This window comes from Microtus pennsylvanicus, chromosome 7 (genome assembly GCF_037038515.1).
Source record: "Microtus pennsylvanicus isolate mMicPen1 chromosome 7, mMicPen1.hap1, whole genome shotgun sequence".
NCBI lineage: Eukaryota > Metazoa > Chordata > Mammalia > Rodentia > Cricetidae > Microtus > Microtus pennsylvanicus.
In genome coordinates, this window is record NC_134585.1 from 111,021,491 (window position 1) to 111,165,669 (window position 144,179).

The 144,179-nt window shown below is 47.9% G+C and overlaps 1 protein-coding gene across 16 annotated transcripts; it reads right to left on the bottom strand.

The window, feature by feature from the left end:
* Positions 1-25,381: 25,381 nt before the first annotated feature.
* Positions 25,382-84,835, bottom strand: Syt6 (synaptotagmin 6). Of its 16 annotated transcripts, none has more exons than XR_012911406.1 (8): positions 84,392-84,680; positions 73,280-73,628; positions 71,188-71,746; positions 38,422-38,542; positions 33,011-33,182; positions 31,782-31,932; positions 28,130-28,197; positions 25,382-26,599 (listed from the first exon to the last, which is right to left on the bottom strand). XR_012911406.1 is itself a non-coding variant. In XM_075981749.1 (7 exons), exons 2-7 carry the CDS (start codon positions 73,534-73,536, stop codon positions 26,528-26,530), a joined length of 1,332 nt encoding a protein of 443 aa, XP_075837864.1. In that variant the 5' UTR covers positions 73,537-73,545; positions 84,392-84,835; the 3' UTR covers positions 25,382-26,527. The 16 variants fall into 16 exon arrangements, 10 of the variants coding, with proteins under 10 accessions (XP_075837864.1, XP_075837860.1, XP_075837859.1 ...); XR_012911407.1 differs by having other exon boundaries at positions 31,803-31,932; positions 84,392-84,676; XR_012911410.1 differs by having other exon boundaries at positions 73,280-73,545; positions 84,392-84,657.
* Between the last annotated feature and the right edge of the window lie 59,344 nt (positions 84,836-144,179).

Sequence of the window (144,179 nt, forward strand, 5' to 3'; positions counted from 1 at the left end):
CCTTGGGTTGGAGTTTTTCTTCTAGTACTTTGTGTAGGGCTAGGTTTCTGGCTAGGTTTGGTTAAATCTGGTTTTGTCATGGAATATCTTGTTTTGTTCTTCTATGGTGATTTGAAGTTTTGCTGAGTATAGTAGTCTGGGCTGGCATCCATGGTCTCTTAATGTCTACATAACTCTTAACCAGGACCTTCTGGCTTTCATTGTTCTCACTGAGAAGTCAGGTGTAATTCTGATAGGTCTGCCTTTATATGTTACTTGGCCTTTTTCCTTTGGATTTCTTACTATTCTTTTTTTATTCTGTATGTTTAGCATTTTGATTATTATGTGACAAGGGGACTGTTTTTTCTTTTTTTGATTCAGTCTATTTAGTGTTCTGTAAGCTTCTTGTATCTTCATAGGCATAACTTTCTTTAGGTTGGGAAAATTTTCTTCTGTGATTTTGTTAAATATATTTTCTGTGTTTTTGAGTTGAACTTCTTCTTCTATATACCTATTATTCTTAGGTCTGGTCTTTTCTTGGTGTCCCATATTTCCTGGATATTTTGTGTTAAGCTTTTGTTAGATTTAATGCTTTCTTTGACAGATGAGTCTATTTCCTCTATTGTATCTTCAGCATTTGAGATTCTCTCTACCATCTTTTGTATTCTGCTGTTTATGCTTGTATTTGTGGTTCCTGATTGTTTTCTCATGATTTCTGTTTCTATAATTCCCTTGGCTTGTGTTTTCATTATTGTCTCTATTTCAGTTTTCAAGTCTTGAATAGTTTCTTTCATATATTTGATTGCTTTTTCTTGGTTTTCATGAAGGGATTTGTTGATGTCTTCCAATTTTTTGTTTGTCTTTTCCTCCATTTCTTTGAGGGAATTTTTCATTTCCTCTTTAAGGGCCTCAAACATTCTTTTAAAGTTATATTTTAGGTCACTTTCTTCTGCTTCATCTATATTTGGTTGTTCAGGTCTTGCTGTTGTAGGACTAGTTTTTTCTGGTGTTGTGTTGCTCTTTGTGGTGTTGCATGTGTTTTTACCTTGTCTTCCCATTCTTTCCTCTGATTGGTATAGTTGGGGCTGTCTGTGACTCTGGTGATCAGTCTTTAGAGGTGCCAGTGGATCCAAGGCTCAGATGGCTGCTCCTCGTGGTGCAGTCAGGGCCACAGTTCCAGTCACCTTGTTGGTCACTCCATGTTCCTGGAGGTCTCTTGGCACTTCCGGGGGTTGTCTGCAATACCAGGGGTCCTTCGGGCCTGCACCCACAGAGATTGCGTGCTTGAAGCTCTTTCTGCTAAAGTTGCTGCCTTGGGCTTGCTTTGGCAGGGGGCCTGGCTCAGGCCTACTTCCTCAGCGGTTCCGGATTCGTGCCCCAGAGCCCACAGAGGCCTCTGGTTCCAGTGTAGTCCCTCGGAGGTTCCAGACTCATGCCCAGACCCACAAAGGTCTCTGGTTCCAGCCTACTCCCTCAGCGGTTGCTCCCTTGTACCTGCTTCTGTGGAGTTCACTGTCTCAAGCCTGCTCCGCCCTAGGTCACTGGCTCAGTCCTGTTTCCATGAATGTCCCTGGCCTGGATCCAGTCCTGCGGAGGTCCCTGGCTTGGGGTTGGTCCCACAAAGGTTTCTGGCTCCGGTCTACTCCCTCAGAGGAGGTCCCAGACTCACGCCCAGACCCGCAGAGGTCCTGGCTCAGGCCTCTGTAAAAATATTTTAAAGGATACAAAAAAGCAGCCAGATGACAAGACGCATGGGATAAAGGTCAAGAAGCATCGTGAGCACAAGATCTCACCCTGGAGTTGGGATGGGCTGCCGTCTCATCACTTAAATGAATTCTTCTTGTTCAACTTCCTGTATGCCTCGTGTCTTAAGCTGATGAGAAGTTCTCCCAGCCCCGTCCTTTGGGGTTTTAGAAAGATTCTTTGGATAAGTGGGACAGAAATATAGATGCCACTGTGGGGAGGTGATTGGATACAGAGAGTAGGAGCAGATGCTAATGAACAGCTGGGAACCTGGCAGGGATGTGGGTCCAGAATCTCCTTGCCTCCACTATGTAGCACTCCTTCCTCTAGGACTCAGGACAGGTCCCTTCTGAAAAGAGCACAGCCTGCTGTTGGAGAATTTCCATATGACCACACAGAAAGGCCTCTGATTCTCTTCGGGGAAGAGATATTCTGACTTCTGTGGCTTGCCTCGCAGAGAAAAGGGAGTAGGTTAGAGAAAAAGAGACGACTGCTCTGTGGACCACTTCTGGGGTCCCAAACCCCCTTCTACGCTCTTTAAAAAAAGGACTATTTTTCATTTTTATTGCTCTGAAACCGCTTCAGCCCCTAAGGGTGAGATGCCAACTATTCTGCTTCAACAGAACACATGCTCGTTGTTCTGGTTGTTCAGGAAAATAACGAGGGTTATGATGGGAGTTGCAGTCCAGGATCTGCGCTAGGAAAACAAAGCGTCTATGTCCTGTTATCACAAGGGGACTGGAGGCCAGGCAGAGGCTGGCTTCCAGCTCTTTGCGGTAATCTGATGAGGACCAGGGATGGTGAAGAGTGGTAGGGGTGGGCTGGAGATGGTGACAATGACAGGCAGGGCTGGCAGGTCGGATATGATGGATGTAATAGCAGTCCTGGCAAGACTGATATGGAAGTGGCTCTGGGTACAAAGCTGAGGAACACAGGTCTTAAATTTACTCGTTGTTAGATCAAGTTTGTGAACACATGTTTATCTGTAGAACTATTCTGTCGGCATTTAGGGAGTTTTAATTCAGTCTTAAGTCTTGGACCCAGCAAAGGAATTTCAGCCTGTCTGAGATCTGCCTGTCGGCAAGGCTGCCTATTGGTAAGCCATTTGGGTTTGGTGTCACTTTTCCTTTTCCTTTCTGGACAGCTGATAATACAAATGGAGGTATGCATCTGTCACCATGCACCTGCCAGTGGCTTGGGTTTCCTGGATATAACCTAATTTAATTGATGTCATTTATTCCTGAGGCTATTTACCCCCTGTATGTGAAGTGTTTTTGTTACTAATATGCTTTGATTTCCTGTCACTAAAATAACAATAACAATAATAAAACAGCTGCAATTCCGGTGGTGGTCCTATTGATCAGGTGGAGAGACTCTGAGTGGTGCTGGAAACGCAGATGATTGGGCTAGTGCTGTAAGACAGACAGACCTCACCCCTCACGGGCAGCCATTGCTTAACTCATTCTGTATTTATTCTGTCGTCCACCCTGGCCCTTGATTCCCCCCCTCTGCCTTGCCTACCCTGTCATGCTGTTCTCTGGAAAATCAGGTCACCCTGTACCTAACTTTTCCCTGGCCAATGATGTTTTAGCTGCTTACTGAGCCCGCTGTGTTGTACCTAATCCTCACTCAGCCCCAGCTCTGTGCACTGCCATTAGGAGCATTATAAATCACCACTTAAGGACCATAATACCTACGCTAATGGTTGGAACAAAAAGTCACCCCCTCCCTTGTGTCCAAGCGGCAGTTGCAGACTCCAGGAAGAGGCTCTGCACTGTCTTCTTAGCCATGGCTCTGTCTTCCACGTTCTCAGTCCTCACCACTCACAGAACGTCCTACTCCAGAACAACGTGCTGCTTGTCCTTTCTCTGCTACCAGAGATGGGGACCTGCTTTCCAACCACGGGGTTTCCCTGAAAGGAACTAACCACAGCCACTTGCCAACAGATAAGACGCTTAATGTATTTAAGGCACATTTCCTTATATGTAAATAAAAGAGTTGTTGTTTCTTTACTTTTTTTCTTAACATTGTACCAGGATTGGGAAGACTTTATTCATGATCCAAGGACATAAAATTTGTATCTTTCATAGAAAGACAAAGAAGAGGAGGAGTAGGAGGAGGAAGAAAAAGAGGAAGAAGGGGAAGAAGAAAAGGCCCTACACAGATGCTAACAGCTGCTGTAATGATGAAGTGCATACATGGGGGCAGGTTATATATATATATGTATGCATGCATATGTATGTTTTATTTTATAATACTGAGTGGCACATGTGTCAAGTATAATGATAAAAAGATACTTTTCTGTGTAATTACTTTCTCCTTCTCTTTTGAGACAAAGTTTGATGTAGCCCCGAGTGACCGTGACTTTGGAGTTGCTATGATGATGACCTTGAATTGCTAATCCTTCTTGCCTTTGTAGAATTCCTGTGGACTGGGATTATATACATTCACCACCACATTCATCTAAAACATTCCTGAGACACAGACAGGCAAGGGGACAGGCACTTGCAAGACAGAATGATAGGAACTATCATAATGATGAGTTCCTTATGAGAACACACGGAACACATACTAATTCAGTTGAAGATGGAGAGGTATTGGGCATGGTGCAACCAAGGAAAGGGAGAACAGGGACTCTGAGAGCTGAAAAACTCTTCAGAAAGAATCTCTCTAAGAGTGAAGTCAAACGGGAAGGCTGGAGGAGTAGGCAGAAGTCACATCGTAGAGGGGTTGGAACACTGGAGTGCTAATGGAAGGTTTTAAGCAGGGGTTCACATAATCAGATTTATCTCAGTGCTGTACGGGAGATATCTGGAAGGCGAAAGATGAATTAAGGGAGATCAGGTAGGAGGCTGCTAGGGTAAACTAGTCAAGAATATAATTGCCCGATCCAAGATAGTGCTGGAGGCTTACACAGAATGGGGTGGACTCGAGAGATATGTGGGAGGTAAAATCAATAAGACGTGATGTTTAATTAGATATAAGGGATGGAGTTGAGGAAAGACTGAAGGGCAGAACACTCATTATATCTGGATAACCACAGGGTTGATGGTGCCCCCCACTGAGATCACAGTCATGGGCAGAGAAGGAGGTCTGGGGTGTGGAGAGATGATAATTTTGCTTGGGATGTAGCATGGGGAACTTTGGATTCCATGAGATGAAATAAATGTACACACGCACACACACAGATATGGAGACATTCTGCTATTTATATTTTCTGATGAATTCTTGGATGCTTCTAATTCCAGAAAAGGGACAGGATTACAGACTGCATGGCTCTCACATGACTGTCAGTGCTGACTAGACATGGGACAACTGTCAGGAACAACATCAACCAAATATTCTGGCTGACCAATAATTTGTGTGGTCAGGTTCAAATAAATGTCAATCAGATTCTTTCACTGGGTTGTTTCAACCAGGCAAGCTACCCAGAGCTTCCAGCCACAAATAGACAAGGGCATGGGATTGTCTTTCAGGTTTGGGCTGTGGTAGCTGCTGGGGCTCTGTGTACATTGCTAAAAAGACAGCAAGCTGCCACTATCGTCTGCCTAAAAGATTTGAAAAGAGAGGGAGATGGAACAAAATACAGACTGATGGAGAACTTGGAAACCAAACTGCTATCCTTGAGTCTCTGGAAGAGAAAGACATGCAGAAAGAGACAGGGAAAGAGGAGACACTTGGTTTGTTCTGACTTTCAATTCCTGATTCCTTGAACATGACCACGTGCGTGCACGCGCGCGCGCACACACACACACACACACACACACACACACACACACACACATATCTTACATGCTGAGTACTGTGATGGCTGCTCTTGGTTGTCAACTCAATTATATCTGGAGTTAACTAACCCAAGAGGCTGAATAGACCTGTGAGGGTTTTTCTTAATCAAATCATATGAAGTGGGAAGACCTGCCTCCAATCCAGATCTTCTGAGGTGGGAAGAGCCTCCTTAAATCTGGGTCACACCTTCTGCTGGCAGCCTATAAAAACACATGGAAGAAGGAAGCCCTTGCTCTTTGCCTGCTTGCCCACACACTTGCTGGCAAGTTCATTCCTTCACTGGCACTAGATTCTACTTCTTCAGGATTCTGACATATACTGAAGACCAGCTGAGACATCCAGTCTCGTAGACTGAACAACTACTAGATTCTTGGTATTTCCACTGGCAGGCAGGCATTGTTGGACTAGCTGGAACACAGCCTACAAGACACTCTAATAAATCACAATATAAATATATATTCATTGTATCAGTTATATTACTTAAAGAGCCCTGCCTAATACAAATACTTAATTTTTTTCATTTTAGTTCTTTAGAGTATATAGCCAGAGTTCTCATTAAAACAGAAATCAGTACCAGAAGTGGGGCTTCAAGTGATAAGGCCTTAAAATCTAAAGCTAAGCTATGATATCATTGGAATTATATATAATAAAAACATACTAGAAGACATGAAGTTTGCAGCCTGTGATTTTGGGTGAAGAAATAAATGATAGGCACGTATAAGCCCTGGAAACCCAGGTCACGTGCATAGGTTAAACCCACTGGAGATTTTATGACTGAATTAACAGAAAATGCATAAGACTATTTGCTGCTTATGGCTTTAGCTAAAGGCTAGCAGCAAAGAGACAGGTTCTGTCTGGAAGGCCTGTCTATCAGAAAATGAGGGCAGGGAGATTATATAATTTTGGTGCAAAGAGCCCATTTTGCCTGTAGCTGAAGCTCTCTGATTACTCAGAACCAAGTTCAGAAACTAATGGTCCTTGCTAAACTATGGTCTAGTCCTAATTTTCTGTCTCATTGAGTTTCTAGTGCCAATGTTAAGTCCCTGATTGACAAAGATAGATATTGGGGCTGCGGGGAAAGGGCTGTTTGGGAGGAGACGTTGCTGGGACAACAGCCTCAAAAGCTCCTTCAAGACCTTTCTTATTCTGCTTTCCCTACAAAACAAAAAGACCCCTTTCCACTAAGTAGCTAAGGTTAGACTACAGGGGAGCGGAGCCTGGAGGGGCGTACCCCATGCTAAGTAGCTAAGGTTAGACTACAGAGAAGAAGAACCTGGAGGTGTGTACCCCGTGCTAAGTAGCTAAGGCTAGACTACAGGGGAGAGGAGCCTGGAGGTGTGTACCCTGTGCTAAGTAGCTAAGGTTAGACTACAGAGAAGAAGAGCCTGGAGGGGCGTACCCCGTGCTAAGTAGCTAAGGTTAGACTACAGAGAAGAACTTGAAGGTGTGTGCCCTATGCTAAGTAGCTAAGGCTAGACTACAGATGAGAGGAACCTGGAGGTGCGTACCCAGTGCTAAGTAGCTAAGGTTAGACTACAGAGAAGAAGAGCCTGGAGGGGCATACCCCATGCTAAGTAGCTAAGGCTAGACTACAGGGGAGAGGAGCCTGGAGGGGCGTACTCCGTGCTAAGTAGCTAAGGCTAGACTACAGAGGAGAGGAGCCGGGGGAGAGGCGTACCCCGTGCCTGCCAGTTGCATCTCTTCATGTAACATGGCATCACCATTTGAGAGAAGGAAAGCCAGGTTGAGGACACTAATCCTGCGTTCTAAACAGCAGGAAATGTATGGACACGGTACTCAAAATTTATTTGAACTATTAAGAACAGGCACCATCCCAAGGACACCGTCCTTGTGGAGCCAGCCAAGGTGCTTTGTTATGGTAGTATTTAATGTACACGTGAATAAAAACACGATGCTATTGTCTTTTCCTGAAGAGCTCTTCTTATCCCTCTGCAACTATTTTGAATTCTGCATCCCTGCTTTTACAACCGTGTTGGTTGCTGGGGGTGTGGCCAAGGTTAAATTCACCATTTACTTTACAAATTGAAGACAAGAAGTTGCAGAATCTCACAGAACAAAAGAGAAATGGACCTAATTTGCATATTTGAATATCGTGATGACTTCTTGACACGTACTGCCTCTGAACGAAGAGCAGGCTATACCTTCAAGATCTTCTGTGGGGAGAAGGGGCGTGGCTTGAAGTTACAGAGGTGATCAAGGTAGACCCCAGCATCTCCCCGAAAATACTGGGACAGAGAAAAGGTCCTGTGTGTCAGGCAGGTGAGCAGAACAGCACTGGCAGACTCGGATTATTTGTCCTGCCCAGTGATGTTGGCAGGGACAGCTCTGTGTGTCACTTAGACATCTCCCGCTGTGATGCCACAGTATGGGATCTGGGATGGATAACTGATGCTGGGGAGCTGGGCCTATGAAGAAACAGGCTCATCCAACACCCTCAAGGTCTGAGCAAAGAGACGCGGAGTCCGGAGCAGCCTCTGGAGCTGGGCTCCAAACCCTGGTAAGCCAGTGAGAGAGCTGAGGAAGGGGATGGGGTGAGAACCAAGCAGGCCTTTGGAGCTGGTGACTCCGGAGAGGAAGAGAACCTCATGCTTAGCCGATTTCTCTGCTTCCCAGGTTTTCTGAGGTCCCTGAAGTCCACTGTCTTCTGCTTTCTTAACTCAAGCATAAGTATAATAATAAGCTCAAACTGCAAGTTCAAGAGCAAGATCTAGGCGAACATAGATTTTTCCAGATCCATTCATATCTCCATGCACCTAAGACCCTGAGAGTGTATGAAATCACACAATAAAAGTGTAGATGAAACACATTCTTATTCTGGTCATTACAAATGCCTCGTACTATGAAGTACATACAAGAAAGTAAATACATGTCTTTATTATTCTGTCTAGCCGTCCAAGCTCCGTGAGGAAGCTACGGCTGCCGCTCGCTCTCCTTTTACAAATGAGCAAAGAGACGGAAAGGGTGACACGGCTTTGCCTGGGTCACACAGCCTACAGGAGTAACTGTGAAAGCCTGGGATGAGTCCATCTTTCAGTTCCTTAGCAACAGAAACGACTCAGAGTTCACAGGGCAGAGTTATACGCCCTGGATTAGAATCTGGAGGAGCAATTCTTCTCTTAAAGTGAGTACCACTTTGTAGCCACCAGGACTGCCATTGCGTGACATTTGCAGAGATGTTGGGAGAGAGCGAGCGAATGACAGGATGTTTGTTCCCAGTTTCTCAGTTCCCCTGTGAGTGTGGGGGTTCTCGTCCCCCACTCCATCCATCTCGCTGCTCTCTCTTCTCTCTGGATGAGACCCACTCACCTGTCTGCCCACTCATGAAACAGAGAAGCGTGTGCCCCACAGCTGTCCTTCCTCGGTCCTATCCCCACTATTCTTAGGGCAATGCCCCCAGTTTTACTAAGTGGAAGTGGGCAGTGGATAAGGACATTGGTAAATGGTATTTGGTGGGGAAGTTTTACATAGCCCAAATCATCGGGGAAACGCTGAATTAAACAAAAGGAGATGTCTGTTCTTGATTCATATCTCCTAGACGAGGGCATGCCAAGAATGTCCCGGATGGGCTTGACCACCCAACAGCTTTCTAATGTAGCAGGATTTTAAACAGCAATGGAGGAAGGGAGAAAGACATTGTGGAGGCGGGAGGTGGGAGGTGGGAGGCGGGAGGCATTCAGGAACATCTCAGATCCTCCTCAAGGGTTTGCAACCACCCACTCTCCTGTTCATGTGCAGCTGACCTTGGCTGGAAATTGCAGTAGGTAGGCGGGGGTTTGTCTGTGTGGGCTGAATGTGTGGTGCAGGCAACTGTGTGTTTGTACAGCCGTGCACCCACACACCTAAGCACAATTGCTGGCAAGCAGTTCAAAGGTATGAACCGGGCGAGATTTTATTATTGGGCGTTTGAAGATTCCCATCGCCTAATATTTGCTCAGGTCTCTTTGGGGACACTTTGATAAATAAAGTAGAGCCTACCTCGTGGTGGCTGCAGCTTGTTGCTTGTGGTCGGAGCTCTTATAGTTCTTCAAAGTCTGAGGTCGTTTGAGAGGGTATATGCTCCGACTCCTTCTCCTGCCCTGCCTGCTGAGGACATTCTGGAAGAGCCTTGAACTTCTTCCCAACTTGACACCCTCTGTTTATTTTTGCACCCCTAATTACCCTTTCAACTTGCCCTGGTTTATTTTTAGAGGTTTCCTATCCACCTCATTAACAACTTGCAAAAGCTCCTGTCTCATATTTCTCCCCTTTATACCCTTCATTAAACACAGTGGCCTTTGTTATCTCGGAGCAGGGGCCTTGTTAGGATTTAAATGGAATGACTGGAAGCTATTGCCTAACTGATTTTCAGGCGTGCCTTTCCAGTCCTCCAATCCTTCTGTTTGCCTGGGAGTCCAGGGCCTGTCTCCCCAGGGTTCTCTCTGTTCTTTTTTGGTTGTTCTTTTTAGTAATCAAAGGCTGAGCGTGAAGAAGAGGCCTGGCTTCTGGCTGCTCTGTTTTGGTCTTGTTGATGTAGGGGGGTGGAGGTGGACAGGCAGCACGCACTCATCCTCTTCCTCTTCCTCTGTTCCCACCAGGGGTTATGAGGAGAGAGGTTGGCTGGGATTTTACCCCCAAGCCTTGGCAGCCAATGTGTGAACTGAATGGAGAGGCTTAATTAAATGAACACCAGGACCAAGGTCCCGAGCTTACACCTGCTGATCCGCCCACCTCATCAGGAAAACTCTGCCTCATTACTCCTTTCCACTGGCCCAGTTTGTAGCCAAGCCTTCTTGGTAGGATTGGCCAGCATATTGAAAGCATCCTTCATCAGAGATACCATACCCGGGGTACCATCCTGCAGAGGGAGGAAGGGCTGCAAGGGCCAGAAGAGGGGCTTTCGGTATGGTGACCTTCAGTGGTCTGATCTGGGGTTTTTGGGCAGGGTTAGGGACTCTGAGGGAACCTGTGGTTTGACCAGAGCAGGGGAAACCTGGTCAGTAAGCTGTCCTCTTTTGTGAGATTTCTGGTGTCCCTGGCAAGAGATGAGCCCCGCCATCTGTGCTACTGGCTCAGGACTGATGGGCGTGGAGAGAAGGAGCCAGGCTTCTGGAAGCAGGATGGAGTGGGTAGGACCAGACTCCTCTGTGTTGAAATCTTCACTTTTTTCATGGTCTGGAAAGTTCTCTTACCTCTCTCTCACCTCATGTATGTGATAGGATGTTACCTCAGGAGATATCTCAAGGGCGATGGCAGAAATGATCATAGCAATGTATGGAAAAGGCCGGGCACAGTGCCTGGCACGTCATAATCCCTCAACAGACAGCAACCCTGTCTACTGATTAGTATCATCAGTAGAAGGTAGCCCTCCTGGCTCTAAGTGACTTCTGGAGACCATAGGAGAGCATACTTAGAGAATTGAAGTGACCCGACCCTGTGCTCTGTGCACGGGGCAGGACAATTTGTGTTTATTGTGATGATGAAGAATCTGTGTGGGGTTCTCTAGCAGGAAATTGGCAGCTCCAGAGAGGTGGCTGCTTTGGGCAGCTCAAAATATGTTCTCATGGGCTGAGCAGTGGAGGCTCAGCTAAACTCCCATTCTTGGGCTCAGTGGTTAAAACCAGCGTCTGCCCAGGCTCTTGCTTTTACCTTGTGAATCCATCACTCCCTCATTGTCTAGCATCTGCCTCATAAAGCCCTCCAGGATTTGCCCTTGGAGCCTGTGCAATGCTCGTTGGCTGTGGGAAGGTGAGGATTAGTGGAAGAAGATGAACAGCTGAAGAGAAGTCCAAAGAACTGCCTGGCCAGAGCAGCATTGTTCCGGCTTCCTCATGTCCCTGTTTGTCCCCAGCCTGGGTTGTGAACACATGTCCTCAGTCAGGGTCAACTGTCTGCCTTGTTTTTCCTTTCAATCTGGAAGGCAGAAGTGAGGATGTGTTTGTGGGAAGGAGATGGCTCACTCTGCTGCCATGGAGGCTGAGGTGTGTAACACCCATGAGAGCAGAATGTGATGTTCAGGGCCTTGGACTGAGCTTCTAGAATGGGCATCTCTGCCATGAAGACCTTCTTTCGTTTGTGCTGAGAACAAGGGCTGCCAGACAGATGTCGCCTGGGGTAGACCTGAGTCTACCGTCCTGTGACAACCCTGCAGGGAGAATTTGAGCACATCATCGCGGGAGCCAGGGCTGAGTAGAAGTATTCTCGGAAATGACTGTTCACACTCAAATCCAGTGTCTAAGTCTGAGACCAAATGCACCTGAAGACACAGACCTGGACTTCACGCTACATCAGAACCAGCAGTTGGGAGCTGGGATCCAGGTTGCTAGGCTCTGACACAGGAGCACTGGCATTTCTGGGAGCAGTGAGTCCCATTTCTACCAAGCTTTCTGGTGGTTAGGGGCACATAAAGTTTAGACATTGCTGCCAGACCTTGCCCTCAGTTTCTGTTAGGCCTGGTGCTTGACCATCTGTCCGTTTCCAGTGATGGATTCTTCCTTCTAGCAGAATCCTACCTGACCCAGGTGTGCAGGGCAGCAGCAGGAAGGACCTGGATGAGGAAAAGGCCCTGATTGGCTTCCTGGTAGAGGACAGATTTGGTGAGAGAGCGGTAAAATAGGTATGTGGATTCAGTCCTGGCTTCAGCTGTGGAGGGAGGAACAGCCCCTCTGGGACTTCCCAGAGAGGCTGAAGTTAGGCCCCAGACTCTGAGTGGGACTGGGAGTCTTGGTTTGGCTAGGACAAGCTCAGTTACAGAGCGTTACCGGCTGGAGAGACAAGCGTGGAGACCTGTGACATACTTTGAATGTAAGATGAACGCATGTCAGTTTTACAGGCAGCAAAGGCCTTTCTAATTTTTAAAGCTCGCTGCAAACATTAATTATTCCTTTCTATGCCTATGGGAGAAAGGAAAGTCAGCAAACAGTTAACAGAAAGGTGTATGCGAAAGTCTTATGGTGGCTGAGCTACAGGATAAGCACAGGGAGGGCTTGGGTGCACGGTCATTATTCAGGGGCCAAACATGAGGGATTTGCTTAAAAAATTGTCTTTAAGTAGAGCCTTCACTGTCTAGTTCCCACAGCCTGTCACTCTCTCTTTTTACACATCTATGCCACCTGCTCAGACCAGGAAGGTACTGGAGTTCTCAAGTCCTGGATTTGCATAAAGGAGGATAAGCATTGAAATTCCAAGTAGGAGAGATTGCAGGAGTAATCCACAAGGAATTCCGTGAGACCTGGAGACAGAGTGGAATAGTGAGAAAGTCTTAAAGGGGACAAGAAAGACGAAAAACACACAGCACATGGAGATGGAGGGAGGGGAGTCAAGAGTCAAACCAAGGGACTAAGGAGCTGCAGAAAGGAGGTCTGCTGGCCATATGGGGACCAGGCTGCACAGGATATTTTAGGGCCTTTGTTGTGGGAGAATTGTCTGTATTCTGTCAACTATGTTTTAAATCTCATGTTACAGAATGGCAGCCACGTGGATAACTGCACCCACAGAAAGCCTGAGAAAGCTTGGGAAAGAATAGAGTAAAGCATGCTTTCTTGGTAGCAGCAATTTCTCGGGTCTGCTCTGCCTGCTAGAAGCAAGTACTCTCATGTAAGAGAGGCTTCCTGACTCAGCTTTAGCTGTAAAACCTTGTAGGTCTTTAGGAGGTCCTGCTACAAAACACTTAAATGGTGTTGATAAAAGCTGACTGCATGGTTTTTGGTTTTCAGCCATAGCAGGAAAAAAGCCATGACATTTTAAAATGCCAGCCATCCTGCCAGGGCAAACTCTGACTCTTTCAGTCAGGCGGTCGGACTACAGACCATTTGAATGTGGTTTGTGAGCACACTGCTGCAGCCTGCTTGCTGGTAGGGACCTTGAGATGCCATAGATTTGTGGCAATAAACATGGCTCTGGCCAGTACCTCCACCAGGAGGCTGAAATCTCAGAAAGCTAAGAAATGGGCTGGATTCAGCCATCAAAGCCACAGCTTTAATTGTCTCCTTAAAGACTCATGCAGTCAGAAAAAGAGAGATATGTAGTAAAGAGAGATTCAAAGAAAAAAAACCTCTACATGGTGTACAGTGTGTTAAAAATATATGCAGACTTGAAAAAAAAAGGTTAAAGTCCTTAATATAAAAAAGAAAGAAAGAGAGTAGTTGGGTGTGGTGGTACACACCTTTAATCCCAAAACTTGGGAGGCAGAGGTAGACTGACCTCTGTGAGTTCAAGGTGTGGTAGCACACACCTTTAATCCCAGCACTGGGGAGGCAGAGGCAGGTGGATCTCTGTGAGTTCAAGGACAGCCTGGTCTACAGAGGGAGTTCCAGGACAAAGATACACAGAAACCCCGACTCAAAAAGCCAAAAATTAAAAAGAAATAGAGGTTAAAACAAAGCCATGTAAAGATGAAAAATACACAGAGAATCTTGATACTGTATGTTATTATGCTCTCTTTGAATTTATTGAATGCTGAGGAAGGAACAATAGCTGCTAAAAGATATTTGCTTATATATGCTGCTGAACTAATCCAAGATAGGTATTTTGAAAATACCTTGACTTCAAAACTGAAGTCAAAAGGTATGTTACTTTGTAGAAGAGATTTTGCTTTGTTTCCACAGGAAATGAGAGGCTGTGAATTCATTCTGAGTTAAGAAAAATCAGGTTTGATCAAGGAAGACCTCCTGAGAGATCTCCGGTAGAAACAGATGGCCCAGATGTCAGAGTTCTACATCCAGAACAGATTCAAGACTACTGCCTGAGATGATTAAGGCTCACAGGATACTCCAGTCAGGACTTGATCATAACTCTAAATTTTCTTTAGGTCCCCACAAGATTATCAGCACCCCCAACCAGCAGGAAATAGCCTGGAATTCTACGCCCTCATTCCCCAAAAATGGTCTATGGATATTTTCCTTTGTTTTAAAAAAAAGAGGGGGAAGTGGTGCAGGAGAATTGTCTGTATTGTGCTTTAAATAAACACTGATTGGCCGATAGCCAGGCAGGAAAACAAGACAGGAAGTAGAGGCAGATCAATGAGAACAGGAGTGTTCTGGGAAGAAGGAAGCTCTTTCCCGAGTCCTGCCCAGATCACCGAAGAAGTAGGATGTGACCTGCTCTGCCGAAAAAGGTACTGAGCCATGTAGCTAACATAGATAAGAATAATGGGTTAATATAAGTTATAAGAGCTAATACGAAACCTGAGCTAATGGGCCAATCAGTTTATATGGAGACTTATGGAGACTTCTGTGTGATTTCTTTGGGACTTAACGGCTGTGGGAACTGGGCAGGACAGAAACCCCCACAAAGCAGGTCCTCCATGTTACAGGCCTTGCTGAAGGGACTTGGGTACTCAGCCAGGATGTGGGTCAGTCCTCCGCAGGGTGGTCTGAGATATGAAAAGGTCTAAGGACTGGACCATGGCTTCTCACTTGTAAGAGTGTGTGTGTAAACTGGGGTGACAGCAAAGATGGATCCCGTGATGGAGACCAGAGTCCCTTAAGGGGTGAACTCCAGGGGAACAGGTTGGGGCTGCTTTCCACTGGTTCTCCAGGCTGGAGAGAAGGCAGAGTGGTGAGTACTTATGAGGTTTGGCAAAACTCCCTAATGAGTGTAGGAAGCAGGGCTCCAGTGTATTTGGCTTTGTTTACGGGGCTGGCAGGGGCTCCCTGAACACCTGGATATAAGCCACTCCACGGAAGGGTGTGTCTGCCTCTCTGCAGGTCACCGTGTACTCCCAGCAGCTGTGCTTGGCTAAGGCTGAGCTGTTAAGTGGCTTGGAATGTCATAGCCCTTCGTTCCAGCCAGAGAAGCTGTGCTCTAGTGCATGAGCTGGGGTTGCTGGAGCTCCTACATCTGCTCAGGCCACTCCAACTTGCAAGGTTGGCCAAACACCAGCCAGCTTTCTGTTTGATCTCAGCTGTTCCCACTTACCTAAAGCAGCCTGTGAGGTCAGAGAGACTGGCTCTCAACTGGGGCCCAAAGTGAGGAGCACACTTTCAGGGATAGAGGTTGTATGTCTGGGGTGAGAACAGTTTGGTACGATGTGTCTTCACATTTTCACCTAAAGTGAAAATCCAGCTGGTGTGTTACCTGCTTGATCTCTGAAGCAGAATCTGGTATTTACAGGGACCAAACCAAGGGCCAGTCAGCTTCCAGAGGGAATTCCTGAGCCCAGAGTTCTCTGGAGCAAACACCGCCTGGCTTTCTCCCACTGGAGTTCAGCTAAGGTTTTCTCTGGAAAATGCAAAGCTCTGCTTGGAGAAGTTTGAAGGAAGTTTGAAAGAGAGAGACAGAGACTGAGAGGAAGGTGGAGACAGACAGAGACTGAGAGACAGATCCGTACGTGTTTGCTGGCACCAGATGCTCTGTGCTTATGCATACAGAGGCCAGAGAAGGGCTTGGGTGTCTTCTTCTACCACTGGTCTTTATTACTTTGAGACAAGAATTGTTCCCTAAACCTAAAACTGAGTTTTTTCAGTTAAGCCCCAACAATCCTCCTGTCTCCACCTCCTATTAACACTGGGGTTTCAGGCTCAGGAGAGACCACGCTTGGCTTATTATATTGGTTCCGGGGTATGAACTCGGGTCCTCACGCTTGTAAGTGTTCTTAGTCACAAAGTTAACTCCAGCCCCAGCCCCACCTCGTCTTTCCTGATGAGTGTATAAAAGCATCTTGTGCCTTTCTGTCGTCGATGGCAGGAGTGTGGGTGAAGGGCTCGGAGAACAAATCAGTTGTGTGTGTGTGTGTGTTGGGGGGAACCAGAGCTCTCTGGGTGTGCCACGCATTGTCCCTTTTCCCTGCAGCTGGCAGGACCCCCTGCCTCTGAGATTGTGCCTCAGCTAACTCACTGTGCAGAATCTAGGCCTGGCAGTTGTTACACACACACACACACGCACACACACACGCACGCACGCACGCACGCATGCACACACACACACACACGCACACACGCACACACACACACACGCACGCACGCACACACGCATGCACACACATGCACGCACGCACACACACACACACGCACACACACACACACGCACGCACGCACACACGCATGCACACACACACACGCACGCACGCACACACGCATGCACACACACACACGCACGCACACACGCATGCACACACACACACGCACGCACACACGCATGCACACACAAACACACACACACACACACGCACGCACACACACACGCATGTACACACATGCACGCACGCACACACACACACACGCACACACACACACACGCACGCACGCACACACGCATGTACACACATGCACGCACGCACACACACACACACGCACACACACACACACGCACGCACGCACACACGCATGCACACACACACACGCACGCACGCACACACGCATGCACACACACACACGCACGCACACACGCATGCACACACACACACGCACGCACACACGCATGCACACACAAACACACACACACACACACACGCACGCACACACGCATGCACACACATGCACGCACACACGCACACACACACACACACACACGCACGCACGCACGCACGCACGCACGCACGCATGCACACACCTGTCAGCTGCAGAGAAAAGGACTTGTGAGATAGCTGACATTTTAAAAGACAGCTGGAATGAGTGAGATATCGACTGACAATTCATTAAATGTCACCACTTTTTGTTTCTCTTTAATGCTCAGCGCTTAAGTTATTCCAAATTAATTACGCAGCCCCTTGATTTATTCCTCGCAAGCATCCCTCGTCCTGCCCCTCCCGCCCTTTCTCTGCTTCAGAGCAGCCCAGGGCCTTCTTCCCTTTGTGCTCAAGTTACCCAGTTAAGAAAGGAGTGGAGGGAAGCCTTCCAAGTCCTGGGAGGCCAAGCAGGCACCCAGGGGCAGTGTGACCTCAGTGCACCCTGCCCTAGAAGCTCGGCTGAGCATTGCATAGCTGCTGTTGGAAACCCACTGTAGAGTGAGCAGAAAAGAGGCTCCGAGAGGCTACGGGACCCACCAGGGAAGACTCATGTCACCTTAGTCCATTTTCTGATGCTATAACCGAATGTCACAGACTAGAGAACTCGGCAAAGGAAAGAAATGTATTTGGTTCATGGTTCTGGAAGCCAGGGAGCCTAAGAATACGGTGGTGGCACTTGCTTAAGGGCCTTGTGCTGGGTCATATTGTGATGGAAGGGCATGGGAACACTTAGGGTGGAGCAGAAGATCTAGCAGGCTCATTTTTATTAGGAATCCATTTCCAAGAAAACCAACCCATACCCATGGCAGCAGCACTGATCTGCTCGTGAGGGCACCACACCTATGGATCTAGCAATTACCTGCAGGTCTCAGCTTTTAATAGCATTAAGAAGGCAGTTATCCAACAGGAGAGTCTGGGAATACAGCTCAGTGGTTTAAGGCTTGCATAGCAGCAACAACAGCACATGCGCGCGCACGCGCACGCGCACACACACACACACACACACACACACACACACACACACCACATTTTGGTGGGAACATTCAAACCACAACAAGATCAAAGAAATCCAAGAAGTCAGGAAGTAACCCAGATCTTCTTGGATCCTGAGTTTACCAAACACATTGGAATCAAAGAGATAAATCCATTCCCACCAGGGAGATCTGGCAGGAAACAACGTCGCATGGCAGGTGGCCATTGGGATTCAATAAGCTGGAGAATTCAATTGTACCCTTGCTTCTTTGGTAGGAGGGCGGGCGAGTGACAGAGGGCACAAGGGCATCTGCGAGCATGAGGACGTCTCTGCACAGGGAGCTGGGCATGTCTGAATTATGGGAAAGCGAACACTATTGGTAATTTAAGGAAGACAGTATCTGAAGCTTGTGTGGCTCTTTGATTTCACAATCTATTTTAACTCCTGGGTGTCACTGTCAGGAATTCCTCCAGAGAGATGGAAGGCCAGGGCACAAAATGATTCTACCCTTTTTTTTGGTGATTAGCAAGGCTCCTGCCATCTCAGGGAGTCAAATGTCCAGAAATTCTTAGAATTTCTAGCCACAAGTTTCCTCCTCATTGTCCCAGCCTGAAGGGTCCCCTCACACCTGGCTCTGGCAGTTTTCAGGAAGAAGCCACAGAGAGGAGAAATGTTACATGTCTCCAGAAAGCCTGAGGCACCCACCCACGTGGATGCTCTTTGTGTGCCTGGATAGTCCCTGATATGTCACCAAACCTCCCCATGCACAGGAGTAAGAGAGAGCCGTTTCAGGACACAGCATCAGGTGCCCTCTCAGTGCCTCTCCGCAGGCAGCACTCGTGTTCTGAGCTGGTTGTCTTCAGCCGAGAGCCCTACAGCAAGAGAGTCCCATTCTGGTACTGTGGGGAAGGAGACACATGATGGCTGGGGACTGAGTGGACCTGTGGAAGTACCTGAGCTTGAAGGACTCTCCCAGATCCCCCAAACCCTGTCTTTCCTGACCTGTGACGGCTACACCAGCTGTCTATGTTTGAGTCTAATGGCACAGGTCTCGTTTGGAGCTACACGTGATACTAGAGTGAGCATGCCCGCCTTTGTTGAGTCCCATGCTACTTTCCAATACAGCTGCCAGGGTACACCAGGGCTTTGCCTTCCTAGCATCAACCATCATAGAAGAGCATATATATGGGGTAATCGATGAGGGTGTTGAGCAGATCCCATGACATTTTAGTAGCTCCTGAAGGAAATAACCGATGTTGGGGACCAAGAGGCCATTGCCAGGCCCTGCCATGGCAAAGATGAGACTGGGGTTTCAGTTAGTTTTAGAGGTGCCCAATGAAGAACAGATGTATAGATGTCTGGATGAGGCAACCCTTCTCTGGGAGGCCGCACATCGCTGCTGTATCCCTGGCATCACCCTTGCCATGTTACAGGGAAATGAACGTGGCTGTCTCCTCCTTGGGACTGTGAGGTCCCTGAGAGCTGTGCTTCATTAGAAGGCAGCTAAACATCATGGTCGAGCATATAACTCTGAGTTTTAATCATTTGGATTCAGTTATGTGACCTCGGAGAGGCTCTTTAATTTTATAGGATTGAAGAGAGACTTGGATGAGACAATGCCTGTGGAGCCCTTTGAATGTAGTCGGCATAAAGTCAGTTCTTAGTGCACGCTAGCTGTTACTGTTATTGCCTGGCATATCCTCAGCCTTCTGATGCCTGACGCTCAGGCGGTGATCAGCAGGTTTACTGAGTAATTGAATGAGCAAATACCTGCATGCATGAGGAAGAGGTTGTCCTCCAGTGATAGGAACTAAGGCAGATGAAGTGGTTGAGCACTGGGGGCCTGGGGTAAGGCAGCAAAGAGAAGCTGGGCTGTAGGGTTGAGTTTTTTTTGGCAGTCATGGGAGATGATTTTCAAAGGAAGTGAGTGGAAGGTAAGTGAGTTCAAGGTCTGGAGGGTGAACTTGACCTCTAGACCTGAGCTTGGTCCTGAACGAAGGGTCACAGCCTGCAGGATCCCCCAGTGAGCTGAGGTGACTTTGTGTACAGAATGTGAGTGTATGGTATCCTGAGGAAGTCATTATAGAGTCCTCAAGAATGGGTCCCTATCAGCATTGCTCAAAGCAATCCACAGATACATGACAATCCCTGTCAGAATATAAGTGATGCTTTCTCAAAGAAATGGAAAGACTCATCCAAATAGTACTTATGTATTTGTGGTACCGAGGATCAAATCCAGAGCCTCACACATGCTAGACAAGTGCTCTACCATACAGCTATGGTATTTACAGGTTGGGAACAGAATGAAGTTGGAGAAACAATGCTCTCGGGTTTCAAAGTTAATACAAAGCTATGCTAATAAGAATAGCATGGTATTGACATAAGAAGGAATCTGTGGAACAATGAACTAGATTAGAGGGCTTTGACATAAACTGCTACATGTGTGGTCAGATGATTTTTCAGTCTAAACAGTTCAGTGTACAAGGGTCCGTCTTTTCAACAAATGCCGCTAGGAAAAGTGGGTATTCGCATGGAGTGGAATGCCTACCTCACAACACACACAAAGCGTAACTCAAAATGGGTCACGACTACATCTAAAAAAATGCTTAAAGGAAAACATTAGGTTTTCTTAGACATCAAAAGCACAAGCAACAGAAGACACAGTCATCAAAACTTTTGGGTGTTAAAGGACACGGTCAACAGCGTTAAAGAGCAGGGCCTTCAGAGATGCTGAAGCAGGTAGCAGCACCTGCTGCAAAGTCATCACGATGAATGGGAGTCCTGATCCCAGTACCAAGAGAATGAGTCAGGCGTCCCACCTGAAATGCCCGTGACTCAGCTCTGAGGGATCTGGTGCCCTCTTCTGGCCTCCAGGTGCCTGCAGGTGCAAGGCCACCCACACAAAGCAACACCAATGGGAGATCGTTTTTGTAAATCACATACCTGAGAGAAGATTAGTTGTCCAGAATACGTAGAGAACCCCCACAGCTCAACAGCAAACAAGCCAATTCAAAATGGGCAAAGAATTTGAATAGATATTTTTCCAAAGATGCTAAGTGGCCAATTAGCACATTGATGTTCAGCACACCAATTACTAGGAAATGCAAATCAAAACCGTAATCAGGCTGGGGCTGGGGCTCAGTCGGTAGGGTATTAGCCTAGCACACACAAAACCCTCAGTTTGATTGCCAGCAGCATAGGAAACAAGGAACTGTGGTGAATGGCCTGGAAATTTAGCATCCACAGTGGAGTCAGAGGAGTGTGAGGCCATCTTTGAAGACACGGTTGGGTTACATAAAACCCTGTCTCAATTAATTAATTAATCAATTACTATAATTAGATACCACTTTACACCTAACAGCATGGCCAGTGTAAACAATAACAACAACAACAACAACAGCAAAACCACCGTGGCCAAAATGTGGAGAAATCAGACATCTTATGTACCCTGGATGAAGATAGAAAATGGTACTGTTGCTATGGAAATAAGGATGGGGGTTAAAAAAAAAACAAAGACATAAATTTTATAATCCTGCAATTAATTCTACTTTTAGGTATGTATAAATAAGAGTTGGAAGTAGGAAGTGAAGGACTTTTGTACACCAGTTTTGAGAGAAGCCTAGAGGCAGAAGTAAGCAAGTTCCCACTGACAGATGAATGCATTAGAAAAATGTCATGTCTATACATGATGAAATATTAGCCTGAAAAACGAAGAACATTCTAACATATACTGCAACATAACAAATCTTGAAGATTTGCTAAGTGAAATAAGCCAGCCATAAAATGGCAAACTCTAAGATTCCAGTCCTGTGAGGGACCTAGACTTGTCAAGTTTATAAAGACACAAAGCAGAGCTGCAGTTGCTAGGTTCTGGGGGTGGTGAGTGAGGGCACACTAAGTTTTGGGTTTGCAAGATGAAACAAGCTCTCTGCATAGACGGTAGTGACGACAGCTGCAGACCACCAAGCTCTGTACCGAAAAAACGATCAAAACAGCCTGGTTTTGTGTGATGTATATTTTACCACAGTTTGTAAAAGGCAGGGGCAGAGCAGAAGGGAGAAGGGGAAGAAAAAGAGTTGCAAACATGACTGAAATGGGCTTCCGTGAACAGGGTTATGTGTAAGCAACTCTGACGAGCCAGTTCTGAAGATCCATCTTCTGGAGCTCTTGACTCATCTGTTTTTGTTCATCAGCCTTGTCATTGATGGCTCCTTCGTGGCCACCTCCCAACATTGTTCCTGTTGCTTGTCTTCCTTGATCTCTGAAGTCCCTCCCTGTCCACTGGTACCCACTCGGGAGAGTCAGCTTCTTGTCCTCACATCTCATTCTGGGCATGCAAGCTTTCTGTAATTCCCATCTCAGGCCTGACCTCTCTGCCAGGCGGCATCAACTGCAGCTGTCTGCTAGACTCTGATCCAGCATCTCCAATTGTTCGCCCCAAACTGGACTCTGCCATTGTTCTGCTGTTCCTGGCTGTAGCAGACAAATCCGGACCACTTGGAGCTCAGGTGTAGAAGATACACACGGAAAGGCTTCCCCCTGCCTCTCTACCAGCTCAGCTTAGCTGTCAGCACTGCGCTCGCCCTTCTGTGACCACACACTACACAGGCATCCCGCTTTCCCCATCTACTGTTTGTACTTGGCCTCCTTCTTTTTCTGAATCAACCATTCGGTAGCTGCCACGCTCCACAGGCTGCTAGCGTTCGCTGTGGTCTTCCCTAGGGCTATTCAAGTAAACATTTTCTTGTCTTTTTCCCCTGAACTCTTGAACCTCGCGAGTTCTGCGAGGTCATGTGGGTAATTCTAGCAGTGGGTTGTGAAGGAATGTGATGTGAGTCACTTCACCAGAGCACATAGGCCAATATGATACCAGTGTTCTTTTCCCTTGGGCATGCTAACTAGCGATGTTTCAGAGGTTGGCTGCTTCGTCGTCTCGTGCCTCTGGATAAATATATTGAGCAGGGCCCCCCTTGTGGACGTGATGGACATGTAGAAAGAGTGAGAGATATGCCTTTACTGCGTGAGCTGAAGGTTGTTAGTGCAGCGCAACTCAACCTATACTGACGAATACGGACCCTGTGAGGCTTTTTGTTTGTTTGTTTTTCTTTTTCGAGACAAGGTTTCTCTGTGTAGCTTTGGTGCCTGTCCTAGAACTAGCTCTTGTAGACCAGGCTGGCCTCGAATTCACAGAGATCTGCCTGTCTCTGCCTCCCAAGTGATGGGATTAAAGGTGTGTGCCACCTCCACCCCCCCTCCGGCTAACCTTGTTAGTTTTTAAAGCTCTAGTTAGAAGCATCGCCTCGGTGACTTCTGCTTGCTTGACCTGCTAGGAAGGTGGCAGAAGGCAGGGCGCCTGCTTGGGCATCAGAGCCCTTCTCTCAGCAGTTCGGTTCCCTGCAGAGCAGCAGCCATCCAGATGCAGTTGTGCAGGAATGGCCGCACCTTCCACTCACCTCTCCACAGGCCACCTTCTAAATGAATTAGAAGCTTGGGGTGAGCAGAGAAGCCATTCTCTTAAGCTGGAGTGTTCTTTTAGAAATCTCAAGTCTACGATACTATTTTTTTAATATAGTTTTTTTTCCCTTGAGGCTTTGCCAAGTTGTGCTTTTATGAGAGTTAGCAGCATTTCTCTCCTGGAAACACAAAATACAAAAGCAGTGTGCTTTCCAGCTAGGTGCGTGACCCATTTCCTCACAGAGGTTTCAGTCTCTATAGGGGTTGCCTGTGATGACGCGTGGCCATGGGATAGCCAGGTCCTATGTCCCAAATGCTCTGTGTTTCAGCCTGGCAGAAGGCAGGCAGGACCCAGCCTGTTGTGGTGCCCAGATGTCCTTCGGGCAGAGTGAAAACTCAACGTCCCTTCTGCCCATCTCTGACTGGAGAAGTGGCTCTCTACGTACGCGAATGAAGACAAAAACAGGAGTTATGCTGTGCCCCGTGTGGGTGCTGCCTGCTGAATCCCAGCAACATAAAAAGACAAGAGAAATGGGCAAGAGACAGAGATTTAATTGAATAAAAACTCCAGGCTGTGACAGGGGTGGGAAGACACAAAGCAGTAATTAACAACATAATTTTTTAAAATGATGATACAATTAATTAACATCCCGGATAAGTGCAAAGGGGGAGGGGAGCGTCTCTCAGCCAAGAAACACCGCGAACAAATGGAAGAGAATCTGGCGTCCTTTGCAAACCTCTGTGTGCAAATGGCCCCAGTTATCATAACTTCAGCAAAGCCCATCACCACCCCCAAAGGGTTTCTTGTGCTAGGGGAAGCCAGCAAGTTTCTTCTGTATCAGCTTTCTAGGAATTCTCATCTGCGAGGGAGGAATCCTAGGCCGTTGAAAGGAGAAGCCCGTTTGTATCAATCATGCTTCAGGAAGAGGAGGACTGATCTGGCCACCCTTGGTGAGGCCGTGGGGGGTGGGGACCCAGGAGCTAAAAGCCTTCCTGGAATGGGCTTCCATGCCTACTGTATACCATGGCTGATGGAACTAAAGCGGCTGACTGGGGTGGTAAGAGGGCTGGCCATAACCAGGGCACGGCTTCCTGAAAGTGTTGGGGTGTTCACTTAGTGGAAAGAATAGCTGTGACATAGAAGGGTCTCTCGGACAGCCAGTGTTATTCCATAATCCACACAGACCACACCCTCCTCTCTAAAAGTTTAGGATGGAGCATCCCACCAGCTTGAGGGTTTAGGGGTGGCAGGTGGGCATGCATTTGGAACCCACTTCTGGGAGGATGGAATGCTCACACTAACCTCTATGCTCCTTATCACCCATAAAACCCTGTCCCCTTCCTAGTTGCACTGATGTATGGCTACAATAGTTGCCTTACTGTGGTCCATGTAGCGTCAAGAAACACGATGAAGCTGGCTGCTTGCTGGGACTCTTGTCATTACTTTGTGGGTTTTCTCCCTCTCAAGATTACTTCCAAATAGGGGACTGCCTGGCTAGAAAGACTTATCAGTTGTAAGATATCTGGGGAGACAATCTTTACACACTAGTCTCTAGCCAGAGGTTCATTCTCAGCGGAGTCCAGATTCCTCGACATTTACTAGAAAGTAGATGGCTTCTTTGCCACACTATCCTGTTGGCTCATTCCAACCTTCTTCTGGCTGGCAGGCACTACATAAAGTTGGAGCCGCAGAGAAACTTGGGGGTTTGACTTAAACTAGGGGCTACTTTATTAAACCACCACTCCTATAGCATGGGGTCTATGCAGCGTAAGATACGAGGTGTGAGGATAGCGTCTCTGTTCTTCTGTTGTTGAAAGAAGGGCTTTCTCCAAGCTTGCTTGCTTCCTGCAGGGCCTACAGTGCCGACAGTCGGTCCTGTGGAGCCCCAAGTAGGGGTGGGAACTAACCTCGTGTGCTTACTTTAGACTGGGCCGCTCACCCCACTAACAGGGCGCGGTGGGAAGGCCACGATAGGAATGTGCTATTATAATACAGTCATTCATTGTTTTGTTTTGTTTTTTCTAAACTGAACTTGTCCTATGGTAGAGAGCTAATAGAAAAACAAACAAGCAAAGATCCTCTCACTGAGACAGAAACAAACACCACAGAATACTTAATAGTTTCTAGAACTAAAGTTTAAGGTAAGTTACTAACCCAGAGTCTGTGGGGCTGAACTAGTCTCCGGCAGACTGGGTTTCAGCTAAGAGGAGGCTCTTCATAGGCAGGCAGACTCAAAATTGTGGATTGGATTTCAAAATGCCCCATTCAGAAAAGAACGTGTTGTCTAGATTTTTCTTTGCTCTGTTTAGACATCTTAAACAGCTGCTTGGTCCTTTGCGGAATTAGAAAGCTATGTATAACACAGAAATCTCTCCGGAAATCACATATGCGCCTCCTTTCTTTACAATGAAGGTTATTTTTGAGAACTAAATCTTGTTTTCAAACAAATGTGATTATTTACTGCAGTGTGTGGGAAAACATATGGCGTGTTTAGTTTGAGCGGGACTGAAGTTTCCACGAGGGATCAAAACGTTCCCAGTTAGGGAAAGCCAACAAAGGGGTGCAGGGATCCCCTACAGAGTCACAAACATGGCCAAGGTCTCATGATTTCAACATGGAACAAGAGGACCACGCCTTGGCTTGTGTCACAGCAGTGAAGAGAGGCTGGCTCCTAGATGGATAGGTCCCATTCTTGCAGGGCGCTGACAGTAAGGCCACAGCTCCATCCTACTGCTGCGCTCTCCAGGGGTGAGCACGTGGTGGAGGCACAAAATTTCAGATCCAGTCTGCCTTTCCCCAAAAGACTGCTTATTTTACATTGTATTTCCCAGAGCTAACGTCTGGGCTCTCCACTCTCTGTTCTGTATCTCTTCATCATTGCGTCTTTCTTCCTTTCTTGACAGCAGACCCAAACAAAGCGAAAAACCACGAAAACATCACCTTGGGAGACAGAAAAGACTAAGACAGGTCTGATCACAGACGACAAGGGTCTCGGCCTTGCCCTGCCCAGGAGCAGCGAAGACCGTGGGCGGGCAGGCAGTGGCGGCTGCCGCCATCACCGTGACTGCACAGACATTGCATCTAGACGGCTGAAACAAGTGCGAAAAGAACATTGCTGAGTCCTGTTTGCGTGGCTCGGCTGCGCGGCTCATGGTGTCGGAGGTGGTTTCGGAGATGGGCATGAGCTCTCACTGTCGAAGCTGGCAGCTCGGCCCTGCCACTGTGGGGAGAAGAAAGCCTGGTTATTGATGGCTGGGCCACTGACAGCTCAGAGTCACTGGCTCATGCATTGTGTCCACCTCTCCCGGCCTCAGGAAGCTTTCTAGACCATTGCTGTCAGCCATGCAAAAACAAAGATACAAGCTCAGAGCTTCCTGTTTGGAATGCTTGGTTCTTAGAAAAGATCTTCCGCAGACCTAATTTCAGCTTCCTTTACAATATGGGGTGTGTGTGTGTGTGTGTATGTGTGTGTGCACGTGCGTGTTTTAATGAGGTGCTATGACTGAACCATTTCTGAGTGCTTCAGCCATTTTTCACATACTGAAAATCAGATTATGTTAGCAGCAAAGAGAGGCAGTGTGTGCCCTTACTGCCAAGAACCTGCGATCATGAATTATTAGCAATTTGTCTGGGAGCTGTTAACACAGGAAAAAGTAACCCTGCTGCTGCTTTGGTTGGGGCTCTCTTCTTAGTCTTAAGGCATCCTATGAGCATTTGTGCCAGCCTGGGAAGGGGCAGGAGGTGAGGAGACAGAGCCCCGCCCATTCCCTCTAGGAGACTCTCAGCGCCCCTCAGAGCCCCGTTGAAGCGGATGACGTAATGAGGCGGAATGGACTGAAAGAGCTGGCGGAGGATGGATGGCCCTGTGCCTGGAGCCATTCGACCCTTCTTTGGATGAAAAAGCCAGGCATAGCCATGCGATGCTTTCTGGGCAGAGATCTGACCCTGTGAGTAGTCCTGACCTATCCGTCAGGGCTTTAACTTCAAAGTGAGTTAGTGTCCACCGTTCTCTCACTCTTCTGCAACTGGGAGAAACAGTATTTTCTCAGTGCCTGCAGAGCAGGCTCTAGAAGGAATGGGGCGAGGGAGGGAGGGAAGGAGGGAGAGTGCTAAGTGATCTACATGGCACTCTGAACCACAAATGAAGCCCCTTTCTGCTTCTCATGAGATATAGGGACCTCTTTCCGGGTGAGATGGAGCGGAGGGGGGCATGCGTTCAGATGCTGTGGGGAAATCCAGGACAAGGTTCCCCTTTCTCAACAATTTCCAGGCAGAGCTGAGCTACCTGAGAAGCAGACCGTTTGACTTGCAGTACCACCTCCACAGTAAATGGGATGCCTACAGGGCCAAGGAGAGCCCATGGTTCTTCTCTGGGTGTCTGTCTCCTTAGTTCTCCCTGGGCAGTCACACTCAAGGTTCCTACAACCAGCCAAAGGGCTATAGGTGTGTTGACAACCACGGCATGCCCCAACCTGAGCTACCCCCGTATGTCAGAACCACGGGTGAACTTTGGGCATCACCAAGTGGAACCCTTGTCTTCTGACAAGCAAGCAAGCAGAGACACAGAGAAGTCAAGATCCAGACAGTTAGGGGCAGAGCCAGGACCCAGTCAGGTCTCCTCACTCCCAGCACATGGTCCTCTCTTGTCCATCCTGCCACTGTGCTGGCGTGTGGCCACCCACTAGGGGAGGAAAGAGACACACAGTGTAACCAGAATCCTAACCTCTTCAGGTCCACACCAGGTACTTACTCCTAACTCCAGTGGCTGTCTCTCCGCTTGCAGCATCCACGTGAGTGAAATCACAACCGAGGGGTTCCCTGGTGAAATATTGTAAATACATAAATGCCTGGTTCTTGAGCCCCCTGTGACTTCTGACTCCAGTGTTTCGTAACCAGAAGGTGACATGAGATGGCTCCTTGTACTTCCTTTCAGCAAAGCTTCAAATGTCTCCCTTCCCACCTCTAGTGAGTGCAAGGTACACAGCTATTATGGCTTCTCCTCTGGGCAAGCATGCCACTTAAACAGCCTGAGCCACAGGCCAGGTCGGCAGAAAACATGAAATGATGAGGTGAAGGGCCTTTTTCCTTTCTACGACAGCCCAGAGGGTAGTCACACAGAACATGACTGTTTATTTGGAACAAATGAGGGAATGCTGGCTCCCCTCCTAGCCCCTGATGCTCCCTATGAAGATAAACAAAGGGAAGAGATGGGCTTCACGGGCAATGCAGAGGTGAGTGATTCCGGCAGACTTATCAAGGTGGCTCTGAAATAGCACAAAAAGGGTCCCCAGCACACAGAAAGCTTATTGTTCTGGGGCAGCTGTGTCCTATCGGGTCCTCTGCTGTACTGAAATGGGTATTGTGCCAACCAAAATCTCAAACCCTCTATGTCAGACCCTCTGAACAAGGTCTTTGGTTAATGAAGCACCTTGGATAAGGTCACTTGTCAAACCAGCTCTGTGTGTGTGTTGTGTGTTTTGTGTGTGTGTGTGTCGGGGGGGGGGGGGAGAGTAACATTGACACATAGCCCTAGGAGGGAAGGGCACTGGGTGGCTTAATAGCTTTTTATTCATGAGAGATTCAAGCAGGGAAGAAATGCCTTTCCAGTTAATTTGTTTCCCTCAACCTTAATTTTAAACCTCAAACAGTTGAACCCACATGGTGCTCTCTGCTCTCATGAATGAAAAAGAAATGATCACAGCGTTGGGAACTCTGCTGAGAGAGGCGTGAGGGTGGGCCCTTTATCCTCTCAAACGCTGGAAAGATCTCCTTCCGGGTTGTGCAAATACAAGATCGGAGTCTCTAGCTAAACGGGGCCCCAAAGAAGGCAAGATGGGAGGCCACGGGAGGACTGGGAGAAAACGGGTGAGAAGAACCTCAGGAGCAGAGTGACTGGGTCATGTTAGCCAGGCAAGCCCGTAGACGCGTTTTTTTAAAAAGGTGCTTTCATTGAGAGGGGCAGTGAAAACCACACTGAATGCACTCCGCCGAAACCCTAAGTTGCCAGGACAAACGTCCTTTTCAGCTCCTCGCAGAGAGACGCAATCCTCTGAGCAGAAAATGAGAGGACAGCGGGTGGGGGAGGGGCGCTCTCCACGCTGCCAGGTCAAGAAAAAAAAAGTAAACCCAAAGGATATGAATCAATTTAATCTCTTTTTCGTTTTCCATATACAGTTACTTTCCCTTTACAGTCTCATCAAATATTCATTTTCAAGGGCTTCAATCTACTTTATCTTTCTTGCCTTTGTCATCTGGACTAGACAGTTGGAGTTTCTCAAAGAAAAGGCCCTTGGAATCAATTATTTGGCTTAATTAGACAGTATTCGTCATGATTCCAGGGTCAGGGCCTGGCACTTCTGTGGTACTCTGCCCTTAGCTCCGGCCACTGTTCTGGTGGTTCTTTCTTTGTCAGAGGCAGGCAGAGGACCTGGCAACGGTGACCCTCTATTGCAGATTAAAGATGAGAGACGCAGCTATGGTCCAACATGCGGGTTCCTGGGCCCATCTGCCCTTGAGGGTTAGCATTTATCAGAAAAGCTGAGATGGGGGAGGGGTTTCTTTTCTTCTTATTTATCAACCCGAAAGCCAAAGACCAGAGGAGGGCAGTGAATTACTTATGTGAAGGGTCACAGCCCAACAAAGGCCTCTTAGCTCACATTCCATGCCAGGCCCCCAGATGACTATTTTTAAATGTCTCCACAATATTACAACGGAAGGGGTGGGGATTAAGGCTTCACAACCTGCTCCTGGGTTGAATCCACACAGACTTTGGTGAGGTATTAGAAGGGCTTCAGGTTGGCTAGTGCTCTGTCTAGTCATTCCTACCTGTGACTGAAAGTAGAAGCCTCACTCACACCATGAAGAGAGCCTTCTCGCTGATGGGACAGGGCTCCACAAAGGGAGGAGACACCCCCCCCCCCCCCGAGAGACTGGTCTTGCTCATTGAAAGGCCACAGGTGTGGTAAAGCCACTGCAGCCACAAGACTGGACGGAAAGACCTGAGTTGGCAGGATCCTTGGCCTACTCCTGGCTCCTTGATATTGTTTCAGGGTCTGGGGACGTAAGCTGACTAGTGTGACTCCCTGGAAGCCACCTCCTCCACAGATTTCAACGTGTCTAATCCCCTTAGCTTTTGTTCTTTCTGGGGACTGATACCGTGAACCATGATTGGGATTGCTGTTCCTACCCTGAGAAGGGAAGGGGTCTGCAGGTCCTCGGGTGTGCCATGCCTTTTCTGGTCAGAGTGGGAAAGGGGTTACTCATAAAGGCTGTGTGGTAGGGGAGAGAACTCTTTGGAATTAAGGGCTTTCTGTTTTGTACAGTTCTCTAGACATAGCGAGCGCCCACTAAGCTGGAAGAATTATCACCAGGCCTTTTCAGGATGGGCTGGGTAGGATACTGGAAATGAAGCCAACAGTTTGGCTGACCAGCACCTGGGGACCACCAAGAGAAGAAAGTGGGGGCAGTTAGGGTGATGGTAACTTAGGGTCCAGACTGTGAGAGGTCTGGACAACGGGAGCCAGTAGTGAGTCTTCAGAAGGGCAGGACCAGGAGAAGTGTCCATGCAGATGTGTCCTGCATCTGGACAGACAAAAATCCTTCTCAAAGCTCCACTGAGGGACAAGTAAGGGGCTCAGAGGAAGCCAAGACCGGAGGCCCAGCTCTGTTAGGATTCAGGCCTCCAGCTTCAGTGAGAAGGCGTGACACTAGACACCACCCTCGCTCCAAGCTGCAGTAAGAAGCAGCCCGCAGAGGAGAGGACCATATTCTTTGGCTCTCTCATCTAAGTGGTAGCCTCCTGGAGCCTCAGAGAACTTACTGTTCTGATGTTCCTTGCCAATTCTGACCTCACCCCCTTTGGGGCTTACTCCTACAGGACAAAATTGGCCCAGGAGCTTTGAGAAAGCTTTTCAGGCCTGGCACAATGGACTTCGGGAAGACTTCTTCAGAGTTCTTACTTTCCATTAAGAACTTGGTGCTGCTTTTGAACTTCGCTATTTTTCTGAGGCAAGGCCCTATGGAGCCCACGTTGGGTTCAGACCTGCTATGAAGCTGAGGATGGATGACCTTAAGCTATATATCCCCTGCCAAACACTGGGGTTACAGGTGTGTGCCACCATGCCTGGCTTTAGGCAGCGCTGGAAACTGAACTCAGGGCTTCACGCATGCGAGGCCAGGAGTCTGAGCTACATCCCTAGCCCCATCGTTGTTGCTTTTGAAATTCTCACAGTCAGGGCCGTTTTGCCAGGCAGCCTACATCTTCTTTCTCATCTGTGTTCTACACTGGATGGTCCCCATGCCCCCTTTCCATTAAAGGCGGGGGACTCGCAGCAGCCAACTGCCATTCTCCAGCCCACGCCATCATGCAGGAAACATGCCAGTGGCCAGGCAACCTCACCCACCTCTTTGAAGGATTTCTTTACCTCCACCAAGGAGTGCCAGTGTGCGATGGGTTTCCGTGGATACGCCAGCATCTCGTTCCAGTGGTCCCTGCCGAGGCCTTCAGCATTGATCCCCACTCTACAGACTCCTATGATCTCATTGTGACCAACTCTGAAGGGGAAACAAAGGCATTGGTAGTGTTGGTCATTCAAAATGCCACTAGAACGGAGGTCCGGTCCTTTGGGGTGGAGGCGGGTTTTGTCTAGCACATCTAACTCAGAACCATGAGCTCTGAAGATCAATGCGTCAGGGTCTTCAGCTGCCAGTGGCCCTGAGGCTTTGCCTAACCTCTATAGTAAGGGACTTAAAGAAGTGAAAAAAGGCTAAAAATTTATGTGGAATCTCAGGAAACAGTGGCAGAAGGCAGAAGGGTATTAGGGGCCTGTCTCTTCCCTTATTTGACTTCGGAAACATGTTACAACCTCTCTGAGGATCCTGCCACTTGGAAATAAACCAACCTGTTCTGAGCATCATTTCTCCATGCCACTAGAGGCTAGGCTGTGATTTATTCACTCAGCAAGAGCATAAATCATCCCTCAAGTGTGTTAGTCAAGCACCTACCATGCCTGAGAACTTGAGTTAAAAATCTAGGGTTGAGGCTTTATTGTGTGATTTCTGTATCCGTCAACTAAATGATACTTGGGGAGAAGAGTCATGGGAGATGGAGCAGTTGAAAAAGTATCTGAGCCAGCCTTAGGAATGAAGAATCAAAAGAGGAGAAGAAAAGGGAGAGGAGTTGGTGGATGGCAATTTGGGGTCCAGATCAAGGGATGTCTGGACAATGGGAGCCAGGGGTGGTTCCACAGAAGGGCAGGACCGGGCGAAAAGTGTCCAGGCAGATGTGTCTTGAGTCTAGTGACCGACTTAGGGCAGAGAGTGATGGGCTCTGCACAGCCATCTTGCAGGAAAGGAGACTTGAAAGGGCAGAAGATGTGACTTGGCAGCAAGAAGAAGAAAAGAAGTAGTCAGGGATGAATTCAGGGAGGTGGTAGATGGAGTTATCCCTGATGGGAGCAGACTGGGAAGGGAAGCTGGAACTGGAGCAAGTCCATGCTCTTCCTCCAATTCCTATGTCTTCCTTAAGTGGAGCTATTTTGAAACCGATGGGCCCTGAACCCCAGGTCTAAGGTCAAGGGCCCCTATGCTGCACTGGAGGAAAGTAGCCATGCATTTCTGGGCAGGCACCTACCTATCATAGTCCATAACGGAGATGAGCAAGCTCACTTGATCCATGTTTTCTGGGGGGATGTCAAAGATGATGGCCTCGTTGTAGACGGGATTGAGGGTGTTCTTTTTGATGGTTGTTTTCTTCTTCTTCAGCCTCCGCCCATCACACAGCAGGGATACTTTGACGTAGGGATCTGTGCCAAGGAAGGCAGGGCAAAAATACCGTGTGTTAAACAGATGGTTGTTGTCGCTTTGTTTGTTTACTTTGGGACACGGGTTCTCCTCGGTAGGCCAGGCTGGCCTCAGACTCACAACGTGCACCTGCTTCAGCCTTTCCAAGTGCTGAGGTGACAGGTGCGAGCCACCATTAGACAGGTGTTCTCCAACCATGATTGTCCCAGAGGGACCGAAGCCCTGGACTTACCACTGCTCATCAGATGGGATCGGTGGGTTCAGATAATTAAGTCACCTTGTATTTATGTAGCACACTTGTCTCTGAGGACGCTCCACACTTAATAAACAGTCTCTAGCTACCTTTGTGTTCTTGGGAGAGTACCTAATGGTGTGTCACTAATAGGAAAACTAGTCCTAATTTAGACAAGGCACTTGTCAATGGTTATGTAGTTCCCAGCCCTAAATCTCAGCTGCACCACGGCCGGAGAGCTCAAAGAGAGTTGAAGCTAACAAAAAGCACCGTTTCTTTCACCTATACAGAATCATCTCCCCTGGAGGGTTGCTAGCTTTTTAACCAAAAGATCAGGGGGGTAAAAATAGGACTCAGTGCTGCACGAGGAACAGCCACATGCTAGAAGGAAGCAACATCGGTCGCAAAGCTGTTCTTGTCCTCCCTGCTCGGAGACATGATTCTGGGTCCCACGGTCCCAGGAATCCCATTTCCATTTGGAGTCAAGAAGCAGGGAAGTGGCCCCGCTCTCTGCTTCCCTGGAAACCATTTCCTGGCCACTTCTGAGCAGTGAAGCTTGGAGGAACTGTGGCCAGGAGAGCGAGGGAGGCAGTCCCCCCCGAGACTCGGGGCAGCTGGCTGACATTTTATTTCTCAGTGGGATCTTGGATTCTCTCCATGCTACAAAGAGATGTCTTTTTATTAAACTCTCATGATCCTCCTAACCTTCTCTCCCTTTTAGCTTTCTGAATGGATATTTCATGGTCATTTTCTTTCTACCCCGAAATTTTCTACTCTTCCAAATGAAGGGACAGCTATTATACCTCATAGCACAGGTGTCTCAGTCTCCGTCATAATGAGTATTTATGCTGCACAGCTCAAGGAAGAGGACAACTTGCAGGTAATAACAGCTTTGAGACCTTGACGAGCTCAGACATCTTCTTGTCTAGAAGCCAGGGCTCATGCAAACCCGTTAGGAGGCATGAGCCAAAGTAGCCCCTCTCCTGGCCTTGTAGCTCTGAGGTACATAGTTGTGCCTCCTGGACCCCTGAGAACCCACTAGGCCTCACACTGTTGGGCATCATGTTGGGGAAAGGACAGATGAAGGCTTCACTTAGAATAAAAACAAGACACCGCGAGATGAGCCCAGCCAAGCTTCAAGCCTTGAGAGCATTCTCACAGACGTCCAAGCGAGCTGCTGACTAACCGGGATGACAGTGGCAGCTGTGCCGTAGCCACGGGGACACTTGGGTTTATGGAGGACCTGGGGAGACCATGAGGAATCTAATCAACCTCCTTTCCTGACTATACACTTTCAGCCCCTTAACCCCTACACACACTCTGGGGAGCATTTGGTAAAGAGGAAGAAGTGCTGAGAGCTTGTGGGCCGCAGCTGTCTGGTTTCCACAGGCTCCCTTCCCTATGGCTCTTCCCTAGGGCATGGATCAGGTCACCACAAGCGAAAAAGCGAAGCCCAAGACCCGACTTTAATATTCAAGTCTCTCCAGCTACACGTTGCTTTAGAAAGCGTCTCTAGATTGATGCCACATTGTCCCTCTTCCGTTCCCAGTTCCAGACACTCCATTCAGAACACATTTCCATTTAAGGAAAACACAGGCGTAGCCACTTATCCCATGAGCCACTGGGCCAGTGACTGCTCCAGATTTGTCCATCCCTGCAAGGAATACCTGGTTTATAGCATTCAGTGAGCAGATTTCTTTCTGCAGGAACCGAGCTCGCACCACCCTCCTAGAGGCTAATCAGAGTAGAGACGACTGCTCCCCAGGGTGCTTCTGGGAAATGTGTGAGGCATTTAGTAGAATGTGGCCCCAGATGATCTTTCAGGTCTGCTCTACTCGACGATGCCCTGAGCACCAGGGGTTAAAACCCAGCACCGTAGTCCTGCCCTATTGTGCGGGAGTCATCAGAATTCAGCATTTGGAGCATGCTCTGTGATAAGAGATGTCTATCATCAGGTTTACTTCTCATCTACCCTGCCACACATTTATCATTGATATCTCCATTTCATAGGTGGAAATGGAGGGTTAGAGAGATTGAGTGACTTGCCTAGGAGTTGACCCAGGCCTGACTTCAAAGTCACTCTGGACCACTAGATTCAATGCAGTGTAAACCAAAGGCAGCAGAGACAAAAGGGTGAATCCACACCTTTGTACCCTACCGGTCATTATAATTATTTTGTACTACTTTTACTGCCATGGTTCTAGAAAATAGGCTTAGGCAGTTGACTCTGGGCTAGTTTGGATCAAAGAGAATAGGAAGATCTTTGGGTTTAGAGGTCAGTGCCAGACCTCTAAGTCTAGAATAGAAATCAAGGAGCTTTCTTTTCTTTCCACGTTAGTCCAATGTCAGACCCTTCTGGGCTGAAAGGCAACAACAACCTCAAGCTCACACGCAGACGATGCACCATGAGGTGCCCTGGGCATGCAGGTATCCGCTTCATCACCTTGGGCTGGAATCATATGCTATATGTAAATCCATCCATTCAGTGTTCACTAGCTCATTCATTAGTCCACAGTTAATGAAGGCTTATGGTGTTTCATGCATTGCTGCAGAGACTTGCACACCTCAATGAACAAAACGGGCATCTCTGTTGCAAAGAAGGCCCTTGCGTTTGTGGAATCCAGCTGAGGTTTAACATGGGATTCCAGACCCCGGTAGGGAAGAGCGGAAGCTATGCGGAGAGGTTAGAACTTAACACTAAGAACAAGCCTTTTACCCCAATCCCCCTGGTCTACAGCAGCCCTCATTACTACCCATGGCTTCACTCTTTAGCAATCAATTTGATTACAAGAAGAGAAGACAGGGTTGGGGACTAGGGCAGCAAAATCCTATTTCCCTCAGCCGCCTTGAGAGTCCTTAGTGAATTTCTGTCCTCGTGTGCACTTATTTTGGTATTAAAATGAAATCTACATTGGCTGTATTCGGGGGAAGCTGGCTTGCTGTCGCCTGAGAACTTTTTCCCATGTCAGCAGAGGTTTGTGATGCTCTCGGCTGCATCCTGATGTGAGTCAGATGCTTTGGGGGAGGAAGAGCTTGGGGGCCTCAGTGAGGGCTTTGGACTCAAGTGGGTACCATAGCGACTGTGGGAGGTGGGAGCAGGAACTCAAAATGATTCAAAGAAAATTTAGTTCCCAAGACCCCAGACCACTTCCTCCACCTCCATAAGGTATACCTGGACCTAGGTGTTTTCAGCTGGACCATCAGCCCCCCCCCACTCTTTCTCTCTCTCTCTCTCTCTCTCTCTCTCTCTCTCTCTCTCTCTCTCTCTCTCTCTCTCCTCTGCCATGGTGGATACTGAATACAGGGTTTTGTTCATGCTAAGCAAGCATTCTCTCTAGCACTGTGCTACATAACTGGCTTTTGAGTTTTTGGGACAGGGTCTCATTATGTAGCTCAGATTGGCCTTGAACTTGCTATGTGTCTAGACTGACCTCAAACTTGCAGGGTTCTTGCTTCAGCCTCCCAGGTGTTGGGGACTCAGGCGTGTGCCACTGTGTTTGGTTTCACCATCATCATCTTTTCCTGGCACTTGTAACCATGTTTCCAGGAAAACAAACAGTGAACACAAAGGAAACACTTGGAAAACTCTACCATATTTTCATTCGAGTTCAGAGATGCCTCCTGTACGGTTGTACACTGATAATCATAACCATTTGAAGAACCTCTTGGGTGGAGGTCTTGGGAAGCAAACCAAGCCTTTTCCCACATCCAGCATCCTGATGCAGCCCCGTGTTCTCTGGGAAACACTCTGAAGGCTTTACTTGTACACATCTCAGGGCAGTATGAACTGACAGTCGGGGAAGAGGTTTCCAGGCCTCAAGCTACCACATTGTTAACTCAAAACATAGATAAACTCCCCTAAGACAATTGTTCTCAACCTTCCTAATGCTGCGATCCTTTAAACAGTACCTCATGTTGTGGTAACCCCCCAACCATAAAATTATTTTCGTTGCTACTTCATAACTGTAATTTGCTACTGTCATGAGTTGTAATGTAAACATCTGATATGCAGGACATCTAATATGCAAGCCCAAAGGGGTTTAGAACCGCTGCCCTATGACAGCCTGCAGGGTGGCAGGAAGGATCAAGCCTCCTGCACCACGTCGAGCCGGAGAGTTTCTGCAGCTGCCTCCACACAAGCATCTCCCTGTGACTGGAGCTGCCCTAGGCTTCTCTTCAGTGCAGCTGCTGTGGTGCTCAGGCCAATGCAGGAGCTTTGCAGGAAAACCACAGAGACTTGAATGCAAACGCACTTTGCTTTCCAGTGCATCCACTCCTTTGGTGAACGCAGTACGCAGACTGTCGCCCCAGGCCTGGGCGAACCTGTGAACATTTACATTTCAACTTCATATAACTTCTGCAGGCCGTAGAGCCCCATTTTAACTGGGAAGACTGCCCCTCCCTGAGAATGATGCTAACGGTATCTACCACGTGCCTACACGTACGTGGATTACTGAGCCTATTCTGAATCCAACCGGTGCACAGGATTAATACTTCCACTTTTCAGATGAAAAAACTGCTACAGTTTAGATCTTGACTGTCCCTCCCGGACAGTGTAGCCCCGGGCCCCAGTCTGTGGGACTAGCCATGGTAGAAATGCTGCGATACTGGGGAACACACCCTTGAAAGGGATGATAGGACCTTGACCCTACTCTTCTCTCCTCGTTTCCTGGCTGTCATGAGGGAACATACTCCCCAACAGGTGCTGTGATATACTGTGCTACCCAGGCTCAAAGCAAGGGGATCAGATGACCTTTGAACCTGTGAGTCCAACCATCTTTTCCTTCTTCAAGTCAGTCATGGCCGATCTCTGCCCACACGGAGGCAGAATGCCAGTACAGAATACACATCTTTACATAGGAAGGAGGTGGCAAAAGTGGCATTCGGATGCAGGGAGTTTGGCCCCTAAGGATAGTGGCAACTCTCGCCCTTTCTTCCTGAAGACTCTTCTGAACTCTATGGTTTGGACTTCAGGGAGGTCAAGTGACAACCCGGGGTAAGAGAGGTACCTGAGTAGCCCGTGATGTCCATGGCCTTGAGATTGCGGCACTTGATCACGGTGAGGGTGAGCCTGCCTGCTGTGGGCAGGTAGCAGAGGGAGAACATGATCTCTCCCAGGTCCACACTTTCCTGCAGAAGAAGCAGATGAGAGAGCAGGTGAGGGTGCATACTTTCTAGGCAATGGCTGGGGCCCAGCGTGCTTGGAACTGCAGTAGTCAATGTGTTTAAGACCCAAGGGACTGGTCTCGTCTTGGGTAGCTCGAAACAAAGGGTGAAGATTACAATGATGCCCCTTCCAATACTCACCTCTTCAGTTCTCTCTCTCTCTCTCTCTCTCTCTCTCTCTCTGTTTTAAGTATTAAGACTAGTTTGAGGCTGACTTCAAACTTTCTCTGCAGCTAAGGATGATCTTAAACTTCTGATTCTCCTCCTTCTACCCTTTCTGCATTGGCTGGGCTTACAAGCTCGCATCATCATAACTGGCTTCTGAGTTGCTAGGCAAGCCCTCTGCCAACTGAGCAGCCCTGCAGCCCATCCTTCTTGCTTTTGATCAGATTCTGGCCCTATCTTTGTATCCTGCACTAACTCTATACATGCCGGGGCTGCAGACGGCTGGTGTTTCCATGCCGTGCCCTGTTGCTGAGCCTTTGATGTCCCATCTACCCCGTTATGTGGTCAGAACACACGCTCCAGCTCCCGGATTGTTCTTCTTGCAGGACATCTGCAACTCTTCTCTGCCCTGTTTCTCAGCTTGTTTGTCTTTCATCACCCGACCGCCTTGGCCCCAGGCTCTAGCCTCCTGTCTCGAAGTAGACGTGCAAGGAATTGATACCCTGCTGAGGCCATTCCGCCAACCAGCCAGATGCACACTTGCCATCCCGTGCTTTATGACCCGCCTCACATCCGGCTTGTCCTCTCCCCTTAAATGTGATGATCCTTCAGAGATGCATACACGCTCTGTCGCCTCTCCCACCCCAGAATCCCCCAGCCTAGGGATCTCCGGAAGCTTCCGTGCAAGCAGAGTCTCCCTTCCTAGAAAGTCAGAGCATCTTTCTAGGGAGACGACAAGCATGCCCATCTGTTGTAGAGATGGCGCCTCAACAGATTGCTTTTTCTGCCTGCTTCCTACTTATTGAAAGAGGATACAGACAGCTTAGAATTCAAAGACATGGGGCTGTGTCCCAGAGGCACGTTAGTGGGAGGAGGCGGCGAAGGAAGAAGAGGAGGTCAGAGTTTGAGGGTTCTGGTTCCAACGGGGCCTTTTACTTGTTCATTCATCCACCCATTTATAAAACCAAAAGTATTTATTGAAAACCTGTCATGTGCTAGGTGTTGATTTATAGGAGAGAACGAAGAAACAAAAATCCCCACCTTCACAGAGCTTACATTTTATTAGGGCCATAGATTTTATATATATATATATATATATATATATATATATATATATATATATTAAAGGCAAAAGCTAGTCAGAAGTATTAAGGGGAAAAAGTCAGATAGAGAAGGGGGTTAATAAATTACTATAGGGAGGTCATACTGGAAGAATTTCTAGACAATTTAGTCAGGGGTACTCTGGCTCCACCCATCTGTTCACTGATTGGTCCCCTCTCTTCTTCCTCTTTCTTCTTCTCTCAGATTTATTTATTCAGTTTTATGCACATGTTTTGTCCAGTGCAGCATGTGTGTGCCTAGTGCCTATTAAGGTCAGAAGAGGGCGTCAGATCCCCAGGAACTGGAGTTGCAGATGGTTGTGAGCCATCATGTAGGTGCCGTGAATCACCTGGGTCCTCGGCAAGACCAAGTGCTCTTAGCCTCTGAACCATCTCTCCAGCGTGGCCTGGTCTTATTTTCTGAAAGCTTACTAGAGACATGCTTCAGGGCTGGGTGGTTACAGTGCCCCGCCCCCACACGGGCAACCAGTTCTCCATCTATCTCAGGTGTGCCTCTAGTCTTCCTAGACTCTTCCTCAAATGAGGGAGACACAGAAGCTGCCCTATGCCCTGGACCTGTGTGAGCACGGTCCCCTTCTGTCCTGGGGTCCGTCTGTGTGATCAGCTGCATGTTTGGATAAATACACCATCTCAGACTGAGGCAGAGAGATGCAAGCAGAAATCCATCTCTCCTTAGCCCCCTTCACAGTGCTCTAAGTTCCCAAAGTTCCAGAAACTGTTCAGACTCACAGCATACGGTAATAGGAGCCAAGACTGTGTGCTGCTCACTGCCTGCTATGTCCTGTGCTGCTTTCTCTCGGTCAGCCTCAGCAAAGCACTGCAATGTGGCTGCTCCTATATGCCTGCCTCACACCGGAGGAAATGAATGTTCCTGAGGGAAGGACTTGCCCGAGGTTGTATGACTCACAAGTCCTTCACTGCCAGACATACATACGTCAATGTCCTGCTTAGACACCTTCAGCTCTTCCCTTGTTCAGTTTCGGAATCAAGACTCCACTCCTTTGTTTGGGGGCAATTGAGTTCTTTCTTACTTCCTCATCTTAGCATCTTCTGTAGGCCAACTTCTGCTCTGCATAACTTGTCTGTCTTTGGTTACTCATGCCCAAATCCTTCTCCCTCTTCCTTAGATGACTCCATACCTGATGAGCAGCTCACGGGAGTCACCAAGTCACTCTCTTTTCAGTTGTGGCCTCCCCTACCGTGCAATAATTAACCAAAGGCCCCTCCGTGGTAGGATCCTTGCCTAACAAACCACATGTGCTTCGGAGATAGCAAACAGCACACACAAGGGGCTGCAGATGCCTGCAAGAAAGGATGATTGCACTTCAGCCAAAAGAATGCCGGCAGGAGGGACTGTCTGTACCCATGCTATGATCAAGGTGGGGCTTTGGGTGGCTCCTCTAACAGGGAACAAGCAAAGGCGGCCGTCCCCGTGTCCCCATCATCGCCACACTGTGTCCCCATCATCGCCATGCTACAGAGGCAGGACGGCACTTTCAGATGCTATCTCTTTTAGGGAGTATGCGCTGGTTTGTTTATGAACTTGGGAAACTGGCTTTGACTACCTGGGATCCATCAGGGTAAGTGGAGTCTCCGAGAACAGCTCCCTCTGGGAAGCAGTGGCCCAAGGGAGCCCCTCTGTTTGCAGGATGGTCCTTTCCCACGAGACGGTGAAGGCATGTGGGTGCTGGATGTGTGTTACTCTATGGCATCCCTACTGTAATCCAGTAACTAACGGTGACTTTCACTCTCCACTGATGGCCCAGATAGAAACAGGAACTGGCCCAGAATCCCATCATGATTCAGGCAGGAAATGAGTCTTAGGGTCGAAGACCAGTTTCAGGGGCTTCTGCTGTGGCAGCCTGGACCTCCCGGGCCTGCTGCTGTGACTCGGTGGACCAAGGGGCATTGTTCCACTTCACAGGCAGACAACACAGGCCTGGGGTATTTGCTCAAGTGAAGTAGGTTAATTCTCAGTAAATCAAGAGGTGGGAGGCAAACAAACAGCAGCTGGTCAGCCTTAGCTGTTCGTCACCTTTCCTAGTGGGAAATGAGGCCACAGCTGGGCCCCAGCCCTCTCTGCTCTGGCCTCTGTCTCAGGCTTCAACCCGGTTCTGCCCACCGAGCCCACCTTTTATCCTCATTAGGAATGTTTGAGACTTTGGCCTTTAATAAAAACCAGGGCTGGCAGGGGCTGCAGAGCAGCTAATGCCTTATTGCTTTTATCTCCATCTGATGTCAGAGGCCGCCTTAGGGCAGACTGGTAGTGTGCTTCCCGTGTGGGAGAGGCTACCGACGTCCACAAAGCGGCAGAAACCAGCTCCAGCCCCCTCTACCAACCCAGGGGCGGATAGGACTGATCTGAGCTCACTAGCAGCTTGGCTGAAGCCGGAGGAGGCGGGCCTGATGCCAGGGGAGGAGAAGCAGAAAATTGGCTTCTGGAGAAACCTGTCCTAAGTGCAACACGCCTTCCACCCACCAGTGTTTCTGCCCACTATAGCAGCATGCTCCCTGGCTTCAGGGTCCAGGATGCCAGGGCAGCAAGATCCTGAGGGCACATCCATTGCAATGCTGCTTTCATAGGCTGCACAGCAGCTATCCGACACAGATGAGTGAAGTAATTCTTTCTCCTTGATGCACTTAATGTAGCCCTAGACATAGTAGGTAACAATGATGATAATGATGATGATAATGATAATAATAAATCCTATAGTATGTTAACCAGGAAAAAACAGTGAACCACAATCCAAGAGACCCAGGCTTTTCGCCCCTCTGCTGTTTATGAGCTGTGAGACCTTGAACAAGTCCTTTTCCATTTCTGAACTCTCACCTGTGAAATGAAAGGGTGATGCTCCCTCTCTATCCTGTCAGCCACAAGACCTAAGAGTCCACACTTGAGAGTCTAATCTATCAACCATCCCCTGCTGAGATGGTCCGAGGATGCTGAACTAGTGTCCGCTGCCCATCTCTGGGAACCTGGCAATCTTGTTTGGCAGTCCAAACATTCTCAGTCCTTTGGTGCTCACAGCCCCCAAATGTTCTGCTGTTCTCCGGGGTTAATCGTGCTACTTCCTAAACGGGCAAGGAGCGGCGTCAATGCCCGGAGTCTGCCTGGGGAATCCAGGCTGAGCAAAGCAAGAACGATGCCTCCCCATCTTTTAGAGAACACTTCTAGTCTCTTAATGATTAAGTAGCTTGTCTGACTCTCTCATCAGCAGCAGAGAAGCATCCGCTACACTTTCAGGGGAGCCACGGGAGACCTAAAAAGGCTCTTGGAAGCACTGGCCAGGAAGTGCTGTTAAGTTACTTTGGGCCAAGTGGACCTGGAAGGGAGATAGGGTGGAAGCCAAAATGGCTCTGTTGGGTAAAGAAGCACGCAATGATTAACCCCTCTGTGCAGGCCGGAGGTTTAGAGTGTGGAGACTGGACCCTCCGAGCCAGGCTGACTCCCCTGGTTTCTGCCATTCTCTTCACAGCATGGGTCATGACACATAACATGAACATTAATTTCGGGGTGTTTTGATGGGTGCTTGTAGGCCCTTGGAGAGTAGCGTGGGATCTGGCTTCACTTACCATTTCACCTTTCATGTCTAGCCCAGGGCCTGGCAGATGAGAATATGGATTTGGGATCAGGCAGCTCCGGGACCAAGTTCTAGCTCTGATTCATGAGTAACCACTTATGCAATCCTTCATGGACTTGGAGCTAATATCTAACCTACCTGCTAGGGTTACTGAAAAGATTAAATAAGGTGATTCATGCAAAGTGCTTGGCTTGGTGTTTAGCACAGAGAGTAAGTGCTCAGTATGGATTCGCTGTTCTAATTATTACTATTATAAAAACCTCATGGTCTCCAGGTGGAGACAGAGGCGAGGAAGGCAGTCAGGGCTGGTCTGGGTAATAATATGGGCACAAAAGCAAGTTGTGAGGATCTGGGGGAGCAATAAACTCGGGCAGAAGTCTCAGGACCAGCTTCCCAGAGGGGGTGACATCTGACCGGATCTAGAGAGGTGAATAAAAAGTGTTTGTTAGCAGATGGAAGCAAACAATACCTTCCAGGCACATGGATCCGCAGTGTATGAAGACACAGTTGGACTTGAAAGGTACCATACAGCCAAAGGGTGTGGCAGGGGAAGGGATGGGGATAGATAGAAGCCTGGATGAGGTGGGAACAGGAGTAGGACCCATCCCTGAGTGCCCCATGGCCCATACATGGGTCTGTGCCCTTGATTCTTCAGGTGACGGGAGACTGTACATTTGCTCCTTCTGTCTCTGACTCACTGCCTGCCACCTTCTCCCCAGGCATCCACACTGAAGCCCATTCCTGTATGGATCTCCTATCCATCTCACAACAAGTAAGTGTGTGTGTGTGTGTGTGTGTGTGTGTGTGTGTGTGAGAGAGAGAGAGAGAGAGAGAGAGAGAGAGAGAGAGAGAGAGAGAGAGAGAGAGAATGTGTGATGGTAAGACAAAACCAAATCCTCTGGGAGATTATATTTGTCGGGGATGGAGACAAAGATAGATGAAGGCAGATGCATCCGATTAGCCGGAACACTGAGTGGGGCTGAAAGGCTCTAACAGGCAGAGTAGCTTTGAAAGCGAAGGAGATGATGGTAGCCAGGAGTGGAAGGAGAGCTCTCGGTCAAAAGGCAGCAGGCCAGGAGCTTATGGGCCTGGCACTCAGAGACGGGGTGTGGCTCAGTCCTGGGCATAGTGAGGAAGGAGGAACGGGCTGAGAGACTATGGACAGGTGGACGGAAGCCTTGATAGTCTTTAGGTATCATCCCCCGTGACAGGCAGAGTCCCTGGAGAAACAGAAGCTGGTGGAGGACCTCAGCAGGTGTATACGCATGGATGGTGCACGAAGAAGGGACACTGTGACTCTAGATTCCCACACGGTCTCATGGCTGGGTTGACTTTCCCCTCTCCAAGGCGCTCTTTTAGTTATGACCCACCCATCAGATCTGTCCTTTTTTGGAACCAGGACACTGCTCTTCTGTTCGAAATTGCTCAATGACGCCCCATTTCACGTGTTCTGTATAGCTGACAACCTCTTCTCCAAGTGAAATGTCACTCAAAAGCCCAAATATATGCAACAGATGACCAGTGCCTCTGACTCGAGGCTCTTCCACCTTCTGCCTCCAGCTACCTCCTTGAAGACCAGCTGGCCCTTGCTTCCTTGCCAGCCTCACTCACCTCCCGCCCCTCTTCCCTGGTTGTCCCACATCCAACCACAAAGCAGAACATTTATAGAGATTTTACTATATGCCATCCTGTCCTGTCAAGCTCCTGGTCATCATAAAAGCCTCACAAGATGGGTCCCAGTGGTACCCTGCATCCATCTTAGTTTTTTGTCCTGTTGCCATAATAAGGGACCCTGGCAAAGGCAAACTTAAGGAAGAAATGACTATTTTTGGCTCACAGTTCAAGGCCATGATCCATCGTGGTTGGGAAGTCACGGCATGAGGACCCTGAGGCAGCTGGTCACAGAGAGAGAGAGAGAGAGAGAGAGAGAGAGAGAGAGAGAGAGAGAGAGAGAGAGAGAGAGAAATGTACATATGCCAGTGTGCTCAGCTCCCTTTCTTCATTTTATGCAATCCAGGAGCCACGTCCAGGAACTGGTTCCATTCACAGTTAAAGTATGTGTCTTCCTACTTCAATGAGCTCAGTCAAGACAGTCCTCCCAAGGTTGACTAACCCTTCCCAGGTGGGCCTTGTCTCCTGGTGATTCCGAGCCAGTCAAGTTTGTGATGAGCATTGTCCATCACATCCGCTACCCACATGGGTAAAAAGGCAATACGAGTAGCCCCAGGCAGGGCACACAGTTCTCAGTGGCAAAGCTAGGGGTGAACTCAGGCTCAAGAGCCCACACTTTGAGCACTGTGTCATGCTGCCTCGTTAGTCCCCCCTCCTCAAACTTTCCCCAAACCCTCTGCACCTCAATGCCATCGCCTTCTTCTCCCCCACCGCCTGAAATGAAGCCTCACTGCTTCTGACTGTTGTCCTGGATAACATTGTCCTTCCAGGCCAGCTGCCCTGTTACCACCTCTCGGGTCATCTTCCCTGACCTCGTGGCCTGTTATGAGTGCGTGTCCCCATGACCCTAGGGACACGTGCCATAATGAAGAGCAGGCTTTATCTAAGATAAAGCAATAGGGTCTGGTGGCCCACTGGATGACGGGGCTGGTGTAGAGGGGAATGAATGACACCTAGACCGCCCCACGCCCGCCTGGCTGGCTTGGCTTCCTGCTGAGAGAGTGAGCCATGGAGGTGGTAATGCGTTCTAGGGTGCCAACTGGGGACGCCTGCTGTGAGCATCAGGCCCAGGGGATGGGTGGATTCCCTGTGTTCCTCAAGCCTGGGCTTCCAAGGCATCAGCGAGAAAGCCGGGGGTGGCAGAGGTGGAAAGCCGGGCTGTATCTGCTGGGTTGCTGATTCTAGTTGCTTGGTGCTCCTTGGGTGTTGGTGCAGGTTCTATTTGTTCAGAATTCCTTCCTGCTTTTCTCACAAGTGTTTTTCTGCCCCAAAGCCCTTGCAGGGTTATGAATAAATGATCAGTTAGGATGGAGGTGCGTTGCAGGAGCTCAGTACTCTCTGGCTTCTGTTTCAGTGTGGATGCCAACATCTTGGGGTGGTTGTGGAAGAGCTGGTGACTCATGCCGAGCAGGGGTGCAAGGAGGAAGAGTGAGGCCACCCAAGCTGTGCTTGCTCTCAGGGGACCCACTGAGAGACTAAAAGGCCTCCGTGGGGGCCAAATATCTGAGTGTCTGGATGTCTTGAGGGACACCTAGGAAACCTTCCCAGCCTCTCCTTTGAACCTGCCACTGGCAAGATGTTCAGAGTCTGACACACGCTTTCTTTTAGACACCTTTGTCACTCAGGATCACACTGGGAAGGTAACTCTCTTCCTAATGACTTCAAGAAGGTGGGTGGAGATAGGAGAGGGTATTTGAGCATGGGAGGAAGGGAGCTTGAGAAGAACAGTTTGGGGAGGTCCTGAAGGGCTGGAGGCAATGCATACAAAAGCCAGAGTCTGGAGCAGAGATGTTCTAAGAGGGCCCAGGGCAGGGGCCTCCCCTCAGGTCCACTGCTGCCACTGGTTTTCCATTAATGACATATGGGGGTGGTAGGAAGGAGTAAATGGCAAATTCGTGATGCTCATGATGGGAAGCTGTCTCATTTCTTGCCGGTCCTGCCAGGTGACTGTCAGTCAGCTGTCAGTTTTCCCAGGGAAGAAGGTGGCATCGCAGCAGTGAGTGATCTCAGCTCTCTGTCCCTCACTGGTCTTTAGTGACAGGGTCTCTCCGAAGGATGCTCTGGTCCAAGTAGATGGTCCCCTAGGGTGACTGGGGAATATTTCTACAAATAGTTACCCTGGAGGTGGCAAGTAGACAGAGCTCTGGTCTAAGCAAAGGTGCATGCTTGACAGCTTCTCGGACTCCAGGGTCTCTGGAGATTTGGGGCTGGGCATCCTGAAGGTTTAGGTCTTTACCAGTCTCCTGTTTCTCTCACTCCAGAGCCTCTTGGTCTTGCTGACTACACTCCTCCGGTTCCCTTCCTATTTTAGGGGCTACTCCTGCTCAGCTCCTCTGTGGCTCTTCCTAGAGAACCTGCCTCTGTCTACTGGGTCTCCATCATTGCCCCAGCCTGGGATATCTTCTCCCCTCAGGCATCCATGATGCTAACACTCATTACCAGAGTCCTGACTCCTGGTTTATGGGTCCTCCAGACATCACTCTTAGGCTCTAGACCAGCGCCTCTCAACCTGTGGATCTCGACCCCTTTGAGGATCGAACAACCTTTTCACAGGGCTAGCCCAAGACTATTGGCTTATCAGCAGCAAAATTACAATTATGAAGTAGCAACGAAGATAATCTCGTGTTTGGGAGCCACCACAACATGAGGAACTGCCAAGGGGTCACAGCACTAGGAAGGTTGAGAATCACTGCACCAGACGGGCACACCTAGCACAGTATTCGCTGCCTGGCTGTCTCCCAGAAACCTTAGCATTCACAGGGGCTCAAAGTCGAGCTTCCCCTCTTTTGTTTACATTTTCCTTGGGCTGCTCTTCATTGGTAAACGGCTTTTCCATCTACCCTAGTGCTCGAGCCAGAAATGAGAGGCCATCATGAACCCCAGTTGCTATCTTCTTTACATTGAGTTCTTTACCAGGCTGAGCAAATTCTGTCTCCAGGTCTCAAGACCCCCACTTCTCTCCATCTCCCACGCCATGGGAAGCCAAGGCACATCTACCATGCCTGCCTGACCTCCTTGCTTCCCTTTCTTCCCACCAGGGTGCTAGAGTACTCTTTTTAGAACGTGGAGAGGACTGCCCCTGCTAAGCCTTCAATGCGTCCCTTGTGTTGGGGTTTGAGTGTGAGATGACTCCCACAGGCTTGTGTATCTGAGGACTTGAGCCCCAGATGATGGCGTTCTCTGGGAGTCTGTGCGACATATTTACAGGGGAAGGTGCTGAAGGAAGTGCGTTGTTAAGGGGCAAGCACTGAAGGTCGCATCCAGTCCAGGCTCTCTGCCTCCTGCTTAGGTGCTGTCTAACAGCAGCTGCTGTATGCTACCCCCTCCACGGAGCAGCCTGCCCTCACGCTCTCTCTGCCATGACGAATGGTATCCCCTCAAACCATAAGCCCAACAAATCCCGCCTCTCTTTTCCTGTCAGACATTCTGTCACGACCAGGAGGAAATAACTAACACACACTCTGCGTTAGGAAAATGCTGTGAACTCTCGCCAAGTCCTGCAGGGCCTTCATGAACGGTGCTAGCTTCAGCCCCAGACTATCTCCTGGCTCTTCCCACACGCAGGGCTTCCTGCATCAGGACTTTGAACCCCGCTCCTTCTGGTGTCTACTCCTAAAGGACAGGGACTTACCAGGGTAAGAGAGAGGTAAAAGAGGTATTCACACACAAAAAGAATGAAACACTCATATCAGTTAGCTTCACGCAAGCCCTGGAGAATGGCTGCCCTTCAGATGACCCCCCCCACACACACACAGCTATTTCATCTGTCTTAGTCTAGTCCTGACCCTTTATTCTCCACCACTGTATTCCCAGTACTGAGCCTGTTGCCTGGGACAGTACACATGCTGCCAAAGATCTGATGCTTTAATGAGCAATTCCACATGGCAGGGCCTCTTGTCTGGCTGAGAAAGCGACAGAAAGAACAGCCAATAAGGGGGCTAGGGATGCTAAGCAGCTCAGTGGTAGAGCACTTGCCTGAGTACGCAAACCCCGGATCCAGTCCCCAGCTTTGTAAAGGGGAAACAGAGTGTTGACTGGGACAGCCACTTGTTTCACCCTGGCCCTCTACCTCCTCAGCAGTGCTGATTACAGAAAGCCTCAGGGTAGAGCCTTGTAGGTGTTAGGCAGTGGTATGACTTCTGCATGAAGGTCACTACAAGAGGTGAGGTCTTAGGGTTGTCTAAATGGTTCAGTGGATAAAAGGAGCGTGCTGTACAAGTCTAATAGCCTGGGTTTGATCCCTGGAACACAAGTAAAGATAGAAGGTAAGAGAAACAGTTCCACAAAGTGTCCTCTGGACTCCACACATACAGCCTATGATATGCCCTCATTCACAGACATCATAAACATTGCTCTCTCTCTCTCTCTCTCTCTCTCTCTCTCTCTCTCTCTCTCTCTCTCTCTCATACACACACATACACACATGCAATGGAAATAACTTTTTTCTAAGAGATGGGGGATCATTTCCTGAGTGGGACCTAAGATCTCTGAATTAGAATCTCTGAAAGAAGGGTCTAGGTGCTCAAATTATTGATGAGTATAGCCTCAGTGTATAGAGAAAGGGAGAGACGAGCTTCTGAAGCTGCCCTGGGACAGACTCTGTTGGGAATCAGGGTAGCACAGAACATGATCCAATGTACCCCAAATCGTTAGACACCAAGGCAGAGCAGAAGGGATGATCCTATATGAGTCTCCCTTTCATTGGGCTTAAACAGGAACTCTGAGGACTGAAGCCTCGGCAGGTCCTGGCCCACGAGCAGCAGCTTGTAAAGCATCAACTTTGGCCTCTGCCAGTGCACCATGAGGTTTGCTGGGGAGTTCATTTTTAGCAAGAAAATGGCTAACCCAAATTTAAAGGGTTTAAAAGTAATGATGTTTAATCATTATGGTTTAATTATTAAGGTTATTATTTAATTATTAAGGAATTAATTATTATTAATTCCCAAGTACACTTCTCTTTGATGGACAACATCAGCAGCACTTGGAGTTTATCAGGATCACCTCTCACCAGTGGGCAGGTCCCAGAGGTCTGTTCACCCCAGCTCTAGCGATGTCAGGGAACTGACAGCCGTTGCTGCCACGTAGAGCAGTGGTTCTCAACCTTCCTAACGCTGCGACCCTTTAACATAGTTCCTCGTGTTGTGGGGACCCCAACCATAAAATTACTTTCATTTCCACTTCATAATCCTAATTTTGCTATTGTGATGAATCGTCATGCAAATAACTGTGTTTTCCAATGGCCTCAGGCAAACCCTGTGAAAGGGCCATTCGGTCCCCAAAGGGTCACCACCCACAGGCTGAGAACCGCTGAGTTAGAGGAACCAACTTGAGTAAAGACATTCTGGCCAGTGTTTTGAAGTTGCTTCTGCTTCTTTTTAACCTTTTCTTTCTTTCTTTTTTTTTAATGATAAAAGTCAAAGTCAAGAAAGGAACTTCACAGTTGAGGAGTATCAGCGAGGGACCATGCTGGGAAATTAGTATGTATTCAGTTCATTTCGCTCAGAGGAGCCCACTCTCACGGACACCTTGTCTTGGAACTCAGAGGGAGTCAAATACCTTGCTCAGGCCTGAGTGGTCCACTTTGATTTGGTCTCAGATGGTAACTCTGGAGGTCCGACTCTTTCCGCCAGCCAGATCCCAGCCCACCTTCTGGCCCTGATCACTGGAGATCAAGGGATGCGAAGGACCCAGGGAGGTGACGGGTTTTGGTGTTCTGGAAGCACTAGGCTTTTTAGAACACTTGCCCCTCTGCCTCTTCTCTCCGAAAGACAAATACACAGCATCATCCCGTGTCACAGATGGCAAGAGGACTCGCCTCCTAATCACTTGAACAGTTAGCGTGGCACTCTGGCGCCAGCCTGTCATTTCCCATGGAAAACATCTGGTACGTCGTCATTTTCTCAAATGCTAAACTGTTTCAGTGGTCAAGGAAGACATAAGGAAGCTTCTAGCAGGGGGCAGAACCCCTGAGTCAGAGCTGGTACCTGCATGGAGTAGCTGGGTGGAAGGACCCAGAACACCCTGCACAGACCTTTCCTCTTGGGTTGTTGGGGTGCAGTACCAGCATTGTGTCGGGGATACCATCAGTGAAGCAGGTGTTGTCTCTCCATCTCCCACACAGCTGGGCTTAGCTTTCTGGTTGTCGTTCTTAGGTCTCCAGGAGGGGCAAGAACATGGTCGGCTATCCCTACAGGCTTCTTGGGGGAGCTGAAGATGTCAAACCCTTGGAGTTCATTCCCTTAGAGTGTATAGTCTGCAACAAGGCCATGCTAGACACATGCCACTAGGTGGAAAGGGACAGGTAATCAACCAATTCCTCCAGGCTCAGCTGGGAAGAACTTTCCCTTCCTTTTCTAGTCTGACACTGGAGTCATCAGGAAGTCATCCCCTTGATGTCCTCACCAGTGTTCCCAGAGCTGCTTATGCCCTTCCCCCTCGTCACCAGCTACTGTTTTGTTCTAATTATGCCATTATGCTTTTAAAAACCTGTCTCCATTTCTTTCCCTTTGGTTTTCTTTTCTTTTTTTGTAAAATTTATTATGTGTACACTATTCTGTCTGTGTATATGCCTGCAGGCCAGAAGAGGGCACCAGACCCCATTACAGATGGTTGTGAGCCACCATGTGGTTGCTGGGAATTGAACTCAGGACCTTTGGAAGAGCAGGCAATGCTCTTAACTACTGAGCCATCTCTCTAGCCCCTCCCTTTGGTTTTCTGAGACAGGGTCTCATGTAGCTAGAGCTGCCTTGAGGTCACAAAGTAGTGGAGGTTGTCCTTAAATTCCTGATCCCTTGCCTCCACTTCCAAAGTTCTGGGATTACAGGCATATACCACCACGCTTGGGTCCTGTGTTCATCTTTACTCCAGCTACTTTTCTCCGAAAGAAACTCTTTGCTTTTTTTTTTCCAGCATGTGAGAAACTTTCGTCTACATTCATAATGAAGTATAAACAATAAGCTCATGACTTGAATGAGGAGCTGGAGTCTTGGCCTTTTGTTTAATCAAAGGGTAGTCCATTACACGGGAGCTACTGTAAACAACCCAAGAGGGGTTTGGGGTTCTGCTTCCTAGGAGAGTAACTTAAAAGTCACTCCTTTGGTGCTCTCTGACTGTGGGCCAGGGACAGCATTGTCATATTTGAGGTAGCTCTCTAATGGGCCCTGACCAGCTGCTCACAGACAAACCACCTCCCCTTTGCAGCAAGCGCGTGTCCTGTGAACCTCCTGCTCTCCTATCATGTTGGTTCCAGTGGTGGCGGTCACTCCTGGTGCCTGTCCCACTTGCCTGTCCTGTGGGCTCAGGGCTCAGGTGTGTGCTATGCAAGCCTGAGGCTGAATGTGGGAGAGGAAGGAGCAGCAGATCTGAGGTGGAAGCTGGGAAGCGGGCCATCTTTCGACCTAGGTTTCTAAGGCTGTAGCTAGTGGTAGAGCCCCCGGGTTGCTGTGTTATTTTCCAGGCTTAACCCATCAGGCCAAATGAGACTTACAAGTCAGGCTTCAAATTCTAACTCAGGTGCCCCAGCAATGGATGAACTTAGGGGAAACATTAAACTGAGAGATGGGGGCAGGGGCTGGGTTCAAATTGCAGCTCAGTGCTTACTAGCAAAACCATGTGTGGCAATGTCACCAATTCTCCCTGAGCTTCACCGGTAAACCAGCACTGGGCCGTTTGACCTTGCCTCCCACGGAATGGGGTGAACCATGTGGCCAGGTGAAGGGGTGCTTTTGAGACCCTCTACTTGGTATGTTGTACATGACTCTTCAGACATTCTGCCAAGATGTAGACCCCCATTTCTGTGGAGCTGCTGGCTGGGGGTGGCTCCCGCAGCCTCTGAGCTGGTTTCTGACAGCCCATGGGCATAAGGCAAGTCTAGCAGTGCAGCAGAGGAGGACAAAGACGGAGGGAAAGGCCTCGGGATCCTGAAATGCCAGAGGAAGGACAGGGCTCTTCACTGAGCGCTGTTCTGAAGCAGGCCCCAGGCCTCCCTTCCCCCTCCCGTGAGCCTGCCCGGGAGGACATGATGAAATGCCAAATTAGTTCCATTATTGTAACGCCTCCAAAAATTATAGGCCGCGTGTTCTGCCAGAGCCAGCTAATGGCACCCACTGGTGAGCGGGCGACACTAATGGTTGTTTCCTCCTGTCCAGGCACAGAGTGGTGCGGGATTGACGCTCGGGTCAGGAGGAACATGTCCCCGGGGGTGGGGTGGGAAGCAGCCGTGGAGACTGCAAGGCGCAGCTTTTTCTAGTTCCAGAGTTACAGGTGGAGATGCCTGAGAGCCACGGCAGGGGGAGGCCTCCAAGCCACCACTGCGGGTGCCTGAATTCCTCAGCAGTCTCTCCGAGGAAGTTCCTCTGCCCCAAGGAGCATGGGATACCTAGCTACTGACTCGGGAATAGCCCCTGCTGGCATCAAGGCAGACCATTCTGCAGGTCACAGCCCTGGTCCCCAGGGTGGCAGTTCCTGAGGCTCTCATCCTGGTTTTCTCCACAGCTCCTCTCCTGAGTGGGACCCAGCATTTCCTGGCCTCCCACACAGCCGCCAGCATTTCCTCTCTCACCTCTTCCTACCTCCCCCACCCACATCTGCCTCTCCTCTCACACCCCACCCAGCCATCTCCATCACTGTCAGTGTTAGCTGAGGCGACTCTTCCTCTAAGAGGCAAAGGCCCACACGGGGGTGGAATTAATCGGTTCCAAGCAGACCCCAGTCCCATCCTTCAAAGCCCAGCAATGGGGACTCACATGTTCCTGGAACTGGGGTGGTTCCTATAAATCTGTGACCACTGCTATCTGCATGCCCCAGATTGTGCTCTATTCCAGCCCACTTTTGTCCCTGAGCAGAGGGTGACAACTGGCTCTGTCTCCCTGACCCTCTCTAAAGACTGCGTGGTGAGCCTGGTTTTTCCACAGTGTGTGGGTTAGCCAGTGTTGGAGCGCCAGGTCCTGAAGATTAGAGATTCCTTCCCAGCTTGCACATCAGAAGGCTTCAAGGGGCCAGACAGCCCAGCTGATGCTAGACAGAGTTCCCATGCTGATGCCTCTTTGCTAATATTCTAGTCCCGTCTTTTCAATGCAAGGCCAGAGTTCAGGGCTTCAGGGGACATTCAAAGAAATAAGCCAGAGGGGCGGCCGGGGAAAGTTGAGCAGCCTGGATTTCGCAGCCTGGATTTCGCAGCCTGTCTGCCTCCGATACAGAAGGGAGATGACCGATAAGTGAGGGAAGACATTGCTCGTAGCCGGCGTTTACCAGAAGCTTGCCCTGTGCAGGCTGTGAAGAACCTGGTGTGGTTCTCTCCTGCGATGCCCAACGTGACTGTGAAGACTCTTCTTAGCACAGCTTTCCACAGAAGCAAACAGATGCTAAATTAACCAGCCTGCTTAGCTCATTTCAGGGAGGCGCAGCTCCAGTCCAAGAAGCCTGACCCAAGCTCCTTCTCTTTAAGCCTTATGCCAAAGCAACCCGGTTCTCTGTAAGGTTTCCCCAAGGATCACATTCATTACACAAGTCATCCAAGGCCCGTTGCTTCTGGAATCTCAACAACTCCATGGAGTCACTTTTCAAAAATGTTCTCTTTAGGATAGTCTCGTTTGGAGGGTGCATGGTGTCGAGGGACCCTCGAGGAAGCTGAGGACAAGGGGATCAAGATCAAGGCCAGCTTGGTCTACACCAACTTTCAAAACCAAGCTCGTCTGGGTTGACAAGATGACTGAGCAGGTAAAGTCCTTGCCACACAAGCCTGACAACCCAACACACAGCTTTACAAAGAAACACATAAAGCTTGCAGAAGAACAGACTCAACCCTACAAAGCTGTCTCTCTGGCCTCCACATGTGTGCACGACACAGGTAGGTACATACACACACACACACACACAATGTATACATGTACATAATCATACTAATTAATAATGATGATAATGATAATAAATTTAAAACTTTTTTTCAAACCCAGCTCTTAAATTCATGGTAACAAATAAATGATTTTTTTTTGTCTGTTTTCTTTTTGAGCTGGGTCTCTGTGCAGTCCCGGCTAGTGTGGAACTACTGTGTGGATTAGGCTAGCCTTGACCTAGCCATGGCCTTACCATGATCTTTTTTCCTAAATGTCCACATTGCTCGGATTACAGATGTGTGCTACCACACGCCTAGCAAATGAAACTCTTTTGTTTTCGTTTCTGTTTGGTGTATTGAGAGAGCTTCATTGTGTGACCCTCTAGACAGAATGAAACTTGGCTAGTTTGAGTTTGGGGCTATTATTACTCCCACTTTACAGATGAAGAAACGGACTCTGAGAAAATAAAGTTTCAGAACTCAGAAACTGAGCTCTGAACTGACCCCACGGTGATGTATTGTTTTTCTGAGTGCCTCCTGTCCTAGGGCTATTTTTCCTATTTTACTTAGTGGACGCTGAATTCTGTGCCTATGGTTTCCTCTCTGCATTTGCTGCCAGATGCCTCAAGTCAAGAGCAGAGCGGGGCCTGGAGCTCAGAGGTGCTTGGAGGCAGGGGCGCGCCTGTGGTCTGGGGCCCTGCAGCATTTCATCCTGTGTTCTTTCATTATCCTTTTGCTAATGTTGTACAAGGTTTTAAGCAGTTTTAATCTTGCTATTGTCTTAGGCGCTAGCTACAAGGTGACAACAAAATAGATGGGAGTTCTTATTGCCCTGCGAGCTCAGACAACTCAGTCTCTCTCCGCGTAATTGTCTCTATCTGCAGAACTAGGATGATGCCTTGTTCAAACACTTGCTAAGGAATGAATGAAACAATAAGGCAAAAAGGCATTGCAAATCCAGCAGTGTGCTAGAAACGGAAGGTGGCCCTATTAGCTTGTTGCTACTCCCTGTTCCTCCAGTGCCTGCTTCCTCACGGCTTGGGAAGGAGGGACAGCGCTGGCTGTTTGGCTCCCAAGGCTGGGTCACTGGGATACCCAGAGTTGTGGGGTGCAAAGAAGCTCAAAGGTGGACTCAAACTACCCATCCCTAGGCAGCGGTCAGCTGAAGCTCCGCCCACCAAGAAACGAACTGGCTGAAGACGGTTGCTCATCAGGTTATAGGAGGCCCTCAAGATAGAATCTGCGAGAAAAAAAAAAAAGAATCTGCGAGGTGCTTCAGCCTAACACCTCAAGATTCCAATTACAGGGGAGCAATAGTCATATGGCCACCAACCTGACCTTCCTGCCCCACTTCTGAGCCTGCGCAGCAGCCCATCTCCTTTCTGCTACTCTTCATAGGATCTGGTTCCCTTCCCTGCAGCATTTCCGAATGTGCATGCAAGCTTGGGGGTATATACAGTGTGTAGCAGCTGCCTCTGGAGCCTGGGAGAGGATGTCAGACTCCCTGCGGTTGGAGTTACAGGTAGCCGTGGGCTGCCTGGCATGGGTGCTGGGAACCAAACTCTGGTTCTCTGGAGGAGCAGTAAATGCCCCTAACTGCAGAGACATCTTTTTAGCATCTCCCCCACTCAGCATTTTTTTTTGTGAGAATTACTTAATTCTAGAAACTTCTAGGCCTCGCGCAGCTGATGTATCAGCCTCACAGGTCTGGATCTCTTCAGAGCATTCCAGAACACCTTCCTGACTATTGCATTCACACGACTAGTCATTTAGCAACAGGGAGTTTTGTGAAAATGTTGTCTACCTTCTCCTTCCTCCACACTTCTTTCCCTCTTTCCTTCTTTCCTTTTCTTATTTCTGTCGTCCTTTCCAAAATATCTAAGACAAGTGTGGAACCACTCACCCTGAGCCAAAGGAAGAGATCGGTGTATTAGAACACAGCCAGGTATGGAGGCTTGTATACTCAGTCATAGCACTTGTGGGGCTGAGGCAGGGGGATCATTGCAAGTTTCATGCCAATCGGAGTAATATGGTGAGAGTCAGAGCAGCCTGGGCTATGGAGAAAGACTTTATGAATGAAGAAATGAATAAATAAGAAACTGATCTTGATTTTGCTCCTCTGTTTTAAAGCTACATGGCTCCAGAGAATTCCCCCAGTTCTTCTCATCTATAAAATGGATTTCTTGCTGTATTGAGAAGGTGAAATGAGTTAATGCATTTGGGAAGTTCTTTATAAACATGTTAGGTATTGGTGGTGTTAGATTCAGGAGCAATGAACTGTGGCCATAACCTGGGAAGTCCCTCTCCTTCTCCTGGCTTTTCTTCTGCCCTAATTTCAGACCTGTGACAGTGGTCATTGTCCCACACCTGACTACCAAGGGAATAGATGAGGTTATTTGCTGGAGACCGCACAAGCAAAGACAATTTGAGTCCACCATGGCAGACTCCAAATCATGCTCACCAAAGGTTCTTGGGAGGCTGGTTCTGAGTCTAACCTCACACCAAAACCCTTTCCAGACCTCACGAATCCGGACTATGGCCTGGCTGACTTTGGCCTCTCTTATCAGCATCCCAGAGCTAAGACAGGGAGGGGTAATCTTCACCCTCCTTTGACAGCACTTGTGAGACATAACCCTAAGTGGATGTAGCGTGAGACATATAACCACATTCCTGGCTATTAATAAGATGCCCGTTTCCCAGCACACAGAGTCCCCTAGAAATTCTCTTCTTCCAAATGTACTTCATTACGAGAATCAAAGCACCCCTCTCTGGGGTGGCCAGGGTCTCCTGGGAGGAGAGAATGAAACGGGCTAGACTGGGAAGTGAGGCTCTCTCATTGCTTCCCCAGTGTGATACAGATGTGAGGGGTGTGTGTGTGTGTGTGTGTGTGTGGAGAGAGAGAGAGAGAGAGAGAGAGAGAGAGAGAGAGAGAGAGAGAGAGAGAGAGAGAATAGCCTAGTCATAGTCACAAGACTGGATTAGGAAGGTCTTCACAGCCTGCCCTTCCCTGGTTTAGCTCAAACCTACCCCAAAAGCACCAGAAACCTGAAGAAAGTTTGGTCTTCATAATTTCCCCCTAAAAGCCACATGCAGGGTGCCCACACAGCCTGTCCCGCCTCGGCTTGCTAGCTGCAGACTGCTCCACATCCACAGTGGCCTCTGGGCACCGTGCTGGCTGCTCTGTGCCCTTCCCTACACCTTTCTTACTGCCAACCGCCTCTCAGCAGCTGACTGAAAGTGTTGATCCTGGGCGGACTTTTGTTCAGTGACTCAGCTGGAGGCCAGTGGCGTGGGGGTGGCACTTCCAATTGGGTGCCTCGAGTCACAAAGCCAGCCCTGTTCCCAGCTTCTCCAGAAGAGAAATGTGCCTCACACTGCCATGACACACCACAGAGCTGTTTTTCCTCCTCTGAAGTTGGAGGAGCCCAATGTCTCACTAAGATGAGTCAGCCAAAGGCTCCAGGAGGATGGGGCCCTGGCCAGCCTGCTGCAGGTGGGGCAAAGACAACTTCTCACCACACAGGTGCCTTCCATTATTCCAATAAGACGCAGCCTTCCAGGGGACAGAGGGTGCTCAAAGAAGCCTGCCAGGGTGTGAGGATGCCTAGAGCAGCAATCCTTGTCCACGCCAGGGTCTCCTTTTCAGCTTCTCTTTGATTCTGGCTACCAATCCATGTTCTGTTTTTGCAACTGCCTAGGTGTAGATCTCAGCACCTCTTTGGGTTTCTCCAGTGTTTTGGAGTTACCTGGTGGTCTAAAAAGAAGCACGGCGCCAGGGTGACCAAAAGAAGATGAACACAGGCCATCAACCGACAAGGTCCAGTAGTCCCCAGACCGTGGGAGCCCAACAAAGGCAAGACTCTTCAGAGGCCCCTCCCTGGCTTCTTCCTGGGAACTCTGCCTATTTCTGGGGGTCGGCACCCTTTCTTTTCTCCATATGGATCTGCAATCTCCTCATAGCCACCCTTCCCAGGAAAGACACCCTTAGGTCCCTTCTTCACCCACTCAGGACCAGTTGTGGGTAAGAAGGACTAGTTGACTCCCAGTCAGTTACCGCTAGCATGCTATGGGCTGAGGTGGGGAGTGGCTACCCCTCCCCAAGTCTCAGGTATATAGAACACATCTTCCCAATAGCGGCCCCTCCCCCGTGTACCGGCAAATGGCTATGCAAAATACAACAATGCTTAGGTAACAAGAGAAAATAAATGTCCTTTGAAAGTGCAGAGGTCTCCTGGGGAGGACAGAGAGAACAGGCTAAGGCACTAGGTAGCAATTTCACTTCGTGCCCTCAGGCTTTGGTGGGGGGGGGGGGATAAGGGAACGTAAGACTGGGCCTGAGCCTGGGCAGGGCCAGAGGAAGCTCAGTTACCCTGGGTAGTTCAAAGAGGGGTCTTGTGTGTTCACGTATTTGATCTTGAGGCCTGGATAGGGTGGTGGGAGGGATCACTCTCTGAGAAGATCCTGGACAGGGGCATAGCAGGTAGTGAGTGCACCATTAGGTTTTGGTAGTGCAAACATGGTCCCTATTACTGCACCCCTCCAGGTGAGGCCACCACTCACCTTGTGTGGCATGGGCGTGTGGAGCGGGCTGGTATACACTGATTGGGTCACTGAGGGAAGAGTCTTCAGAGGCAGAGAAGAGCCAGACGATGGGAACCAGAGGGGACTGTGAACACATAGGCTGGCAGATCACAGGAAGGTCAGCTCACCCAGAATGACTCCCCACCACTCACCCTGTAACCCTGAGCAGGCTGCCCAAGTCACCGTACATGGAAAGTGCGGGATAATAAAGCCCATTCTGCAAGTGTTAAGGATTGCACTTCATCTCTGGCATTTTGCATCTCACACACAGAAGGCTGAGGAGCTCCAGCGGACATCATGACGCTACACATGCAGGACATCTGGTCTTGTCCTCTCGCTTTCCTCAAGCTCACTCCACACACACACACACACACCCCCACCCAAATGCTTTGAGTTGATAACATACAATAGCTCTTAGAAACCACTCCCAAAGGCACCTGCTGGTAACGTCCAGGGTCTGTCAGGCTCAGAAGATCAGTGGAACAGAACTCTAAAATGACAGATACGCAAGTTCTCTGGGGTGAGCTAGCATCTCTTGGGCCATGAACACTAAGGAAAAAAACTAGTCTGTGTTGACCAGAGAAAGCTGAAGGCCTTAACAATATGTCTGATCCTTCAGCCCCAGCAACTGGCCTTTATCTCAAGGCCAAGAGGACTCCATGGAGAACTCTCCATCCTGAGTGTTGTTGTGGGCCCTGGAGACTCTCAAGACCTTGGGACTTTGTCTAAAAGGAAGAAGTGAAATATTAATGAAGAATAAGTAGATGTCAATTCAGACACGAGAGGAAAATGAATGAGAGTCGCATGGGCATGGTATTTGGGAGACTTAGAGGCTGAGTCGGGACTGAGGGCTGTACCTAGCACATTCTTCTACGTAGTTGTTGACACAAACACCATAAAAACATGCCAGCGGCTGGACCAGCCTGACCTAGACTCTGCAGCTCGTGTGCCACCTTCTTCTTCAAGGTATGAATATTTATTGTGCACAAGGGGACGTTTTGAGCTGGGGGTCAGCTGGCTGGGCATCAAGGTACATTGATGGATGGCTTCTCTTTCGATCTTGTTTCCCCTGCTGATATTGCCTTGCTCTGGGCCCTTTGACAGCTCACTGTGTAGGCAGTGAGAGGATGGGGGCCTTGGGACGAAAGTAGGGTGTTAGGGAAAACAAACAGGGCATGAAAATTCCCTCTGAAAGGCTAGAGTCAGGGCAGGTGGTGGGAAGGACACACACGGGGACTCCTCTGTCCATTAGCTTATGGAGTCACCTGGGCAGCTTGTGTGATCTCATGGTCTTAACGCACTTGTCTGTGGTGCGTACGAGTTGAGCTAGATCATCTTTGAGAACTGTTCCAGCCTTGACATTTTCTAAGACCAAGAATGAGAACACGGAGTCAGAACACTGTGGTCCATGAGACAATACGAAGCCTGCCTCCAAATGGTCCCAGCGTTTCAAGGCCGTTGCTATTCTGGTCACTCTTCTGCCTCAAGGCCCTGGTCTCTCTGAATTGTTGCTGATCTAGGGGACACAAGACAGTCCTTCCCCCCAAAATAAATCCTGGAGTTTCAAGTTGTGACAGTGTCCAGAGGGCCTAACAGTATCCCTCCAGGGGAAAATGTCACTGTGTGTTATCAGGCAACAGAAGAAGCAGACAAGTGCGTATGCTCTTTCGGTGAGGTAGAGAGATCGTGCAGAGAGTGCCCGGGCTGCGGGAGCAGAGTTTGGGCTTACTGCAGGAGCTGGGTGCCTAATGATCTCCCATTCATTCTTGTGTAAGGCAAAGATTAGCTATTTATACCATTGAGAGGCACAGAGTACTAATGAGGGACACAGAGGGCTGGGTACGGGGCAGCATGGGCTTACCCAGTCAGCTCTACGCTGTCAAGATGCAAGAGCGGGGGGGGGGGGGGTTGATGATGGAGTAAAACCTGGGTTGTGCTATGGTTGCCAGTGTAAGCTGGGCTCTGCAGTCGGCAAGCTCCAGCAGGTATTAGGGCTTGTGGATGCGAAGGGACTTGTCACACAGGAAGAGCAGACGGGTCTCTGCTGTTCTGAGCCTCGGGCAGTCGTAAGGCTATTTCCTCTAGAGCTACAAGAGAAAGCCTATTGCAAAAAGACAAGTTTAGAAATAGAGCACCCATGCCCAGTAGCGGGGTTATTGAGTAACTATGCTTAAGGCCAGGTCACAGCCCTGTCTGCATCAATTCGCTTTGTACCACATAAGAAACCTTTTAACCTCAGGTACTCAGGAAAGGCTGCTGCTCCCAAGTGGCCAGGTGAAGCGTGTGGAACAGTTGGTGCACAGCCATTACCTCTGCAGAAGGAAAAGTTCACAGACATGGGACATGGGCTCACCTCCTGCACCCACCATCGGGATCCCAGTGAAGACCGAGTATGGGATGCAGTCCTTGTCAACGACTCCCTCTCTTTCCCTTTCTGGGCCCTAGGTAGATTGTCACTAGCCCTTTGCTTGAGGGATCTTGGTCCCTCAGGCAGTCTCAGAGAAGACAAAGCCTGTGAGGTATTTACTATTCCCAATATGGAAGGTCTCCCTGGCCAGGGTGGAAAGAATCCAATGAGGGTGGACACCTCCTCCCACTAGCCTGAGGGAGAAGATGCCCTGAGAGGATGCTGGGAGAGACCAGGGCATCCGGTGACTAATGAGGATAACGGGGCTAAGTCAGAGAGAGGAGAGGGGCAAATGAGCACCCAGCAGAGTCAACCAGACAGCCAACAGCTCCCTCTGGGATGCGAGTAAGCAAGGGAGTCCTGCAGCCCCTGGTGGCTGTGTGGCTTCCAACTCAGGCAACTGTCAGCGCGGTTGCAGATTGTGCTCATAGGAGAATTCCCAAGATGCAGGGCAGGGCAGGCCTAACCAGCCTTGTGAATTATTCAGGATGTTCTAGGTGTGGGATTTGCCCTAGGGAGCTGTCTTCACAGCTCATGCAGGGCCACTCTGTCCCTTTTGTACCTTCTGGAGCTCTAGCGTGCCTATGAGTTGCCCCGAAGGACTCCTCTAGCAAGCTTTCCTTCAGTCCTGCATGTAAGCGTTCAGACACTTGGGGGTTTAAGGCTGAATTCTAGGGACACCAAGGCCTCGCTGCAGAGTCCTGAAGAATGAATTTCCTTGGCCTGAGAGGTGCTGAAAGACTCGGGGAAGCTCACTCCTAGACTTGCCGACACCATGCTTTTCTCACAGACAGGATGGCCTTGTGGGTACGCTGCAAAACCAACCTTCCTGGGCCTTCATGTCTCATGTCAAAAGCCATCCCCTTTAGGAAGCTCTCCTACGATGGCATACCTTGTCCCATGAATGACCTTCTCCAGTCAGGCTCCACCAAGATGGTCTTTGTCCTGGCTTGTGGTGACCTTGATGCTGGGAATCATGGTCAAGTATCAGTCTGCCTTTCTCTCCATTACACACAGCAAATGATGCAGTAGAGCCTCGCTCCTCTCCTGATAGGACGTCTTGTTTCCCAAGTCACTGTACCTTTCCAGCCTTGCTCCCATGGCATTGCTGCTAGCTTCCTAGCCCCTTTGCCGCTGTCTCTTCATGGTTCCCAAGTCATTGACCCAGGGCCCAGCTTGGCTCCTCTTCTCTATCTAGACCTATCCCTACTGGGATCTCAAGCAGTCTCAAGACTTTAGTTCCTAGTACACACTCTCTCCTCTATTTATTTCTTCATCTCCAGAACTTTAGATTCTATATCCAGCTTCCTCCTGACATCTCCATACAGATGTCAAAAAGGTGTCTCAACTACAGCGTGTCTAAGCCTGAGGTGTGATCACCCTTCCTATCCTAGGATTTCTCCACTCTGGGAATGGCGAGGTCCATCCTGGATTGTTCAGGCTGGGAGCCTCAGTTCTTCTCTTTCCCCTACATTTTAGGCTCTAACACCCAATCTGCCAGCAGATAGTATTGCTTCTCCTTTCAAAACATGTCCAGATGCCAGACATGACGGCACATGCCTTTAATCCCAACATCTGGGAGGCAGAGATAGGAGGATTGCCCACAAGTTCAAGGCCAGCCTATGTTACACAATGAGTTTCAGGTCACTCATGGCTTCAGAATATGGACCTATCTCAAAGAGCAAAACCAACCAAATAAATAGCAATAAAACTGTCCAGAAACTAGCCACATCTTCCATCGCTACCCTGACCCCATTCCTGTGGTGTTCTTCAAAGCTCTGTTCTTGTTCCTAGATCTCCTCCCTCCCCACCCATTCCTCCAGCTTCAGCCATCTTTCTCCCCATTCCCTTTACATTTAAGTCCCTGAGCTCATTTTGCTTCTCCTGCAACTTCTGTTTGAGTGCAACATCTGAGAGCAAGGGCTGTGCTTGTCCCTTTAATGTCCAGGTGTTGTAAGACCCAGGTCTGCTTCAGGAGGGAGCATGAAGGCCTGGTGCTAGACGCAGACTCCTGAGGCTTCTCTCTTGGGACTCTGTCAGGTCACACCTGGAAACCCGGGATCCAAGACAGGCATTCTGAAGGAGGGTGTGAACCGCTGGCTAGCCTGCCCTTGGGAGGCTTCATCTCAGCAGGTCAATGGTAAGAATCTCGCTTGGCACTTGAGAAAGCTTTTGTGGGTACTCTTGGGTCTCTCTTGGCTTCAGAAAGTGGGCGTGTGAAGAGGATGCAATTGGAACACTTTCATTCCTGGAGGCCAGCCTTCCCTTGGCATGCTGAGGCAGCAAGGACCTGTGTGTCCCCAAGACTACAGAAGGGCCCTCTTGCCTCTTCCATCAGACTGTGAGGCCAGATGTAAGGAAAGGACTGGAGCTGAAGGCGTCTTATTCCCAGCCTGTGCCTACTACCTGAAAACCACACTGCAAGGGGTTTTGTCACAGTGCAAAGGAATCAAAATATATGTAGAGATGTTCTCTCTAGATCTTTCTTCCAAGCCAAAGAAGTCAGAGAAACAGACTCCCCTACTTCTGACCACCTTATCAATCTCGGCCTGGGGCAGGTCTTCACTGCCATCAGAGTAGCCCCAAATTTCCTTTTCTAGACCAGCCTTGAGCGACTGTTCCCCATTTCTCTACTGCCTGCAGCAGGACACAGCTTGCACAGCTGTGTTGTCAAGGACTGTGAATGAGTCTCTGGCCACGCCAGTGCTCCGTGTATGGGTGTGTGCAATCACGCTAGGCATGCTTGACTGTTCCTTCGTGCCTGCACATTCGGAGGTTAGCGTCTTTGCAATCTTTCCTGTAGTGGAGCAGCTAACTATCACACTTAGTACCCAGAAAATGTTTAACTGAGAGAGGACAGACTCCAAAGCCAGTGTCTCCGGGAAGCCAGTGTCACTGGAGGAAAGGAAAGGAATGCACACACACAGAAACTGTCTCTCCAACAATCTGATTTTGAGACAAATGAAGCAGTCTAACCAAACCGCAGGGAAACAACAAAACAAAACACCCAAATCCCTTGACGAGGCCCACAGCATCTAGTTTCTGCACCGAGTAGTGATCTAAACACACTGAAGACCTAGATCCAAATCTTGGTTTTACAGTTTTATCTCTGGGCGAAATTAGCCGGCTCACTTAACATTGGACCTTCATTTCTGTATTCACACATAGAGGACAATCACTGGCTTATGGTGAGGATGAGCGCACCTCAGGAGCTCGGGGAGTGTAAGCGGCTTTTCCCCAGGAGTGGGGGATCTGCCAGGAGCTAAGTGGGAGGGAGCCGAGCGAGGGCAATGGAAGCCTGAGCATCTTGGGAGAAGGAGGAAGAAAGCCTGGTGCTGTGGTAGGAATCATGGCTATTCCCCAGAGAGTCTGAGGGAGGACGATAGGGAAAATTAAGGGAGAAGAAGGAATGCCTGAACGAGGACCCATGTCTGTTACCCCAGGTTCTAGGCTTCTGTGGAGACCGTACAGGTGTACACAGCTCTATTTCCATGAAAGCAAGAAAACTAGGGCTCTTTCTAAGGGAGATAATGAGAAGGTAGAAAAAATAATCTCAAAACATTGGCAAACTTTCCTGAACTGTACAGAGGGCAAGTCATTTTCTTAAGGTCACACACAACATTTGTAAAGCCAAGAAATACAAGGATACAATACTCCTTGCTTATCTGTGGTTTCCCTTTCTGTGGTTTCAGTTACTCACAGTCAACCACAAACCTAAAATATTAAATGGGAAATTCCAGGAATAAACAATTTGTATTTTAAACTTAATGCCTTTCTAAGTAGCCCAACAAAACACTATGCCATCTGTCTCTGCCCTGCTTATCCCTTTGTCTAGTGTACCCATGCTGCATACATCACCCACCTATTAGTCCCTTGGTAATTGTCTTGGTTACAGACTAGACCAAGGTAGTACAATGGTGCTTGAGTCTAAGTAACCCTAATCTTACTTAATAATGGCCTAATATACAAATTAGCAATACTATTTTACTGTGTTTTATTGTTCTGTTTTATAATTATTGTTATCAATCTGTCACTGTGCATATTTCTAAATGTTACTTTATCATAACGTATAGAGAGATTGGTACTAGGCACGTCCATAGGAGAGCCTTAGAATATGTTCATCTTGGATAAGCGTGTGGGGAGTGTATGCCCTTACAGGGTCTAACTACCAGCCAGACAGGTGACCCGCACTGAAGTGGACAATAAGGCCTGGGAATGGGAGAAAAGTGGCTCACAGGCTGAGCCAGCAGGAAAGGCACAGAACAAAGTTCAAGCTCTGGGCCAGTGCTGCCCTAGGTAGGTCAGGAATTATGCTACCATTGCAGAACAGAAGAGAGAAACTGCTCCAGTCTGTTGATGGTGAGTCGCAGTCTAAATACGCCCAAGGTCTCAGAGCGTGTAAGTACAGAATGCTAGAAAGCAACACGAGTTTGTTTGGCCCCAGGAGGGAGGAAGCTCCTGTTGCATGGCCCTACTCCTTACTGCGCTAGAGGCTCTTCCGCCAGCTAAGGAGTCCTTTCCACGCTGCACTGTGCAGGCTCCCTGGAATTATGTTTTCCCCACAAACAATCCTCTGTGTGTGTGTGTGTGTGTGTGTGTGTGTGTGTGTGTGACATCTGGTAGAGACCCGGGAAAGCAGGAAGATATCCAAGTCAGTTGGTACCACCAAACACAACACACTGATGGCTCCGATTATAGCAGGGACAGTGACTGACAGAGACAGCTGCATGCGCTGGGCTCTGAGGCCTCTGTAACAATAACTACAAAACTACAGAGATGTTAGCAAACCCAGTGACAGTTGGCTCTATTATAATGACAAATCTAGAGCTTTATATAGAAATAATGAGACTGGAGTAGGAGAGGGGAGGAAGGAAGGGTTGGATGAGTCTAGTCAATCGGAGCTCTGGTTGGACAGACGGAGGCAACCCCCTAGGATTGCCGTGATTTCCCGGGAGACTGGCAGGGGCCTTCTTCACGCCAGTAGGAGTGAGGGCTGCAGCGATGGGAGCCATGCCCCTGGCTGGAACGGATGCCATGAACTCCTTGCTTTCTTTCCCAAGGCTAGGCTTGGAAATCACTGGAAGATTTGAGGGCTCCAAGTGCCCTAGAATGTCCTGTCTGCCTGCCTCTCACCCTCCCACAAGCCAGTGCTGTGTATAGCTCAGAGGCTAAGCTCCCCTGGGACTTCAGTTTGCAATCAGTATAGCTAGACTACCCAGATGTTAACCTCCCTCTCACTGCCTTAAGTTTGGTATAGGCAATCATAAGGCTTTGCTACTTCAAACCAACTTGAGCACTGGGCCAGTGGGCCAGCCTGGCTCCATGTGCTAGTGCTGAATGTGACTTCTGGGATGCTCGAGGAGCTATTGGGACAGCATCCGTGCCAGGGCATGCCACAGAGCATCCTTCTAATACTCCATGCTAATGGTGCCTCTTTCCACTCAGCCTGTGTGTTGCTGGCTCTCTGTTTCAGTCTCTAGCCCTCACCAGAACAAGCTGTGTACCCCAATTCTGAGCAAGTGCACAGGGTGTCCCTTCCCAAGTTTGGTTGTACCTCCTATAAAAAGATGGCTGGAACTCCTCTAAGAAACCTTCCCAGGTTCACCTACAACACCAGTAGAAAGTCAACCGCGGACACAGCTGTTCCTGAATCCTTCATCGGGAAACTTTCCAATACAGAATATGATGGGAGACGTACCTTGGGGACACAGAGATACATGGGAGGGGCGGCTGCTGTGACATTGGAGGATCCCATGGAGGAGGGCTTCAGGGAAGGGTTGGAAGGTGGATTGGTCTGTCAGAGTGGTGGTGGGCAGACGTGTGTTACAGTCTGTGGCTGTTAGTTCTCATCAGCGTGATACAAACTAAAGTCAGGCGGGAAGAGGAAACCTCAATGAAGGATTTGTCTCCATCAGATTGGCCTGGAGGTGTATCTGTGGGGCATTTTCTTGACTAAAGGTGGATGTGGAAGGGCCCAGCCCACTGTGGGTGGTGCCACGACTGGGCAAGTGGTCCTGGGTTGTATAACTGAGCAAACCGTGAGAAGCAAGCCAGTAAACAGCACCCCTCCATGGCGTCTACCTCAGTTCCTGCCTCCAGATTCCTGCCTTGACTTCTCTTAACCACGAACTCTAAACTGTAGGCTGAAATAAACCCTTTTCTCCCCAAGTAGCTTTTGGCCCGTATTTTATCACAGCAATAGAAAGCAAAGTAAGGCAGAGACAGGACTGTTGGGCATTTGAGGGACCAGCTGGGCTGGAGCAGGAAAACTGGCATTCCAAGCTCGGGTCTGAAGTACCGTTCTGAGGATTAAAAATCAGAGGGGCGAAACAAGACCTGGTGTTGGCTGCACTCACCTCCCCCCCACCCCCGCCCCTGCCCGCTGCATGGGCTACTGCATTTCACATACTCTGGGCACTCAGTCATTCCCTGCGACTGTGGCTTGGGTCTCCCTGGTCCCCAAATAATTAAATTTTCACAGCCAGCATCACAACACAGGTAAAAACCACCAGCCTGTTTGCAACAGCTCTGCTCCCCTTGCTTGAGTTCTTGTCGGCGGGGTTTGAGTCATTTCTCCAGGCCCATGCTGACCGGTGAGGCTTTGGACTGTAGGGTTCTCACTCGAAGAGGAAGCCCAGCTCAGACAGACTGCAGGCAAGCCCAAGTGGGAGTGTGGTACCCAGCTCTGCAGACACAGACATGCCTAGGCTGGCCTCCCTCTGCTCCTTTGCTAGAATACACCTGCCGTTTTGGGCCTGGTAGGCTATTTGTACCTTGCCCATCGAGGTCAATTCCTCTCATTTAAGATCTTCCCCCCTGTCTTTCACTCTCATGGGTTTGGAGATCGTGATGGGTAGACAATAGTTTCTGGCCTGCAGCTGCTGAGCACAAATCACTGTCTCTTTGGTTAGATATTAAGTTCCCGTGAGCTCAAAAGGGTTGCCTTTTATCCCAGACCCAAACTCACCCGGGTCCCTCATAGTCCTCTCAGGATAAGGAGATGGAGGAAGGCTCTTCCCACACTGACGAAGGGGGATCTGCCTTCTTCTGAACCTGGGCAGGGGAAGTGGCAATGGGACTAGGGTGGGGACAGCTACATTCCAGGAAGTGCAATGTTACGCACAGGCAAGGGGAGTGCTTGCACACAGAGCGCCTGTTCCGGGATGAGGTCTGCTCTTCTGTACCAGACAGGAAGGCAGGGGGCGCTGTTCAGGGACAGAGGAGGCTCCTAGGAGGGCAGGGTAGAACATAGCCCCTGACCAGCAGAGCTCCCCACCCAGTGAGGAACAGAGCTGCCCTCCACCCATGCAGCCACCGTGAGGAAAATATACTGTAGGTGAGCACGGGGAAGGGATGCACCAGATGGGAACTTCAGAGAGATCGATGCTGTAGAGCTCCTGGGCCCACCCCAGTGTATGGCAGCTGTTTTGCTGTCCCCCACCCTAGCCCTAGCTTGTCGCTAGCCAGGCTGGCTGTTCACGCTATTCCTGGGATTAGCATTTCAGGACAGCAAAGCTGGGGACAGCACTGGGACATCTCTGTGTCTAACAGCGAGACCAGAGTGCCCCAGAGTTTCTTCCTGAGATGAACATATCAACTTTCTGAACATATCACACTCTTTAACAACCAGCGTGGGGCTGCTTTCCCCAGAGCCTCTCCTCACAAATCCCACAGGACGATGTTAAGTACAGACTGTGCCAGGGTACTGTTTGTATGTATATGGTCACCTCTGATAAGGTATACGATTCATGAAACATCCAGGGAGACACTCCAGCAACCAGCGCTCCAAGTCAACTAGAGTTTGGCCAAGTGCCCCTGCAGACATTCACCCACACGGGCTGGTGCAGAGGGTACAGCCTAGTGACATCTCCAGGGTGTCTTAAACAACCTCAGCATGGCATGCTGTCCGTGCTAACAGAGGCTCTGGGTAGGCCTCACTAGGTCCTGTACCAAGCTTAGCCTCCATTCTCTTAAAAACCCAGCTCAGTGGTTGAGTGTGCCCTGCTCTTGCAGAGGACCTGAGACTAGTTTTTAGCACCCATGCTGGGCAGGTCACAACCACCTTTCACTCCAGCTCCACAGGATCTGATGCCCTCTTCAAGCCTCTGTAAGCATTGCACAAACATGCGCAGCCTACCTTCCCTTCAAACAGACACATGCACACACACAATTTGACTTCCAAATCTAAAAACAAAGAAAGAAAGAAAGAAAGAAAGAAAGAAAGAAAGAAAGAAAGAAAGAAAGAGAGAGAGAGAGAGGGAGGGAGGGAGGGAGGGAGGGAGGGAGGGAGGGAGGAAGGAAGGAAGAAAGAAAGAAAGAAAGAAAGAAAGAAAGAAAGAAAGAAAGAAAGAAAGAAAATTAAACCTTGATGCTTTGAAACTTTCTTGGCCAAATTCAAGTGATCATGGACAGGTCATGAATCAGACCTTGCTTGTGAACTCGGTCAGTCTTTCAGGCTAGCTTCCAGTATCTCCCAGAATAAGGAGAGGCCATGTCCAAGATGAGGGACTGTGCTATGAGCTGCAGCTTTCTGGACATAGTAGAGTTGCTTTGTTCCTTCCTCTTTGACATTGAGAATTGCCACGTGTCTTGCTTTGGCTAATGGAATATGAATGGAAGTGACCTATGTCACTTTTGCTTGGAAACATTAAGGAATACTGCAGGCTTTGCCATAGCCTCTTCATCCTAATGTCTAACGGTGGGAGCAACATTGACATAGGGCCTCTTGGGCCCCTTGGTAACAAGGTCCAGTAGAACCCACAGGTCAGCTGTGAGCATATGGAACACAGACAAGAAACAAACTTTAGTTGTCTTAAGCCACAAATTCCCAGGGTTGTTTGTTATTGCAGCACAACTTGGCTCATACTGATTGGTACAACCTGGATTGATCACCATTTCCAAGCTTCTAAAATCTATCAGTGATTACTAGACCGTACTGACTAGTTTGGTATGGACTTACCTTCAATTTAAAAGACTATATGACATGATTCTTTATAGATAACAAACTTAAGGTTTAGCAAACAGAGAGAAACACCCATACCATAGAATCAAAATGAAAGGACACAAATTCCCTTCCTTCCTTATCCCATCTAGGCAGAGTTCAAGGACTTCCTCACAATGAACTGGGCCGTTAGGATGTTTCCATAGTTTCCTATGTATCTCTAGAGGAACAGAGATCTGGATACATGACCCACCCAACTCAGAACTGCCAATGCCCGGGCAGCCAAGAGGACAAACAGGGCTGTACTCACACTAGTGGCGTATTGGATGTCCTTCCAAATGGAGGTCTCCCGGGACAGGTCAGAGGCCTCAAAGAGATTGTCCAGGATGACCTCCCCGATCATGTCATGGCGGGAGAAGCGGTCAAAGTCAAAGACACTGAGATGCAGCTTGCGGTCAGCCAGCTCCTCGTAGGGCACTGGGAAGTGGAAGTTCTCATCAAAGGTGGGGTTCAGGGTCTTGCGGTGCACCCGCGTCTGCAGCTTGCACTTGCGGTCAGGCAGGAGGTAGATCTTGACATAAGGGTCAGAACTTCCACAGAAGTCCTTGGCGGGGAGGTCAAAGGCCTTCAGGATACGCACAATCAGGGTCTCACTCTCGTAGTCGTAGCGGAGGCTGAAGTTGATCTTCCCACAGCTCTTGGCGGCCTCGGACTTGGCATCCTCCCCATCCACTGACTTCTGCTTATAGAGCTCGGGTTTGATTCGGCCAATGCTGGTGGGCTGCTCGGCCGCTGGCGGCAGCTCATTGCCGTAGTCTACGCTGGAGACGTGCATCTGCCGTGGCAGGTGGCGCTTGAAGGACGTGTGCCTGGTAGAAGACAGGAGGGGGAAAAAGTGTGTCAGGGCTTGGGAAGGAGTGGGATAAAGATAGACCCAACCCTGGCGGCTCATCTTCCCAGTTGTGGGCCCCCCTTCTTTCCCTTTCATTGACCCCACTTTTCCTCTTCACACACTTAGTGCACGGAGTTGGAAGCATTGTGTGTCTTAATATATGTAAAGTAGTTGGAAGGGTGCCTGCTATACAGCAAGCTCAATAAATGTTAGCCATTGTTTTAATCACTGTTCCTGCTTTTCTGACATTTGCTTTCTAGGTTTCTTTCCTGGTAGGCATGACTACTTTTTCCATTAGAGCATAGTAAGAGGAGGACTATCCTCCCTACTGCCTGCATCTTCATCATCATCATCATCACCATCATCATCACCATCATCACCATCATCACCATCATCACTGCTGCCACCATCATGATCATTTCTTTAGAATTTAGCCTCCAGCAGAAAGTCAATTAGTTAAAGGCACAGGCTTTGGAGATAGGCTACGTAGGTTCATTTTGGTCAGGCTACTTTGGGAGGTTAGCGAATTCTCTGCACTACAAAAATAAAGATAATAAAAGTAACAACTGCACAGAACTGTGTGAGGGTAAAGTAGATGCATACAAAGTGCTTCAAACAGGGCCTCGCGTGCGGTTAGCAACGTGTCAGCTCTTAGCATTATCACACGGATTCTTTCCCTGGTTCCTCCCAACAACCTTAGCAGAGTCATTTGCCCTACTCTATAGTTTAGAAAGGGAGGCTTGAAAGGAGCTATGTGCCCAAGGCCATATGGCAGACTCGGCCTGTGGGACCTTAGCATCTTTGTGCCTGGCCTCCCGTCTGAAGACCACATCTCTTTCCCTTTGATTGGTGTCTTTGAGCCTGAAGGAACGTTGCAGGGATCCAGGAATCTACAAGACTCTCGGATTTTGAGGAAACATAGTGCCCATCCACATCTTTTAGAGATGCTTCTGGATTTACTTAGAGTAAGCAGGCAGCCATCATGTCTGCTGTCGGCAGGCTTTTGAACTAGATGATGCCAGGTTATGCAACGGCTGTCATGTAGGGAATTCAAAGGGGTTTTACAGAAATCCTTAGCCTTAAAGAGCCTGGACTCTCTTGCTTTACCTCCAGCACATGACAGACTGTAGTACTTGGCTTCACTGGCCTAGCCTTTAGTGCGTCATGAACGTTCAAGTCTCTGGAACTTTGCTTATACTCTTCCCCTGTCTGAAGTCCTTTCTTTCCTCACATCTCTCAACCCAGCTTCTAAGCTAGTCTTCTGTGTCTGCACATTCGCAGCCACTTGCTAGCATGCTCACAGTATCTCACCTTGGAGGTGACCCTTTCACCACACCTATCCTGATGCCACCTCCCCTCTAGATTGAAATGTGGCTCACAGCATCTGATCCGTCCTCAAAGGACACATGCTATTATTTCTGGCCCCTGATTCTCAGAGGCTGGAAGCTCTTTGATGCACTGTTCTGGAAAGTATGCAATGGGGTTAGGAAGCAAGGGGGTCACCCTTCACCTGGTAGAAGATGCTGGTTCTGTGGTCTGTCGCTGCAGCCTCGTGTGACGCATGATATGTTCTTTGACCGACATCTGCACCTCAGCTGGAATATCTGGGGATGTGTGGCTGATCTTCACAGCCGCCTCCAGGAAGCCCAGGGCACTGGGGTCCTTCAGCTTATCTGCCATGTTGCCTCTGGAGCTGGGACTCTGGAGGGTCTCTGAAGCAGGGTTAGCAGAAGAAGGGCTGGAGGCCTCCTTGTTCCTCCTGGGCATCCAGCACAGCTTCCAAAAGAGAAAGAGAAAAACTGCCACCAGGGCCACGCCACACACAATAACTACCACGGCGAGGAGGCTGACAGAGGGGCCTGCCCTCAGCATGAGGCAGGCAGGGAAGGACAGAGACAGACAGAGGTGAGGATAAGCAGGTGAGGCATTGGAAGAAGGCACACACAGCAGGGACAAAGACGGAAGAAGAGAGAAGAACGGTCGTGAGCAAAGCCGCCAAGTCATGGGAAGAGGAGATGGTTTGGGGGTTGACCACTGATGGTCCATTTTGTCAACTCTCTGCAGCCTGCTGTTCACCAGTCTGATTGCTTCAGCATCGTCCTGCCCCCACCTTTTTACTAGCTTGGGGAGCACTGGCTGCTTGCCCTACTGCTCTTGGCTTGTGCCCAAGAAGGGGACAGTGATTGAAATGAGAATCTAAGCAAATGTGCAAATTCCTGAAGCGTTTGTATTTGTACGCTGTTTGAATTTCTATTAGAGCGGTTACTGTGGCCAGACTTACAAGTGTCTTGCTTTTCTTTTTAACTCATTTTATTTTGATACCAGGGATGAAACCCAGAGCCTTGCCCTTGCTATGCAAGTAACCTCCCACTAAACTTTATTTCCAGCTCCCAGCGGTAAGTTTGGCACACAACCCATACACAGTCTGTGAGGTAGATACTGGCTACCTCATGCTCCCTTCTTTGTCCAGGCTCTAGCCTTATTCGATCCTGGAACAAAGCAGGAATCCAATAAACACCTAGCTCTCCCCCAGGGAGAGGAGCCCAGCCCCATTTCCCAGAAGGCAGGTGTGTTAGTGTCTGTTTTCCTAGAGCTTTCTACAAGCTGTAGGCTAACCGTGTACTCGTATTAAGTAGGAATCTGGTCACCAGGGTCTATACAGGCCAAAGCTAAGTACAAAATACAAATGAGTCCCATCACTGTCTTTTTCATTCTGTGGTCCTTTGGAAGCTTTGCTGTAAACCTAGTATTTGTCAACAGCGTGGCCGGGTTGGAAGCAGGCACACAACCTTAACCTGCTCCTGTCCAGACCCAGGGGTGCCCATCATCTCAAGAGAGCGATGCAGAGTGCCCCCTCATGCGCAGAGCGGATACCAGACTCCTACCCCACTCAGAAGGCTCTGAGCCAGGGGCATGCCTGGCAGCACTGTCACGTGACGCCTGTGGATGAGCCAGCAGAGGAATTCGGTTTGGCTAACGTTGCGAGTGAGAAGCTATGAAATTCCGAAACTGCCATCACCCCAGATGTCTGACTTTCTTCCGGAAGAGGCCAATGACTTGCTAACCGGCCCTGGGGCCCTGGGTAGACTGGTGACTCCCTCTGCACAGATGTGTCCCATCAGCTCCACCCTCTGCTCTCTCTCAGCTGGCTCGCCCCTGCAGATCTGGAGGTTGGAACCTCTGGACCGGCTGCTAACTGCCTTACAAATCTCAGGACTTACGGCGTGTAATTAGTCAACAAGCACCAAGGCAAGGCTGCCTTTTCAAAGATGGCAGCAGTGGCCCAGAAGAGGGGCTCATAAGCGGCCACAGGTTAGTCAGACCCAGAACTTGGGCCAGGGCCCAGGTGTTCCCTATCCTATTTACTATGACTTGTTTGTCCCAGATTAAACCCTAGACTCCTGTGGGTTCCAATATAGTGTGTTTACATTCATGAAATGGCATTTAAGCAGGCATACGTGAATGAGTAACCATTCTTTCTCTTTCAAGTTCAACTAGGCCAGATTGCCAGACTCTGAGCTAGGCTTGGCAAAATGCCTAGGCCCCTCCAGGTACGTTTACTGTATCCAGTACTTAAGGAAAGCCACCCTCCATCCCGAGGACGTAAGGACTTTAGCCATGTTCTGGAGGGACCACCACCGCCTTTGAGCTCCCTGTCCAGTCCTTGTCAAGATCAGTCACCAGGTGCCTCCATGAAAAGGGGTGAAGAGCAGATTATCTGCAAGTCTCTTCCCGCCACCTCTGCCCCCACTCAGCCCAGTAGCTCTAGCCCGTACCCTAGAGCAGCGGTTTTCAACCAGTAGGTCATGACCCCTTTTGGGGTCAAGTGACCCTTTCACAGGGTCACCTAAGACCCTAAGAAAACACAGATATTTGCACTACAATTCACAACAAGAGCAAAATTGCAGTTATGAAGTGGCAACAAAAAATAATTTTACAGTTGGGGGTCACACGAGGAACTGTATTAAAGGGTCACAGCATTAGGAAGGCTGAGAACCACTGCTCTAGAGGCTACCAAGTCTCCAATGAGGCATACATGGAGGGAAAAAAATCCAAGATATTATAATATTTATTATATCATATAAGTAGTCAAAAAGTCACATATGGGTTGATAGTAATAAGCATTTTATTATTGGATTTAGTCAATTTATTCAACATCATTATGTTCAATATTAAAGTGGTTTTTTTGTATATCCAATCATGTGATTCTCTAATGAAACAGGTAAAACTATTGTCCTCCCTTTGCATCTAGTACCACCCAGAGAATTCATAGCTTTCCCGGGTCACACAGTCAGTAAGGTGGGCCTGGTCTCCAGCCTCGCCCAAGTGGCTCATCAATGTCACTTCGGTAGAGCGTGTGTATCGCTTGCAGACAAATACACATGCATTGGAAGTACTTGCTCAAATATTTTCCTCTTGCACATTTTTTAACTAACTGGCTTGGAGGCTGCTCTTCCAAGCCCTCACCCCTCTGGGAGCATCTGGAAAGCTCCTGAAGATATGTACACCTTATCCTAAGTGTCTGGACACCACTGGACCCTCCACATCAGCTCTTTGTTACAGCTGCTCTGGGCCCATTTTCTGCAGTGAGTCACTTTAAAACAAAAGGTATTTCTAGGGCCGTGCTTTCCTTTGATCGTACATTTTACTTGCTCTGGTAATAATTAGAATTTTAATGAGAAGGGAGGAGGTGAGGGGGGAATCCAGAGAGCACAGAGTGCATTTAAATATTCAGCTTGACAAAAAAAAAGACCCCGAATTCATAAATGAAAGAAAGATGGGGGGGGCAGGGTACCAAGGGATTCTTTTCCCCCTCTTCATGTAGTTGCTATTTCAATTGCTCCTCCATGTGACCTCCAGCTGCTGTTCCCTTGGCTCTATGCTTAAGATAAGACAGAGGGTATGGATTATTGGGAATCAGTCTCTAGCACTCAATACTGACTATGAAAGAACAGGAGGGCCACCCCATGCCTGGAGAATCTTCTCGCAGGACTAGGAGAGCCTGGGCATTGGTATCTCTCAAACAGGCATCTCAAGTAGAACTAGGAGGTTTTGGACACTGAAAGAGTTCATCCATACAGGAGGAAAGAAAGAGAGTGAGTGAGAGAGAGAGAGAGAGAGAGAGAGAGAGAGAGAGAGAGAGAGAGAGAAGCAAGAGAGAGAGAGAGAGAAAGCAAGAGAGAGAGAGAGAAAGCAAGAGAGAGAGAGAGAGAGCGAGCGAGCAGGCCAGGTGGTGGTGGTGGCGCATGCCTTTGATCCCAGTCCTTGGGAATGCAGAAAAAGATGATCTCTGAGTTCAAGGCCAGCCGGGTCTACATAGTGAGTTCCTGAACAGCCAGGAATACACCAGGAAACTGTCTCAAAAAACTAAAAATCAACAAATGAGAGACAGGAAGGAAAGAAGATGTTGTGGGATGTTTGTACCGTGTGTGAAGGTGTATTGCTGTGATTGATATAACAAAAAGCCAAATGACCAATAGCTAGTCGGAAGGTATAGGTGGGATTCTGGGCAGAGAGAGGAAGGAGGAGGAGGAATCTAGGCAAGTGAGAGAGACATGAGGAGACACAGAGGAACCAGGGTGGCTGGTATGCGACAGAACGTAGATTAATAGAAATGGGTTGATTCGAGTTATAAGAGCTAGTTAAAAATAAGCCAAGGCCAAGCTTTCATAATTAATAATGTTTCCATGTTATTATTTGTGAACTAGCAGCCAAAAGAAAGATCCAACAAAAGAAAGAAAGAAAGAAGGAAAGAAAGAAAGAAGGGAGGGAGGGAGAGGGGGAGGGAGGGGAGAAAGATCATATTTAGACAAGAGAAGCTGGTAATTGTAGAGGACTTAAAATAACTCTGAGTGGTCTTGAACTCAGTCAGCCTTCATCCCCTAGTGTGCTAGTCAGCTCGCTGCCATTGTAACAAACAGCTGAGACAACCAACTTATGCCGAGAAAAGGTCCATCGTGGCTCACAGTTCTAGAGACCTTAGTCTATGATCCATCGGACCCATTGTGTGGCCCATGGTAGCACATTACAGCGGATGGCTGCAGTGAAACAAAATCTCATCCATCGTGACAGAGAAGCAAGAGAGAGGAAGAGCAGGGGCAAGAAGGGGCTGGGGTCCTGATATCCCTGTAGGGCCTGCCACAAGACTTCCCACTAGGTCTCATCTCTGGAGGGTTCCACCCCCTCCCATCAGGCCAACAAGCTTGCAACACATGGTGGGCCTTTGGGTAGACACTAGAAATTCAAGCTATGGCACCTGCTTCCAGCCATCTGAGACTATTTACCACTTCTGGGAGAGAAAAAAAATGGATAGATCTCTTTATGCTTTGGAGATATAATCTGAAGGACATTGTCTAGAATAAAGGCATGTGGCTTTAATCCTAGCCAGGGACCTGGACTTCACGAGGTACTCAGAAAATGGCAGGTATCTCAAGAGGTGTGTGTGTGTGTGTGTGTGTGTGTGTGTGTGTGTGTGTGATCTCAGGAGGGTGTGTGTGTGTGTGTGTGTGTGTGTGTGTGTGTGTGATCTCAGGAGGGTGTGTGTGTGTGTGATCTCAGGAGGGTGTGTGTGTGTGTGTGTGTGTGTGTGTGTGTGTGTGTGATCTCAGGAGGGTGTGTGTGTGTGTGATTTCAGGAGGGTGTGTGTGTGATCTCAGGAGGGTGTGTATGTGTGTTTGTGTGTGATCTCAGGAGGGTGTGTGTGTGTGTGATCTCAGGAGGGTGTGTGTGTGTGTGTGATCTCAGGAGGGTGTGTATGTGAGTGTGTGATCTCAGGAGGGTGTGTGTGTGTGTGTGATCTCAGGAGGATGTGTGTGTGTGTGTGTGTGTGTGTGTGTGTGTGTGTGTGTGTGTGTGTGATCTCAGGAGTGTGTGTGTGTGTGTGTGTGTGTGTGTGTGTGTGTGTGTGATCTCAGGAGGGGAGAGGGCACCAGAGCAGATGACTGAAAAGAGCCAGTCATTCACATTGCTTCCTGATGGTTCTTCCTACCTCACTGGATCATTATGAAAATCAAATAAGAAAAGCCCTAATATGTAGAGAATGTCCCCCAGACATAAGCTGCCAGGACTTGGTTTCTTTTTTTTTTGGTTAAGGATAATTGTTTGCTATGTAGAGTCAGGCCTCTGGAGCAGAAACAGAGACCCTAGATCAGAGGGCAAAGTGGCAGAGTGGCCTCAGGCCCCTCTTCCCTCCTGGGAAATTAAGATCCCCTCAAGGGTCTTAGGGTAGAGTCTGCTTGATCACCTTAAGTGAGACTATCCAGTAGGGTGTTGGCTCATGGCCTCCTTCCTCATCCAGAGATGCTAAGTTATTAATTAGCATCCCAGGGCCTGCTTATCTTCCCTGGTGACCCTTCATTCTCTAAAGACAGGAGCCCCCTCTTTTTCCCTGCATCCGTAGTCTTAGGATTCATCAACAACTCTTATCGCTTGCTATTGTTCCCGTTTCTCTAATGTGTTCCTGTGTCAGGAAAATCCATTTTGCAACCATCACGGGCATTCTTTTGTAATTGAAAAGACAAACTAGAGGGAGAGGAATAGCAAAGAAAGAACCAGGTCTCAGCTCACTCTAGTACCAGAGAAGCCTGGCCCAGGGCTGGAGTTGCTGCTGGCCCCTCAGAAATGCAGGTGTCCAGCTGAGCTTTTCTTCACATCCTTATGCAGACATAGGTAAACCCCAGCTCAGAAACTATGGAAGAAGGGATACAGAGGTCCAATAACATGGAGGGAACAGCACTTAGTCCAGGGAGGGAAGAGACTCCAGGCAGAACCATTCATATTAATATTAATGATAGTATTTGCTGTTCATTTCTATGCAGCAAGCACTGTGCTTTTCGTATCATCTCATCTAATCTTTACAGGCTCCTGAAGAAATTCATATTCACTTCTACAGATAAACAAAGTACAGATGTGATAACTAAGTCCCCTGCTCAAGGTATGCAGTGTGTTAAGCAGAAGAGCAGGGGTTTGAACGTGGGGCTTTCAGATACCAAAGTCCAGGCTCTTGAACCAGGCATCTCTGGGGACTGGAGGTGGGGCTGGAGCACTGCAGATCCAGGGCTGCACAGCACAGCCAGGGAGGCTCTTACTAGAATCTGGAGAGGGGGAGGGTGTTCTCCACGCTTTGGTCTGGTATTTAAAACCGGGACAGACCCCTGCAATCTCAGATTGTCACTAGCCTCTACTCTGATTTGTCTTCTTCTCTCAGAAGTGCATGTCCTCAAGTTACCCATGAACTACCAGACAAACAGCCGGTGGCTTCTGAAAAGTCCCATCCAGTGATATTCCTGAGGAATACTCATGAGTGTGTGTGTGTGTGTGTGTGTATTGAGAAAATTGTAGCTAGTCTTTACTGAGGCTAACAGACACGGTCCATTAATAATAAGCCCTGCCGTGGCTTGTAAATTTATTAGGAAAAGTGGGTGTAATTAAATTCAGAGTCAGGGGGAGGGGGAAGCAGAAGGCCATTGCTTCCTTTTCTTCTTTAGAGAGCCAGGCTGAGCTACCGATGGGGATAATTAGCAGAGTCCAAACAGAGAAGGAATTAATGCTCCTGAAAAAACTGTGATGAGGAGAGACAATGCTGGGCTAATTATGGCCGCACCAAGCTTTATGACTGGGTGCCTGCTCCCACCATCATTAGAGGATTCACAGATAAACTGGAGGCTAATGTAAAATGCTATAGCGAAAAGAGCCTTGGCACTAAATCAGCTATTATTATTATTGTTCTTCTTATTATTATTATTACAGATGATCACTGTACCTTTCACCCATGGTACCCCTAAATGGGGAATTGAAGTTGGCATAGTGGAAGGGAGGAACAGTCAGCCAATCTCTTCTGTTCTCCACCCGAATTTATAGCTGCAGCCATTGAGAGGAGAGAGCTGTATGGAGAAGAAGGTGTTCCGTGCCCGAGACAGAGATGAGGGATAAGGTGTCATTTCAACCTGCAGTGTCTGGGCTGGGTGCTCAGCTGCCTCACCTCTGACCATACTCCCTAAGAGGCTCAGTATTAGAGGTTCCTCTTCCAACCTGCAGGGGTGATAGTGAGCCCAATTGGGTCAACCCAACTCAAGACAAACCTAAAGAAGCCTGGCTTGACCCCGAGCCCCAAAGTCAGTCCTAATCATCTACAGCCTCATACCTCACCCCCAGCTCAGTGGGCCAAGAAGACAAAGGAATGTTTGAGCAGTGAGAAGAGAAAGCACAGCTTTTGCACAGAGCTTGAAGGAATGAGACCCACTAGAACCACCAGCCCCACTCGGCCCTGTCAATCAGAGGGAGAACAAAACTTCGGGAGATATCTAGAACTCAAGGGCTGTTAGATGCATTCTAAATGTGGTGATGCTGTATCAGGAGGCTGGTACAGGAGGATTGTCACGAGTTCAAGACCAGCCTGGGTTACATAGCTGGATCCTGTCTCAAAACGTCAAGAGAGAAAAAAACATGAAGGCATGAAACATACTACGATTGGAAAAGCATCCCACCAGTTGGTTAGGGTGGTGTGCTTCTTTCACAAACATACAATATAGTATTCCTTTTCTGTGTCTGGGAGCCAGGGAGGGTCTGGTTCTTCCGATGAGGAAATGGGACTCTGTTTTAGAGAAACATGTATTTCATTTGCCAGCACACACAGGAAAAACAAAAACATTCTCTGGGCTGCAAAAGCCGACTTCAAAGCCAGGTGGCTGTATCACAGAGCATCTCTAGAGTCATCAGCAAAGCTAACAAACATCACATCCATCCAGGGCCATAGGTAGGCTGGGAACAAGCGCTCCTGGCTGCTGGCCTGCTGCACCAGGCAGCTTGGGTCAGCTTTCAGGTTCCTGCGTATTCTAGAACACTCTTAGATTTCTGCTGCACACTTTGCCCCCTGCACCTTGAACTATGTATAAAGTTCATTCACCTCCACAAGGAAAAGGACTGGAGGGAAGGCATGTTGGTGACCGTTTGAGTGTGTGGGGCAGATAAAGAGTACGTTCAGAAAGAAAGAAGTCCTTTTATCCTTAGGGTTTTTAGAGAAAGTGGGGAATTTGCTTTGAATTGAGACGTTTCAGTATAGATCTTTCCAAGTCAGGGTCTGATTCATCGAGATGTCTGATGCAATTCCGTGCCCAGACCCTGGCCTATGGGAAATTCTGTGTTAATGGCAGTGGACTCTGAGTCTCAACTAGTGAAGCTAAGGACATTACCGGGAATATTAGGAGTGAGAGACTTTACAGCTGGCAGAAGGCAAGGGAGAAAAAGATAAAACGGAAAAGGGAGCCGAGCATACTCTGCCTGTTTACCATGTTTTTTTCTCATAAAACTGCAAATGAAAAGACCCAGCATTGCTTTGGTTGGAGGATCGGATCCTGGATGGAGTCTCTGGGGTGCAGGCAGGGTGCGGAAGGCGGCACCCTGGCCTGAACACCACATCTCCGTAGACCTAAATCCCTAAGGTCCTGGAGCCAGCTGAGCCACTTTCTCGCGGTGTGATCCAGCTCCCTCTCTACCTGCATCTCTTGCCCTACCTCGGCCCCAGGATTTCTTGGGGTCTCGCGACAGACACCGTAACCAAGTTAAGCTCCCCAGGGCCAGGGCAGTTCATACAACTCAAACTCAAACTCACCTTTGAGGGCAGGGTACTGATTCATCTGGTACCTCATCTCTCACCCTGGCTTCACTCACCTCAGCTTGGCCATTCAGATTAAAGGAATCTTTCGGGAGTCAGAATACCACCGCCCCCCCCCCCAACACGACACACAACAACCTCCCCCGCCCCCTCCCCGGCATTTTTTCAGTGGACAGGTAGCAGCGCAGGACTCTGCAGATGTGTTCTGGCCCTCCATACTCTGAGGTATCAAGCCCTGAGGGAAGACTCCACTGCAGATAGAGCATTTGAGGAAAAGATGGGAAGGAGCGAAAGGAAAGGAGGCAGGGAGGAAGTGAGTGCTGAGGAAATTTCTGCCGTGGAAGTCTATGGAGCTGGGGGGCGTAAAGGAGATGACACCAGAAAAGGAGTGTCTAATAACAGTCTAATCTGTTCTGAGAATACCAAAGAGGGAGCGCCAACTTTAATTACTGTCCTACTAGCAAAACTTCTTTAAGTCTAATCTCCGTCTGTCCTGCTGCAGTCATCTACTCATTGACTAAATGAGAAATGGCCAGAAAGAGAGCAGCGGCCCTAATGACTCACAAGATGTGAGGTGGGCTCCATCACACAAGGCAGGAAACACACAACCTTCCCTGGCCTGTCTACCCCCTCCCTCAAAAGCTATATTCCTAACCCATAACCTACCTCTATCTTTGACCTTTAACCTCAAATGGAAACAGGGCTCTGGGGTCTGAGGTCACTGGGGAGCTGACTGGTCCTGCACCTGCTCCTAGAACCTCTCCTCTGGTTCCTGGCTACTTGTCCCTGGGGAGGCGACTGGGGACCATACTCCTGCCTCTAGCATTCCCCTCCGATCTTTCCTGCGTCAGCCTTATGGAACCAGGAAGCGACTCCCACTTAAGCCTAGGCCCAGAGCCACTAGGGTCCGAGCCCAGGTCTTGGTCGGGGACGAGGTTTGGTGAGTCTGCGGAGCTCCAAGGAACCCCAGTGCCTCGGTCTCTGCAGGATCTCCCAACCCCCACACCGCATTCACCCCGGGCCTCGCGCTGCCCCGGGCCCTTCCCTCCGAGGGGACACGACCCATACTCGTTTGTCCTGGACCCTCCTAATTGCGGGACAAAGGATCCCGCTGCAGCGGGCGAGCTTGGCGGCAAAGACTGGTGCAGCAGGTACATACCCGGGCCGGTCGGCTGCCACGCCGCGGACACTCCCGCGGCTCCCGCCGCCAGGGCGCGACACGCCACCCCTGCTGTCGCGACTCCCGCGAGACGTCGCGGCTGCACGCGGGACCCTCCCCGTGGGGCTCGGGCTCAGGACTCACCGGCTCCGGTGAGCTCGACTTGGCTCAGGCTGCCGCCTAGACTCGGCGACCACAGGGGCTGCGTCCGGCGCAGGGTCCCGCACCGCCCGGGCAGGAGGTTCCCGCCTGGCAAAGTCGGCGAGTGGCGCCGGCTCAGTTGCGCACCCGCCCAGAGTCCGAGTGAGTCAGAGAGAGACCGAGGGAGCGAATTATAGGGGTGTCGGGGAGGGGGGTACGCCACGACACCCTCCCCACCCCGCCCCCCGGCGAGACGCAGGCAGCCACTCGCTGCTGAGAGACCTGGACACAAAGACCGCGTGCCAGCTGCAGACGCAAGTTTTTCCCAAGCTCATGGGCTCAATCCGCCTTCACCCAGTCACTGAAGGACCCTGGACCCTGTAACCCCCGGGGCACTCAGGCTACTCCTCAGCCAGGACGTCTCCTTCTCCACGGCCCTGGCCGATCGCCCCTGGGGTGAGCCTAGAGAATCAAGGGAAACTGAGGCCCCGAGGGTGCCGCATCTAGGAGCTCTGGCATTAGTTACCCGAGGAGAGAAAGGGGTTCCCCTTCGGATCTCTTCCTGCGGGCAGTGAGCCAGGGGACTGGCCCAGGCTGGGACCCCAAGCTAGACTTCTGAGGTTTCTGGGGCTCTTGGACCGGTGCCTTGGGGAGGGGAGGCCACTAGGCTGAAAATCCAGGAATGGAAGAGACTCTGGGTCTCCGGGTACCTGAGTTGGCCGCGCTCGGACTCTGCTCCGGGGGCTGCAGCTCAAAGCTCCGACAAGTCTCCACGTCCAGTCCGAGAGGGGGCGGCCGGGCCCGGCACAGAGAGGCCAGGACCGCGAGCGCCGCCTGGCACCGAGGCCCTCCGGCCCCCCTAACCCCACTCATGCCCCGTACGCTCAGGCCTGCGGAGCTGTGGCTCGAGCCCCCCGCCACGGCTGGACTGGGGCGGGGCAAGGCAGCCCCAAGAAGACCCTCCCCGCAGCGGCCCCCTGCGGCTCGGCTCTGCTTTTAATCACTTCCCCGCAGGGTCCCCGCCCCTCACGTGGCATCCCGCGGCAGCTGGCAAGTCTGGCGCCTCTCGGCCGCCCCCTCCACACGCAGGGACCTGCCTGAGTCCGGGAAGGTTCCAACCCCGCGCTATCCCGCACGGCGCAGGATTCAAGGCTAGCTGAGAAATCACTGAGTATGTGACCTTGCGCCTTTCTGGGACTCAGTTTTTCTTTTCTTACTGGTGCTTCATGAGCTCCCTGAGATATAGGTAATACTTATGAAAACGTTGGGGAAACTGCCACACGCCACACAAGTGGCCATCGTAATAACACAACATACTGTACGGTTGAAGGACCCTGCCAAGGTTGTTGACAGGAGAAGTTAGCCAAACTTGCCGGGTCTCAGCTTCGGAGATAGAAGACCCCAGGACTGCGGAGCGAGGGGAACTGTAAAGACTTTCAGAGCCCCGCAATCTTGTGGTCCGAGGCACCGCACGTTGCTATGGCGACGGAGGCAGCGGCCGTCTCTCTCCATGGCAACGAGAGGAGAAAGTTTCTGGCGAATAGGAATGGGGAGCATTTCAGAAAGGGGTTCGGTTCCCACCAGACTCACCTCCACGCATTAGACCAAACCCACCAGAAATCATACAATTTTCTATTTAGCATACATAACAAGGGCCAGAAAGACGGAAAACTAAATAGAAGGCTAGATTGTAAAAAGAGCTCCCCCCAGGAACCGTGAAGTGAGACTCAGAAGCAGGATGGCTGGGATGCTTCACCCAACCCTGGAAATCCAGGAGCCATGGCTAACTGCCAGGGTTCCAAGACCCGTAAGATTCCTGTGCTCACCTATCATCAACGTGTTACCTTCCTGAGGTGGAGGGTGGTGGTGGTGGGGGGACTTTAGCCGGAGTTCCTGCATCTACCGGGCTGGTGTGTGCTGGAGAGAGTGGTCGGGGAGGAGGGTCTTTTCTCCGAATTAACACGCTAATTGGAAGTGGCTTGGGCTGTGACTCAGGTTCGGGGGGGGGGGGAGATTCGGAGCGCCAACTCCAGGCGATCCCCACCCCCCACCGTGCACCATCTGCACCAGCCTCATCAGCGGGCCCCTACAGTTGCAAAGCCCAGACAGCCAGGGTCGGGTGCAGCAAAAGTAAGGCCCGCGGCGCTGTCCGTGGTGCTGAAGGTTTGGTTGCTACAACCAGCACGTGCAGACAGTTTTAGGGAATAGTGGGGAGGGGCGATTAATTACAGCCTGTCCACCTGGGTCCCTGGCCATAGAGAGGTGTAGGATTTCGGGCGGGAGGGACCGAGGAGGCTTGATCTATGGGCCTTCTGCAATCCGGACCACCTTCAGCGGGTGGTGCTGGGTTACTGTTTCAACATCAGGTAAGCTTCTGGCCTCTCCGCTTGCCTTCCACTCACCTGAGGAAGCCAAGACTCCCCGTCATCCTCCCCCCCCCCCCCTCCACCCGCAATACAAACCTCAGCCCCCAGGAGAGATCGGAGATCCGAGGCACCAGGCTACGTGCTCAGTAGCAGCTTCCCAAGCGGGGGTTTTGTGTTTATGTAAAACACAAATGGAGAGTTGCTCACTGCCAGTGTTTAAGGCAACTCTCACTCCGCGGCGGTTTCTCCCTCCCCCTCTCGAGTTCCTGGGGACGTTTCGCAGAACAAAGCGCCTTGTTTTGCCTTTGCAGAGAATGAAAAAAAAAAACTACACAGGACCACCTTTCCCAGGGCCCAGGTCTGTGATGCAAGGAAACCAATATTTTGGTTACACTGAGTGGGGGAATTTGCCTCTAAACTAAAGGCAAAGAAGCCGGTTCGGAAGCAGAGCAGGTGGCAGGAGCTGAGAATTAACAGATAATTTCTCATTGTTCCCGGATCCAGCCTCCACACTCCGCAGGCAGCTCTGCGTCTCTGGCATTTCTCAGCCTAACAGAGCGAAAGAGGTTCTGCCCTGACAGGGCTGCAGGAAGAGGCCGGAGCTCCAGACTCCGAGTGCCAGAGTAACTGCAGGAAAGAGACAGAGACTGAGGTAGAGGAGACAGTCACAGAGACTGTGGGTGGAGAAGTCACAGAGAAACCTAGTCAGACACCTACAAAGGCACACATTCAGAAAGTGACTACAGCAAGCTTCACCTTAGCTGTTCTCTTCCGGCTCACCATCAGCTGTTGGTGCCACTGGTGAATAACCAGGACCAAAACAGAAGTCCACTTCCTCCTGAATCTCTCAACCCTTTCCCCCTAACCCCCAAACACATCTAAAAGTCTTCCCACTTGAAGAAGAAACCAGATTCAAACTCTCAGGGTGTCATCTGAATGCCAGAGGGGAAAGGGTTGAAAGAAATGAAAGAAATGGAAGAAATTCAACTGTAGAGAAAGACTATACTGAGTGTGGGTTGGGGTGTGGGGAAGAGAGAGGGGAGCACGGAAAATATGGCCAACTGCCAAACAGGAACATCAGAGGGGGTAATAGGAAGCCTGGGGCAGTCACAGCCGCTGTCTGAACTTCAGTGTCCTTCCGAAGCAGGTGCTCTCCAAGACTAGAAAGAGGATGATTTCCCACATGCCCAGCTCCCCTTAGTGTTTCCTTTCCACTGTCTCTCTGATAGCTTTGGCCAGAACTGTCTGAATCCTGGGTCCCCAGGCCAGGTGGCTCAGAAACACAGATGGGTCTAGAAAAGGGGCCTGAGGCAGAATGAGAGATCTGACTCAGAGAACAAAGTCCTCCCACTCCACTGCCCTTGTCCTCCTCTCCCTGGATAGCCAAAGTGCACTTTCCCCACCTCCATCCCCTTCTCTGCCCTGGGGGTGGGCGGGCACCCACCCTACTGAGAGCAGTGGTGTCTTGTTGAATTATGCTACAAATAAAAATAAATGAGGACCACATCATTTTTTTTTAAATTTGAACCTTGGTAAGAAATTGCTGTAGGCGGGAAGAGAGAGCTCCTTTGACATGAACTCATGTGTCATATCATCTTTCCATCTCAGTGCGGTTTCTAAATAGGGATCCCTCTCCCCATCCCCACCCCCCAGCCTTTCCGGTCCCAGCAGAGATGTAAAGGCTGCATCTGACGCTCCTAGCTGGATAGTCTGACGTGCAGGGAGAGATAACAAGGAACTAGACACAAAGGAGTTCAGTGCTATCCCAGGTACCTCAGAGCCACAGGGGCTCCCTGACCCAGCTTCTGTTCTCTCCACCTCCCTTACCCCCTGCTTTCCGAGGTATTTTCTGAGATCAGAGAGGGTCATCCAGGAGGTGTGGTGTTCAGAGGCTCCACTCATTGGCTTGGCTAGTCCCTGAAAGCAGTCGAGCAGGACTTTATCTCATTCACATCAGAAAGGTGGTTCTCAGACCCTCTAACCATAGAGCAGTGTGCAACTTCCTGCTTCATATTGAAAGAAAGTTGGTAGGGTTGCAAGATTTTTATATATTTTCCTTTAAAAGGCTATGACATTTTAAAACAGACTTTCTTATATGTAAAAGGTATTTAGAAATTAATTATAGAGGAATGGAAGGTTTAGTCCTCTGTGTCTTTGCAAAGGTCTCGTCTCTCTGAACTTAGCCATTCCAGTTACCTCTGGGCCCCAGTTGCTGGCTTGGAGGAAAGTCAGTGTCATTGCTAAAACCCAGATTCAGAACCTGGGCTGGCCAGCTCCTCCTAAAAACTTGCTTGACTATTTCACTTTTGGCAGAGCTGGGACTCTCCAGAGGGTGACTTGGAGAATCTCTACTATACCTGGGATGTGTCCTGTGCTCAGAGCCCAGCTTCCAGGAAAGGACCTAGACCACAACCTCAGTGTTGAGAATTCTCCCCAGGGAGCCTGCAGAGCGTATGCAATCTCAAGACTCTGGCTGTTCTACTAATGAAAGAAAACCAAATAAAATGTCAAAAGTAATTAAAGTGACACGTTAGGAAAGGCCTGCCAAACAACGTCTTAATCCTTGATCTCGATAGAATTCAGACCGCAAATCAAGGACTTGAAATCTCCCATGGAATGAAGGGGCCAGAGCCCATGGAAAGAACAAAGTTTGTTTCCCTTTATATTGTGGGTCAAGTTCATTTCCTATCCAAGACCCCAGGTGGCATCTGTGTTTCTGCTGTTTGCTGGCTGAGGTGTCACCTCTTTCCTTCATAACATGGCATTTGTAAAGTGAGAGGCCTCAGGTGGTAACTTCTGTGAGCAAACCTAAGAGCAAGGTATTTTACTGAGTCTCATCTCACTGGTGAGCCCCCTGCCCTAGAGGAGAGAGAGAGACAGAGAGAGAGAGAGAGAGAGAGAGAGAGAGAGAGAGAGAGAGAGACAGAGAGAGACAGAGAGAGAGACAGAGACAGAGACAGAGAGAGAGAGACAGAGAGAGAGAGAGAGACAGAGAGAGAGAGAGAGAGAGAGAGAGAGACAGAGACAGAGACAGAGAGAGAGAGACAGAGAGAGAGACAGAGAGAGAGACAGAGAGAGACAGAGAGAGAGAGAGACAGAGAGAGAGACAGAGAGAGAGACAGAGAGAGACACAGAGAGAGAGACAGAGAGAGAGAGACAGAGAGAGAGAGAGAGACAGAGAGAGAGAGAGAGAGAGAGAGAGACAGAGACAGAGACAGAGAGAGAGAGACAGAGAGAGAGACAGAGAGAGAGACAGAGAGAGACAGAGAGAGAGAGAGACAGAGAGAGACAGAGAGAGAGACAGAGAGAGAGACAGAGAGAGAGACAGAGAGAGACACAGAGAGAGAGACAGAGAGAGAGAGACAGAGAGAGAGAGAGAGAGAGAGAGAGAGAGAGAGAGACAGAGAGACAGAGAGACAGAGAGACAGAGAGAGAGAGCAGGCACCGGATTCACAGCCAAAGTAGAAGCAGAACCGGAACTCATGCCTACATCTTTATTCTTGTGTGCCCTCTCTCAGAACTCATTAAGGTCTTCACTAAGACCCACTCTGAAGAAACGGAGACACAGTCCTGTTTCCTGTCCATAGCAACCTTCACATACACCACACTGTATGCAGATCCCTAAGCTCTGCTCCAGGCTTGTCCCGAGGGAGTGCACTGGATTGCTATGGAGAGAGGTCATGAGTGAAATTGATTTAAAATGAGTTCTTTGACCTCTGTGTTGTAGAGTGCCCATGTCGGTATTGACCAGGAAACACCCGTGGCATAATTCGCTCTAAATTCCCTCCTTCTCAGTTCTCCACTCTGAACCTTCCCGTTTTCAGCAGGGTTCAGCTCTCTTCCTGTGTCCTGTGCACTTTCTCCACATGGCCCACTCTCCTCTTGAACTTTAAATATTAAACAATACTATTTTTGTTTCCTTAGCCTAGGCTAGCCTTCAACTGAATATGTTGCTGAGGATGGTCTTGAACTCTTGATCCTCCTGCCTCCACTTCCCAAGGGCTAAACTTATGGACATATGCCATGCCCAGCAACAATACTATTATCAGTAGTAGCACTGTGGGCTGGTGGGGTGGCTCAGCAGATAGAGTCTACTGAGAAGCCTAACAGCCTGAGTTTCCCAGAACCTGTGTGATGGGAGGAGTGAACTGACTCCTGCAAGTCTTGCAAGTTGTTCTCTGACTTCTAGGTGATCACTATGGGACACTTGCACCATACACATGTGCACATGAAGTAAGAAAAATGTAATGTAACATATATACAATATACATACATGCATACATACACACACACACACACACACACACACACACACACACGCACCAAACATTCAATTAAGCCAGTCTGGGTTCTGTGTTGTCTCTTTAATCCTCACAGCAGCCCTATTAGCCAAAGCTTCCAGGTGCCAAGTGCCGAGGCTGGAACCCACGCCACCTCACTTCAGAGCCCTCCCCTCAAGGACCTCTCCTTCTGTGTCTCTGACTCCCTCTCTTTGCTCCAATGTGCACTTTTAACTCCAGTGCTGAACAACTTGGCCCTAGGTCTCTCCCATACAACATATCCAAGCTGGTAATTATTTTATTTTGTGAACCTGCTCTTCCTCCCTAAAGGCAAGAACTGAGCTGGAGTCTTAACTGAGAGCCTCAGAGTCCTCCCGATGCCTCCCTCTCCTTGCCCACGTGCACGTAGTCAATCCCTGGGCCTTCTTCATCTCTAAATGTTTGAAGCCTTGCCCTGCTCTGATTGTCCAAAGCATCCTCACTGCCCTAGTCTAGGCATTCAATACCCTTCTTCCGGATCATGGTGGATGCTACAAGATATCATCTGATCCTACCATCTTCATCCTCAAAATCCCTCAGATTCTCTCTGCCCTTCATGGCAACTCTGGCTCTCCCCAGTAGGGCAGACAAAGACCTGGCCTCCTTCCCTCTGTCCCTCTGTCTAGCTGCTTCTCCATATACTCTGGTGTCCTCCACAGGCTGCCTGAGCAGTGATGTCAAAGGAACAATCCTTGTGTCTCCCCCTCCCTGTCTTGCCACCCCACCTTGCATGCCTCTATGCTTCCTCAGCTGCTCAAAGCTCTGGAACTTGGCCACCAAGGAATGATATATTATTGGTGCACCCATGGGCCAGTTGTTGAACCTCTCTGTGCCATTGTTTTCTCATGAGTGGAGTGGAGATCTGGAGCCTGCTCCCCCAGACTTCTGGAGCTGACTCGGGGGTCTCCCTCTGCACTCAGTGTTCTCCTTTGGCGTGGCTTTTAGCAAGTTGTACTGTTGACACTTCCTAGCCTGTACGCTTCTTAAACCCAGATTTGCCTGTCTCACAATCTTCAAACCTTTAGTGGCTCCCATCAGGTCCACCTCCTACAGTGCAGGGGGAGGGTATGAGTGCCTGTGTGTGGGGTGGGGAATGAACTCCCAAAGTAGTTTCCCAGGCCAAACCAGGCAGGCTTCTTGAGTTCTTTGAGCACTCCAAGGAGTGTTGTCTCTCTTGCTTTGCCAGGTGACTTGAGCTAGAAGGGAAGGAAGAACATTCCAGGCTTGAAGGTTTCAAGCTAAAACAAATACTTGCTGGGAAAGAGAAGACTCCCTTTCCAGGGCCAGGAGAGAGAGGGGACCCCAGGCCCTTAGGTGTTTGGTGTTCACGCTCCCTCAACTGTGGGGGAGGCCCCAACTTGGCCTTCTGTCTCCCCATGGGAAGCTGGAAGCACCTACTCTGAACCTCTCAGCACATACAGCAGAATTCAGGGCTCAAGAAGTTTCTTTTAGGGACAAAATTGCTCATTCTCTTGAGTGTCAAGCCATCGCTGTGAGGCAAGTGCGCGTCTGCCGGGGCAGCTGACTGTTTGCCAGGATAAATTTCTGATAATAACAGAAAGTCATTACTGTGCAATTAGCGCTGCTAATGAGGAACGCGAGATTCCCTCCCCGCCACCACCCCCATTTCCACCCGCTCTGATCTTTCTCCTCTCTTCTCCTTCATTCTTTTCAGGCTCTTTCTTCCCAGACCTGGGGCTGAGATGGGGAGAGAAAGCATGGGGAGGGACGTACATAGAGGAAGCTTCCATCAGCTCCATTTGACTCTCCATCCTCCCAAATCCACAAAACACCTGTGGTGCTGGGAGAGAGGTAGCGAGCGGAGGTGTGGAGAAAGAGAGCGTGCAGCCTTGGACGTGAGCACTGGTAATATTTTAAGGGGCCTCAGCAGTGATCCACCACCCAAGAGATCCTGTCTAGGGTCTGTGCAACAGGATCTCTGCCTCAGCATGGAAGAGACAGCCAAAGCCAAGGCCTGGTAGCTGTGCTGTGGGAGAATGATTCTGTGTTTGTTTCTAAGAACAGCAGCTAAGCTCAATGAGATCTATTTTGTTTCTTTCTGAGTAATTATTCCCCCCCCCCCACACACACACACAAGATTTTTCAGTCACAGTCCTGAACATATCTGACAGACACTCTGAAGTTCTCCTCAGGGGTAGCTGTTCAACTATTGGGGTGCTTTAGCATCCCCAGGAGAGTGGGATGGGGCAAAGTTAAAAACTCTGAGATAATTAGAGACTTCCATCCCTAAGGGTGCTTCCTCAGGGCAGGCTGCTCTGGCAAGCAGGAAGCCTGGTGGCAGGTAGAGCCCACCTTAATCTCTAGGAAGAGCACAAGCAAGGAGAAAACGGCTCTATGAGGGATCTTAGAGGAGAAGCCCTGGAACTAGGACCAGAATTCCAAGAACCCTTGCAGAGAGAGCAGCAGGCATGGGGGTGGCTGCAAGCCACAGTTCCAGAGCCCAGAGAGCCCAGAGTCTGAGAGCCTGTCACCCCAGCAGGAGGCGGATTGGATGGCCTGCTTGCCTCTGTCCAATGCTTTATCCTTCTTGTGCATGGAAATTGCCAAAAACCAATTGTTTTTTCTCACAGCTGTGATCACCTGGGGCGGGAGGGAGAATGGCCGCCCTTGCATCATTCCTCTGACTAAAGCTCCAGCCCAACCGCACCACAAAGAGAACTGTCTGTCTTCCCCAGAAGCCATTCTAATATTGTAACTGAGTTGGGGAGGGAGAGGCCGGCCTGGGAGGTTCTGGGCTACTGCACCCTGAAAACTTTCTGCACCCCATAAGCTTCTCCGCCGAAGCAGCAATCCAAATCGGACCAAATCAAACCGAATTAGAAAAGGCACAGGTTTAATGGATAAAACACTCCTAGATGATTTTCCAGCCTCCCCCCGCCCCCCGCCCAGCGAGGAGACAGGAAAGGAAGACCAGAAAACTACATGTCTGCTTTCTGGGGAGGGAGGCAGTTTAAATACTCTGTGGGAGTGGTCTTGAGCATCTCTGGGGGCGGGGTCATCATTTGGTGGGCTTTCTGAGATGTGGCAGGGTTTGGAAGAAGCCTGGGAAGGGGCTTGGGGGGCAGCTTTCACCAGAACTTTCCAGACTCTTTGGGTATAGGGGTGCCAGTGGCTAGGGTGAAGCTCCCACCAAAACACACACAACACATACCCTGCCTCTAGGTAGTCAATAGTGCTGGGGCAAGGCTTTTCTTGGGTTTCCTCAAACTTTTTTAGGATAGTTTCTTAGTCAAAATATTTCTACGAGACCCTCCATTCCAATACCCTTTTCTTCCCCTGCAAGGTCAGGCTCAGGGGTAGTGCACAGAGCCTTCCTTTTGACACCCTCTTTCCTCCTTTGCTTAGCCTCCCCCCCCCCCCCGAGGATGTTATTTCTATTGTTGTAACTGTCTTGGACAAAGACCCCAAAAAGTGACTGAGTAAATGGTGTGTGTTACCTAGCAGATACTCAGTTTCATCCAAGTAGCTCGGCCAAGATAGGAGTTTCAAAGTTTGTGGGGTGGTGAGTTAGCGTCTAATTAATCCCTCCTTGCCAGGAAGGCAAGCGGAGGCCACCAAGTACCTAAAGCTGAACACCAGTCTGTTGAGGCCCGGGGTGGGAGGGGCTGTCTCCCTCTTCTATCCTGGGTTTCTAAAGCTGGCCATTTGCTGAGAACAGCTGCTTTGAAGACCCTAGGCATATCTTGGAGCTCCTCCTACAGAGCTCGGCTACCTAGATTGACAGACACCCACCCCTCACCTCTATCTCCTTTCTTTGACTTCCTAACACTGGTACTAGGGGCCTCCAGAGCCCTGCTGGGTTGTTGCTGCCCAGTGGATTCCCTGTGTGCCAATCATCTTCCCTGCACCAATGGCCTCAGTTGCTTCCACCTGAGCCGCGTTGGGATCCTGCTGTCACCGCCACATTCTTCCCAGGGTGTCTGCTCTATCTCTTAGTTCCTCTACCCAACTGAAGACCAGAATCCTCCCCCTTGATTTTCTCAGCATGTCACAGCAAGTTGGCATTAGAAAAGGATTTCTGGAACTCTAAGGAAAGCACTACCATAGCCAGAATTTCTGGATAGGTTTCTGACCAGAAAGACCAGATTCCATGCCCACAGACCTTTCCCAGGTCCAGGCCTCAGTGAGGTGGCACTGAGGCTGAGTTCTCAGAGTACCGACTGAGCAACAGAAAGAGGAGTCCTGGAGTGTGCCATACACTCTCCGGCAACAGCCAAGTAGTGGCTTGTGCTTTACAAGGAAGACAAATGCTAAAGGCTCCTGGGGACCAGAGGAGCCAGTGTCCCAGGTTCAGACCTAGAAGTGAGGAACAAATAGAGTTGGGTCAACACAAAGCAAGCCATGTCCCGGGAGACAATTGCCACAAACACCCGTGAAGATTCAAAATTGCTTTTGGGGGTGCTCGTGTGGTGTGGTGCTGTGCAGTTCCAAAGTGAGAGACAGCAGAGGATCCCAGGCAAGGCAGAAATCCTCACTTCCTTCCAGCTTCTGACCGCTTTCAGAGTGTTGAGCAAGCCACAAGAAGACCAGAAGAAACTCACTTGGCCCTTGGATGGCTCTCGTATTAAGTCTAAGACAATTCTAGTTGGCAAAACAGAGAGGTTAAGTGTGTGGGCCTTGGAGCTGGTCGGAGACAGATCTAAATCCTGTTTGATTTGCTCAGTGTCTATAACCCATCTAAACCTCCATTCCCTGAACTGTAAAATGAAGATTATATGAGCACTTACCTGAACTGGAATAATTCCTGGAGAGGGTCTGGCATATATTATGTGCTCAATAAAGGGCAGCAAGTGATTATCATTTGGATTTGATTATGGTCTATTGGATGGCCTCAAATTCAAGAGTGTGACCTTGATAACGTCCTCTATTAGGGGAACACCTTACCCACAGTTGAATAGCAAAGTCTGACAGCAGAAACTGCCTTTATCTGCTCTAAGGGGAGGAGACGGCCTTCAGGTGGTCCTTTCCCTTCTACACTGAGGTGGGCACTAGTTGGGAAGTGGAGAGGCGGCTGCTGATGAAATCGAGCCCTTTAGACATGAATTATGGATCAATGACCTTTCTTGGCTTAATTACTCCCACTGCTGTGTGGCCTGGGCTCTGGTTTGAGGCCCTGGAGGGGGGCAGATTCCAGGCACAGCCAGCAAAACCCAGAGCCCCAAGCTGCTGCTTTTAACCACCAGGGTTCACATGGCTATTTCTGTGGCCGGGGATTCTCTCACTGTGATGAAGGTCGTGCCCTGGTCCAGGAGCAGACCCCCTCTTGACTCTCCTAATCCTTTTGACCTTTTCAGAGCCATCCTTTTAAGCCTCCTGACACCAGCTCATTTTTAAAGGTAGAACCTGAGGGCTCTTAATGAAGCGGTCGCGCTAACAGATCTACGGGTTCTTACTGCACTGGCACAGAGAAAGAGCACAGGGCACTGGATGGAGGGTGACCCTCACGGCTTCATGGAGGGAGAGAACAAGTCACGGAGTTTTGATTGACAAGTGTTTCCAGACGCACAAAAATAAAAGGAAAGAATAATGAAACAAAATCCCACGTATCTATCACCTACCTTCAAAATATATTGATACTCCAGGCTTGTTCATCTCATACTTCATCTCTTTATTTTCCAAAGTTTTAAGGATTCCAGACATTATATTAGCATATCCGTAATTCATCTGCATATACTTCTGATATATACATATATGTGTATATATATATATATGGCTTTGCATATATTTGTAGTCATCACACCCCCCAAAAAAAACTAACAAAATAATTCTCTTATATTCGATATATAATTGTCATTCTGTTGTCTATAATCTCTTATAATAGTTGGCATATTTTGACCCAAAGTACACGGTGTGTGTGTGTGTGTGTGTGTGTGTGTGTGTGTGTGTGTGCTGTTTGCACGTGTGTGCCCACACACGTGCATGTGAAGGCCAGAGTAGGACATTAGTATCTTCTTCAGTTGTTCCCTGCCCTATTGCCCTGACAGAGGGTCTCTCACTGAAATGGCTAGGCTATTTTGCCTCGGCTGGCTATCCAGCAAGCTTCTGAGAATCCTGACTCTGTCCTAGTCTGCTAGGGGAACAGGCATTTACAGCCATGCTCAGCTACTTATGTGGGTGCTGAGGATTTGGACTCTGGCCATCATACTCACGGAACAGGTGTTTTTACCCACTGAACTATTATCTCCACTCAAGGACAAGGTTTTTAAGTAGTAGCACCTGACTTTCTTCACCTCAAGGTCATGGTCCCCAGTAGAATTACCTAGATAGCTGACTATGGCCAGTCAGCTCATTAGTGGAGAGGGAGGGATGAGGACATGAAGAATTGCCAGCCTTTAGGCTATGTCTCCTATGGTCATTACAACACCTGTCTTAGGGCTCTGCCCTGTCTCACAAGTCACGGCTGTCTGTTCCTTCATGGGCCTCTTGGATCCTTATTCTGAGCTGAAAGTTGACGGGGAAGATAAGGAAGAGGCTGGCAGCTACAGGAACTCGCTCTCGGAGACTGTGCCAGTCTGGTGTCTCGAGCCTGGGGTCAAGCATGAACAAAGAATGTTAGGAGCCAGGGAGGTTTTAGAAATGGTGGCCTTGTGAGGGCAGGGAGATGGCTTCGTGAGTAACAGTGGTCACCCTGTAAGCATAAGGACCCGAGTTTGAATTCACAGCACCAGCATAAAACCCATTGTGGTTGTGTGCTTGGAGCCTCCGCGTTGGGTAGGAGTGGGGGTGGGGATTGGAGCCAGGAGTTCATTGGCCAGCCAGACTAAAATAGTTTCTGGTTCACTGAGAGGCCTCGTCTAATAATAAGAGGGAGATGACATGGAAGATCTTGTTCTAGTCTCTGCAAGCATACCCATGGGAACCTGCGCAGGCATAAATCACACACGAGAGAGAGAGAGAAAGAGAGAGAGCGAGAGAGAGAGCTGGGGCTACAGGTGTCCCCAAGAGCGTCACATCTCAAGGTTCTAAGGCAGAAACAGACGCAGTGAGATCAAATATCTGCTTTCTTCCAGGTGAAGCTGAAAAGGAGAACACAGCTTAGACCCAAAGCCCAGAGGGACTCCCTGCTCCTCATCGTGAAAGCCGATAATTAATTGAGACAGCGCAGAGCGGATATGGACAAGAGAAGGAAACATCAAACAAACACCGTATCATTGTCAACAGGCCGGCACTGCTAGAATGGGCCCTGGAGAGGGATCCTGAGAAGCTTGTCTTAGACCAGATGGTCTGTGGAGAGCAGCTGTGGTTCAGCTCCGGATAGGAGAGGAGGCTCCTGTCTGCCTGTGGCCTCCATGTCCTTCCTCAAGGCCCTGGCCTGGGCACTGTGCCCAAATCTTCTCAGGCGAATCATTCCCCACATGGGTTGTTCTCCGGAAGTCTCATGCTTCACTTCCTGCACTCCATATTGACTCCTTAGGCCACACTCAGCCTGATTCTCCCACGCTCAGCTCCCCCACACTCTGCTCAAACACCTGCCACTGGTCCTTACGCCCACATGCGGGTTCCTTCAGATCACAGATGTCCCCCATGCTGTATCCAAGTCAATGCTCGTGAACTTCTGACGGCTTTCTGCCTCTTTTCACTCCAACACTGCTCAGGTGCTTACTCTGGGCAAAGGCCTGTCCTCCATTGAACACTTTCAGCCAGTTACTGAATCCACACCTAAGTCGCTGCAATGGTTGAACCCAAACTCCCAGCCCTCAGAAGCTCATAAGAGCATAGATGAGAGGGAGGATGAGCCAGGATCAGGCCGTCACAAATGTCGGGATGAATGAGTAGGCCTGAGAATGAAGATGAAGAGCCATAGGTGATGCCTTGGGGGGCACAGTGCTCAGGAAACAATTTATAAAGCGATGACATTTGACCAGGACGAAACGAGGGAGTGAGACGTTTGATAACCAGAGCAAGAAATACCAGACAGGGAGAGAAACAAGTACAATGGGCACGGTGTGCTTAGATGTTCAAGGAGCATCAAGAAGGTCGGTGTGCCTGAAGCCAAAGGAAAGAAAGAAAAATGGGCCCTGGGGGTGGGGGTGGGGGAGTGCCTGCTGCCAAGCCTAAGACCTGACTTAGAGCCCTGGAACCCACATATTGGAAGGAGAGAACCAACTCCCAAAAGTTGTCCTTGGACATCCTTGTATGTACTGTTGTACACATGCTCTTACACACACACACACACACACACACACACACACACACACACTAAATAAATAAAGAAATAGGAAGGGGTGGGAACGCACCTCATAGAGGAGCATTGAGTCAGGTATGCATTCAGCATCTATCCCAGCAGCTATTACAGAAGTGCGTGCATGAATGAACAATTAGGAGGCAAAAGTCAGGCACGTAGGTTAAACCATCCAATGTAAATAAGCACGTTTTGTTATTTAAATTTAAAATAATTAGAAGGGAATGAAATTAAACTTTTTTTTTAATCAAGAGACTGGAAAGATGGCTCAGCAGTTAAGAGCACTTGCTGTTCTTGCAGAGGACCTGAGTTCAGTTGTCACCATCCACACTGTGCGGCTTACCACCTGTAACTCCAGTTCCGGGAGATCTGATGCCCTCTTCGGGTCTCCCCGGGTGACTGAACATATGTAGTGGTGAACGTACATATAATCAGGCACAAGCACACACATAAGATAAAATTTAAGTCTTTAAGAAAAGAGGCGTGGGAAAATGACTCAGGGGGTAAAGGTGGCTCCTGCCAAACCTGGCGACCTGAGTTTCACCACCAGCGCCTAGGCGATGGGAGGAGAGAGAGAACTAACTCTTGTAAGCTGCCCTCTGACCTTCATGTGCCATGCCATGTGCGTGTGCTCACACACACAATAAGTAAATGTAAAAGTATCTTTTCATTTGAATTCAGTTTCTTGGCTACTGTAGCGTTCTCAGAAGTATCAGCAGCGGCCTGTGGTGCCGCACCGGCCAGAAAAGAGGGAGACGCTCTCATCGCTGCAGAAAGCAGACAGAGGAAGTAGGTCACTAGGGGCCATGTCCTTGGGGGTGGTATCTGTGACAGAGCGATCTCTCCCTCCTGGCCACCCTCTCTCATCATCCTGTCTGCCATGATGTCCGCACTCTCCTCTACACAAACTTCTGATGCCAGCATGTTCTGCCTTACTGCTACGGGACAGAAAAGATGGCTGGGGAGTTTTTACAGTCTGTAGCATAAGGACACTCCTATCCTATGTGGTATATGCACGTGCGTGTTATTACTACTGTAGCACGTACACCAGCTGGCCAAACCAGGTGGAGACTAGCAGCCACAATCTAGGTCCAGCACTGGGAGAAGTACCTGAGCCCAGACGTCCACAGGATGAGGTAGAGGGCAAGGATGACAGGAGAAGCACTGACATCCCAAGCTTCAGAAATGCAGCTGACCACCTGAGCAGAGGGGAAAACCCAAACTCTGGAAGGATCAGCTGCTTCTGGTCCCTACCCCTGACTGCCAAATAACCTGCTGGCTGGAGCCGAGATGTAGGCAGTATGTCTAAGATACTAACCCACTGCCTTAGGTTGCCAGCTTGCTGAGTAAAATGCAACTGAGACCCAGTCCCTGGCACTGCTCACTGGCCAATCTGGTCCCAGGCAGCACAAGCTCTGGTAAATCTGGCAATTCCACAGGGACAGCTTCAAGACCACCCCAAAAGACACCAAGTCAATGAAGCATAGTCATAGATGCCTAAACTTGGGGAGCCTGAGTTCTGGGCAGGAACACTCTTGGCAACTACTGGGGTGCTTCTTCTTTCCCAGATCCCTGGCACATAACCTATGTCGCTTTCAGTTCACAAACTGAATCACTGAGTTTTCTGGTTCGGCGCCTGGGTTAAGGCTTGTTTGGCCTTTGATTTCAAAGTACGGTCTGTACCATTTTCACTCCCAGTTTATGGGCCGTGTGGGCTGTGTTCCCTTCTGCTCCATTGTGTTCTATTGCCCAGGTTGTTTCAGAGTTCTGACTTTTAGAATGGCTGACACAGCTTCATTTCTGGGAACAGCCTCTTGGGGCATGTTCTCATAAGTTGGTCTGACTGTGCTTATGACTCTAGTTTTGTTTATTGTTATCATTATCATCATCATCATCATTATTTGGTTTTTCGAGACAGGATTTCTCATAGCTTTGGGGGCTGTCCTGAAATTCGCTCTGTAGACTAGGCTGGCCTTGAACTCACATAGATCCTCCTGCCTCTGCCTCCCAAGTGTTGGGATTAAAGTGTGTGCCACCACCACATGGCTATGCCTCTATTTTTAAAAGGTAGCTGTTCATATATTCCCCAAGTCATCAGGGGAACAAATGTCTTTTGTATCCCAAACTTAATTACAGAGTTAACATAGGAAGATTTTCTATGCATTTTCTCTCAGTTTGACCTGTTTTTTTATACAAGGTAGCTTACTGTTCAGTCTGTCATCTTGGCCAGCTCTTGCTGGAATATAATATTCTTTCACTCTCAGACTTTTGTGAAAGTTTTGAGACGAAAACGTAAGAATCTAAAAAAAATCAAGTAAAGTCTGCCTAGGGTTTATAACAAACAAGAAAAGTATGTTTTAATGATGTGTGGTCAGATTATGTTAGTTTGATATACTATCTCAAAAGTGTAATCTGGATTCAACTCTCCTTTAATAAAAGCAGGTGAACTTGTTTGTTATGTTGCTCTCGTGATATTATGGAAAGAAATACAGTACAGAGAAAATAGCAAGTAGGAATGAAAAGATATATAGAGAAGGCTAGTCTGAAGATATGACTTTGAGTAAGGAAAACTGAATAGAAAAGATAATTTTCTAATAAGGAGAAAGATTTTATATGGTAAAATAAAGTTTTCTCCTTAGATAAAATGACTATAATTTTCCAAAATGCAAAAGGAAAGATGTGGACAAACCCAGAAGACTTAAGCATGTTGGAAAGCATCTCAGCAAATCACACAAGGCTTGAGAGGGAGGCAACTTAAAGATGGTATATTTATGCTGATTACAGGTCATTAAAATATCCAGCCAAAATTCAATGGATGGGTATAAGACTAAAATATAGTCCTCTGTTTAAAACAATGAGGTCAGAACCAAAACAAAGTCATGATGGTACTTGCAAGACTGAAACAGGGAGGTTATAAGTTCAAGGCCAGCCTGAACTTCATAGGAAGACCATGTCTCAAAGCCAATAGCTAAAATGGAGTCAATTTATTACAATCATTTCAAAAGCACCTCCCCTTTTCAAAACAAAAGCTCTGAATCTAATCTCCTTTGATTAGCTTTTTTTCCTGACCATTATCCATAACAACTTGTAACCAACATTCTAAACAAAAGCAAACATCCATAATCCATTTTTTGGGAATGTGGGCATAGTTTTCCAGGCTACTTCCTGCTGATAATCTCATGGGAACCTAAAGAAAATTTAGAATTATGATCAAGTCCTGACTAGAGTATTCTGTGAGGCTTGATCATCTCAGGCAGCAGTCTTGAGACTGTTCTGGATGTAGAACTCAGACATCTGGGCCATCCTCTCCTATTAGACATTTCTCAGGAGATCTTCCTTGATCAAACCTGATTTTTCTTAACCCAGAATGAATCCACAGCCTCTCATTTTCTGTGGAAACAAAAGCAAAACCTCTTCTCCAAAGTAACATATATCTTTTGACTTAAATTTTGAAGTCAAGGCATTTTCAAAATATATATGTTGGATTAATTCAGCATCATTTATAATCGAATGTCTTTTAGCAGCTGTTGTTCCTTCCCCAGCCAGCAAACAATTCAAAGACAACACAATAACATACAATATCCAGACTCTCTGTGTATTTTTCATCTTCACTTGACTTTATTTTAAACTCTCTTTTTTCTCTTTTTAAATTTTTTTTGGTTTTTTGAGATAGGATTTCTTTGTGTATCTTTGGTTGCCCTGGAACTCTCTCTGTAGACCAGGCTGTCCTTGAACTCACGGAGATCTGCCTGCCTCTGCCTCCCAAGTTCTGGGATTAAAGGCGTGTGCCACCACACCCAACTACTCTCTTTCTTTCTTTTTTATTTTAAGGACTTTATCCTCTTTCTTTTCTCTCTCAAGTCTACACATATTTTTAAACACACTATAAACTGTTTAGAGGTTTTTTTTAAATCTGAATCTATCTTTACTGTATATCTCTCTTTTTCTGACCACATGAGTCTTTAATTTGTTAATTGATAGGGCTAGGATTAAAGCCAGGACTTTGACTGCTGGATTGACCCGATTCCTTATCTTTCTGAGAGTCTAGCCTCCTGGCAGAGGTACTGGCCAGAGCTATGTTTATTGCCACAACTCTATGGAGTTTCAAGGTCAGCTATTCATAGATACCATTTAAGTGTTTGGTGGTGGGGCCTCTTAAAAGAGTTGCAAGGTTTTTGCAGCTAAAGCTGAGTCAGGAAGTCTCTCTTAAATGAGACGCACTTGTCTCAAACAGAGCCCTCCTGAGAAAATGCTGCTACCAAGAAGCTGTGCTTAACTCTGTTCTTTTGTGTCTAGAATTACTTCCCAAGCTCTCTCAGGTTTTATGTGGATACAGTTGTCCATGTGGGTGTCATATGTTGCCTGAGATTTCTGTCCTGCCCAGTCCTGCAGTGTTCAGTCCCAAAGAAACATACAGAGGCCTACATTAGTTATAAACTGGTTGACCTACTAACTCAGGCTTCTTACCAACTCTTACATTCTACATTAACCCATAATTCTTGTCTGTGTTAGCCAGGTGGCTTGGTACCTTATATCAGTGAGGCATTCTCATCTTTCTTCCCCTGCATCTGGGTGATGACTACAGACTGAGCCTTTCCTTGTCCCAGAATTCTCTTGTTCTGGTCACCCTGCCTATACTTCCCCAGGATACTGGCCAATCAGTGTTTTATTAAAACAACACAAGCAACAAATCTTTACAGGGTAGAAGACCATTGTCCCACAGCACTGGGAAATGACCTTTAAAGCTACGAGACTGAATAAGTCCATTGAAGGTGTCATCATCTATATAATTCTCCAAAAATTTATATCCTGGAATCCTAAACTCCAAGGTGATAACTTGAGGGAGTGGGATTTGGGGAAAATGATGAATTTATGAGGACTGCACTCTCAAGAATGGAATCAAAGCTTTTGTGAAAGAGGCCCCAGAGAGTAGCCAGTCCCTTTACCTCGCAATAACCCAGCTGGGAAGCACTTCCTGTGAGAACCTGATCCATAGTGAAGACTAAGCCTGTGGTGCCTCCATCTTGACATCTTGGCATCTCCCCAGGTTTCAGAACCACAAGTGAGGGTCTGTTGTATACAGGCTACCAGTCAGTGGTGTTTTTCACAGACAAAGAGAGTGAGGTAGCCCTGAGAGATGGGCCAAGACTGAGCCCTGGGTCTGCAGTTCCACGGAAGAGGAGGAGCCATAAGGATAGATGGAAAGAAGTGGCCGACGAACGGAAGAACAGAAGAGGGAGGCATCTTGGGAGTGGAGTGGAGCCATCATTAAAGAAGGATGAGCCACGCCAAAGGTGGATGAAAGCTCCAGAACAGGGGTCCTGATATCTGGGCGCTGGATTTGGCAGAGGGGACCTTGGCAATGGTTCTACCCACGGAGGAAGGAGCACCACGTAACTGGAGAGTAGCAAGACAGAGTGGTAGGTGAGGCTGCGAAGATAGCAACTGCAATTACACTTTCAAAGGAGCTCTGCTGTAGAGGCCCAGGGAAATCAGCTGATGGAGTGGATTGTGGGGGTCAAGGGATGACCTTATTTTAAGATATTACAGCATGCTTTCCATGATAAGCATGATCCAGTAAAGAGCAGAGAGTGACAAAGCGGAAGAAAGAGGGGCCAGTGCAGGAGCAATGACTTTGAGGAGAGGAGGGAGAGACGTACTTTAAGCAGAGAGTTTGGCCTTTGATGAAGGCAGGGACTCTTCACTTCTTCTAATAGGAGGGCAGAGCACTGTGCAGACTCAGTGTGCAGGCGGACTGACGGACATGGTGGAAAGTTTCCTTGCCTGGGTGAAAGAATGCACAAGGTCATCAGCTGAGGGTGGGGAGAGGGTGACAGGAAAGGAGGCTGCGGAGAGAGGGAAAGGTCTGTAGCAGCTCTGGAGAGAGGAAGAGCCAATTAACTAGGTAGGCAAAGGAGCGCTCCCCACAGCATGGAGGGGTCCCCTGAGGCTCATGACCATGAATTTAAATGAAACAAATCAATATGGGTGTGTATTTTTCCCAGTCCTGATTGCAGGTGAGGAGCAGACAGACGGTGAGTTGGGTTCAATCAGGACTAGAATTTTGCCAGGCAAACATCAAGAATGAGGCAGGGGCGAGAGAGCTGATTATAATGACGCAAAGAACGATTATAGGGCTGGGCGTAGGAGTCAAATCCGGGTGTGGAGGGAAGGGGAGCAGAGTAGGGAGGGTGCAGGGGTGGTAGCCTGAGAATTTGGCAGTCCTGATTAAATATGCAGTGACATCACAGGTAATGAGGGGTGGGGTCAGAGGAAGAGGAAAAGACAAAGGAGAAGGAGGAGGAACAGGGGACTAGAGCAGTGAGGTCAACAATCTGAAAGGGCACAGTGTTTCTATGACAACAAAAATCATTAAGTATCCTAACAAGCAGGTGATGGGGTAACATGAATGGGGGTGGATATTGAGGAGGACGGGAGGTAATGTCACAAAGTAAAAGAACTTTTTAGTATAATATGATCCCTGTGCCTCAAAGGAGTCCAGGAATTACAGCAGAGCGAGAGAAAACCTGAAGTGGTCAAGGGCAGAAAAGGCACCGACAGGACAGGTGTGTGAGCTGTTTTTCCTGGTGCTGGGAATTATCTAGAAGTCAGGCAAACCGGGATCCAGTTTTATGAATGTTATTCCAACTGAGGAAGCAACAGAATGACAAGACACTATTGGATAGTGAGACATGTTGAGGAACACAGAAGATGAATGTGATCCTCCGTGTCTGGCCACGGGGTTGTTTTCAGTTGGGCAGTCTGAATGGCATGGCCTTGGTGTCTGACAGAGGGGAAAGGAATGACAGCAGCAAGTTCAAAATCAGGGGCCAGAGCTGGGGAAACGGCTCAGCAGCAGGTAAAGGTGCTTGGTGCTGAGTCCAACAACCTGAGTTCACTCCCTGGGCACCACACCAGGGAAGGAGAGCACTGATACATGCTGCGTGCCTTAGTATGTGTCTGCATGCTTGAACACACACGCATACACACATGCAATAGAGAAAGGATGGAGGGAAGGAAGGAAGGAAGGACAGACACTTAAAATGAAGCCAAACCAAACAGTGTCAAGAAAGACTAACAGGACCGGCATCCAAGTCAGAAAGACAAACTCTGCAAACCCCCAGGAAATAAGAATCCGAACCACAATGCGCATCTCTCCTAAGGACATATCGGCACTGGAAAGAATGTTCTAGCGGATCTTTTTGTGTGGCCAGAAAAGTTACAGCACGCCCAACATGCGCTTTCTAGAAAACGATACATCTTTTTTTTTTCTTTTGCCCTTAACCAAATCCCTCTTCCTTTGTCTAGAATCGAAGAACATTCTAATTCTGTTTGCGTTGTTGGCGGAACATTGAAATTACATCATTGGTTTTCTTTCCCACTTGTCCTCATTTTTTTATTTTATTGTTATTCGGTGCAAAACAAAAAGCTGTGATCAGATGAAGACAATGGGGAATGGCTGGAGGAAGCCTGGGGAAATAACCTCCCTCCCCTTTGAGTTTCGCCTCTGCTCGAGCCTGAGACGTTCATATGCATAAAAGGGCCAGAAATCCATCACAAATGGCAGAAAATTGCCCTGCATTCATTTCAGAGCCTTTGACTCTGACAGCTCCATCTTCGAGAGTGGTGCTTCTGGGATGTTCAAGAAAGGGAATAAAAGCTATTTTGCTTATCTGTTTCATATTTTGGAGGAATATATTCCACTGCATTATCCGGGGAGATTTTGCTCAGAATCTCATCAGTTTGTTTAGAGCTCACTCGCACAAGCTCTTGACTTCAACTCGAGGGCAAAAGCTCAGAGAGTATGGGCGAGGCTGGGGAAAGCAGGGCCTTGGAGGAGCCAAATCAAGGGAAATGAAATGCCTTTCGAAATGAACCGAACTCCTTGAGAATCAGACTCTGAAAAGAAAACTCGGGTTCTTAGAATCATCACCCTGGCTGCCTCCCAGGGGTGTGCCCATTCAGCCTACACTAGATCTGTCTGACAGGGTACTTGACCCCCTCTAACAAATCTTTCCACCATCTGTGGCACAATGGAAAGGTTCTTCCTTGGCAAGAGCAGAAACTGGCTTCTGGTTACCTTCACCTATTGATCCCGGGTCACCCCTTCACAGCCTCCCACTCAGAACAAAGCCAGGCTCCTGTCTGCCTTGGGTCCAGCATCTCAGTTTGCTTCTCTGTGGGACTGCGGCCTGAGGGGGTCTCTTTCCAGACCACTTCCTTCCGGATCCACAATGGTTAGTGAGGCTCCCACATTGAAAATCACGTTCAGATATACTTTTGATTGCATTGTTCTCGGGAAACTGAGCGGGGTGGGTACCTGTCCTTCTACCACGCAGCTCTGGTAGACACTGTGGATACCCTGCAGAGCCAGAACTGGCTCCCACCCCTTCTTCTCCTCAAGAACTAAGGCCAGACATGGCACAAAGGCAGGAGATGTGTGGGTTTTCTTTTGTGACTATATATTTAAAACATATACATTTCAATGATATTTATTTATTTACTTATTTAATTGTCTGTGGGTGTGTGTGTGGCTATGTCTGTGCATGCATTTGTCCGAAGACCACCTGAGGGAGTTGGTTCTCTCTTTCCACCGATATGTCCTGGGGATCCAGTTGGGTTCATCGGCTTGGCAGGAAGAACCTTTAATTCACTGAGCCATCTTGCCAGTCCTGTGAGTCAGTCTGAAAAGATGATCAAAGTTATGTATCTCATCAGATTTATATGCCTAATTAAGAATCCCACATTAAGCCTGCACCCTCCCCAACAAGGGTGAGCCAGCTTCATTTCAAACCTCTGCTCCAAGTAAAAGCTTTCTAGCTCGGCACTGAGCCGGGTGGGCTGGACATTTCACAGCTTTCCGCAGAAGACCTGAAGCAAGTCAGACTTTCCACCCATCTTTTGAATCTAGGTGCATGTGTGCCCGTGTGTCTCACAGCACCACCGTTCTGAACAGGCCACAGTCTCATTCCCAGGGACGTCATGGCTGAGTGGGAAGAGAGCAGGTAAGCAACTGTACTTGCACAATGATGTTGTCATCCAACAGCACTGTAGCAGGAAGGAGGATGTGGCCCGCAAGGGGCTGAGGTCCGCAGCCTTGGGGGCTTCTGAAGGACTCCTCAGAGGAAGCTGCTGAGTAGTGGAAAAGTTTTGCATTAGTTTAGGGGAAAAAAAGTTGTTTTTCTAATCCCAGCTTTGACCCTAATTTAATAGGCAAGCTGGCCACATTCCCAGTGCAATGTAATACTACAGATTCCCTTGTTCTCTGTGCTCAGGGCCACCACCCCATCGCCTCTCAGCACGCACTCTAGAACCCACTTCTCTTCCTCCTGCAGCCTCTTTCACGCAGCTGCTGCTCCTTGCAGAAATCAACAGCCCCCAGGCAGGCAAAACTGGGACACAACTTGGGCCGCTAATGAGGAGATGATGTTCCTCTAATGAAAACAGGACACGGTGCTGGGAGCCCACCATGGATGAATAATTACATCCTAATTAAACACTGCTCCCCCCTCCCCATTCACTGTTAAGTGTGAATGAAACTTGCTTCATGCAAGACTCAGCTTGGACACACATTCCTATGGAGTCACCGGGAAGGCTTTCCTCCCACAGCGCTTGGCCTAGCACTGACGGTCTTCTTTAAAAATGAGACTATCAAGACCTGGAGGGATGGATGGCTCAGCCGTTCCGAGCACTCGTTGCTCTTCCTGAGGACCTGAGCTCAGTCAACTACCAGTGACTCCAGCTCCAGGGGATCTGATACCCTGTTCTGGCCCCTGTGTGCCCCTGCAGTCATGTGCATACGCACATGTAGTTAAAATAAAATCAATCCTTTTAAAAACTTAAATGGAAAATATTCTCTGTAGCTCTGGATTCTCTTCAGGCTGATGATCTTCTCTGGGATTTCTTAAAGATTTATTTATTTACGTATGTGTTTGAATGCGCATACGTGCGCGTGCGTGCGTGCGTGCGTGCGTGTGTGTGTGTGTGTGTGTGTGTGTGTGTGTGTTGGAATGGGGGAGCATGCACCCGTGGGTATTCTTGGAGGCTGAAAGAAGGCCCTGACCATCTTCCTCTATTATTCTCTACCTGTTTCTTTGAGACACAGTGTCCCTAAACCTGGGGATATTGCCGTGTTGCCTTGGCTAGCTTGGGAGTCAGCAAGCCCCTGTTTCTGAGACTCCCCCAGCACACACCCCAACTTCAAGGGATGGGGGAGTTGTAGTTTCCTCAACATGGACCTCTGGGTGACTGTGATGGGCAGACCTCCTCTCCCAAGGAATGCGCATGTATTTATTGAAAGTATGTACTGCACAATTAATTTCTCTACCACAAGGTCTTTAAAGTGACCTTTATCCTTAGTAAAAGTAAATATAAACTCACATTTCAGAAAGTGTTTCTGATCTTTCTTTTTCTTTTCACAGAAGTGTCTTATCAGCACTGATTAAAGTATCAGTGTGTTACTGTCTAGTCCAGCAGAGAAGGCGCTTATAGCAGAAGTAGGAATATCAGTTCCCTCTCTTTATGAGTGCTCATTCAGGCCTGTGAGTATTAGCATTAACTTCAGATGACAGCAATCTCTTAACGCCATCTGTCTATTTAATGAGGGGCACATTGGTTTAGAGCTAGAGTACCTAATCTCTAGCAATGAAATGTAAAAATTATGGGACTATAAAAAAATAGTGCACTGATAAGAAAGGATAGCAAATCAACTCTTGTGTGCACTGGATGCTTACTGTTGTTTCTCCCTGGGTCACGCAGACCTCACCACCAGTCAATAAGTGACCACGTGTCTTACTTAAGGTTTCCATTGTTGTGAAGAGACACCATGAACTTAGCAACTCTTTTTTCTTTTCCTTTTCTTTTCTTTTCTTTTCTTTTTGTTTGTTTTTTCAAGACAGGGTTTCTCTGTAGCTTCAGAGCCTGTCTTGGAACTAGCTCTTGTAGACCAGGCTGGCCTCGAACTCACAGAGATCCGCCTGCCTCTCCCTCCTGAATGCTGGGATTAAAGGCATGTGCCACCACTACCCAGCTGATCTTAGCAGCTCTTATAAAGGAAAACATATAACTGGGGTGGCTTACATTTTCAGAGGTTTAGTCCAGCATTATCTGGCGCAGCATGGTGGTGTGCAGGCAGACACGGTGCTGGAGTCAAGAGCCCTACATCTTGATAGATGGGAAACAAGAATTGGTCTCTCTCACTGGAGGTAGCTTGAGTATATATATGAGACCTCAAAGCCCACCTCCACAGTTATACACTTCCTCCAACAAGGTCACACCTACTCCAACAAGGCCACACCTCCTAATAGTACCATTCCCTTGGGGGACATTTTCTTTTAAACCGTCATACCAAGTAAGGACTCTGAGGGCTCTTGTCAACTCATATCATAAATATTGGTAAATTTTAATTACAAATGCAAATTCAATACTTGCTGCATCAAACACATGCATTTTTATAGTCCAATAGCTCTAAAATTAAGATGCATCTCACCTAGTTTTTCAATGAAAAATTCTTCCTTATGTACACAAAATAGTAGCAATCAAGGGAATCTTTGGTTAAACAAGATTTGGCAAACTCAGACTGGAACTAATTGCTTCATGTGTTGACCACCTGCGTTATTTCAGGATCATTGTTCGACACTGGTGTTCTAGAGTCTTGCTTCTCAGAGTGCGGCTTTGGAAGAGCGCCAAGCTTGTCTCCGAGAGGACTCTCAGTCCCTACCCCCTGATCAAGTCTCCTCACCTGGAACCCAGTAACTACGTACCTCAATTCAGTTTCTGTTGCTGTGAGGAGACACAATTCTCCATTATCATCATGGCAGGGAGATGGCAGCATGCAGGCGGATGTGGTGCTGAAGGAACTGAGCATCCTACGTCTTTTAGGCAACAGGAAGTTGACTGAGACACTGGGTGGTATCCTGAGCATAGGAAACCTCAAAGCCTGCCCCAGAGTGACACACTTCCTCCAACAAGGCCACACCCACTCCAACAAAGCCACACCTCCTAATAGTAGATTCTGGGGGCCAATTATATTCAAACCACCACACTATGTGAACAAGAGCATTTGAGAAGCCTGCTTTCCAGGTATTGGAATTCCAGACTTCCCCAGAAGGGGCTTCCACTATACATAGTGGAAACAGACAGCCTTCAAAGGTGAATGCAGCACCTCACCGGTGCCTGCTTCTTCAAGACTCAGCTCCACGGGCATCTAGGCAGTGGTGTGCTGAGAAGTGGCTAGCTTTGACTGTGGAAGAGCTGACAGCAAAATAGAAAAAAACCCACCAAGCCAATTATCACATTTCCCAATTATGTGTTACATATAAACATATTTATATATCATATGTTACATACATATATGTATATATGTGTATATATATTCATATGTCTTTGTCCAGTGGCTGATTTAAATTCATCAATGCCGTCAAGAGACCTTCTAGAGCCAATGAGAGTTACTTACAGGGCATGGCACTCCAGGACACCTTTCCTCTTGACTCTCCTGTGCCTTTTAAAGATCAAGTCTTTTTGGTTTTGTTTTTTGACAGTGTCTCACTATGTAGCATTGGCTGGCCTAGAGTTCCTCAGCACCTCACCTGAGCAGCTCTCCAGCAAGGCAGAACCAAATTATACTACTTTGCCTAATTCAGTGTCTGAATCGAAGCCAAAATGGTGGCCCCACCCCAAACCATCCCAGTCCTAATCCTAGAATGCCTGCAAATGCTGGATCCTGTTGCACATGAGCCGATCTTCAGCTGGAGAGATTATCCCGGATTATCTGAGAGAGCGAATTGTAATTGCCAGGGCCCTGGCATATCAGAAAGAAAGACAGGGCCGTTCCAGGGATGCAGAGCGAGAAAGACACCATCAGGGTGGATAGAGGACCAGGAATCAATAACCGGTGCAGCCAGAGAGAAGCAGAAAAAGAGCAGAAGGAGCCGCCTGCCCTGCTCACACTTTGATTTTAGTGAAGCTGAACTAGGGAGGCTGTTTTGAACTTCTGACCCCCAGAGCTGTAAGAGACTGAATCTGAGGTGTTTTAGTAACTAAGTGATAATTTGTTACTCCATCCCTAGAAAACAGGCATAACTTGTTTTTGCAGATCAGTAATGCTTAATCCTGACCTGGCACTGGAATCCCTAAGAATAGATACAAGGTACAGATGCCAAGGTCCCTGAAGGAGAGATTTGGATTTCATCATAACCTTGGCATGGAGGCTTCGTTTGCTTAAAAACTTTTTAAATGTATATTTTATTACACTTATTTATTTGGGGGGGCCTGCACACTGCACAGCATGTATATGGAGGCCAAAGAACAACTTGTGATAATCACTTTTCTCCTTCCACCTAACAAACAGCCCCATGCCCTGTGCCAACCAAGCTGAGGTCAAGGGGCAGACTGGGTGAATGGGCAGCTGGAGGAAGCAGACCCAGGAGCCTGTATACCCAGACTGAGCTCAGACAAGGCAGAAGGGAGCTGGCCCAGCTGCATGCCTTCCACCCGGATGTTGTTGAACTTCACTAGGTAGCAGATACACTTGGTAACAGACTCCAGTCTTGTAGCTGACTTGGGCCAAGACACAGAAGCCAACTTTCCTTCTGGAGTAAAAAGGTTCCAGCTGACGTCCAATAGTGTCTGATTGGCCTAAGCTCGGATCCATGCCCTGGGGAACAGGCTACCTGCATGTACAGTCTTTTCAAAATTATATCTAGCAGTAAGGAAGCAATTCCCCAAAAGGAAATCAAAATGTTTCTAGACCATTATGTCAGTCTTTCAGATCAGAAATAGACAATCTGGTCAGAGAATCAGTCCCATGCTTGCATAGATGGAAACCAGTGCCTCTTCTCAGGCCCCATCTGTAGGCTCCACTCCACCCGGTCCTGACCAGAGGGAGCACAGGGCATCCCAAGGTGACCTCATCAGGGGCGCGGGTGTTGCTTTAGCATTGTTCACAGTCTCAGTCCCAGGCAGCAGAGCCTGCCAGGATGACATGCTGCCCCACAGAACACCAGCCTCTTCATCGTCACCCTGGGTTCAAACACCAGAGCCGGTTCTTTCGAAAGGGAGGAGGTAGGGAATGGGTCAGCGAGGAATTAGGGGAGGAGTGTGAGGGGTGCGTGATCAAAGCCCATTGTATGACATCTTCAAACAATTAATAAAATATAATTTATAATATATGCACATATTGTGTATATATATCCATGTATGGTGGCATGAGCTTGTAATTCCATTACTGGGGAGGCAGAGATAGGCAGATCCCTGGGGTTTCCTGGCCAGCGAAAGGCCCTTTTCCAAGAAAAAGTTGAATGATTGACACCTGAGGAAGGATGCTCCAGGCTGTCCTCCTGCCTGCACGTGAACACCACCCCTACCCTGACACACACACACTCACACACACGCATGCACGCACACACACACAATGCACGGTTGGAAAAGAAGGAAGGGAGGGAGGGAGGAAGGAAAGAGTGCATTGTTGCCAGACCTCAGGTGGAATCTTTTTGCTACTAAAGGAAGGTTGGCCTCTGTGTCTTGGACCAAGCCAACTGCAAGGCTGAAGTCTATTACCAATAGTATTTGAGGTTCCCCTCCTTATGTATCTGTGACTAGGCAAGAGATTAAACAATGGGTTTGCTAAAGACTGATGAACAACCCAAACACTATAAATCTACCCCATGCGACTCCTACTACCAAGGTACTTTTAATCATCCCACAGGCTTTCTATACCCATCCACTCATTTCCAGATAAACCGTCACTGTAAAAACTGTCTGTGTCCAAAGGACAGGAGGAATGGGCCATTAACAACGATCTGATTCCTACAAATGGCACCAAGAGCTGCCCTTGATGTGAGCCTCCAAAGCGCTAATGAGCTCCTTTGCTGATGGGTGAGAGCCCAGCATCACCTCTCAAGAGAGGGAGCTGGGGAACAAATGCTATTTAAAAGACTTCTCTCTAATTTGCAATCAGAAATCAAAGCTGGGGACCCACACAGACCCAGCCATTCTTCAGCCTCTTGGTCTGCCACAGGGCCATTGTCAACCCTCTGCCCCAGTGTCCTGAGGAATATCGATCCGATATTGAGAACTCTCATTATTTCTGTGTCTTGGCTTGTTTGGAATCTGGTTTTTGACTATGCAGTGGTATAAGGCATTGGATTAACTAGGACGGTTGCTCCCACTGGGCCTCTACCATTATTTATGAGGAGTTGACACACTAGGCCAGTCCCTGAGCTTGGGGCGTGTCACCTCCCGAGATGTCACTTATAAAGCAGGACTTAATGAGGCCAGTGTGCAGTGAATAAGAAAATTGGTTTCTTGCGAGTGTGAACATTTGCCTATTGGTACACTGAGACGGCAGAATGGCCTATTGATAGCTTAGATGGGCAGATGGAGGAGGATGGGAGGAGAGCGGAGATGGGAAAGATTTGTGCGAGAATCAAATTTGCCAGCCCACTGGGTTCCCCACATGTCGCTAGAGTTGCTAGCTTCTTGCTCTCTACCCCAGAAAGGAAATCAATGCGGCAGAGAGGGGAGGTAGGACTCAGCGAAGGAGTGACTCACTCAGCGATGGTTGAGCTCAGCATCCCTGCTCCTCTCACCACAGAAGGGGCTCATGGGCTAAGGCCGAGGCTGCTGTTCATTCATCCCAGGCCTTTCCTGCCTGGCTTCTCGCTGAACTCAACGCAGAGCTAGGGAGAAACTTTGGTAATGGAAGAGGGACAAGGAAAAGATGGGCCCTGCTTCAGCCCTAAGTCACCACTGAGGGAAGTCAAAGGCAGCAAAAGGCCACAGTGGTTGGTAATAATGTGTCCCTTCTGTCCTTTCTTTTTCTGAACCTTACCCATGGGCAGGCAGTCCTTCTTTGCCAGACGCAAGAGTGAAACAGGCGGCAAGGCCCAAGTGCTCCTCAGTCTGAGGGAAGCCCTGCCCATCCCCATCAAGGCTCCTATACACACTTTTGAGTGATTTAGTCTCTATAGCAACCCTAATGGGGAGGACTTTGCATTCTCAATTCACACCGGAGGAAAATAAATCTGAGAGGAACCAAGAGCTCTGAGTGACTCTTGTGTACAACATGGACAGAAAGCAGCTTTACCTGTCTCCCAAGCTGGCATGCTTAAAGGCTCGTCCCAGGTACCCACTGAGGGGAGTGCTAACGCACAAGGGTCAAGTCACTATTAAAGCCCGGCTGTGAACGCATAAAAAACAAAGCTTAGCAAAAATGTCAGGAGGCAGGGGAGGTGGCTCAGCAGTTAGGAGTGCTTGTTGCTCTTCCAGAACAACTGAGTTTGGTTCCCAATACCCGTATCAAGCTGCTCACCACCACCAGCAACTCCAGCTCCAATGGGATCTGGCCCCTGCAGGCACCCCCACACAGTGGCATACACAAACAGCAGCAAACACATATACACAGAGATAATCATAAAAATAAAGCTTTAAATGTAAACAAATCCCAGCACTCAGGAAACAAAGCAAGAGAATTTGAGGCTACCTCGGCTACATGAGCTCTTGTCTCAAACGCAGCACTAAAAGCAAAAAATGCAAGCTTCTCATGCTCAGGCTGTTTCCAAGCGCTATTGGGATCTCCATGACTTTCTGGGCTGATCAAGGGAGATGATTGTTATGCAAATGTGCGAGCCAGGCTATTGTAGATGCTCTATTCAAGAAGTAAATAATTCTTTCAATCGGGCACCGTATTATTAGTAACAAATTATGTGTACCACTCACATACAACTGGTGGTGACATGGGCCCCAGAGGGTCACCAAAGACAGCGGTATGTGAGAGGAGGCTTTATGAGTGCCTTCCCTACAGATCTGACACAGACCCTCTGGGACTCCACACCTGAAATTTTAAGCTGTTCTTCAGGGGATACTGAAGTTTGTGGTCCCGCTAGGAGAGTGGTTCTCTTCCTGTGGGTCACAACCCCTTTGGGGTCAAATGACCTTCTCATCGCGGTTGAACATCAGAAATCCTGCATATCAGATATTTACATTGACTCATAACCGTGGCAAAATTACAGCTATGAAGTAACAACCAAATAAGTTTGTGGTTGGGGGGTCACCACAACATGAGAAACTGCAGTAAAGGCTCGTAGCATTTGGGGAGGTTGAGAACCAGGGTTCCAGGAGGTACTCTGCATAGGGTGTGCTGACTCTTCATCAGGCAGTGAGCTAAGGAGGAAAGGAGAAGGGTCCTGGGTTCTAATCTCAGGCCAGCAACTCCCCAGCTGTGTGGCTTTAGGCTGGTCTCTCTGGGCTTCAGTGGCCATAGGGCCCTGGATTAAATGATCACAGGCATACCCTCCACCTCTAATAGTGGATGGCTGGAGGCAGGGTCTCTAAAAGACACAAGGAGAGGGGACTGACAGAGAAGCTAAAGAGTGAGGAAACCCCATGGGTGAACTGGCTAGGTTTTTTTGTTTTTGTTGTTCTTTGTTTGTTTGTTTCCATCAATATTAGACAAGCTATAACTGTGGGAGAAGAGGAATCTATGGCTGAAGAAGCCATAGGGAGCAAGCCAGTGAGCAGAGTTTCTCCATGACTTCTGCTTCAGTTCCTGCCTCTAAGTTCTTGCCTTGAGTTCCTGCTCTGACTTCCCTTCATGACGGACCATGATCAGGACATCAAGTTACTTTTGATCATGAAGTTTACATAAAAGACAAATTAAACAATGAGTCTATGCGGATCCACTGCCCTGTGAAAGCAGCAAGGTGCTTCACTGTGACCTTTGTCTCCAACCTAGCTTCTTACAGACTCAGTGTAGTCCAACCCAGGAAAAGTGTCCTGGTTCTAGCAACTCCTTCTGCACAGATTTTAGAGATTTGTCTTGAAATATTTGTTTATACTGTGTGAAGGGTTTTGCAGTCCAAATGGACTTACAAAGTTGACAGGCGCCTTTTACCTGCTCAGACACAGAACAGGAAACCATCTTCAGCTAATTTGTGTATACTGTACATTTCATATTTGTGTTATGCTATCTTTAAAAGTTTATATGCTTTTAGAAAAAAAAAAGAACCAGACACTAATGAAAACAAGTAGCCCAGGTGATCCAGCCTCTCAGAATGTCTCTGTGGCAGTTTCCTCAAAAATCTACACCCAGGACAGCTTCAAAGCTGCTAGCTGAGAGGGCTGAGCATCATGCACTGCTCCAGTCAGGACCTCAGATAAGATCTACACTTTCCATTATTCAGACTCTGAACAACAAAGGATACAGCCAGCTCTCCTAGGACTTGATCATTATTTCAATTTTCTCAGAGTTCCCTAAAGATGACATCACCCCCAGACAACAGGAAGTAATTTAAGAACATGATGCCCACATTTGCAAGAGATAGGGTGATGGTTGTTAGTTGTTTGGTGGGTTATAGATGTTTGTCATTGTTTAAGGGGATTAATTTCAAGTTGTTATTGGTCACAGTAAGGGAGGAAACTAAGCAAAGGCTAAATTCAGGAATCTCTTTCTGAAAAGAAAATAGGAGGGATATGGGAATGATAGAATAAAAGTGTAGATTATTGACTCTTCTTTTAGACTAAAAAAACTACTAGTCTTAAATAGCTTACATTGGTATGGATTTTTGTATATTGACACAAATTTAAGGTTATTTTTGTTATAACACACTGTATACATGTTTCTACTCTTGTTTTGGATATTGTACCTATGCAGCTCATTTTAAAATGTAATGTAAAGTTCTAGTCCTTGAAAGCTATTATTAAAAACTATTTAGGATAATTAAGAAAAGCAGGTTGGTAGCTAGTCATCTATAACAATCAACTTGTAGTCATGCTAGGTATGCTTCCAAGGTTAAACAGAGATATTTTAGGTAGATAAATGGTCTTCAAATACTTCAGAGACCCACAGAATGTGTCATTTAAGATGTTTCAGTAACATGAGGCTTTTCATGATAGTAAAATAATTCTGCTCCTGGAAGCATTTTTAAAAAATGGTTGATGGGCATTAAAGAACCCCCATGTGGATTTTGTTTTCAATGTGGCAAAGTTAGACACTTGTCAAGAAACTGCCTTAGCCTCGATCATTGACAGTATACTGCCCAAATTAGACAAGCAGGACACAAAAGAAGGCAACTGTCAAATTTTGCCAAGACAAGGTAGGACAGTCCTTCAAAAGTTCTGCTTCATGGTAAAGTCTGTCAGATATTCTAGGTCTATAGGCTGAAGATGTGGACTCCAATGTTGCATAGGAACCCTGGGTGATTGCTAAGACCGCCAGATGTCTCTGTCATTTCTATAGGTTGGGAAGTTGTTTGCGCTACACTTCCTGTTTATTTTGGTAATATTTTGATCTCCTCAGGTCTCTGATGAGGTTGAAGACTAAATACTTAAACCATTTTCTTTGTTATCAAATTCAGGAAAGAAACTACAAAGGAGATGTAAAGTTTATGAGATTGAGAGTCATAAAGCTTAAGTTGTTTATATATGAAGATGTGTTAAGGTCTAAAATGAGTTTTTTAGCATGGTAATTCAAGTTATAATAGAAAATGGTTTAGATATAAAAGTCTGGATCCACCAAGACAGGATAGGTAATATTTTCTCTGGTATTGACAAATACAAATAGACTGGACATTGTAGATGTAACTATTACCTGATAATTGTTCTTATTACATATAGTTTTACTGTGCTAGAGTTAAATTCTTTTTTTTTATTTAGACAAAAAGAGGGAAATGTTGAAGAATATTTATTTACACTGCGTGAAGATGTGTCACTGTGATTGGTTTACTAAAAAGCTGTGTGGCCAATAGCGAGGCAGAAAAGACTAGGCGGGACTTCTGGGTAGAGAGGGGAACTTGGGATGAATCTAGATACATGAGAATTGCCAGCAAAATAATGAAAAAGTTGGACATATGGTGCAGAGGAGAGATAGCCAAGCCATGTGACAGAATGGATTACTAGAAACACGCTGATTTAAGTTATAACAGCTAGCTGGAAAAAGCCTAAGTTTGGACCAAGCTTTCATACATATTAATAAGTCTCTGTGTCATTATTTGTGAGCTGGCAGCCCAAAGAAAAGTCTGAATACAGAGATCCAGACTAGGACACAGCTGGTACTGAGAGGGAGTCTTAAAGGAAAATAAATTATCCCAAATAATTCCCATTCAGGTGGGAATCTGCAGCCTGGGCCCTCCAGATTCCAAGACTAAAGAGTCCTTTCCTGAGTTCATCTCCTCTTCGGATTGCAGTGCCACTTCTTAAACAGGCTCTGGGCTTAGACCCCTGGGACTATGATTTGATGATTCTGAGGCCTCTCTCTTGTCCTTCAGTAAACTTATGTCCACTGGAGCCTGTCTCTGTCACCAGGCTATTGAAAGCGGCCTCACATGGTGCCACCCAGCAACGGTCAATAAAGACCAAGGGCAAAAAGCCACTGTAGCCTCAATTTTGTACAAAATGTCTCAGTTTAAATTGCTACTGGTACCTCTGCACATGCTTAAAGTTAACATGCTAGTTACTTTTTGACAGCCTGTTTCTAATACCACAGCCAAAATCACTGTGCTCCTGAAACAACACAGGGGGTGGGGCACAACACTGGCTGTGCTCCAGAAAAGGCCTTTGTGTTGAAAAACAATCTTCTTCTTGCTGCCATTAATCTAAGCCACACAGAAACCAAGGGTACAGAGACACTGTGCCCAACTTTCCAGGTTCCTTAGCCAGCTCGGAGAGTGGTGGGACAATGGCATCTGTGTTGTGCTAAGTGCCCCGTCCTGTCTCAGTATGTGTCCTTGCTGTCACATTACAGGTTTCTCTGTCCTTTCATATACTGACTAGGTGGTTTCACAGGCTGGTCCATGACCAGAGGCACAGACCACAGTTAGGACCATTAGCAGTAATGCTCTAGCATAGGATTTCCCAGGTCCTTTAGATGCGGGGTGGGGAACAGTCCTATCAGAAGCACACAGAGGTTCTAGTTTCTCTCTGTCTTCTGGGAGTCCCCAGTAGAGGAGTCCTCTAAGAGGTGTCTCGTCTCCCCTTGATGATGGCGCACTTTACTGAGCATTATTTTCTGACTTGTTCTCACTGTAACCACCCCCGCCCCTTTCCTGGAGAAAGTACTTAGCTTTTAGTGACCTCTTGATAGAGAGGAGATTTATTTTGTAAGATCAAATTATCACCTTCTGCCTTTGGCTAAGAGAAGTTTTGTCAAATCCTAACATAAAGGAAGGAAAAAGGTAAGTGCTTTTGCTTGGTAAAATGGGCTGGGGACAAGCAGAGAGAAGCTTAAAATCCTCCAAGATAAAAAGGGACAGAGACTGGGAGCATCTGGCACCAGACAGGCCCCTGGGGAACTATCAGGATTCAACAAGGCAAATGAGGAAGCAGGTCTCTCAAAACTCAGATTCCAGGCCCAGCCAAGCTCCCTAGAGCTGCCCAGCCGGTCTCTCAGAACTTAGGTCCTAGGCCCAGCCAAGCTCCCTACAGTTGGCCAGCAGGTCTCTTAGAACTCAGGTTCTAGGCCCAGCCAAGTACCCTACAGTTGGATAGCAGGTCTCTTGGAACTCAGGTTCTAGGCCCAGCCAAGCTCCCTACAGTCGGTTAGTTGAGTTTAACAAGGTGGCCAGAGCCAATCATCTTCACATGGCCAGGCAGGCCTGGGTTCATTGATGAAGTTACTCCATCCTGGGCCCTGAGGGTTCCACTCTGGGACATATCTCAGAATCCTACCAACAGCTCTAGAGAGGTGAGGGCAGAAACAGGAGGAAGGCAGAAGGATAGACTTGCCATTAGGTGAGTGGCGTAGAGAGGCTCATATCCAGAGTCAATTGGACCTCAGGACAAGAAGGTGACGTGACAACTGTTGCACATCCAACTGTGATTATGAAGTCTTGGTGGAACTTGATAACTGCTGGTTTGCCCACAGAACTCTGTCCAAATGCATCAAAATTATATTAGCAATGGTTGGAACTGCTGACCTCAAATCACAGTTTGGGCAATCCTGACTTTAGACAGGGCTTTCCCATCTGTGACTTAATAGAGCCAAACAGACCTGTTCAGAAGGACTACATGGGTAGAAAGAAGGATTGGGGAGCAGAAGTGATGTGGGGCTCCCCTCTGTATGCTGTGAATGTTTCATTGCCATTGGTTAATGAAGAAGCTGCTTTGTCCTATGGCAGCACAGAACAGAGCTAGGCAGGAAGACTAAACTGAATGCAGGGGAAAAGAAGGTGGAATCAGGGAGACACCATGTAGAAGGACTGTGGAACCTTACTAGTAAACCACAACCTCGTGGTGATACATAGATTGATAAAAATGGGTTAATTTAAGATGTAAGAGCTAGCTAGGAATACACCTAAGTCATTGGCCAAACATTGTTATAACTAATATCGTTTCTGTGTGATTATTCAGGTCTGGGCAGTCGGGAAAACAACAAGCAGTCTCCATTTGCACAGAAGAGAGAGCAAGGGAGTAGACAGGAAGGATGAGCGACAGCTAAGAAGGTGGTGGGAAGAGTGAGTGTCACCGTGGGAACAGGTCTAAGATGCCTGCTCAGAACAGTTAAGGCCCACACCCCTCTGCCTGCTCTCTGCTGGGCAAAGGGCAAGTTTATAGGATGATTTTGGCACCCTTCTGTCCCGGTCCTTCTTCAGAAGCTCCTCTTCCTCCCAGCTGGGGCCTTCACTGGAAGTCCTGGCTCTATGTTCCTTCACAGCTGTCTTGATTGGTTGGCTTTCCCAAAGCGTGAGAAGGGAAAGGCTCTGATTATGGAACTCTTAGTGGGGGAGGGGGTGTTTAGGCAAATGGTTTAGGAAGGAAAAGGATTAAGTCTTTTGTTTAAATTCTTGCGGGCGTTTTCTGAGAATGAAATTAATGACTAAGGCAAACTGTGCCTTCTGGCTGAGGAGCAAGCTAAGCGTTAGGATTCTCACCACAGCCCTGTGGCTGACTGCAGCACCTGGAACAGGTTGTTAGTCCAATGCTCCTCTCCGTGAGAAAGTGGCTTTGAAGGATTCAGTCTAGATGGCTCCTCTCAGCTCTACTGTATCAGTCAGTATTCTCTATGGGAATAGAACAGATGGAATAAATATGTATCCAAAGGGGGTTTTCCTAGATTGGCTTGTGTGATATGGGTTGGGTAGTCAAAGAACGGCTATCGGGACCCTGGAGAGGCTGAGAACCCAGCAGCTGCTCAGTTCATGTTGTTAAATACCTCAGAAGTCCCAGCTGGGTACCAAGGTACTGAAGGCCTGGAGGAGCCCTGGAAATCCATTTGCCTTCAGTCGTAGTCAGGGCTTCTATTGCTGGGATAAAACATTGACCGGATGTAACTCGGGGAGGAAAAGTTTACTTTTTGCCTACAACTCCCACATCATAGTCCGTCTCTGATGGAAGTCAGGGCAGGAACTCAAGACAGGAACCTAAAGGCAGGAACTGAAGCAGAGGCCGTGGAAGAGTGTTCCTTACTGACTTGCTCCTTATGGCTTTCTTGTTTTGCTTTCTTCTGCACCCAGGAACCACCCGCTCAGGGGTAGCAGCACCCACAGCATGCTAAGCCCACCCATATCAACTGTTAATCAAGAAAATGTTCCACAGATTTGCCTGCAGGTGATCTGACGGAGGCATTTTCTCAGTTGCTGGTTCTCTTCCCAGCTAACTCTAGCTTGTGCCACATTTTCAGTGCGTGTTTGAGAGCGGAGGAAACTGGCTTCTGCAGTGGAGGAACTTAGCATCAAGGAGTGAAGTAGCACTGCCTTCCCCTCAGACCTTTCTGTATCTGGGCCACCATGGGAAGGGGCTGCTTGCTAAAGGAAAGGGTCTTCCCGCCTCAGATAATCCTTCCAAAAAGTGCCCGTTTTGGAAGATGTAAACCATGGTTCACTTGACCTCCTTTACAGCCATTATTTCCACAGCTGTGAAGGAGCATCAAGTCAGAACTTCCGGTGACAAATGTAACTTAAAGCTAGAAACAGGAAATATACAAATAACTCTGCTTTCAAAGCTGGGAAAACCAGGTACTCAAGTTCCCTCCCTCCCTCCTTCCCTCCTTTTCCACTCTATGGTTTTTGGCTTTTTTTTTTATTTTAACCCTTTGTTACTTTTATGTGGCTCCATCATTTTTTATGATAATTTTCACTTACTTTTGTGTGTGTGTGTGTATACAGGTATATGTGCCATCGACAGCCCTGGGTGTGGTCCTCGCTTTCCTTCTTGTTTGGGGACACGCTCTCTTTGTCGTTTGCTGCTGAGCATCCAGGCTAACTGGTCTGCAAGCTTCCAGGAATTTCCGCACCCTTCCTCCTGTATCCCTGCAGGAGTGCTGGTTAAAGACAGACACTGCTGCATCTGGCTTTACAGAGGCTCTGGGGAGTGAAACTTGGGTCCTCATAGGGCCCCCAGCCCATGACTGTTCTCTCACGCACCCATTTCCTGTGTGCCCCCTGCCTCCTGCCTGCCCCCTTTAGAAGCTGTCAATAAAGGATCCCCTTCAACAGCCTCACTTAACAGATCTGATGGACTAGGCCAGTGCTACACTCCTTCCACGGGATGGCTGACCTGTAGGAATGAAAAAGGTAGAGAAAGGATTCTGGACAGATGGGGTAGATCTCACAAACAGAATGGCTTACACCCGTGGTACAGGTGAAAAATTGAGACTCAGACTGTGCAAGCCAATCACTGACATTCAGAAGACTAGGAAGCCTTGGAGTCTGGACTTGAAGCCACATTCACCTGTCCCTAAATGCCCTTTTCAGCTGGGTGTGGTGGTGTAAATGGGTGGGTTACACTGAAGAAGTAGAGGCAGAGGATCAGGAGTTCGAGACTAGCCTGGACATTTTAACCACTACACCCTATTAGCCACACTGTCCCAGCATCCCCAGGGGCTGCTTTATCCTGCCTCTGAATTAGGATAGGGTAAGCTTGTCATCCAGGGTTTACAAACTGGAGTTGCAGGGAACTTAATAAGACACTGGAGACCTCTGGCCCCCAAGGGGCTTGCTGCTCAACTCTGCTGCTCTTCCTCTGTCTTCTCCTGCGTGAGAGGTGTTGGGGCGCCTCAAGCATCACTTACCCCTCCCAGGAGGGCTCACAGCCTGTAGGATAGCTGAGGCTCACCACTCAAAAAAGCCACCATTTGTGAGCTGCGCTACAAGTGGTTTGTTTTATTAATAGCTAAAATATGGATATTCACAAATGTTTTCCTTTTCAAATGATAAAGCAGAGAAAATCCAAGGTTACCTCAACAATGCCCATTGTGTCTGCTTGCTGGTTTTATGCAGTTTTTGAGAGGGTGGAAGGGGGGCAGGGATGAGAAAGGATGTTTCACAGTCCTCATGCCTAGTTCCATTCCACAAGGTGAAGATAGAAGAGTTCTTGAAGCTGAAGCTGCTTAAGAGAGAGTATTCAGTAGTCACTTTAACTTAAGGAGCGTATTCAGTAGTCACTCACACACTAGTGCAACTTTTTAGGATATCCTTGTTCCAGAATAGAACATTCTGGAGAGCTCAGATGAATGGGGACATTTCTGAATTCTGACAATAAAATCTTCTGAAGCCCTAAAAAAAGAAGAAAAAAAAATCAAACTTTAAAGTGAAGCTTTAAATAGAGTTGAGAGCTTCGAGCTAATAGCTAATTGTATGCAAAATAACTTCCACACCAGCAAGCTGCTTCCAAAATGAGTGACAATGTAGGCAGCTGGATTTTTTTTCCCCCATTGTGGCAAAGTGGAGCTCTATTCTCTCAGCACTTTCTGCCTCCTGGGGATGTTTAATGTAGACGAGTATGGGAGAGTGAGAGCCAGCGTTCACTATTCGCCATAGCCAAGGGCAGAAGACCCAAATGTCCACTGTGGAAGAGGAGCAACCACAATGCGTTTGATGCATGTCTGTTGTTTATTGGTCACTGGCTATGACAGTGTGTGCTGTGTATAATGGAACATTAATCCACCTTAAAAAGATGTTCAGACGTGAGAGCACCTGGTGACATAATGCAGCCACACAGAGACAATACTGTACACGCCCTGGCTAGATCTACTTTGTTTGTTTGTTGGTCCACTTGACACTGCCAGGGTCATCTGGGAAGAGTAGCCTCGGTTGAGACAATACCTCCATCAGATTGCTTGTGGAAGGGGAGGGCAGAACTTAGTCTCAGAATCAAATTCTAGAAACATCTAGGAGTCAAAAGTGACAGGGAACCTTCTTCTCGTGTAATAAAGAATAAAGACAAGTCTACATGGGCTTTATTTTTATTATTAAGGCGTTACAAAATTAAACACTCAGAAGTTACAGTTAAAAACACAATTTTCTTTCTTTTTTTAATTTAAGCAAACATTTTTATTCAACTACACAGGCCGTCATTTCCTAAGGCGTGACTCAAGAGAGCAGCCTTGGACGTGGAGAGGATAAGTGTTTTTATATTTCAGAAATAAAGGGTTTACAGTTGGGGATTTGGCAGGCCAACAGGTAGGGTTACAGGAGAAGAACAGTAGCGTAAGAAGTTGATCATAACACTCTGTGTTCAGAGGTCGCTTGTTCGTTCCTGGCTGACCAGACCCAAAATAATCACATATAAACTGTATTAGTTAAAATACTGCTTGGCCAATCGCTTAAGAATACTGCTAATTAGCTCTTATATCTTAAATTAACCAGTTTTTATTATTTTATATTTTATCACAAGGCTCGTGGTTTACCGGTAAGGCTCTGGACGTCTGCCTCCTCAGAGGGTTACATGGCGCCTCTTTGACTCCACCTACTCTCTTCTCCTCTACCTGCTTGGAATTCCCGCCTTGCCCTATTCTGCACTGCAATAGGCCCAAAGCAGCTTCTTTATTAACCAATGGTATTAAAACATATTCATAACATACAGAGAAGAATCCCACATCACCTCCCCTTTTCTGTCTAAATAGAAACACAGTTTTCAATGATGTGTACAAATAACTCAGTGGCGTCATAGGGAATGTTGTAAACTTTAGGATTGGTCGGCACAAAGGCCCTTCCTGCTGCTGGGAGGGAGGTCCAGCTCATGCTCTATAGAAGCTACATCTCAGCAATTGCAAGGGGGAAGAGTTGGGAACTTAATAGGTTTTCTTTCTGCATATATCCATATGAAAGAGAGAGACGAGGAATGGGTTCGAGACTTGGACTCCTCTGAAGAGAGACAGACCAAAGCTCTTAGGGATGTTGAAATGAGAGATAGCTGGACATGGTGGCACACCCTCAGAATCTCAGCATGTGGGAGGTAGAAGCAGGAAGATCAGGGGTTCGGGGTCATCCTTGGCTACATGGAACCCCGCCTCAACAAACCAACCCAAACCCCAACAAAACACCCGAAATAAACAAATACATAATTTTCTTTTTAAAAGGAAAACCATCTTAGAGGCCAGGGCAAATCTTACCAGGAGAAATAGCTGAAAATCTGTTCTGCTTCTCCTTGGCCAAATAGCTTTACTTAAATTTGTGAGGCTTCGCCTCTTCCCAATTGCTGCACAGAGTGTGCGAGGGGATTAAGATGGATGCACATGGCGTGCTGGCCGAGGGACAAGGACAGTGCTCTGGGGCATGGGCCCAGCTATCTGCACAGCATACACAGGACTGTGTACATAGCTGACCATGCCACCCACTGTCATAATCAAGGCCACTGGTGGAAGCCATCACCCAGAGGTCTACAGTAGCACCGTAGCACTGGGAGAGGCTAGTGTTGTCAAGGCTGAGTCACTCCCTGGCTCTTCCCTACTCCTGATTCCACAATGAAAGTACTGGGAAGTGTTCTTTAATTTACATTTCAGAAGATAAGACAAAGGTTAATTGAGAATGGCTGGGTATTATATTATGTAATGAGAACTGCCTAAGATTTATTGTGGGGCTCTGGGCAGCTGCAGCTGGATTCTCTTGTTGAGTCCCGAGCCCTTCAGACTAAGGAACTGACGGATGTGTTGATTGTATCTCACCCGTGACTGGCTGAGCTGTGTCTCCCACCTAATTCTCTGCTCATCCCGATGTGGGTTCAGATAATTTCTCCTTTTATCCCGGCTCTTGTCATTAATTGAGCAGAATGCTCTGTCTCTACATCTGTAATTTCTCAAAGTTCAGATTTTAAATAAGAAAGGCCACACCAACTGCTATCTAGGGAGGCCAGCCCCTCCGATGTGCTCTGCAGAATTTCCAGTGCCGGTTATTTATACCCCCAAATGGCTCCTTTCTCTGTTTGTAACACCGAGTCTGTTCCATCTTAAGATCTGCTCCCCTCCGCTAGGTCAGCTCTTCAGTGGGCTGGGGTGGAAGCTGGCTCCTTCCTGTGGCAAGAATTTACTTCCACACTAAAAAACAACTTCTTTGGAAGGAAATTTGGGTTGGAGCTCATTTCCTGACCAGTTCCACTTAGCATCCCCCTCTGGCTTTGGCCAGTCTTCGCACTTCCTCCCAAGAGGGCAAGAAAGACGGGGACGACTGTGCCATCTTGTGCCAGAAGTGCCCACTAAGGAGGCAGGTGGGGTTGAGCTCCAGGCTAAGGGATTAGAGGCTTCATCCTGGCCCACAGGCAACACGGCCACACCACGTGCTGGGAAAGCCGAGCCCGCCAGAAAGGGTCTCTCTTATGAGTTTACATACTCTGCAGGCTACCAGGCACATTCCGGAAACAGATGCCGTGTGCTGAGGAAAACCGTGCTTCGGAAGAGCCCAAGGAACAGTTCACAGGACTATTTATGGAGCGATAACGGCGGCGTGACAAGAGCCAGTCGGGTGGCTCAGTGGACGAGGATGCTTGCTCCCAAGCCCAGTGACCCGAAACCCACGTGATGAAAGGAGAGAACCAGCTCCACAGAATTGTCCTCTGACCCCTACCTGTATGCCATGGCGCTCCCCCTCCCCTTACACATATTACACGTGCATATTCGCAAAATTTGAAAAAAACAAACAAGCAGAGAAAAGCAGGCAGTGCTCACTGTGTAAAGCACTTGCTGCCCCTGCCCAAGCATTGAATAGGGTTTCCAACGTCCACGTGGACAGCTGGGAGCAGCTGCACAGGTTTTCAGTCTCAACATTGGAGGGCGGGGTCTGATCTCTATTACACATGCACAGGCAAGCATACCTAAACAAAAACGCGTACGCACATACCTGCATACACACACATACACGTACACCACCCTCTTTCTCCCAAACACTACACAGTTCACACACACACACATGCATATAAACACATAACCATGCACATATCCCTACACACATCTTCACACGCACACCACCCTCTCTCTCCCAGACACAACACACCACACAGCTCACACACACATGCATGCATACATACATACACATAACCATGCACACCCCACACATACCAGCACGCACACACACATCACCCTCTTTCTCCCACATAAAACACAGCACACAGCTCACACACATGCATGCATACATATCACCATGCACATACCCCTACACACATCTGCACACGCACACCACCCTCTCTCTCCCAGATACAACACACGACACAGCTCACACACACACCACCCTCTCTCTCCCAGATACAACACACGACACAGCTCACACACACACCACCCTCTCTCTCCCAGATACAACACACGACACAGCTCACACACACACCACCCTCTCTCTCCCAGATACAACACACGACACAGCTCACACACACACCACCCTCTCTCTCCCAGATACAACACACGACACAGCTCACACACACACCATCCTCTCTCTCCCAGATACAACACACGACACAGCTCACACACACACCATCCTCTCTCTCCCAGATACAACACACGACACAGCTCACACACACACACCACCCTCTCTCTGCCACACATGACACAGCTCACACACACACCACCCTCTCTCTGCCACACACGACACAGCTCACACACACACCACCCTCTCTCTGCCACACACGACACAGCTCACACACACACCATCCTCTCTCTCCCAGATACAACACACGACACAGCTCACACACACACCATCCTCTCTCTGCCAGATACAACACACAACACAGCTCACACACACGCCACCCTCTCTCTCCCAGATACAACACACGACACAGCTCACACACACACCACCCTCTCTCTGCCACACATGCACAAGCTCACACACACACGCATACCTGCATACCATGCACATACCCCCCCACATTACCCTTTCTCTCCCACACACCTTCACACCACACATTTCACACACATGCGCCCCACCCTCTCTCCCAACACCCCACCACATATCACACACACACTTGTGCACACACACACACGCATGAACACACATATACAATCATACATACATCCCCATCATCACACATCTCTCTCTTCCCCCCTCTCTCTGACCCCCCCCCAAAACAAAGCATCTAAGCCTCTGCTTCCTGCTGATTCTCCACTGGGAAATACTCCACTTTCTGAACCTCACTCTTCTCCTTTCCTGTCGCTTGGTTTTTAAGATTTAAGAGCTGCATTTTCCATGTGGCACTTGGAAGGAGAAGGCTTAGCTAATGCAACAAACACCACGGAGCACACAGCCAGTCAGAAGTACCTGAGACTCCTTCACCCGTATCCACAGCCACTCCTTCAGTCCTATTACAGGCAGTCACGGTGAAGGTGGTAGGAGCCATCTTGTCAGACCCACAGCTACCACAGGGTTGGCTTCACTCTGTCTGCTGGGATTGTATACTCTGGAATTCTCAGCACCTCCGGGTGACGGTGCCTTGCTCTGATGGATGCTCTCTGTTCTTTATGTGTGTGAAGTGGTGCTGAGCAGAGCAACCCAATCTTCAGTTCACTCCACTCACTGCCTTTGTTCCCACCTTCGCCATTCAGGCTCAGCAGGGAATGTGGGAGCCAACGTCTTTGAACATCTACTACTCACACATAGGATGTGAGTCTAAGCACGGAGAATACAGTGGTGATCAAACGCAAACCCCAGGGCTGGAGAGAAGGCCCCGCAGTGGAGAGCACTGGCTGCCCTTCCCGGAGACCCCTGTTCAATTCCCAACACCCACAGACAGACTCACAACCATCTGTAAATCTGGTTCGAGATGATCCGATCCTCTTTCTGGCCTCCCAGAAGGTATACATGTGATGCACAGACATACATGCAGGCAAAGCACCAAATCCAGAAATCCCTGCTCATAGGGAATCTACATTCTCTGAGGAGTGAGACCTAGAGAGATGGTAAACAGCGTGGGTAAGATGTGTGATGTGTCAGATGGTGAGAGAGGTTGAAGAGAAACAGGAAGGACTAAGAGCTGGAGGTAGGGGTGATTTGCCAAAAAGCTCTGGCAGGAAAACCTGGTGAAGATGTGAAGAAGTTGGTGGTGGCGCACACCTTTAATCCCAACACTTGCGAGGCAGAGGCAGGCAGATCTCTGTGAGTTCAAAGCCAGCTTGGTCTACAGAGCTAGTTCCAGGACAGCCAGGGCTGTTATACAGAGAAACCCTGTCTCACAAACAAACAAACAACAACAAAAAGATGTGAAGGAACAGGTTTGGGGTAAAGGCACCTGCAGCCTATCTAGAAGACCTGTGTTTGACCGCTGGGACCCACACAGTAGGATAAGTATCTGTTAGGCTACCCTGGGCTAATACTTACTAAGCCATATTAAGTGTATTATATATAGTTATCTATAGTGGTATAGTATTTGTATTTTGATAAACAAATCTTGCCTGAAGACCAGAGGCAAAGCTAGAGCCACTCGAGGTCAGGTCATGGTGACACACACCTTTAATTTCAGGATTTGGGAAACAAAGGCAGATGGGTCTCTGTGAATTCGAGGTCACCCTGAGCTACATAAGATCAGTGCAGAAATAAATCCAGGTGGTGGTGGTTCACACCTTTAATCCCAGCACTAGAGGGAATACAAAATAAGAGAATAGACAGACTCAGTCTTCTTAGTTGGCAGTCGCGAATCCTTGGTAGAGGCGAGACTTCTCTAATAGCTTGGCTGTTTTACTTTTCTGGTTTTCGGGTTGAACCCTAATTTCTGTCTCTAGGTTTTTATTATTTGCTCTTCAGTTATCAGCTGCTGCAGAAAAAGGCTCCCTGCCATTTAGTGGATGTACAATGACGAAGCTTTATGATCGCACAGTGGTTGTAAGTCAGGAATCCGAGCGTGGCTTGGCTGGGTCCCTTCAGTTCAGAGCATCCCACACAAAGTAGACAGGAAACCACTGGCCAGGGCTGTCATTACCATAAGGTTCAGGTGCAAGAGGGTCCACACTCAAGCTCAGATGGTTTGTGGTCATCACTGGACACTTCCTTGCCCCTCTCCACAGAACCGATCACACAGAGACACCAGTCAAAGTGAGACAGAAGCCCCAGTCTCTGTAATTTAACCTTACACAAGCACATGACATGATTTTCACCATATTTTGGTCAAAGGAAACAGCTAATTAAGTCCATCAAACCACAGGGAGTGGATGGCAGATGGGCGGAATCAAGGAAGAGAGGAAGACTGGGGCCATCTTGGAAGTTGCACACACGCACATATACTGAACATACACTAAAGGGAGTCCATGTGGTGATTCATTCCTGTGACTCTGGCACTCAAGAGCTGTAGAAAGGGAAAGTCTCAAGTACTAGATCAGACTGTACTATATAAGGAGAATCTATCTGAAAAATATGAAGCAGAATAAAATAAAAAGAACCGTGTTTGTAAATGGTCTGGGCCTAAGATACAATAAACTGATGAGGTGGAAAATTAATTCTCTTTGAGAGATGACTCTGCCTTTAAGTATATCCAAATGCCATTTGTTCTTTTGCTTGTTTTTGACAACATTCAGTCCCAGGAATCAGGAATACAGCAGGGAATGAAGGAGACAGAAGTGTCTGCTCTATGGATCCTTTCTTCTAGCCAATGAGATGGCCTAGAAAACAAAGAATGTACACACACAAAGTGCTGAGTGGTAGGAGGAAGCTAGAGTGGAATTAGGACAGTGATGTCCTAAGTGGGCGTGATCACAAGAGGCCCCACCAAGGCAATGGCCAAGTAAAGACCTAGTGAAGGGAGGAAAGAGGGCCATGTGGGAGGAGTGCAAGGGTCAGGGATAGGATTGGTAGGTCCAAGGGAAAGCAAGGGGACTCCTCGGCTGCAGCAGCACAAGGCAAAAAGATGGTGGAATAAGAGGAAGGAGAAGGGGGCAGAAGCCAGATCATGAACCATGGGTATTGCCATTTGAGGAGATGTAGGACTTGCAGAGAAGAGTGACATTCTCTCCCTAAAAATTTATTAGGACCTCTCTGGCTGCTTGCTACAAGGAAAACTTGGGAGGGTAGCCCAGGTGTCCACTAAAGGATATACATACCCTTGCCCTGCTCATGGGGCGACCTGCAACTTCCAAGATGGCCCCAGTCTTCCTCTCTTCCTTGATTCCGCCCATCTGCCATCCACTCCCTGTGGTTTGATGGACTTAATTAGCTGTTTCCTTTGACCAAAATATGGTGAAAATCATCATGTCATGTGCTTGTGTAAGGTGTGAGAAAAGACATTTGGCTGCCTGGACAGTCACCCAAAGTTCCTCTGCAAAGTTGGAGCATCCATCTTCAGCCTACAGGTCTAGCATATCCAACAGACTTTTCTGTGAAGCAGGATATTCTGAAGGGCTATCCCTCTTTGTCTTCGCGAGGTTTGGCAGTTACTTTCTTTTGTGTCCTGCTTGCTCAATTAGGACAGCATACTGTCAGCAGTGGAGGCAAGGGCATTTTCTTGCCCAATGGTTTACTTTTCCACAAAGAAAGTAAACTCCAAGTGGAGTTTCTTTGATGCCCATTATCTTCTTTGAACTGTATTGGTGCTGCCAGGATCAGACATGTCTCATTGTCATTTAAAAAAAAAAAGGAACCTATGTTATTAAAACATCTTGAATGCCATATTCTATAGATCTCTGAAGTATTTAAAAATGACCTGTCTACCTAAAACATATCTTGTTTGACCTTGAATACATACCTAATGTGACTACAAGTTCAATTATAACGGGTGATTAACTACTAACCTGCAATTCCTTATTATCCTGAACAGTTGTTAATAATAATTTTCAAGGACTAGAAATTCACATTACATTGTTAAATGAGTTTTACCTTGAACAAGAGTAGAAATGTATGTGCAGTGTGTTCTAACAAAATTAATCTCAAATTTGTATCAATATTTTAATTTGTATACAATATACAAGAGTCCAATCCAATGTAAAACATCTAAAACTAGTAGTTGCTTTTTTAAAGTAGATTCAAGCTGGATGGTGGTGGTACATGCCTTTAATCCCAGCACTCGGGAGGCAGAAGCAGGTGATCTCTGTGAGTTCGAGGTTCGAGGCCAACCTGGTCTACAAGAGCTAGTTCCAGGACTAGCTCCAAGGCTACAGAGAAACCCTGTCTTGAAAACCAAAAAAAAAAAAAAAAAAGAAAGAAAGAAAAGTAGATTCAATAACTTAATTTTTTATCTTATCTATATCTTCTCTTTTTTCTTTTCAGAGAAGATTCAATAATCTATCCTTTTATCCTATCCCAAGTATATCTCCCTTTTTTCTTTTTAAAAGAAGAACCCTGAATCTAATTCCCATTGTTCAACTTCCCTCCCGGCTATAAGCAATAACAATTTGTAACCAATCCCCCTAAACAATAACAAATACCTATACCATTGAACAACTAAAAACCACCCATGCTGCCTCTTGGGAATGTTAGAGTTCTGGTCTTAAATTTGCTTCCTACTGTCTGGGAGCAACAGCATCTTTAGGGAGGGGATCCTGATTTAAAAAAAAAAAAAAAGTTGGGCTAATTGTCAAGTCCTGGAAGAGGTAGCTCCCTCTCTGTTCAGTCTCTGCATAATGGGAAAGTGCAGGGCTTGTCTCAAGTCCTGGCTAGAGTAGTCTGTGAGGCTGGATCATCTCAGCTAGCCATGTTGAAACTGTTCTGACCAGTTTGTAGTCTAAAGCCGATTTTCAGGTGGTGTTTTTCAGCTTAGTAGTATTATCAGAGTCCTGGAGGGATCATCATTGTGGGGTCCCATTGGATGTTAGACATGCTCATGACTCACTGCAGAAAACTGATAAAAACTCAAACCCAAAACCATGTCCAGGAAGGTTGATGAAACCTTTTTCTATAATTAGTTAGTACTCTAACTAATTAGCATTAATACCATGATAAGAAGTTTAGAATATATACATATATATGAATTAATCTAAAAAAATTATACCTTAAGACAAGCTGTTAAAGAGCCAGTATAAAAATCAAAGTATTATGAGATTAGTGGCAATAAAACAGTCCTTAAATATTTATTTTTCTTCTGTCCCATATCAGGTGGCTCTTCTGACATGAGACAGAGATTTTGGATTTCATGCTTAGGCTTAGAGAAGGAGAGAACGTTACCCCAACTCCAAACTCAGCTAAATATTTAATTAGACTGGGACCACAAAAAGACTACCTTCATTATATGTCTGTAGAGAATAGCAAAAAAAAAATTTGGGGGAAGATTTATGAAATTTTATCCTATTAGAAATGTGATATACCAATAGGATGATTTACTCTTTTTCTTGAGACATTTTTTTTCTGGATAATTTGTCCTTTTTCTTCAGATGTCTTATTTGTCCAGTGGTCTTCAGATTCCTTAACTAAATACTTTTATTCTCCTGAAAAGACAGAAACAAAACCCTTCCCCAAACCTAGTTTTGGGGAGGTTCTCTTTTGGTAGGTTATATCTGATCAAATGAAGAACATTTGTGAGTTTTTATAGGTTAGTTTAGATTAAATGGCCATGGTGCTTAATGAACTATCATCTCTTCTAATTAAGAGGTGTCATGTTCAAATTGAATTTTTTTTTTTATCAATTTTGATGATATCCATAGTTTTTCTTCTCCTGTGGAAACAGAAGCAAAACCCCTTCCCCCGTGTAACACATGTTCTGATTTCCATTCTAAGGTCAGTACATCTTAAAAGCATATAAGCTGATCTAATTCCATAGCTTTTTTCTACGATCCAATCTCTCTCTCTGCAGCTGTTGTTCCTTTCTCATTATCATTTATAAATTCAAAGTTAATAAAGCATTATGCAATCTATTTCTGGGGGTATTTGTCATCCTTTTCTGTTTATTTAATATATCCTTTAGAGTTTGATTTGATCTTTCTTTAACTGCCTGCCCTGTAGGGTTGTGTGGAAAACCTGTAATATGCTTTATATTATAATAAACAAAAACCTGTTTCGTTTACTTAGAGACATGTGCTGGAGCATTGACTGTCTTTATTTGTACAGATATACACATGATGGCCATAACTTATAGCAAATGTGTGATTATCGAATCAGTCTTTTCCAAACTCAAAGCAGTTGCCTATGGAAAACCTAAATAGGTATCAATGGTGTGGTGTCTGTATTTTAGTTTTCCAAATTCTACAAGATGGAACACATCCATCTGCCAGATTTCATTCTTTTGAGTACCCCTTTGGGTTACTTCCTGCAAGCAGTAGTGTTGGTTGTATAAAGAACAAGAAGGACACTTCCTCATAATTTCCTTGGCTTGTTACTACATGATGGGAAGGTCTTTTTTTAAACCTTTGTTATTGGTGTGATGTCTTTACGAAATTCTGAGGCCTTCAGCACATTTCTTATCAATAATTGATTGATTTCTGCATTGCCCTGTGCTAGAGGACCTGGCATACCCCTATGTAATCGGATGTGTATTATATATATATGGGATGATTCCTATTCCTGATGGTATCTTGTAACTGAATAAATAATAAAGTCAATTCTGTATCATCTGGTATAAATTCAGCAGTTTCAATATGTAAAACAAGCCTTTCTGCATATTGCAAATCGGTAACTATATTGAGAGGTTCTTTAAAATCCCTTAGTACCATAAGAATAGCATATAATTCTTTTGGACAGAATCATAAGGGCTTTGATCCAATTGACTTAAATTTTCTGATTTGTAACCTGCCTTTCCTGATTCATTTGCATTAGTATAGAATGTAGGAGCTCCAGATACAATGCAAGGAAGGATCCAGCTAGTTCTCTTTATAAGTTGAATTCTCTTGCTTTTGATATAGTTGTTGTTAATCACTCCCAAAATATTACTACAAGCTCTTTGCAAGAGTTCACTTTCTTCCCATAATTTTTCAATTTCCTCATTGTTAAAAGGTATTATAATTTCTGCTGGGTATATTTCTGCCAATTAACAAAGTCTCAATTTTCCCTTTAGAATTAACTCAGAGACCTTTTTCACATAAGTTTTTAGTTTTTTACTCTGTTTATTTGGCAATAAGATCCATTCTAAGACAATACCTTCCCTCTGCATTAAATTCCTGTAGGGAAATGTTTGGAGGGTAATATAACCAGAATACAGTAAGACTCAGATCCACATGATCCACATGTGCCTTCTGTAATTTCTCTTCAATCAAAGCCAATTCTCTGTCAGCTTCAGCTAATAGTTTCCTGGGACTACTTAAATCTATGTCACCATCTGTGGTTTTGTTTAAATTAACCAGGTTATCAGGACCTATCCCAACAGTGCACCATAGATGGGAAGTGTCTCCTATCAATCTTTGGAAGTCATTAAGAGTCTACAATCGATCTCTCCTAATTTGCACCTTTTGGGGTATAATTTTTTATAAACATATATTATAACCTAAATTATAATAGAATCTTCTCTTTGTATTTTTCAGGAGCTATTTGTAATCCCCAACAAGGCAAGATTTTCTTTACTTCATTAAACATTTTTCTAAAGTATCTATATTTGAATCAGATAGCAAAATGTCATCCCTGTAATTATAAACTATAGATTCAGAAAATTGCTTACACATCATTTCCAGTCGCTGTTTTAAAAATATTTTCACTGAATAGGGAGGGCTATTTAACATTTTTGTGAGAGAATCTTTTATTGCTTTCTCTTAGCAGGCTATGAATTATTTCAAGTAGGCACTGTGAAAGCAAATTTTTCTCTGTCCTTTTCTTGTAAAGGTATAGTGAAAAAAACAATCCTTTAAATCAATAACTATAAGAGGCCATCCTTTAGGTAGTAAGGAAAGCAAAGGAAATCCAGACTGTAGAGAACCCATTGGCCGAATTACCTTATTAACCGTTCTTAAATCTATTACTATTCTCCATTTTCTAGAATTCTTTTTAACAACAAATACAGGAGAATTCTAAGGGTTGGTTGATTCTTCAATATGGTAAGCATCTAGTTGCTCCTGTACCAGCAGTTCTAAAGCCTGTAGTTTTTCTATTGTTAAAGACCTTTGCTTTGCCCATACAGGTTTGTCTCCCAACCATTTTAAAGGTAGGGCTGTTGGTACCATTCAAATACCAGTAGCTGTTGTGCCCTGTTCTTGTACAACCTGAATGATTGGTTACTGTTCTTCATAATATCTTCTAATATTTTCCCCAGGAACACACATTAATTTATGGATTGTTTCTAAGATTGAGGGAATGTTAATCTGAGTATTCCATTGCTGTAACAAACTATGTCCATACCTACAAATTCATTGCTATGTTAGCCACATATGGTTTTAATATTTCTCATTGTCTTCCGGCCCTATACATTCTGCCCATCCCTTGCTCTACTTCACCTGAGATAAAGTTCCAATCCCTAAAAATTGAACATTTACATCCTGAAGAGGCCAATTTGGATGCCAAGATTCTGATGAAGTTATTGTTATATTGACACCTGTGTCTACCAGACCTTCAATGACAGTATCATTTATTCATGTTTTTAAATTTTGGTCTTTGTTCATTTATAGAGGTTTGCTAAAATACTCACTTTATGGTTTCTCCTGGATTTTTTTTGTTCTCTCTTCTATAGCTCTTCTATCATCCAGAGCAGTATGGTTTCTTACAATAGGCATTAGGTTCTTTAATTGTTCTTGGAAGGAGTTTCCTCTACAATGGCAGGAAATGACTGGACTGGATTTGGCATAGGGGCCCACAAGAGGTCCCTCATGGAGTTTCCCAATGGCAAAGTATTACCTTAAATATTCTTCGCTGACCTACATTCATTAGTCCAATCCCTGCCTTTGCCACAGCTTTTGCACAATACAGAAGTGAGAGGCATTCTGAATGGATTAGGCTTAGGAAAAAACCTTGTTTCTAGAAATGCTTTGTCTATAATCCCTTTTAAGGTGACCTTGTTTACCACAATTATAGCATTTGACATTTCAATTATCAAATCTCTGGAAATCACCTATCTTATCCATGCATCATATGGTCATGAGATTCATTGAATACAATTCATTGAATTGTATTTTGAATTCATTCCTCCAAAGGTGCTGACCTTGCCTTTAATGGCCTAATTATCCTTTTGCATAGAGACTTAGCATTTTCAAAAGCTAGAGATTCAATTATTATTTGTATAGCTTCTAAATTTGATATCATTCTAATTACTGCTAAAGTCAATCTTTGTAAGAAATCCATAAAGGTTTCTTTGGGCCCTGTACAACTTTAGTAAATGACTCAATTTTCTTTTCTATTTCTCCAATTCTGCTCCAAGCATTCAAAGTTGCTGCATAGCATAAACTTAGGTGTGGTCATCATATACAGTTTGCCTTTCTGTAGTAGCATAATCTCCTTCTCCAAGAATTTGATCTTGGGAGATTTTCCTATCTCTGGCCATCCTCTGTTGTTCAACAATCTTAACCTCTTCTCTGAACCAGGCACTTCACTGTAATTGTGGACCAGGATCTAAAATACCTTTAACCAATTCTATCCAGTGCTTAGGAATAATTCTATTACAAACTAACCACGAGTTTAACATTTGTTTCACAAAAGGTAAATGCATGCCGTATGAGACTATTGCTTCCTTGAATCTCCTTAAATCTAACATTGGCATTAGAGTCCAGTCAGCTGTAACAGACCTTCTACCATTTGGTAATTTTTTTAAGGTTACTGGATATATTAAGGTTGGTTGTCTGAAAACCTTAGGCTGTTCCTTTCTATTCTTATAATGCAATGCTGAAATTGGTTCTTTATTAAATTCCTCTGTCTGGATTTGAATATCTCTGAGATCTGTTTTATTAGTTTTTCTAAGGCCTGTATCTTTGCACTCAGATTAACCAATTTTTCTAGTGATAAGACAAAAATGATAAAGCTTATAATGTTTACAATTGGTATTACATAACTCCCATCTAAATTAGATATCATCTCATTTAATCATTCCATTTTCAAACTGTCTAGCATATGATCACACAGAGACTCAAATCCCTTCATTGCATGGCTTTTCCCATTTTTTTTAATGTGGGAAAAACTCTTTCTTTTATCTAATTCCTCCTTTTAAAAATTCCCAATTGTCTTATCAACTCTACCGAAGATGTTGACGAAGATGTAAGGCTTATACTGCTGCATAGAATGGTAAAAGCTTGACTGGATTTCAAAGCAGCTGCCTAGTTTGGTAGCATCCCAAGAAGGGGGGGGGTGGTCAGAGAAAGACCTCAATCCATGAGAGAGAGAGAGAGAGAGAGAGAGAGAGAGAGAGAGAGAGAGAGAGAGAGAGAGATTGAGAGAGAGAGACAGAGAGAGAGAGAGACAGAGAGACAGAGAGAGAGAGAGAGAGAGAGAGAGAGAGAGAGAGAGAGAGAGGGCTGTCTGAAAAATGCACAGGGATTGTTTGGGAAAAGCACATGTGGTTGGGGAGGGGGCAGGAGATGGGGGAGCGGCCTGAAGGCAGAACCAGCCAGTCTAGGTTGGGTGAGTCCTGTGGCATTTGGAGCCCAGGTGCTTCTGGAGTTTGGGTGGCAGCTGGAAGCTGTTTCAGAGAGGCTACAACAAGAAAATCCCGAACTTGCTCGGAGTCTTCGGGGGGGGGGGGGGGGGAAGAAAGCTTAGCCAGGTGTGGCTGGAACTCCACATGCAGCTCCGCGGGAGCCCCATGCACAGCTCTGGCCTGTGCCAGTGGCTCAAAAGCCACAGGCAAATGGCCTTTTTTGTGACTTCATACCCCAAACATTGGGCACCAATTGTAACACGAATAATACAACCCAAAGACAGATACTGGGGTTCAACCTGAAGATCAGAAAAGCAAAGCAGCCAAACCACTAGAGAGCTCTTACCTCTATGAAATCTTCAGACTGAAGGAGAGAGAGTTCCTGTCTCATCCACCTTATATTCCTCTCTAGTGCTGGGATTAAAGGTATGCACCACCACCACCCAGCCTATGGCTATGTGGCTGCTGGGATTAAAGGGGTGTGTCACCCCTGCCTGGCCTGGATGGCTGACTAGTGTGGCTGTTTTGTGTTCTGATCTTCAGGCAAGCTTTATTTATTAAAATACAAATGAGATATCACTACACTTAATCTTAACCTTAGAGGCCGGGAGTGGGCACTATCACTGCATGTGTTACAGAGGAGGAAGCAGGGGCTTGGCGAGCCAGGATGCTTGTGCAAGGCCACACGGTACATGAAAGAGCTGAAACCCAGGGGTGTTTGACTGCACAGCCCACACTCCTCACCTCTAAGTAATGCCTGTTTAATAATAAACACCCAAGACCATGGTGCTGGTTGGTACCAGGGGCACAGGAAGGGCTCAGCCCCACTACCATAGTATCATGGACCCCTAAGACTATTTCTAAAGTGGCTCCCTGGAAAACCCTGATGTGTGGCCTGGGATACGAATCTTTTCTCTTTAAAAATGATACCTTTTACTTTCGGATCTAATGAAGCCAGTGATGTATGCCTGTAATCCCAGTTCTTGGAAGGCGAACACGGGAGGATGGTGAATTTGAGGCTGGTCTGAGCTGCAGAGCAAGAATTTATGCAAAAGAAAAGTTTATGAAAATATTAACACAGGGACTACCTAATTCTGTGACTTAGCCTAGCCCACACCGTGGCTAGCCCGGAGTGCCCAGAGACCCACTGAGGCGTGGGTAGCCCCTGGTTTCTGCCCTCCCTACTCACGCTCACCATGCCGTGTTCTCTTCCAGAGTCCTAGGCTGCGCTGAGTCAGAGGTTACCAGCCTCCTCTGCTGCCATGGGCAGCTACACTTACAAATAACACACGGTCCCCACTCTTCCTTCACAGCCACAGCGGCAGGCACCACACCGCCCAGACGTCTCTGGTTCCCAGCATTCCTTGTTCCCGCCACTCCGAATTCCTGCAGCCCCTGAGCTTGTCACGCTCTCTGCTGACATAACTCATGTGTGTGACTCTACCTTAAACAGTCTGTCCTCAGCATCTACCACCCTGTTCTCACTCAGGTCCCAGTACAGATGTGACCTCCTCTTGGCAGCTTCCCTAACTCCATCAATCCCGGCTCACACGAGCCACTCCTCCGCTTTGCGGGCCCCTAGACTTCTTGGTGACCCTACTGCCTTAGGTTCACAATTACCCAGCACTTCCACGGAAGTTCTGAGCTTAGAGCTTGGCCTGATGGACACCTGTGTTTTGTTTGGCATTGATTTTTCTCTTTTCTGGAAAAGGCTTCACTAAAATCTCCCCTCAGAAAACCTTCCCTTCCCAGACAGCAGTGTGATTTGGGTGGAGTTAACATCAACACCCAGATACAGCTGGGGATTGATGTAACCTTCATACCCACCACAGTCCTCCCACTCGGTGATTGGCTCAGAGTTGGCATGTGACTTGGGCTCTACCCACACATAGAGAGCTCTTGGCCTTTTCTGCCCTGCTGGCTACGCATCCTCTTCAGAGACTGGAAGACGCAGGAAGGGTGGAGGTGATGGATGTGGTGGCAGAGTCACACCCTGGGGCTCCAGTCAGCCATGGAGCCAAGCAGAACTAAGAAATGGATGGGAAGAGATGGGATTCTGGACACATCGTTGGAGCCAGGAGGTCAAGCATTGCTTGAAACTAGAGTGTTTTCATCTCTTATTGTAAATAACACAACACCAGGCACTGGGTGGATTGTGAAGAAGAGCTTTCTTTGGCTCACAGTTCTCATCCAAAGTCGAGGAGTCACGTCTGGTTGTCATCTTCTTGCTGGCTGCATCCTCGGGTGGCCCAGGAGAGCACAGAGACAAAGAGAGAGAAACAAAACCAAAAACGTGTCCATGTGTATACCCCCTCTTCTTTCGGTTAACTTTTCTGTTTGGTGTCTTGTGTGTATGATGTATGGGAGTGGGTCCATGGCATGACTCTTGTGTGGAGGTCACAGGATGACTCTGTGGAGCCTGTTCTCTCCATCTGTCTTCAGATGGGTGCTGGGATTCAAACTCAGGTCAGCAAGCTTCTCTTGAACTCTTCTCCCCACTGGGCCATCTCCTTGCCCTTCCCCTTTCTTATAAAGGTACCTATATCCGGCCATGGAGCTCCCACCCTATTGACTTTATCTAATGCTAATACCTAGAGAAAGACCCTCCCTAAACATCAGCAGACTAAGTTCCCCTCATAATTCCTCACAATGAGACTACGTTCCAGCATAAATTTTGGAGGAGGCAAATCATGTTCAAACCACTACATGGAACTGCCTCTTCTCAGCTAACACAGAGAAACAAATTCCCTTTATATACAAACAACCTCAAGGTTTTGTTTCTTCTTGTTACTAGCAACTAAGAGACATCTTCATTTTAAATTCTACTTTATTCATTATTGCACCCTCAGCCTCCCGCCCTGAACATCTTACGCTTAGTCATAGCTGAATAGAGAAATTCCTGTGCTCTAGGTAAGAAATCTGGGGCCTAACAGGACTGTCGGGGCTGGCACAAGGCCGGTGGTGGCAGCACTCTGGCTCCCCAGCTGAGTGTCACAACATGGGTTCTACTTCTTACTGCCCTGTTCCCACACACAGCCTGGTGAGAACCCCCCACCTGCCAACCCCACCCCACCCTCCACCTCTGAAGACTTTCTCTTTGATTGCCGCAAGACCCGGTCTCAAAGTCACACCTTCATTCATGGAATCATTCCAGACAAGTTTCATTCCAGTCCTAGTTTGTATTAGCTGACCAAGGTAACCCAGGGCTGGCCATGGCTGTGGGGTCACTCAAAGAGCAACTTGGGCACTAGCTACTTGTCGTGTTTTAAGAAAAGTCGGTTTGCGGTTGGTTCTTGCTCTCAAACAGCAAGTAAACCCTGTGCTTCTCCGGTCAGTGATCTGCTCTCATCTCTGTTGACGGAATCGCAGAACTCGGCAGGAAGGTGGAGAGGTCACCAGGTTCAACCCCATCCCCACAGTATCACTGCCACCAATGCTAGGGTTTTTCCCTGCTGGGTTTGAACACAGCCAAGGACCGGCTGCTCCATCCTTCGCTGTGTGAGCACACTGCCAGACGGCTCAGATTGTTAGAAAGTTCTCTCTGACACGGAGCTGGAATCCAGTTCCTTGTCATTCCACCTAGTCCTGGATCTGCCATCTGGAGTCCCTGGCATCAGCCTGATCCCTCCCCACACAGCAGCCATTGAGATATGTGAGGACAGCTCACATGTCCCTGATGGCTGCTTGACTCTAGGTAGAACATCCCCTGTGCCCTTGCCTCGTTCTTCCACGGCTCAGGTTCCCAGGGTTGCATTAGCCCATTAGCCTCTGAACAGGCCCACATTGTGGTTGCCCAGTCGGTAATAACAGGAGCTGTGGCCTGAAAGTGAAAACCTCTGGAAAGTTCGTGTATCTGAATACTTGGTGTTACAAGCAATTGGCAGAGTCCTATTACAGAAAAGCTGGTGGCGCTATTTTGGAAGACTGTAGAACCTTTAGAAGGCAGAGCCTCACTGGAGGAACTGGATAAGGCCTTGAACTTTTCCACTTCCTGTCCTCTCATTGCTTCCTGACTATAGACCTGTTGCAAATTAGGTCGGTACGTTAAATAACCAAGCCAGCTCAAGAATAACAATTATATTTTAATGGTTATAAGGGGAAACTCATGTTGTAAGAGTGGGAGGTCTGACTTCCTGTCTGTCCAGTGGGAGCTGTACACCTGGGTCCTCCCAGTTTTTCTTCCTGGGCTCCAGGTAGCCACGCCTTAATTAGATGTGATTGGTTGACAGAGTTTCCCCATCATAGACACGTCACTGGCTGCCTCACCCTCCTACAGCCCTGACAGTTACACCGGGATGGACTGTGTCCCTTCCCACTGCAAGCCAAAACCCTTTTCCTGCCAGGCTGTTTCTCGTCAGATGTTGGTCACAGCAATAAGGAGAATAACTAATAAAACCATCCAGAAACAGCCTGTCCAAGCACTTCAGGCCTCCAATGCCTTGTGCTGGGCTTCCCACAGCTCTAAGATGCATAGTGGGCTCTACTGTCATTTTTACAGTCTCATCGTACCACTGGCTCAAGGCAATCTTAGACAGAATGAAAGCCCTGCATCGGATTTTCCATATTTGAGCATCTGATATACAGGACTCCATGGCTCCTCATTGATTTCCCTTCCCTCTGATCTTGCCAGCTGAAGACTAAGCAGAAGCACTAAGGTGACTGTAATTTATCATCCAAATTGTGACAGTTTCAATGCCGAAAGAAAGAACTGTTTTGTCATTAATAAATATATCAAAGCGACATATATCACCAGGAACGACACCAGCAACTTACACGTAGCACCAACCCTAAGTAAATTGTCAGGACCACAGAATCCCTCACAGATCCCAGGCTACCACTGAGTCTTCATGATTCTTTTCAGCGTTTCTGTTATTTGTTTTGGAAAGAGTGAGCAAATACAATCATGTGTAGAAACTGAGCAACCTTCAGCCTGGTTCACGCTAAGTGCTTAGAAAATACCACCTGTTATTTTCAACTTGTTGAGAACTTTGTGGATCTGACCAGGAGGCCTCTCAGTACCCTGTCA

Coding starts and splice junctions, on each gene's coding strand:
- Syt6 (XM_075981744.1), bottom strand. CDS start 84,554: ATGAGTGGGGTTAGGGGGGCCGGAGGGCCTCGGTGCCAGGCGGCGCTC. Junction 71,747..73,279: donor GAACCAGCATCTTCTACCAG/GTGAAGGGTGAC, acceptor GTCTTCTACCAG/GCACACGTCCTTCAAGCGCC. Junction 26,600..31,781: donor TAAAGAAATCCTTCAAAGAG/GTGGGTGAGGTT, acceptor TTCTCCCCACAG/TGGCAGGGCCGAGCTGCCAG.